This window comes from Delphinapterus leucas, chromosome 1 (assembly GCF_059928025.1).
Source record: "Delphinapterus leucas isolate spDelLeu-1000000601 "Yukka" chromosome 1, BTC_Dleu_Yukka2, whole genome shotgun sequence".
Lineage (NCBI taxonomy): Eukaryota > Metazoa > Chordata > Mammalia > Artiodactyla > Monodontidae > Delphinapterus > Delphinapterus leucas.
Window position 1 is genome coordinate 111,788,940 of NC_143129.1, and position 127,776 is coordinate 111,916,715.

At 40.2% G+C, this 127,776-nt stretch overlaps 2 protein-coding genes across 2 annotated transcripts; one reads left to right on the forward strand and one right to left on the reverse strand.

Annotated features, from left to right (window-relative positions):
- Window positions 1-3,892: 3,892 nt before the first annotated feature.
- On the reverse strand, window positions 3,893-97,264 carry LRRC8C (leucine rich repeat containing 8 VRAC subunit C). Its single transcript, XM_022553298.3, has 3 exons — window positions 97,129-97,264; window positions 39,953-40,094; window positions 3,893-14,454 (listed from the first exon to the last, which is right to left on the reverse strand). The coding sequence occupies exons 2-3, from the start codon at window positions 40,088-40,090 to the stop codon at window positions 12,184-12,186; spliced, it is 2,409 nt and encodes an 802-aa protein (XP_022409006.1). The 5' UTR covers window positions 40,091-40,094; window positions 97,129-97,264; the 3' UTR covers window positions 3,893-12,183.
- On the forward strand, window positions 95,933-114,652 carry LOC149750712 (uncharacterized). The gene is made up of 4 exons (XM_089909681.1): window positions 95,933-95,947; window positions 96,770-97,760; window positions 97,998-98,122; window positions 98,237-114,652. The coding sequence occupies exons 1-2, from the start codon at window positions 95,933-95,935 to the stop codon at window positions 97,628-97,630; spliced, it is 876 nt and encodes a 291-aa protein (XP_089765807.1). The 3' UTR covers window positions 97,631-97,760; window positions 97,998-98,122; window positions 98,237-114,652.
- Window positions 114,653-127,776: the final 13,124 nt, after the last annotated feature.

A 127,776-nucleotide genomic window follows, 5' to 3' on the forward strand; every position in this document is an offset into this window, starting at 1 on the left:
TAAGACAGAAAGAGAAAGACAAATACCATATGATATCACTTATATGTGGAATCTAAAATATGACACAAATGAACATATTTACGAAACAGAAACAGACTCGCAGACATAGAGAACAGACTTGTGGTTGCCAAGGGGGAGGGGGAGTTGGGGAGGGATGAATTGGGAGTTTGGGATGAGCAGATGCAAATTACTATATACAGAATGGATAAACAACAAGGTCCTACTGTACAGCACAGGGAACTATATTCAATATCTTGTGATAAACCATCCTGTGATGAAAGAACATGAAAAAGAATGTATATATATTTGTATAACTGAATCACTTTGCTGTACAGCAGAAATTAACAAAACATTATAAATCAGCTATACTTCAGTAAAATAAAGAAAAAGAAGAAATTTACAACTTAGTAAGGACAGACTTGGTACCAGCATTAGGATATATAACATCTTAGTACCTCCTGAGAAGGGCCAAAATATGGATATCTTTAACATAAACAGAGGCCAGAGAGTTTACATTAACTTTCCCAAAGTCATACATCAGGTAAAGGGTAAGTGAGGATTTGAATTCACGTTGGATTCCAGGGCCTGTATTGGAAATGCAGGTCAGGCCTAGATTGTGGTAGATCTTGAAAGGAAGTCTAAGACTGTATTAAGACAGCGAGAGGGTTTTTGAACAGAGGAGCAATAAGATCAGAGCTACACTTTGGAAAACTAGTCTAGTGATGGAGAAGAGAAAGTGAGGGTGGAGGCACCAGAGGTCTGTGGGGAGACCGTTTAGGAGGCTGTTGCCACGACTAGTTATGCTTAGATGAGCTTTGCTCTCAGACACATTAAGGTGTGTCTTGAGATGACAGGACAAGTGGAAATGCCCAGAAGCTAGCTGGAGGTGAGAGGCAGAAGAGAAGTGGTAATCAGAGGCAGAGATCTGGGAGTGGCTACAGAAAGGCTGCAGACAAAGCCCTGAAAGTGAATGAGGTCACTAGTGTCTGGGCTAAGAAGGAAGGGGGCCAGAGGAGTGAGGATTAAGCTTGGAGATTTGGCATTTTCAGAGTGAAGGAGAAAGGCAGGACATTTTGAAGACAGGAGGAATAGTCAAAGAGGTGCAGCTCAGAGCAACGACTTGTAACAAACTGGCTGATAAGACAACTTAACAACAGACATGAGAACTCCTCTTATGGGATGGAAGTGTGTTGAGAAAAACTGTGATAAGCTGCCAGGGTGACAGGGGTGAGAGCGAGGATGTAGATAGCGGGAGAACGTTAAACTACCCGGTGCTGGAAGTGAGGAACTTGAGATTAGGGCTGTGGTGGAGCAGAGAAAAGACCAGAGGGCTGGGGAGAGGGAAGGATGGGTGTGGGGAGGGGTGAGGGGGAGGGGTGATAAGGAAGGTAGAGGGGATGGCCAAATCTCTTCGTAGACCGGCTGAAGGGCTGTTACAAAATTAGGGCCCTAAAGTGGCTTTCATGAATGCTCTGTATCTCTCACAACCTTCGTTAAAATCTGAAATGCACCGAAGCCTGGTGTGTGCACTGGGGGAAATAGGAAAGTGCAGATTGTCTTTCAGGTGCAGAACAGGGATCAAACAGGGGGAACAGTGAGTATGAGTGGAAGACATTCTATAGAAACAGAGGTTCTGAGCCAGTGGCCTGAATCCATAACCATACCAGAAATTTGTGAACTTTGGGGAGGACACTGGACTTCCAAAGGGCATGGAATGGGGGAATAGCCAATTTCATCTAAATCCTGAGACACTCAGACTCCAGCTGACACCTGTGGTACAACCTTATGGTGGAAGACATGCCCTTCAATAGTTATTCCTTCTGAATGAACTAAATATGCTGGTGGATTTTAGAGAGTGAACATGAGCGAGGAGAGCCCTCAGTGAACTGGTTTGGAGATTTAGTAGGATGCAGGGAGAACACAGATCTTAAGGCAGCATTACATAGACAGCTCACATCAGCTGTAGCAGGGCAGGCTGCCCAGCTGTGAGTCATTAGTTTAAATTGTCTGCTGGAGAACATCTCTGGGACTTTTCTGGTCCATTTGCTCATGAGTAATTGTTTCCTAGAAAACTTTTCCAGCCCCCAAATGTTCTTCCTGAGCTAGAAGGATAGGACCTAACAGATAAGGCTGCTGCAAGCAAGGGGTCAGAGGCTTCAGAGATCTGTTCTTGCTGCCTGTCCCGCAGTCACTGTGAGGGTTTGTCAGGAAGGGAGCTAGGGAAGGAGACAGCTTCTGTGCCTGGAAAAGAATGGAAGCTGAGGAACTTGGCTAAGGGACCACGGCAGGGCTCTGCACTTTCCCCCACAGACACTGATAAGACTTTTCCTCTTATTAATCTGTGTAAGTAACAGACCCAGGGAGTATGCCTGTTTGTGTACACAAGCATCCCTGAGCAACTGAGGAAATTTTGGCTGACACTGGGAGAAACATACGATAATCAAATAAAATTTCTGAAAGCACCTTACTTATACCCTGTCAAAAAGTTGATGATTTTTAAGATGTGATTCAATAAAATGATATGATGGCTTTCTTCCAGTTATTTCATAATAGTTATTCTACCAGGCTCTCCCAGCTTGCCCAAAGAAATTAGAAACAAAAGGAGTGAAGAAAATACTAGCTTTCTCAATTCTCTGGTTTTTTACAGTAATCACCAGATATGCTGAAAGATTGTATGAAGTTTCTGAGTGTACTTGGCCTTTATGGATTTTGTGTTTCTTAGCTAAAATTGCTCGTGAACATCAGTTATGGAGAGGTGCTGCCCAATGGTTGAAGAGGATGGTGTATATAGTGTGACAGGTTATATTTTTCACAGGTGCCTCAACACTATCTCCGGCTCCACATATGCTTCTTACAATGTGACATGGACATTGAAAGGTGGGGGTCCGTGTCACCTCTCCTCTGCCCTTGAACTGGACAAGATTTACAGCTATTTCAACCAATGGCAGAGGTGATATCATAAAGTGTGAGGCAGTGTACTTTCTGGCTGTTGGAATAGTCGCCTCGGAACCCTAAGCTATCATCTAAGATCTCTGACTACCCTGAAGCTGACATCCTGTGAGGAAGCCCAGGCCGTATGGAGAGGCCCATTTGAGGTTCCAGCCAACAGCGAGAATCAAATGCCATACATGGGAGTGAAGATGTCTCCAGAAGATTCTAGCTTCCAGTCACCGAGTCTTCCCAACTGAGGTCCCAGACATCATGGAGCAGAGGTAAGCTGCCTTTGCTGTGCCCTTTCCGAATTCCCTGTCCACAGAATCTGGGAGTATAAAAAATAATTGTTTCACCCTATTAAGTTTTGGGGTGGTTTGTTACAAGGCAATAGTAATTGGTACAGATATGAAACCAGGAGCCCTATATGGTCCCCGAGTCCTCCTGAGATAGAGATCTGGGAGTGGCTACTCTGTGGAAGAGTTAGAGCTTCTTGGAATACTATTTGAAAACCTCTGGACTAACCAAGGGCTCCAAATTCTGTGTTTCTAAGAAACCTGGAATTTAATAGCTTTATCAAGAAAAAGAATTGTCTCATTCAGTGTTATGAACTGAATTGTGTCCCCCCAAAAGATGAAGTCCTAACCCCCGGTACCTGTGAATGTGAACTTACTTGGAAATAAGGTCTTTGCAGATTATCGACTTAAGATGGCAGCATCAGGGTGAGCTCTGATCCAATATTCTGTGTCCTCATAAAAAGGAGAAGTTTGGACACAGAGACAACACACACAGGGATAACGCCATATGAAGATGAAGGTAGAGATTGGGTGATGCATCTATCAGCAAGGATTACCAAAGATTGCCAACAAACTATAGACTTATGGAACAGATTCTCCCTCACAGCCCTCAGAAGGAACCAACCCTGCTTTCACTTTGATCTAGAACTGTGAGACAATAATTTTGTTTGTTTAAGCCACCCAGTATGTGGTAGTTTGTCACGGCAGCTCTGGGAAAATAATACATTCGAGAACCAGTTTGGACAGGAATGATAGTCCTTTATAGCTCCAGGGTCCTCAGTTAATGCAAGTTAGGCTTCTTGATTCATTCAGCAATATCTTTTCGAGGTCCATCTCATAGAAGTCACAATGGGAAGCACTTTAGAAAAGTACAAAGACAAATTAAGTCTTGGTTTCCACAATCACTGGAACACCAACTCTGGAAGGAGAGATATGATAAGTCCTAAAATAACCATAGTACAAGTGATAAGTGCCCTAGATAATGAGGCATGTAGAAAGTGTTAAGAGAAATTCTAAATAAGCCTTAAAATTCTTTTAAAAAGTCTCAGTGATCTTAGTATAAGTAGAGCCAAAATTAGATTTGGATGGACAGAGTTGAAGGTAGAAGGGGCGTTTCTATGAATGTCTAACACTCAGTGGGTCCCTGGCTAATTGATTAAAGTACATAGGTAAAGTATAACTCCTTTATTGTCAGGTCTATTTAAAGCATTTATAGAGTCCTAGATACATTTTTGTATAATGATTGTTTCCTCCCTGTACACATAAGAAAAAAATGTGTATGAGTCTAAACATTTTAAGACAAACTAGAATGCAACTTCTGTCTTACAAGCATTTACTACAAGGTTTTAGAGCCAACTTTCAGGCATTTTTGATGCAAGTTCTTTTTTTTCTTTTTTCTTTTTTAGTTTTTATTGGAGTGTAGTTGATTTACAATGTTGTGTTAGTTTCAAGTGTACAGCAAAGTGACTCAGTTATACATATACATATATCCACTCTTTTTTTAAGATTCTTTTCCCATATCGGTCATTACAGAGTACTGAGTTGAGTTCCCTGTGCTGTACAGTAGGTTCTTATTAGTTATCTATTTTATATATAACAGTGTGTATATGTCAATCCCAATCTCCCAATTTATCCCTTCCTCCATCTATCCCCTGATGCAAGTTCTTGATCAGATTTATAATTAAAGCTCTCAATAGTCACTAGTAGTTTCTTTTTAAAAAATCATTTTTATTTGTTTTATTATATAAGTTTCTGAGTTAGAAAAAGTTATTTGAAAATAATGGTCTAGTTAGTTTTCCATACTTGAGATTTGATTGTTTTCACATTGTTGGTAGAACTGAAGGGCAACAAATCAGCCTGAAGTTTAGAAAGTGCACTGAGCATCCTTTATCAGGAGGTTCCCCGTTGACTCACACCTCTACTCCCCATACTACCCCACAACAAACAAAAACCTTATGTAATATACATCAGGTATTTAATCCCTCTGACATTTTTCATATTTCCCATTTGAAACCAATTCAGTTTCTTTAAGAGTTTATCTGGACTTAAAATATTTATGTAGCTAAATGTTTTGACTGAGTAGTTTTGACCGAAGCTGAATCTCTAGTTTTCAATTTCACAAGCAGAAACTCATTTTAAACACTTCCTCACTTCTCGTAATAACCTAGAATGGAAAATAATCTTAAAATTTTATATATATATATATATATATATGAAGTACTTTCCTGTACACATGAAGCTAACACTACAACGTAAATCAACTATACTTCAATTAAAAAAAAAGCAAAGGGGAAAAATACTAAAGTTAGGGCAGTCAACATCCTGTCTTTGTTTCTGGATGCATAAAACAATTAAACCTGTTAGCATGCTGATACTGTGAAGGCTTAGAATGTGACTCCCAAGAAAATATGCAAGTTGCATCACCAGAGGCTAGAACCTGGGGAGAATTAAGAAAAAACCCTGAATAAATAATAAGTCCTGAATAAAGTCTTCCTTACCATTCTAACAAGTATCAGTATCAGATTAATTTTTTCTTTAACACCACTTAGAGGTCATTAGTGTACATGGCCTCAGGTTTTCGTTGAGATTGGTTACATCATAAAGTATTTTTCATAAAGCAATTTAAATCATTAAGAAAGATAATTTATACATACAACTCAATGGGCATAAATGGAACACATCAACTATTTCATAAACTTGTGGACATTTATTTCTCAAACTTACAATGATTGTAGCTTCACATTTTTCATTGAGATCTTCCCGGACTGGGGCACGAACACGTGTCCCCTGCAACAGCAGGCGGACTCTCAACCACTGCGCCACCAGGGAAGCCCCTAGAGTATGATTTTAACAAAATTATTCCACATAATCTATGTGAAATTAAAACGGAATCCCAAGAACCTTGTAATTCAGATTGAAGAAATGCAATTTTTTCCTATACCAAAATCTCTGCTGAATAGTTGATTTTTTTTTTCTTAGAAGAACTATGGAGGAGATATAAAATGCAAAACTTGCATGTTGCCTCTTTGTGTCACTTTCCCCAAGATCTGTATTACATGAAACTAATAAGAATGGAACTAAATACTTTTTTAATGGTGCTGTCTAAATGTAACCTGAGTTGAAATAAAATTAATTCCACAACAAGGACCTACTGTATAGCACAGGGAATTATATTCAATATCTTGTAATAACCTATAACATAAAAGAATCTGAAAAAGAATATATCTGTATATATTTATATCTGTATATCTTAATCACCTTGCTATATACCTGAAACTATCACAGCACTGTATATTAACTATTCTTCAATTAAAAAAATTAATTCCTTAAGTGTTTAAAAAAATAAAGTCCATCTTCTAATTGTTCCCAAACTTTACAAAAGAAGAATCCCTGAATCAAAATAATCAGAATGGTCATTTCCGTTCAGATGTTTGGTAATAAAATCTTTGCCTAATGTTGTGTTTTTTATGCAAAATCTCCAAACTCTGAAAATACTTCATCACTTATGGTATGCCTGATCACATAAATGTTTACTTGTACCTTGCTTTGTTCAAAAATGTTTAAATATGAAATCTAAAGTATAGCCTGTATTCAAAGATTTACACACAAAAATAATGTAGCTTATGAAGAGCTTTTCACTTTTTCCTACTTGGATATTTAGGATGACATTCAAATGTACATTCAGAAATACGCAGGCCTTATGCTATGGCTATTTAAGTATCCCACTGAGTCTAAAATTGGCTTTAGTGACTACTCTCTTCATATACGTCTCCATCCAAATCAAAGTGCTTATCTTATATCTTGCTAGGCAACAATAATGAATAACTGAATCAATCTAGTTAATTTCAGTGTTTATCTCAATATTCTGTACAAATGAAAGGACTGGAAGATGGGGCAGTGGAAGGTGGCAGTGGACAAGAGACTTTTTCTTATGTGCATATTACACTGAAATCACCAGATGTCTCTAATCTGCTGCCCATCTCAGTTCTTGTCTCCATAGTTTCTCCAGAGCTCTCACATACTCCTTCCTAAGTTTCTGATACACACATTCGCAAGGCTTCTCTCACCACACTCACAATCTTTCCTCATCTCAACAGTTCTTCTCCAAAGGATTATCAGTAAAATAACCGAGTCATAAATAACTATAGAAAAATACGTAAAGTGACAATTTAGCTTCGAAATTTACCCGTCACAATTTTCTTATGCATAAGTGGTACATAAAGTTTTCTTATAAAGGGCTTCCCTAAGCCTGGGGTGTATGTGTTTAACTAGGGGAGGCCTTCTGGTTGTACAGAACCATTCTGATTTCTTTAATGACAATCATTACCATAAAAGTATTTACTGAAAGCTGGGCTGGACAGCCATTGTAAAATCTGATCTGGCAAATGCACAGAAACTGCACTCCAGATTACACAGTAAGGCACTAATTACCCAAATGAAACTCCAGGGGCACCTTGGGGAGATGCAGTACAGAGAATTAAGGAAGGAAATAATTAGTCACAATTGCAGAAACTGGCTAAATACAAAGTGAAAGAATGCATGCAGCCTATTTCCTGCAGAGTACAGGAAGCCTTAATAACAGAATATGCAAAAATACAAGAGAAATCCAAAAGAGAAACATGATTTCTACAAATGAATAAGAAAGGGACCAATCTCAATTTTAAATTACAAAAATGACTTTATTTTCTGTTCCTATGTACTACATAGCCAAATAACCTTAAGACATTGTATCATGAGTTTACACTATGACAAATCAACTTTCAAGCATTTTCTTGACAGTCTTAGAGGTTTTGCCAGCATTTGACACAATCTGAACACATAAAGCGAGAGAAAACAAGCAGCAGAAGGAAAACTAAGTGACCACGTAAGGCATTGAGTTTCAACCCTAGTAAAAATATTCATTAAATAGGCAGAATCGTATGGGAGAGGGAATGGTATTCAGCAGAAAGCAAATTTATTCCACATCCGAAACCACGCATAGGGACTGTTATTTAACATGGCCAAGAAATTAAGTTGTTCGAAGTTATATACCCCTTTTTAAGGTCTTCTAAATAAAAAAAATTCCTTGGGGTGGGAGGAGACCCTCTTCCCTCACCCCAAAAGGAATTCAAGGATGTTACCTTTATCAGTGAAAGGCTCTGGGAAGATGGAGTAAGAGTGGACAGCTAGTTTGGAAGGATGGTATGCAATTGTATTAGAAGCATGTCACTGAGGCCTAAATCTGAAAAATCAATGGCACGTCTGGTCGAGACTGTCCAGGCTTTCTTACAATGTATCTGAATAGACAAGAAAAAAAGTGAGAAAATCTTACCGACCCTTGAGGCATTCCCCTCACTAATAACTGTGCTGTTTTGCTATGGAACCCTATGTACCCTGAGTTCTTGAGATCCTACCAAAAATGTGAATTGCTTGAATGGCATTATCACATTCAGGATTTATAGGAGAATGTAAATTGAATCTTAATTTAGTCTCTAAACACAAATGGAAATTGTTTTGAGGTTTATCTTATCTATTCACTATTACATATTGCTGACAGTTTTCATAAAGATGGATCGTGAGTGTTCACTGTTTTAGTAAATATATCATTACTACTGATCAGGTGTTTGGTATGAAATTAGATTAGAGAGTAAAGTACTCCTTAAAAATTGGACTTTTCTTAGAATTAGGAACATAAACAACAGCAAAACCCTTGGGGGAAATGATAACAAGAGATGTAAAGATTTTTTCTTCTCTTTCTTATAACAGAAATCATAAGATAGCATATTGCAGAAATGTAGACTTTCCTCATCCCAAGTAACCCAAGGAAGATTCCAGGTTGCTTAAGCCCCTCTCTATAAAGATGGCTTCAGAGGCAGATAAAGAGGCACCTCTAAATGACCAAAGTATTCACAGCAGGCTTATGTCCCAAGCCTTTCTGAAAAAGCAGTGCCTGCACACAGGATGCCATGGAAATTGTTAGAACTCATTACAATAGCTACATTGGAAACCTAAGGCAGAGAAAGGTGGGTGAATGAACAATCAGAAAATTTACCAGTGTAAATAACAGGTTTCACCGTATCAAGAACATTTATATTAAAAGTGTTGTATTAAAAACAAAACAAAGTGAAAACCCAACATATAACTAGTTTTCTGAGATGTGGTCTTCTTAGGTGAGTTCCACTGGGATATACTTAGATGCTCTGTTTCAACCAGGCCATCTCCAGACAACTGTCTGTTCTACACTTAACCATTAAAACTGACCAAAAAGCATACTCACTATGGGTGTCCAATAGCCATAGGATTTAAGAGTACATATGATGCTTTTATATTTACATAAGCTGTTTCTCATGAGTCTTATAGAAGTTGGAGAAATAGAGCTAGTTGTTCCTTTTTAGCAAGAGCACTTGTAAAAATACGAAAAGGATTGGGTTAATACCCCTTTTAACACTGAGTTGATTCATTAAAGAACTTTAGAAAAGTCAGCAGTTCATTTACCTGAGTTTCCCAGTTAAAGGCTAAAGAGTAATTTAATGCTTTTCACTTAAGAATGTGAACAAAAATATACAATATTAAAAAGGGTCAGGGTCAGAAAATTTAGACTCAAGATGAAGTTTGAACATTTTGAATTTTTATAAAATCTAACAGAAACATCTATGAATTTTCCTTCCTAGTTAAACCATAAAGTCATAGAACTATACTGATTTACTGGATGTTATTTAGAACTTAGGTTAGGGGTCAGCCTGTGAAATCATTAAGAAAGCGAATCAAATTCTTTTGGCATTTTGAGCAAATTGTCACAAAGACTAATTATTAGTTACTTCAGTTATGAACACATATGAGATTATGAGTTAACACCAGATAAAGATTTCAGCATAAATATGATTTTTAACCTGAATAGGTCCCTTTTAAGGGTGATACAGAAAACAACTATAAATTTTATCCCGAAAAATAGTGCACCTAGTGTTTTACCAGTAGTTATCAAAGCTCACCTTGCAACAGGGTCATGCTCAGCCATGGACAACCTTCCAGGTTTGTTTGTTTGTTTAAAACAGGTAGCGCTATGTTTCTAAATATAACACATTGTTCATAATCAGGATCCTAACAACATTCTAGAATTGAATATTTTATCCTACAAGAAATATAACCATGTTACTATTTTAAACATTTTGTTTCAATTCCAGGGCAAAATAAACCAGCTATACAAAATCACCATTGTAACACTTAAACACAGAGCAGAGACAGCAAAGCATTTTGGTCTACATGATTCAATTATTAAATAAATGAAAAGCATCTCTTCCCCAAATCCTTTACCCCACGAAGTATCATAACAATTAAAACACAGTTGAGGTACATATATCTGCTGAGTAGTTCCCATAGCTGTGTTCCATGTATGACTCAAAGTAGCATTAAACAAAGTCACCAGGATCAAGGGGTAGATTTTAAAAGCAGCATCTTGAAACCCCAAACCATCTTTCTATTTTTCTTCATTAAGTCACAAAACTTCCTTAGGTCAGACTAGGGTTCCGAAAACAGTGTGAATTTGGAGCATAAAACAAAATTCCCATGATAGGTAGCACTGGTCCTGGATTGAGGGCACAAATAGTGCTTTCATTTTCCTGTTCTATACAGCTTAATAGTCAGTGAAAACTTGTGCCCAAGACCCATGCTATGTTGGATGTTTAAGTACAGAGATAAATAAAACTTGGCTAACCACCAGGCAAAAATTATTTCTATCTACTTAGCAATTTATTCACACTTAAAAAAGAAAAAAAAAAAGGAACAGAACCATTTTAGATGAGATACTTTTTTTTAAGCCAAAGAGAGCAGACTTTCTGTGCTTGCATCACTAACATTTGCAGCAAGGACAGGCTTGAGGGAGATAGATTTATATACGTACATATACGTGGATTATTTCGTGTAACAGGCAGAATTTGAATAGAGATCCCCACTTCCACACTACCCAGAGGAACCAGTGTGCCTGCCTGGAGTGCATCAGCTCTTTAGCAGAGTGCTTTAGTAGCACATTTTTTTTTTCTTCCATCGGATGTATTCTCATATCAAGATATCAAAGATGATTAAGTTACTAAAAAACAGGCTTCTGATTCTGATTTTTAAATTTAATTACCTATTTTAATTAAAATAAATTACAATTTCTAAGGTTGTTCACCAGTACTACATACAATATTGATATTAAATGGGAGGAACCTCTGTATTTCCTTTTCAATGATATTTTTTAAATGTTGGTAAAAATGTAAATCAGTTAAATTATAAATGACCAATTCAAGCAAGCTGACCACGGGAGATTATTGTCTTTACTCACTTACAAAATCCTTGCCTAAGTATAAATAACTGTCAGATATGTGAAAGAATAGAATTTAGGGCTCTGTTGGAGGCAAGGGGAAATTTCGAAAATAATAGTCTATGACAATGCCCTTATGTGAGTTTACACTCCAGAGAAGTGTTTTCTATAGAATGAAATAATTGGCCAATGGAGAAGGCAGCTGGAATTAAAATAACTAGCACAGATTCCTTGGTACACATACAATGAAAACAAAAGTAAGGACCCTGTACAGGTGTAAACAAGCTAAAAATGACCTTGGCAAAATATCTTCATGGATTTAAAAAACACCAAAAGCATGCAACTTAAAGTTCCCTTCCCTTCACAAGAATGAACTGAAAAACCAAAACAAACAAAACAACCAAAACAAAAAAACAGACGGAACCATCTGTTTCTGTCAGTAGAAAACAGTAATAGATACATTAGGTTCCAGGACAAATAAAACTTTAAAATATTAATATTGAAAAAATACAATTAACTTTTTATTAAAAATACATACTCCTTACTCAGTCTTTGTGTACATTTTGTTTTGTGTGAAAAAGAAAAAAATAATAAAATAGGAAAGGCATTAAGACTACCTAATTATTTATACTGTATTTGGTAGAAGCATGTTTCAGTCAAACTTTAAACAAAAATAAGTTATTCTGTTTTCATTTGCTCCCGGACATCAGAAGGCAGGGTTTCAAACAGAGCATCTTCTACAACTAAACCAGCTCGCTTCAGAGCCCGACAGTCGCCCAGTTCGGGAGGGAGAATTTCAAAGTGATTGCCTTTGACATCTAAATAGGAGAGAAATAGTAAATTTCCAATTTTTGGTGAAAGTACTGATAGGCTGTTTTTCCCAATCTTCAGAGTTTTCAGTTTCTTACAGAAATAGAGTTCATCTGGAAGGCTCTCCACTTTGTTACAAGTGATGGAAAAATACTGTAAACTTTGTAGGACTCCGATCTCAGGCGGGATAAATCTAATGTCATTGTAGGACAAGTCCAGGTATCGGATCTTGTTGCATAGGAAGAGGTGGGAAGGCAGCACCTCTATTTTATTGTGACTAAAGAAGAGGCGCTCCAGGCTGGTGAGTTTCTTTATATGCTCTGGGATGTAGGTGATGCTGTTATACCACAGTTTTAGCACTGTCAACTTTCTCAAGTGCTGGAAGCTAACGATCTCTTCTATAGATTTCAGATTATTTTCCTTGAGGTCCAATTCCTGGAGGCTAAGCAGGCTGAACACGGCATGAGGAATGCGCTCCAGGTCACAGTGGACCAGCTCCAGCTCTGTCAGATTGGTCATCTTCTTCAGATTGTTAAGCATCACCAGCTTGGTGCCATCGTTGTGTATGCACATCTTCTGGAGATGGCTGGAAACATCAACCACTGCCTGTGGGATTTTGGAAACATTGCTTTTGATAGAGAGAATTTTAAGGCTTTTGAGATCCCGCAGAGACTCAAGGGTGATATTTTTGGAAATATCGTGACTTAGAGAGCCAACCAGGTAGAGCTCCTCCAGGTTCCGGAGGCCATACATCCAGGGGGGCAGCTCCCTCATATCATCAAACTTGACACTCAAGACCTTGAGGTTCTCCTTCAGGAAGGAGAGCGCCGCGCTGTGGATTTTGACCGAGCACTGGTGCAGAGAGAGCTCCTGGAGATTGTCTAGCTGTGCAATGGTGGCTGGTACCATGACATTCTTAATGATTTCAAGTTTTAGAGACTGCAACTCCGTGATTTCAAAAACAGTGTCTGGAAGCCCAGAGAGCATGATGAGAGGCAATTCCAGGCGGTTATGGGCATTCGTCTGCAGCTTCTGCCTCAGTTTATCCGGAGTCCACTCGTTGTTTAAGTTCAGCTGCTTTAATTTGTTTTCACTCACTTCAGATAGGAACACTGCAAATCTCTTGGAATACAGAGGGTCGTACTGATCTATCATATGAAGCATAAAAGCAAAGTCATTTTTCACGTCTGGAATATCATCAATTCCAGTTTCCTGCCGGACGTACTCAAAAGAGTACTCCCTCAGAGAACGGTAGAACAGCCAGTATAAGGTATAAAGGCACGTCAATCCGTAGATACTTACAAAGCACAAGTAGCAAAAGGAGAGTTTCGAGAACAAGTGTGCCATGGTGTGATTGCAGGAAAAGTTCTTATATCCAGTCATGTCCTGAATGTCAACATTGCAGTCCACTGTAAACTGGACTTTGGAAACCAGGGCGCTATTATATGCAATGATGATGAGGAATTTTATAACCTTAAGTACAGTCTGACGAACATACATAGCGTATAATATATCACCTTCTTCTACGTGCAGCCTGAACTTCTTCACCTTCTCAAATAAAGCCTTCGCTTGCTCACCCTCCTTCTTATCTAGAGCCCCTGCAGTGGATTTGTCAACCACAAACTTCTCAGGAATTGACTTTAAAGACTGAGAGTTGACCAGGCCGCCTTCCGGACCAGACGGGGTGGCGTTGGACCTGCTCACGTTCTTCCTGTTGTCCTTTTCTTCTGAGTCCTCCCCAGACACTTCAGATAAAGCCCGTGTGGTCCAGGGAGAGTCAAAACACTTCCCCAGGATTGAGATGAAATGTTCTATTTTGGAGCTGGAACCAGGGAATTTGAACCAAAAGTTGCTACAGAGCATGAAGACCAGGGTATGGATGAGGACGAGGTAAGGGAAATACTTGGCGTACCAGTGGAGGGCTCGCTCATAGCACATCTGGTTAATGAAGCTGTACTGCTGAAGGTCCAAATCTGTCTTCAGTCCTTTCATTTCCACAGTGACTGGGTTAGTGGGAGACGGTTTCGGTGGAGGCAGTGGGGTGGTACTGGCCACTGCTTGAGAGACATTCGAAACGGAAGACTGGTTCTGAGAAGCCTGCACTCTTTTTGGAAGGCAGATTATCTTGTCTTGCATGACCTGAAACAAAGAAATAATATTTTCAAATTATATTACTCAAAGAGCTTTCATAATGTCATTAGGGCGAAGAAAGCAGCAATACCATCCAATAAATGTCCATTTCCTTTGCCTGGAGAATACAATGTTCAATTCCAGCACCGAGATTTTTATCCTTAGCCCACATGTTGGAAAAATGAATTGTATCGATATACCTTTGTTCACCATGTCTAACTCAGGACACAAAACGCAGCAGTTTTTTAGGACACAGAACGATTCACAACAAAATAAATAGTTAAAGAACATTCACGTATTTAAAAACATTTGCATTTCTTCTCTCACTGAAGCCTGGGAGAATCAGTCATTGGTCTGGGAAATACATCCTCTTATCAGACTCAGTCTTGAATTGGATGGGTCCCAAGATTGATATTAGTTTCTGTATGAGAAGCATTAAAAGGAGGAAATACGGGAGAAATTCCCATCTTTATTGTTTCCTCTTTTCTTTCTATCCATATCTTAGACATGCATAGATGAACGTGAATGGCTTTAATAAAATGGGAATTTACCAAGCTTTTGTAAAAACTATTTCTTCAGAGAGAGATGAAAAAATACAGAAATGTTCGATAGTAAAATAGTTATGTCTAAACTTGCTGCTTTTCACACAAAATATTACATCAACTTCTATCCCTCTACCAATGCTTCAGCTTGTTGAAAAGAATATTAAGCCTTAAGAATGTCCAGCAGTCTCATAAGATTGCAGTTTGGGTAAGAGAGAACACATTCTTTCTGAAGATGAGGTAGGATGAGGCAAAATACTCCTTGAATCAACCTGGAGGAATCATCCCCAGGAAGAAGTACACGTAAGTGGAATCATCTGGACAATAAGCAAACAGTTCAGAGAAAGAATAATAACCAAGAAATTGATGGTAATAACATGGAATTAATAATGCAGGGAAGTCTATTTGTACCTTATTAGGTCAAATGGCTGAAACTCCATAGTGTATAACGATTTTGCAACAGCACAGCTCTTTATGTTGATTCTAGAAGTAGAAACTGACTCTATTACAAAGTAGACTGCTATGGCATGAGAATATGACCATAACCTGGTGACATGGGAGATACAGCCCCATAGAGAGAAGTATTTACGAGGTTTGACAATGCAGTGGAGCACCCAACACTTAGTTGAGTGTCTGATACATAGGAGACCATCAGTATTTGCTGAGAAAGTGAATGAATCTAGAACTGACACTAGTCCTTCCAATTCAGAGTTGCATAGGTCTGGGTGTAGACCACACGTCTCCTAGGGATGAAGATAAGGATGGTGATTATAGTGAGGACAGCAACAAACTTTCTGTTGTATTTAATATGCAGTCCTGTTCCAATAATGTCATGGGTATTAATTATTTTGTCACCTTCACCTGATAAGGCAGGCACTCCTTTTATCCCAATTTCACAGATGAGGAGACCAAGCCACAGAAAGGTTAAGTAACTTGCTTAATGTTATCAAGCCCAGGCCACCTGGACCCAGAGCCCACATTCTTATTTTATTTTATTGAATTTCTAGGATTAAACCAAAAAGATCTCAATTTGACTTTATCCTAAGTAACAAATTACCTTCTATAAATTATACATATTTTAGGGAAAAGCTTATCTCTCCCCATATCCTATGCAGATAACAATGAAAGAATGAGGTTAGGGGAAGAGAAGAAGTTTCATTTATAAAGATTTATAAAGGCTCCAGCCTAAAAGATATAGCAGGGGGCTACTACTTACTATGTAAATCAAAAGAAGGCAGGGAAGAAAAACAAATGTAATTGCATTCAGAGGGTTCAGTGGCTACAGAGGTGTGAGAATGTTTGAGAATGCCTTCAAACATTTTAATCACTTACCTGATGTTAAACATGCCCACGTTTGTGGGCATATATATGTCTACTTATAATTATACCAATAAAGTATTGCCAATCCATATGTCAAATATTAGAAAACTTAATTATTTTTCCTTTAAGTTTAAAATAAACATAAAGCTTTCATTTTAATCTCATCTCAATGGGGCATCCTTTATATTTCTTGGAGGTCAAGCACTCTACCTTGGAAACCTCTGGAACAGAAAATAGTAAGAGAAAGTCTTGACAGATGCCAGATTATCCTGAAGAAATATCAAAGAGAAAAAGTAAGAAAGTCAGTGTTTGGGGCCATATTCTAGATGTTTTCTCATTCGTGGTCTCATTTAATGCCCCCAGTAATCTGTGAGGCAGGCATAAGGTAGGGGCTAGAGACCAGCATGGAAAGAAATGCTTCCCCAGCACCTTCTCCAAGAGTGACACCTTTGAGCTGGTATGTTAATATGACATTGTTAATGGTGTGATGAAAACAGAGACAAGCTAGAAGGTAAAAAGGCAGGCACCTTCTGGAGGTGCTAAGTCCCTGCCAAGCAACCAGGTGGCCCCATTACTGCCCCCTGCCCAGCCCTTCTCCAGGCTTGCTCCTCATGGGGGAAGACGATAAACCTCTGGAGCTTGGCTGCTACAGAGGGTTTCAGGTTATGTCCTGCACCAGGGTGCCCAGCTGACGGGCAAGTGTGGGCTGAAATCCTGCTTCTGCCCCCCTCGGTCAGCTGTTCACCCTCATGGGATGCCTTTTTATATTCTGCACAAAGGTACCTGACTGGCTCGCATCTGCCATGCTAGAGAGGTAGGTCATTTTCTCCCCATTCTACAGAAGAACCCAACTAAAGTTCAGAGAAGTTCAATCACTTGCCCACGTTCACGTAGCTAGGAAACAGCAGAGCAGACTAGTATATTTCCACCATTCCAGATAGTCTCCGCATTCCTCCGAGTTTCTGCTACGATGGCTTTAAGAGAACAGCCCAACGTAGGAGGGGAACACGTAGACAATCTCCAGAAGTTCCTCTCCGCCTTCTGATGTCATATTTCTTTCAATCTTCACAAAGATCTAATTTTTAAAATGTGCCTATTTAAATCCCAGGAAGGTAAAGACAGTGCTCTATTTTCCAGAAGCTGTTAACTACTCAGAAACGAGCACAGAGTAGAAAAAGATGCTGGAATTTAGACACCACGAACAATTGCTGCTCATGCTGCCAAGAGAACACATCCTAAGAAGACTCCAGCAGAGACACATATCATAGTTGAAGTCCCAAAGAATGTGATGGCAGGTTGTCTATCCAGGACTACGAAAAGGAAGAGGGCAGGCGATGGAGTCCAACAGTAAAGAGTGTGAGGACTTAAACAGTGAAATAGCCACAGGAGAGAGGAAGGAAGTTATCTTCCATGGTTAATGGAAACTTTGCAACACTGAGAAGAATTGGGAGAAGGATCAATATTTTCAAAGGTAGAGTAAAAAAGAGAAAGAAGACAGAAAAAAATAAGGCAGATAGGTTTCTTTTAAAAAAAGAAAAGGGTAAAGGGTGTTTCTGGGGGATATCTGTAAATAGCAGCTTGTAAGAACTTGAAAGTTTCTGTTTCACCTTTTCTGCTCTTTTGAGAAGCTTGTCTAATTAAACCTATACCTCACTTCTTTTTGCCTTTACCCAGAAATTTAAAGATTAAAGTACAAAACAAGCCTTAAGGAAAGGCTGCAAAACAAATTGCAAAGGCATAATGGTAGGGTTCCAGGCTGCCGGTGCAGGGCTAAGGGAGAATGCTTGGGGTAAGACCAGGGAGAAAGCCACCGCCCACATCCCATCCTACAAACCATCGAGGCTCAGACCATCACCACCAGCTCATACACACACATGTCATTATGACGAGGAATCCCATCCTTTTCTTCTAGGGACAGCCCTCAGACTGCCTTTGGACGAAAAAGCATTGAGACTAGAGATACACAGAGTCTTTATATAGGGGGAGGGCGAGAAAGAGGGGAAAGAAATGAGGGTAGGGGGAAGAGAAAAAAATTTAAAAAGCAAGATGAACAAGAGAATCTGATCCACAATATAGCAAGGTGAGAACGTTACTCTCCTAAAAGCAGATACGAGAATAATTCTTTAAAAAAAAATTTTTTTTTTTGATGTGGACCATTTTTAAAGTCTTTATTGAATTTGTTACAATATTGCTTCTGTTTTATGTTTTGGTTTTTTGGCCACTGAGGCATGTGGGATCTTAGCTCCCCAACCAGGTATCAAACCCACAGCCCCTGCACTGGAAGGTGAAGTCTTAACCACTGGACCACCAGGGAAGTCCTCCATGAGAATAATTCTTGAACGAAATCATCTACTTTAAAGAAAATATCTCAGTTTGGGAATGAGGAAGATAGGGATATAGAAGGAGGTGAGTCACTGAGGGCAAAGGTCAGGTGAAGCCAGGCAACAAAGATGCTAACTGCCCCCCGCCCCCACCCCGCGCTGTATTGGGATGAACAGGCTTGGAGGTAGGAGGAGTGAGTCAGCAGAGCAGAGAGGGGCTAGAATCGAAGGAAATAGCTCAAGCAACATGGTAGGAGGCTGGGGTGTACACTCATTATTTCTATTTTGAGATGTAAATACCTTTCACTCTTCCCTAAACCTTTGGTAAAATCTGCTAAGTGCACACATACACCCCTATTATGAATGAATTTTGTGGGAATCACAGCAAAAAAAGGACTAAATTTCATGCTTGGATCAAAACTGAACAGACAAGGAGAGTTTGCCTGGGATGCTAAAAATCTATAAACTGTTTCCATGAAAGCAGGAACTGGGACCATGAGAACCTAATTCTTCTATGAGTCCGTCAGAACTTAGGCCATGGACTGGAATTTGATCCAATATCCTCTAGGTCCTACGGAGCAGCTGACATCCAGTAACATGAGTATATAAAATGCTCCTCAAGACTTTACAGTGAAAGTTCCTAGAGGAATAAAAAATATACATGTAAAATTGTTCCATGTCTGTCATAATATCTAGGTAATATCTCTGGAAAAGAAACACAAGGGTTGCAGTGATTGGAGAAATGGGCTCACTAAAGTTGGATTCATGAATTCCCATTTGCAAATTATTTTGAGATAACACCACAGCTGTTTTTGAAAAAAAATTCTAAGGTCAATGAAATCAACTGAATTTCTTGCTTTTACTTTCTACAGGGGGATGTCTTTCAAGAGAAACGAAGTAAAATTCAAACTTCTTTAAAAAAAGAAGCAACCCATCCAAACTATGCCCTGAAATGCTGCTCAGATCTAGGAAAAGAAATCAAATATTTAAAATTGTAATTATCACATTTATACTAGCAAAGAGATGCATTTTTAAGTAGAGTATGTACACTCTTGATCGCATGTTGAAATACCTCGCCTGGTCAATGTAAACTTAGGGCCTTTTAATAGTAATCTTCACAGTTTTAAATCATTAATGCTCGTCTACATCTTTGATTGTTTATCTTTGATGATGGTTATTTGATTCTCAGTCCCTTTGTTAGAATCATAACACCCATTATTATAATGTAAAACTAAGATCTACTTCACTTAGGCAGTTTCCAGAAGAGGACGGCGGTGAGAAGCAGCAGGGAAGAGTGGTAACATGTTGAAACAGTTTCACATTTGCATGAATGAGACACCAAAGGGCTGAGGTTCAAACCAAGCCAAACCAAACCAAACCACTTAGCTTCAGAGGAACGGCTTGATATAACGAAAACAGAGCAACATAAATAAGGGCCAGCTTATCCATTACGTGAGGGAGACATAAATGACATCGATGGCGGTGGTGTAGGATGTGTAGAACATAAGGGCTGCGTAGTTCTGCGTGTGCCTCAGGAAAAGCCAACCATTGTGGAGGCTCTGCTGTACGTCAGATATGTTAGAGATACCAAGAGCAATGTGCCCTTCCAGGTCAAGCACAGGAGAAAGACAACTGAATCAGTCATGAGTGGTGCAAGTGCTCAGATTCATGCTCGTCTTTCACAATGAACTTTATAATCAACTTTATAGTCTAGATCCAGAAAAAAAAACAAAAAACTTGGTGGTATTTTTATTGGGATTACATTACATTTATAAATTAATTTAAGAAGCACTGACATCTTTATGGTGTTGATTCTTCCTCTCCATGGTGTGTGTTTCCACTTGTTCAATCTAATTTTCTGTCTCCCAAGAGTGTTTCATAGCTTTCCCCAAATAGATTTTGGACATTTATTGTTAGGTTATGCTTAAACATTTTATTTTTTGCTATTATAAATCTTTTTTAAAAAACACATATTTAGCACAGAAGGGAGCATCCTCCCTTCACCTTGCCTACTCCCTTGCCATTCCTTAGGAAGCCCTGATAAGCCTGGTGCGTACTCTTCTGGATCTATATCTGTGCATTTACAGAAACATGACATATAAACACATGGGATCTTCCTACATGAGTTGTTCTTGCACCTTGAGTTTTCCACTCTCATAGTATGTCTTGGAGACCTTAACACATCGGCACATAGGGATCTACTTCATTCTTAAGGGCCACGTTATTACGTGGTGTGGATGTGCTATAATTTATTAAAAAATTTCCAACGACGATGTGCATTTAGGCAATTTATTAAAAACATTCCAACGACAGTGCCAGTCTCAAAAAGGTACATGCTGCCTGATTTTACATGGCATTCTGCAAATCAGGCCAGAGAACAGATCGGTGGTTGCCAAAGGTTCACTGCAAAGGTTCAGAACCAGGGAATTCCTTGGGGTGTTGAGATTCTTTTGTATCCTGCGTGGTGTTACAAGAATTTATGCATGTTTTAAAATTTAAATAGATACCTTGTTTTGATAAAGAGTGCATTTTAGAAATGCTGTCTAATATTAACAGAGCTCCACTGGCTTTTTTCTGTTTTTTAAATATCCTTCTTTAATCTCTATTTTGCACCTTTGTCTGTGATTTTGTTTTATTTTTTTAGGTGTCTGTTTTATGTATTTTTAAAAAAAATCTAAACTAATCACCTCTTTCTCTTACAACTGAATTTAATCTATTACATTATTTTGCTAACCTCACTCATATTGGGATATTTACTGATATTTGGATTTATTTCCATAATTTTATTTTATTTTTTTAACATGTTCATTGGAGTATAATTGCTTTACCATGGTGTGCTGTATAACAAAGTGAATCAGCTATACATATACATATACCCCCATATCCCCTCCCTCTTGTGCCTCCCTCTCCATATTTTTATTTTTATATATACCATTTCTTCCTTCTTCCTGTTTTCTGTTGCACTGATAACATCTTCCACATCTCCTGTTTTCCATCCTGCTTCAGCTGGTTGGGAAGGTGAAGATTAAATTTCTGTAATAAAGGTTATCTATAATTTCTCAAAACGTATACACTTAAAGCTTTTCAGAATCCCTACCTCCCCTTCCAAGCATGTTTTAACTACCCGCTGAACTATCCCGTTTTGTTGTTCTCAGAGTTTGTTTTAGCTTTCCTTTGAAACACACAATTAAAAAAAATAATCTATAGTTGCTTGTGATTATTTACATATTTATCATGTGCTCACCAATTTTCTTAGATCCTTTATCTTGCCCCTGGGTTCCTTTTCCTTTTGATTAAAGTATCTCCCTTAATAATTCTCTAGGGTAGCTTTGAAGATTTTACCGTTAACCCCAGATCTTCTATAGTTTCACTTTAATTTTAAGTGTATGTAGATGAACACTGCTCGGTATCTGTAGCTAAGGATTTGACTTTCTTCAATTTTGGAAAACTTTAGCAAAATCTCCTTAAATAATTGCTTCAAAACTTGCTTCATCATTTCTTCCATTTTTTTCTGCAATTCCTATTAGATGTACGTTAGAGTCTCTCAACTGATCTTCCACGGGTGTGTGTTTGTGCTTTTTAATACCTGTCTCTCTCTGTGCTGGCCTCTGGGTAACTCAGAACTCTTATGTAATTCATTACATCTTTCTACAACTGAGTACAGTGTCATTATTCTACCTATTGATATTTTAAAGTTCAGAGGCTTTTTTATTTCCATGATTTCTAAATTTTTTATATCCATTTGATCTTACATCATATCTACCTACTTTTTAATGTTATTTCTTTGCCCACTCTAAATCTATTATTTCTGCTTTTTATTTTATTTTTTTTGAACTTTTTTTTTTTTTTTGGTACGCGGGCCTCTCACTGTTGTGGCCTCTCCCGTTGCGGAGCACAGGCTCCGGATGCGCAGGCCCAGCGGCCATGGCTCACGGGCCCAGCCGCTCCGCGGCATGTGGGATCTTCCCGGACTGGGGCACGAACCCGTGTCCCCTGCATCGGCAGGCAGACTCTCAACCACTGCGCCACCAGGGAAGCCCTTTTCTGAACTTTTTAAAGTAAATGTATTTATTTTAACTTCACTGCTTGTTTTAAAACTTAGTTTCATCTCAAGTGGAGTGAATCAATATTCCAACTGTCAGTTTTGCTGAGAGAGTTTCTTAGCATAATTTTCTTCATGTGTTCTGGGTGGTAGGCTTGTTCTGAGATTGTTTTCTCTTGCGCACTCTTTTGTGGTTTCCTGCACCCAGCTCCCCAGTCCACCATTAGGGCTCGTCATGGTGCTTTGATGTTCTACAGTGATGTCAGGATCTCACAGTTCCAGTCAGGGAGACATGGGCAGGCTGACTCAGTTCCTGGCTGGGAGGCACCCCAGATACACGGTTTCCTCTGAAGTACCAGCTCCAGCAGCCAGTTAATTGCCATTGTTTTTAGCTTCCTTTTGGGAGTGAGGACCTTTGGCTCCAAACAGTGACCAGGCTCCGGTCTCTTATCTTGCTTGGTGCATTTTTAGTTCCTTTACTGGCAGGAGCTGAGCTCCTGGCCGCTACTGCCTGTGTTTGGATGACAGCCCAGCTGTTGCTTCAGCCCCACTCAGTATTCCATTTGTGCTCCACAGAAGTGTTTATCTTGTTTTTGAGTCCATGTATGCATTTTTGGTACCTCCTTTTATATTTTATCATGGCTATACCCGTTGAACATAGGGAGTGTTTTCAAGCATAACTCTTGCTTTACTATCTTTTCATAAGAGAGAGACAGTGCGCTGTAATATAAAATTAGTCTCAAGACTACCATTATGAAGAATCAACGTTGCTTGGGTAGCACCAAACAAGGTAAACCTGCAATGTCAAGTTCCTCTTCCCACAAGAAAAGGCTGGATTTCTTTATACATCTGCCCCTAACAGCATAGGAGGGTACTTATTTTCCTACAACCTCAACAATTAAGTACGATATTTTTTCTATGAACTATAACCCCCAACTTATTTCTCTAGTTTAGACTTTACATCTTAGTTATGACTCTATTATCACTGAAAGAAGTGAGAAAACTTGCTGCATATGGTGAAACAGCAGGCGTCATTCCAATATGTTAATGTGTGACCCAGGGGTATTCTTTAGATTGTGATCTGTTCGTTTAAAAGATGGTGCTTTAACTTGGTTATGGCAAGTTGGATACAGACATGTAGACTGGAGCCACAAAGTGGCAGGTGGGCCAACAGGAAGGTGATTATCTTTTACCCTCCCTCCACTCCATAGATTCAAATACAACTGGTTCCAAAGGGTTGCACCCTGAAGCTGATTGTCCAGATTTGTCCCCAGTCTGACAGAACAAAACAAGCTATCTCTGCTGATCTGAGAGTGACCTAGCAAGAAACAGATCCCAAAGACCTATTCCCCAGGGCTTGTTCAGAGAGATACTAAGGACAGACTATCCATATAGTCTAAAACTATAAGGACAGTTTATAACTTATTGAATATCTACTTTATGCTAACCATTATAGGAAAATCAAGGAGGCATAACTAACATTCTAAAACTTATTGAATATCTACTTTATTGAATATCTACTAAAACTTACTGAATATTTACTTTATGCTAACCATTATTGGAAAATCAAGGAGGCATAACTAAAAGCACTTACAGTCTCCTTGGAGAGACAAATAGCCACGTGAAAAGTCAAACAACAGTGCACACAAGGCTGTATATATACCATGTGAATGATGTGGTAAATGAAATAAAAGCTAAGGCTTGCAGTGAGCAGAGAAGGATTCATGCAGTAGGAACAACTTCGTTTGGGCCTTGAAGCTGCTGGACTTGGATAGGTTTTGCGGGGAGGGTAAGGTCAGAACCTTGTGGGTTCCAGAGACAGGAGGCAAAGGGCTGCATTTGGGAAGAACAAGGAATAAGATTAAAAAGATGGGACCTCCCTGGCGGTCCAGTGGTTAGGATTCCGAGCTTCCACTGCAGGGGGTGCAGGTTCGACCCTTGGAAGGGGAACTAGGATCCTGCATACCGCACAGCGTGGCCAAAAAAAATTTTTTTTAAATAAATAAATAAAAAGATGGACTGTTGCTCTTCCTTTCTGAGGTAGACCCATTTCTCCTGGGAAAAGAGATGGAGATACAAGGGAAGGGAATTAACTTTCACGTCACTAAGTTATCAGTTAATGTACGAACTAACTAATTATGTTCTCTCAGAAATAAGATGCTAGAAGACAAAGTATCTATCCTCAAGAGATGTGAGATTTACCTTCATCAGTGATAGGATTAACTCTGAGAATGCAGAATCTGTTTTAAGGCTAACTACTGAAAATATTTTAAGTACCAAAAACTCTTGTTGAGAAAGAAGGAACTGAAAAGGCAGGGAAGATGGTTGTAAAAGGGCGAAGATTTAAGTGATTTCATTCTCAGGAAATGTCTTATTCAAAAGGCTCACTATTCTCCAAGTCCGATACACGTGTGTCTGGGGGCAGTCACCACTGGAGCACAAAAACAGACATCCATGATCACCACACACACTGATCCCTCTCACTAACACAAACGAGTCCTTGTCTCCAGGGGAAATGGAAAAGTGTAACTGCAAGGGTGTGGCATCATTTCCTGCCTGCTGTGCACATGGTATCTTCCTTCTTTAATGACAATGTTTAAAACTCATGTGTTGGTCAGGAAATAACACCCTGCCTGTGTATGGAGGAAGTTTAGACCCAGAGAGTAAAGAGAGAAAGAGAGCGAGCAGTCTAAAGATAATTGACGAACTTTCAGATGTTTATTAATAAACACAAGGGCTGAGTAAAAAGTCTGTTTTTATTGGTTGCTCATTTCCTCAATAGCAACAGGAAAAGGAGAGGCACAAGATCATACCCTGGCACCTCTGGGGCATGAAGGCAATGTCCTGGGGAAAAAATCGAAGGGGTTGGAGGGGTGAGCTGATTAAAACTTAGATTTTTGAATTAACGAATTCTCTTGGTGATAAGGTATAACAACACTACACTCGCTATAGGATTCATCTGTACATGATTAAAAACCAGACATCAAGCAAATCTCTAGTGAAGCATCATCAGAAATTTCTCTGCTTGAGGAACATAAAACGCCACCAGTCTGGTGGAAGAATTAAACATTGAAAAAGTTAAAGCATAATTACCCGAGTCATTACTATACATTAATAGAACAAAAGTATACAGTTAACTGGAGCAGTTTTTAAGTACTGATTTTCCCTCTATCGTAGTACCTGTGGAAACACAGTGTAATTGGCTATTATCATTTTACCTCCTAGACCAATAAGCTCTCTAAAGGCAAGCTCCAAACTTGTTGACATTGCCTGACACAAAGTAAGTATGTACTAAATATGAGGGGAATAAACACACACTGTGCCCCCTCCCCAAAGGAAAACAAACCACAACAACGGCAAGTACACACATGTATAAAATCAGATGCCAGTGAACATCTGGAAAAATTTGCCTTAGCTACCTTCCTCTGAGATGAAACAGCTCACTTCACACAACCTCCAAATTGCCAAGTGATGTCAGCCTAGTGATTCCTAAAGCCGAAGCTAAGTGCTGACTCATTGAAGGTACACAAGGAGAGTGCCAGATTTGGGAGGCACTACCTATTCATTTCATTTCCAAGTAAAAGAAGAAACCATCACATTTACTTTAGGATCCTGTATGCATTTTGATACCTCTCTGAATAAAGGCAATTCTCCTACCACTATGAATATACATACACTGACTTTTCGAGGGTAAGCATGACTATACATACTATGAATGTTAATTTTTTTTAAACCCTTGGTTAGCCTGAGACTTTCCAGCCATCAAGGATGCCTTCGTTTCCTGTAGCTTGTATTTTAGTTGTATCTATGTTATGTTTTCTTCCCCTTTCTTTTGAGGAAAGCTTCTCCAGGACACAAAAAAAGAAAAGAAAAATGAGGGAGTGGATGAGATTCAAAACTGTTTTCATTTTGCTTCATGGCATTTTTCCATAAGCCAAGTAGACTAATGAGTTATTTAATCCATGGCAATTTTTTTTTTTTTTTTTTTTTTTGCGGTACACGGGCCTCTCACTGTTGTGGCCTCTCCCGTTGCAGAGCACAGGCTCGGGACGCGCAGGCTCAGCGGCCATGGCTCACGGGCCCAGCCACTCCGTGGCATGTGGGATCTTCCCGGACCGGGGCATGAACCCGTGTCCCCTGCATCAGCAGGCGGACTTTCAACCACTGCGCCACCAGGGAAGCCCGATCCATGGCAATATAAGATCTAAGTGGAAAGCACCCATTTCAAAGTCAAACCATGTGAGAAAATTCAGTGCATATACAAAAACTATGGATAAACATTAGGAACATATTGTTAGTGATTCATAACCAAGACAATTTGTTTCTGGTGCTTAAAATTTTGAAATATTTATAATTATGCTCTTGAAATAAGAAAAAGCTCTGAAGCACCCCCCAGGGACAGAAACCATAGTTCTGTACTCAACTGACTTATCTCTGGACACCCTGCAGTTCACTGATAAATCTGTGAGCAGTAGTAAGATAAAAGAAATTGGGAGAGTCCCGGAGAAACATAAATCCTCTGGACTATCCACACCAATGTACAAACAGCAAAAAGATACAGAATTCTAACACTGGAATCATACAAATAAACAAAAAAGTATTAAAAGAATCTTTAAAAAAAAGATCATTTATTTTAGAAATTTTCTATAGTAATCAAAGAATAATTTGCTCTAGTACTCGGCAAGTGAATGATGTCAACTGCCAGGCTGTGGTAGCCTGCCAGGCTGTGGTAGCTGTACCTTGTTATGACAAGAAGACTTGCAGGTAAGGTAAGAGTCATGACAATTTGTCATTTAGGTGTGGTGGATAGTAGGAGAATTTTTTTCCCAGCCATTATGCTTTTTGGAAGTTAAGCTATTCTGGACTGCAGAAATACCATTAATTTTGTTCCACACATTCCAAGCGAATAGATCTTTTACCATATAAGGTGAATTTCAGTTATGGATTTTTCCTTTTTTCTGACTCATCTAGATGGCTGATCTCTGGGCAGGACTCAAGACTCTTCTTTGTTCCTCCTTACTTCTTTCTAGAAGGAGGGCTAGTAGACATGGCAACATTAAAGGAGTAGTATTAAACCTTGGTGCTCATAAGGGGTTAAGGCTCTGAGTTCAAGCAGGGGATCTCTTGGAATTAGTTTGTTTGGAGTCTCTTTTTAGAGCTCCTCTCAGGAGCCATCACTTTGAAGTCTCTCTTCTTCCTTGAAGTTGATGTGATAGGGTGGGTCTGGAGCTGCCTCTCTCTTGGAAGTGGATTATACCCTCGGAGGGCCAGGGGAGGATAGCTCACATAAGCTCTCCTCTTGGCTTTAGGGAGAATCAATAGTCAATTTCCTCCTGCCCACCCCTTCCTCACCCTGTCTCTTCCTTGCCCAGGTTCCCCTTTTCTTCATCTGGGCAAACAGAGATTAAAGTACAGGGAAAGAGGGTAAGGAGGCTTCCTGTGCTTCCTCCAGCTTCTGGTCCAGGTCTTCAGCACTTAGGCAAAGGAAGTCCTTGTGACTTAACCGAGTTCTGGCCTAGCTCACCAGGAGAGTGATAGTGAGGTTTGGGGCCAGAGCTTAGTTTTCATTAAATGTTCTTTTGCCTGTCTTGTCCTCTGTCTATATAGCTCCTGCAGATCCTCTGGGAGAGGAAGGCAGATAGCTGTGGGAGGGAAGAATTGGGCATGTGGACCTTGATCTCAGACTTCTCTCAATCAGAGGCCCAACTCATCACACCTGTGACATATGGCAATGCCCCAGATGAAGAGAAGGCATTTGAAGTCTATAGTTTAAAAGACTAAAAATAATAAATTTCTATTTTACCATCATTTTTTTTTCATATCTGTGAAGTGGAAATGATGCCAATCCTGCTCATTTAATAAAACTGGCTCAGAAAGGCCATGTATTTTACCCAAAATCATATGGCAGAGTCCATGTTTTCTGCTTGAAGCTTTGGGGAAAGATTTAACTCTTCTCTTTAATTTACTTGACCTAGCTGAAGTTATAAAAATTAACCAAGATTTTATATTTCCAGTGAGCATATGAGGTTTCTTACAAGGTAAAATGATGATGTAGCCGATGGCCTGTTTATTAGACAAAAGATTTGTGGTGGATACTGCAGAATTTCTAAAAATATTAAGTTAAGAAACTGACCAGTACAATGATACACAAAAGTGATTCAGAAAGGGATCTCTACAACATTGTCTCATCATGCATTAGGTATTTTCTGAGTCCAGTATCCAGCACCAACATTTTAAAACTTAACATCAACATCCCAAAACATAAGCTAATGTACTTGAATTTAAGATTACACAGCCTTAGCTTTAGGTATCAGTGCAAAGAATCTCACTAGCTCTTAAGACTAATATACCTCAGTCTTTAGTATATTAGTATATACCTTAGTATATACTATACCTTTAGTATATTAGTATATACCTTAGTATATTAGTCTACTAATATACCCTACTCAAATATAAATTTGAGTAGGGAGATGCCAACTCAAATTTAAAGTAGCTAACTCTAATATTGCCAGTTAGCATAGTTTATTTCTTAGGAGGGCTAAAGATTTAAACTTGCTATTACATGATGAACAGTCATGTGTACACTTAAAAGCCTTTATTCCTTTATTCTTAGAAAAAACGTGCTGTTACATCTAAAAAGCTGAAAGTCTTTATTTGCTAGACACTTCCATGTGGACATTTGCCCCACAAGTCTTATTCTTTGTAACACACCACAACACATTTTTTTTTCAGGAATATAATTTAAGCCATCCTACCTAGAATATCAAGAAACTTGATTTCCCCAGGTAGACTTAACTATCCTTCCTCTTTTGCAGCTATTGCAATATATGGTCATTGCAATATGAACACACACACACGCACACACACACACACCCCACAGCAATTATCTTCTGTTTTAGAAGGATGTATATGAATGTCCATCTTTGCAACAGTTTAAACAACTTCAGGTCCAAGACCAAGTTTTGTGTTGTCAGAACTTAGCACAGTGCCTATAACATCGCATACTGAATAAACTGGTACAATGAATGAATGTGTTATTTTGCTTCTCCAACTATTCCTTAAGCTCCTTTGGGGCAGAGATGGAGCCTTAAATTATTTTGTATTCCCAATAATACCTAACAGTTCTGGGAACCTAGTCAACATTCAATAAATATGCACTGATTTATTTGCAGTTTCATAGCAAAAATTTCATTAAACAGAACACTTCTCGCTATCACCAAATACACTCAGGTAGAAACTAGATATTAATCCATCAAGGAAGCTATAAAAGATTTCTATACTGGATGGGAACTTATACTAAATCACCTCTAAATTCTTTTCCAATTCTGAAATTCTATTTTTTTATTTTTAAAAGACATTTAACTAGTGCAGGACTATAACCTTCTTAGATTCGAATAAACCAATATCATGAAAATATCACCATTACTCAGAAACCACTAAATTTTAAACGAATTTTAAAAAATCTCCAAAAGACTAAAGTATACTAAATAGTTAATGAACACAAGCAAGCCCTCAAAAGTTCATTTGAAAACTCATTGTTTAGAAAGAAGAAACCATTTTCCCACAAAACAACATGGAGGTTTTTAGACTCTCAGGGCAGTTCATAAAATCTATTCCATGGGTACAAGATCAAGTACTAATACTGTTACAGAACTCAATCGACACTCATAATGTGGTTTATTTGGGGATGCCCGAAATATTCTTCTCCATAGGACATCTGTATGAATGGGCAATCATCTGGGTAAGAAAAACCTGGTTTTCACCATGGCATTCAACTTTATTATAAAACAACCACATACGGCCAAAACATAAATTCTCAGTTCTGTAAAAATATACTTCATTGGTCTCACGGAAACGATTCTGTAACTTGCTCTACTGAGGTGCCTCAATGTCTATAGTTTCTTAAGTTTCTCTGTCACAACAGCATGATTTTTTTTACACACAAATTTTGGCTGTAGTTTTCTAACATGTGAGGGCATATAACATATACAAGTCAGGAATTGTTGATCTATTATTAGCACATTTTTGCGGTACATCCTCAAAGGACTTTTTCTTTCAAGTTTATTGCTCAAGCATAAGGGCCTGTCTCCCTTCTCTGGCACTAGGTTTATGCGAATTATTCTAGAGAGGATGCTCCTAGTATTCCTATCCAGCTCTGCAGAGTGCTGTGGTTAATCTCTGATACTACTAAAGAGAGATCGTTTGCTACTGGCTGCTTTTTCTGCTTTTTGCAGGGGAGATCTGATTTTTATCACCTTGTCGTTAATTATCCCACACAAAGCTTTCCTCCATCAGTTTATGATCCAGTTTTAAATGACAGTTTGTACAATTGTTTTTATTATTAAAAGAGTCAATGAATTCTTAGAGCTGCTGAAGCACATTGATTATTCACTCAACACGCATTTCTTGAGTGTTAGGTCTAAGACACAAAGGTGGGTACAAAGATGTATCACACACAGATCCTGCCTTTTAGCAACTTGAAGTCTTGAATGGGCCATGAGATATGTTCTTAACATTTTCTTCCACACACTGTGGTTAGTTAAGTGTCAACAAAGAGGTAATACTAATTGTTTTGGTAGTTCATAAGGTCCCAGGTTCCAGATACCACAGGATTAAATTCTTTGTCTTAACTCTGGCAAGTCTGAAGCTTAAATCTCAGAAGGCTGACATTTGCAGTAATGCTCAATTTAGGTCAATACTGACTTCAAGTCTTACACAGTGGATCCTAGCAAGAAAACACTGCAAAGGGCTACACTCCCCCGTGCTGTCTCTATATCTGCCACACTGGCCTCTTGTGATTCCTTTGCCTGGAATGTTCTTCTCCCAGATACCCACATACCTCCCTCTCCCAGTTCCTTTAGTTCTGCTCCAATGTGACTTTTTCAGAGAGGACAACCCTACTTAAAGTAGGACCCCTGTCCCTCTCTCTCCTTACACTGCTTTTTCCTTACAAAGAAAGCACTTATATCTGACATTATATTTTAAATGTATCTTTATTTTTTTGGCAGGGCCTTGTCATTTTTATCACTGCCTAACCCCATTGCCTGGAACTATTTATTATATGTTAAAGACAAATGCGCATGGTTCTGTCTGAGGACACACGGATTCCCCTTGTAGCCTCCCCTCCACCAGGTTATTTACTCTCTACAATGGGCATCTGTGATAATAGGAATCTCACTACCTAACATGACATTTTCAGAAAGTTGTTAACTTTTTGAAAGTTGAGTTTGTATTGAGCGAAAATCTTCTTTCCTAAAACTTCTGTTGTTGGTTCTATTTGGTGTTCTAGGACACGCGGAATCAGTTTAAAACATCTACACTTTCCACATGGCAGCTCTTTGAGCATCTCCTGTCTGTTCTCATAGTCCCATCAATCTTCTCAACTTTAGGCTATATATACCTTCAACCAGGTCTCATATAAGGGTTTTTGGTCTCTCTTTTATGCTGGTCACAATCTCTTAAGTTATGGTGTAAAATACCCAGAAATTAGCACAGTATCTCTGTAATTCAAAGGTCTCAGTCCCTTTCCACAGCCGTTAAATGCTCACTGTACATTAGCACATGCCAGAAATGTCTCATCCACTTTTCCTCACTCACTCATCCCTTCATTCCACAGAATGAACTCTGGTGAGCACTTACACATGACCCACAGGGCTGCTATTGTCTTTCATTCTGGGGATGCGGGAATGAACCCTACAGACGAGGCCTGGCCTTATAAAGTTTCTATTCCTAACAATTAGAGGTAATTCTTCCAATTAGGGTTTTGTTTTTGAAACAGAGGGATGCTAAATCTTAGAGCTAACAATTTACCCACTTGTGAAATCTAGAGTTAGGAAATTTCCTGCTTGTGAAATAGAATATTTGCACAGAGATTTATAAATTTACAACTGGAAAAGGGATGAGAATTAGATGGAGCTTCTGAAGAAATTAGTTCATATAGTCAAAGTGTTTTGTTGTGTGTGAGGTGGGATTGGGGACCCTCGGGGCAGAGGGCTGAACTCTCCATATTTCTCAAGGTGCAGTATGTTATCAGGTCCTGCAAAGCCCCTCCCTCCCCATCTCCTTCACCTCCTCTTCCTCCTCTCTGTTTCTTTTCTTTCCTTTTATCACCTTACACCACTCTATTCCTCTTCACCACCATAAGTGAGCACTCTTCAAATAAATTTTGGTATATGTTCACCAAGTTGCTTTTTCTTAAAAAAAAATCTAACTAGAATTTTCTTAATATTGCTTTGAATTTATAAACTAATTTGTGAGGACTGAACATCTTTGTAACATCAAGTTTGTGCCATCCAAAGACAAACAATGTCTCTCCATTTATTCAAATTGTCTTATATGTCATTGACTAGGCATTTAAAAGTTTTTAAGTTCTTGTGTATTCTTTTTTTACTTTATAAACTTATTTATTTATTTATTTTTGGCTGCGTTGGGTCTTTGTTGCTGTGCGTGGGCTTTCTCTACTTGCGGTGAGCGGGGGCTACTCTTCGTTGTGTACGCGGGCTTCTCACTGCGGTGGCTTCTCTTGTTGCGGAGCGTGGGCTCTAGGTGCGCGGGCTTCAGTAGTTGGGGTGCGCAGGCTCAGTAGTTGTGGCCCGTGGGCTCTAGAGCGCAGGCTCAGTAGCTGTGGCACACAGGCTTAGTTGCTCCACGGCATGTGGGATCTTCTCAGACCAGGGCTCGAACCCGTGTCCCCTGCATTGGCAGGCGGATTCTTAACCACTGTGCCACCAGGGAAGTCTTTGTGTATTCTTGATTAGCTTAATTCCTAGATATCTGATAGTTTTTGTTGCCATTCTGAGTGGTATCTTATTTTTTGTTAAATCTTTTAGTTGGTATGTATCTTTCTAGTTGGGAGTGTTTTATTTCATAGTTTAAAAATTAGACACAAAACAATAACACTAGATTTAAAGAAAAACTATATGAAGGCCAGATGTCCCAAAACAATAGGAATTATAAAATAATAAAAATGCAGGATTTTACACGAAAACAGTAGTATAGGGGACAAAGGGGCAGTGCTCATTATTTATATTAAATAGAAGACTCCAGATATAACCTAGAAACTTACTAGCCTTGTAATTAAGATGTAGTGCCAGTGTTGGCCTAATCCTTAGCACAGGGTCACTGTATGGCTGGGAGGATCCAGATGTGGTCAGTGTTCTCAGTGAAATGGGAAAGAAGGGCCTTGGAGAGGAACCAAGCGAGGACAGAAGAATTCAAGTGGATCTGTTCGCCTGATAGGATGAGAGGATCGGGGAGGGTCTCCAAATCAGGGGTCCTGATTAGAAATACAAGATTATCTCCCTCCATATCATGATAAACCCACTTAATAGAGATTTTTAAACATGGATTTTGGTGATTTACAGTACAGGATCCACAACAGAGACTAAATATACAGTAAATCTCATTTGCTTCACATAGGAAAAAAATCCAGTACTCTGTCAGTGCTTTATTATTTGAGGGAAAAGATGTATTATTAAACAATCAATGGCAACATGGTCATAACAATCCATAATAGTGAAATAAAAGGAAATGTTCCCCATTCACTGACTGGCATTGGACGGCATCCGATGATCTAAGAAAAGCATTTAGATTCATGTCCTGTGTTAAACCCAAGCAAGTGAGGTGAAAGGCACTCATATATTATTCTTGTGGCCAGGAATTCACTGCACATTAAGTTGTCAAGGTGATAGATGACAAGAAATAAAGTTCTAGGGAAGAAAAAAGTATCAGTTTGAATAAACCACCATAACAAGGGAGTCTTAACTGAGGCATATTTTTGTTACTAGATGTAACAGGGATTCTGAAGTAGTGTTTCTCTCACAGCATCTACCACCATCCCTACAGAGATGCGAAAGGTTTTCTTTAAAATTATGTTCACCATCAAATGATTTTTGTTTCATATTCCCCAAAGACTGAAGTAGAATATTGACATGTCGTGGGTACACAGAAACTTTATAAAACATATCGTAGATGAGGTCTTCATTTTAAGCCTACCCATTGGTGCTATCTGCTGTTTCATTAGCATTCTGAATTTCACCTTAAACAATAGGCTAATCTAAGTACGATTCAGATCTGGCAAAAGAAAAAGATCTACTAGAGATCCCAGTTAGTATGGGACAGAGGACTCGGGGAGAGAGGTATTATAGAAGCAAGGATTCAGGGCACATTATCAAAATGAACTACTCTGAAATCCCTCTGCGGTCTATAATTTTTACCACCTGTGCTTTCCAGTGAACTGCCTGTGAGCATTATCGGCTGAAGGCCATGTGCCATGGCGTTGATGCTGATGGTTCTAAATCAGAGAAGCAGTTGAGTATGTACCAAAAATAAAAGTGGGGATTAACTCCAACCAAGCAGCTCAGATGCACCAAACTCTTGTTCAGTGTGATCCTGCTGGTGCCAGCCAGTTTGCTCCTGGCGACTGGCTTAGTCCACAAAGATTTTTTTTTTTTGGTAGGTGGTTTCAAGTCATTGAAATCATTCCCTTGGCTTCCCCCCTCCCCAATTCAGAAAGCAGGAAATGTCTTTCCTGTGTAGCAGTCACAGAGCAGTCCCCTAGGGTTTTCAGGGGGCTTGTCTTCCAGTTCCTGCTTCTGGTTTCTAACTGTTAACTCTATATTTGGTAATGGCCTGACGATGGGCTGTTTTGGATTTGGTCATAATAAGATAACCTGGAGTCACGGAGCAGAGATCTAAAGCAATCTTATTTTTCCAGGAAGCAACGTGTTGACCTTTCAGGATTTCGTCTATTTATTGAGTGTTTTGAGTAGTTGAATAATGTTGTTTATTTATAGCACAAGATTGGGTGTTTATGCTATGGGTCCTTGAGGGTCTGTGACTGTACAGAAATAGGATACATACACTCTCCTGGTTTACAATGAGTTTATATTTGTTTCTTTGTTTCTTTCTGATGTAATCTAAGGAATGCTCTTTATGCATGCTCTTATCCCATGGCAGCCTTGAAAATAGCTACTTGCTCAGAAACGAATAAATATTTGTCAGATGAGTAAGACAAGTGTTGATTTTAATCCTTTTACATCAGGGCAAGAAAGAATCAACATCCCATTGATAGTCGATAACTTCCTCCTTCCCCCAGTATCTTTAAAGCTACATAGTGTTAAACCTATATGCACACAATCTTTTAGGAATAAAGAGATAATGAAATAGTGTTTGCCATTGGAAGAAGCCATTTAGAAAATAGTCAAAAACGATTGGATTCCTATTTTACCACCAGAGTGCTCTTCTAACCCTACTTAGATTTTGCTTTGTCGTGTTTTCAAACCCCAAGCGTTAACTTGTTTTGTAAGTAAGATCAGAATGACTGCACTTTCATTTCACAAAAGGAAAATCAAGGCATAAAAACATATTTTGATTATTGTAAGATCACCTTGGAAATGGGAAAGGATTTTGAGCTTCACAGAGAACCTTTTGTTTATGAAGTTATCAGTCATTAAACCAATTTCAGAGGATTATCATAAGAGAGCTAAAATAAGAGATTAAATTCTCCCCCTTGGAAACATTACTTTCATTTTAATATGAATACTGAGTGGTTTTACTTTCTTTAGTAATTTATATCTTATTTCTTGTCTCTTCAATGTTCACTATAGGCTGGAAGTTTTTTTTTTTTAATAGCAGGTGTATAGTGAATAATCTTTTAGAGAATCTAAGCTGTAATTCAGAAAATCAGTTCTTTTTATAACTTTCTATTTTCTTTTGGTCATTTTGCACTCGTTTTTATACTTAAAATCCTGTTTTACGAGCCAAAATTTGACCACAGGATCTGTGCAACTGTAATGATTCCATAATATCCCACAGCAGGGTGCACAGGGGTGAAAGCCACATGCTGGAGAACTGACCTGAGATCTGAACCCTCGCTGCATCCCTCTTGGCTTTGGGGGCATTACGTAACCTTTCAGATGAGAATTCTCACCTGAAAGATGGGACTAATCTACTCCCCAGGGGTCCTTCTGGGAGCTAAATAAAGTACATAAGGATTCTACACACAGGTAGCACAGGTTCCTTACCAGTGTCACTCAGTGCGAGTGCTATTAGCATCCTGGATTCTGTGAATGCCCCACCCAGTGCAGGATGCCCCCGAAAATGCCATGAGGACCCATAATGAGGGCTTTGTGAAATGATCACACTAAATCTATTGCTTATGCTGATTTTTTCTTCCATTCCTCTTTTTTAAAAATGTATATTTTGGCTTTGTATACTCATTCTTTGAGAATTAGCTCAAATTCACCTCCTCAAGTCCCTAACTTCCAGTAGCTGAGATGACATCATATTTAATGCTCTTGAAATCTATCACCATAAAGGCGCTTTACAGTGGCCTCCAGGCCCTACATGATCCAGCAGCTGCTACCTCTCAGGCCTCATTCTTCTACCACTCTTCTCCTCACTCTGCTGTAGCCCACTGGCCACCTGGCTTTTCCCTCAACATGCGAGGAATACCCATGCTTCAGGCCTGCGACATCACCAGGGGTCTTCCTAGGATCATCTCAACGTTCAAACTTATAGTATTATCATAAACCTCATTTGGTACCAGAATCATTGGAAAGAAACAGGATTGGAGTCACAGCTTGTCAGCCAGGCAGCATCATACTCTCTCCCTTTGGGGGAATCTTCACAACTGCCTGTGTGGTGGTCCACACCGCTGCCCAGGAGCTAGTCTCTCCCTAAGCTTCTCCACGATCATCTCAGATGCAAGAAAAAGAGATCCACTGTAGGCAGATTCCGGATTTACTCTGGCTTCGATGCCTTATGCTCCAAAGGAGCCAATAGCTCTTGTAACTCAATAGATACACCTTCCATGTATCAAGGGACATGCCCAGTTACAAGTGTCACCACAGTCACAGAAATCCCATCTATGGCTTCCTACCAGGCGCTTATCATTCTCCCAGCCCAGATGCAGTTGACCAATCAGCAGCCATTTATGCCATAAGCAATGTTGCCTAGTAACACAGTTAACATTCTACCTTTATCAGGCTCCCAGGGAAGCTGAGCTAGAAAGCTGAGAAAGCCAAATGTCAAATTCTCCTGCAGAAGGGGAGGGGTCCTGTGACTGCTTTGTTCATCGTGTCTCTTACTCTTTCTGTTCCCTCTGTCTGGATGGCTCCTCCCGGGACATCTGCAAGGCCCGCTCCCGCACCGACTTCAGTTCCCTCCTCAAAAGTCACCTCCCAGTGAGGCCACCCTATTTGAGAACCACAACTCCTAATCTCACCTGCTGTGATCTCCTACCATCCTCGTGTGCTTTATTTTCTTTTTCATTGTCCTTATTACCTTCTAACATATATAATTTACCAACTGATTTTGCTTGTTTTTTCCCCCCACAGAATTTAAGTTCTTTAAGGCTGGGATATTTGTCTTTTATTTCTTTCCTCCTGCACTGATAATGCTTGGCCCCTAGAACAGTGCCTGGCACACAGCAGATTCTTCAACAACTATTTGTTTTATTTATGAATGAATTAATGCCCTTTCTCTCTTTCAGACTCTAGGTTTTCATTGGCATCCTTTTTTTTGGTGGGGGGAGGAGGGCGAGATATTCTCAGCCCACAAATAAAAAGCAGCATGGTGTTAGGGATTAAGGATAGGGACTTTGGGGCCAAACTGCTTGGACTTCAATAAGGGTTTTGCTACTCACCTTGGAAGTTTCTCTAATCTCTCTGTGCCTTAGTTTTGCATCTATAAACGGGGATAATAATAGTATATCCTAGCGTTGGCATGAGGATGAAATGATTTAAAACATGTGTAAAGTGTTCAGAAGAGTGCCTGACACGTAGGAAGCACTAGATGTTAACTATTATTAAAATCAACATTAAAAAGGTCTTTATTTCTCCTCTGCACCACTTCTAGCTATTTCCCTCTCTCCTAGCTCTCCTTCCTCTCAGATGATCTACTTGAAAGTTCCATAAGCCTTTAACTCCCACTCACTTTTCCAACCAGTGACACTAAGATTTCTAATGCCCTAGTTGCTGCTTTTCTCCCCTTAGCCCGTGAGTTAGTTGAACTACCTGCCATCACTGACCACACCTGAGCCCCTCCTCTCTCTTGGTTTCCCCCCGTCCTTATGGCTGCCCCTCCTCAGCCTTCTCCAGAGGAGTCTCCTTTTCATTCATTCACTCTTCACTGTTATTCCTGACATCATCTCACCAACCACATTCTCCTGGGGCGACTCCATTCCCAGGCATGGCTTCAACTCTCATGCTGATGACACCCAAAGGGTGTCAGTCCTAATGACTGTTTCCTAGAGACGTCGTGTCCTTTCTCACATCCATGACTTGGAGCTTTCCTTCCTCTTCCTGGCACTTTCTTCATCCCCAGCTCCCTTTTCCTGACTGGTTCTCAAGTTTTAATACAACCATTTCTCTTGTTCCTCTCCTCTGGACTCGCATAGAGCTTTTCAGAAGCCTCTAGCACAGTATAACCTTTTCTGTTGTCTGTTTATTTAGTTTCCCCCTAGAAATGAACTGCTTATAGGTATATATGTCCTCAAAGTATGGTGCCTGATACATAGGTTTGCAAAAAAATCTGGATTCAATATATGAATATACAGTATCTATATAGAACAAATTATGATTCAGTTACAATTTAATTCAGAACTAAGCATTGGGTTAAGATAATATCTCATCAAAATGTCAGTCCTTCCAGAAAATCTTATCAGGGGTAAATATAAGAGATAAAGAAAAACATTCCATTTTAACAATATAAATGCACTCTGGCTATACATAATATATTTTGCTATATTCTATATTTTGCTGTGGATATAAAACCAACTTTGAAAGATAAAGGGCTCCCTTTGATGTTTGTGACATCAAATATTACTTGACTATAGTCAACTGCTCTTTGAGCTCAGTTAAATCTTACAAGTACCATATTTACCTAATTAGGAAAGTTTAGGAAATCAGGCTTCAGGCTCCCTGCCATGATTACAAACACCATGCATAAGTACAGAAGAGCAACTAATATATACATGGTTAAAAATCACACACTCTTTTTAAAGAGGTTTCAACGGCTTAGTGTCTTGCTCTAGCTCTGTTTTTTTTTTTTTTTTCCGGTACGCGGGCCTCTCACTGTTGTGGCCTCTCCCGTTGCGGAGCACAGGCTCCGGACACGCAGGCTCAGCGGCCATGGCTCACGGGCCCAGCCACTCCGCGGCATGTGGGATCTTACCGGACCGGGGCACGAACCCGCATCCCCTGCATCGGGAGGCGGACTCTCAACCACTGCGCCACCAGGGAAGCCCCTGGCTCTGTTTTGACATGAGTCTAGGGACCTACCTGCAAAGTGCATCCGAACACACCGATCATCAGCATGGCCACGGACAAGTAGTCGGTAAATACATCCCACCATGGCTTCAGAACCCGGAAGGCAGGCTGCTGCTCAGAGAACTGCCGGAACTCTGTCACCGGAATCATGTTTCTGAGAAAAGAGAGATTACTGGTGAATTAATTTATCTTTATGCACAACATACTGCATTGTTAACAGCATTTGAAATTCTGCTTCAACTCGTCGGATTCAGTGGTCTGAATCAGTCCAGGAGCTGTCACAGCACCTCAGAGTTTTAACAAGCCATTGAGAAATCCACCAGTTGAGGAAATAAGGAGCCCCATGTCGAAAAAGCAAGTACCTTTGCTAACTCTTGTCTAACCAGTGGGTGCCCTTTAGCTCCACATGGACCAGAAAGAGCATGACCAGAGCCACCCGTTATTTCCTGGTGTCTCCCTTCCCCTAAACAGAACACAAAGATGCCAGAAAGAGCAGAGCCCATCCTTTAAAATGTTTTTGCTATTTATCTTATCATCTTGGGTTTTTGCTTCAAACTATTTTTTTAAGTGTATCCTCAGCATTGGTTTGTATTAATTATTTACTAAGCCCCATTTGTAAAGCCTTTTGCTTGCTCCCTGGGGAAGGCAAACGACTTTGCCACTGGTCCTTTTCTTGTAAAAGGGACAGTCTCATTTTGGGGAGGAGGTGTTAGGGAGAACTTCAATTTTTTTTTTTGCCCTCCCTCTTTTTTTGGTTCCTGTGCTTTTGACTTGATTTTTTTTCTCTATTTCCTAAATTTCACTGTGAACCTCAAACTTATCCTCTGAGAAAACAGTTTTCTCTGGAAACACCTAACTCTAGCTAAATGACATAGGATATATGAATAGGGTGCACTGAGGCTCTGGGAAAAGGGGAAAAGAGACACATCCTTTTCTTAGCCTGCGTTGTCCTTTCTTATCGCTCAGTCCCACTGCCTGTATTATGATCTAAGACTTGAAGGTAACCATCCAGCTACTGGGAGAAGGAATATTCTTTCCTTATCTCATGGCAAGGAATAAGGGCCAAAAAGACAGTCTCTCTCCCTTTTGCCATCTTTGGATCCAATAATCTTGCTCTTTACACCTGCCCTTGTTATTTAGTCTGATTAAAGGCAGGGAAAGGCTACATTTGGTGCTCATTCTTCCAAGCCTTTTTGTTTCCTGGATCTTCTCTTCCCTAATAGTGAATTAAAGGCTGTACAATAAACAGCCTAAAGAAAACCAGAGCCTCTTCTTTGAGTTCACTGCTGTTTATCTTTGGAAACTATTATAATGTGTTCCATTCCATCTCACTGCTTTATCTGACTTTTTCTTAAGCAGTCTTCCTTAACACAACGTTGAAAATTCAACCGCTTCGTGCTGCTTTCACCTATGACCTACCTACTTGACATCTTTGCAGCATTTGATATGATTGCCTCATTTTATTGAAACACAACTTTCCTTTTCTTTTTTTTTTTTAATGTTTATTTATTTTTGGCTGCGCCAGGTCTTAGTTGTGGCACTCGGGCTTTTCGTTGTTGTGGAATGAGGACTTCTTAGTTGTGGCACGCAAACTCTTAGTTGCAGCATGCACGCGGGATCTAGTTCTCCAACCAGGGATGGAACCAGGGTCCCCTGCATTGGGAGTGCGGAGTCCTACCCACTGGACCACCATGAAGAGTCCCAAAACACAGCTTTCTTAACTCTACTTTGTTACCACCACTGGGCTGGAAGTTTCTTGAAGGGGGAAAACCTATATGTTATGCATATGTGTGTTCTCAAAACATATGTTGCAGGCAAGCCACCCAAGCTAAATAAAAAACTTCACTTATTCCTAGTGTTATTAGCATTTCAGACTAGTCCAAAGTTTGATTTTCCTGACCTTTCACGACCTTTTTCTTCTCAATGGATCATTATAATCTCATGGCCCCAAATGTTTTCTCGTCACAGCTATCCAGTGGCGGTCACAGACAGGCACGAACTCATCTTAACTTCCACATTCTGCCTAGAAGCTACTGTCTTGTTCTATTTTGCACCCCTACCACTTACCACAGTGCCTGGAAAACAAGGGGCCCTGAACAACTGTCTGTTAAATTGATGGGTGAATTCAGATGCTTGTTCATGGAGCAATGCTCACTCAATCAGATTGGGGGGGGACCCTAGGCAGCCACAGTGACAGCACTAACAAGTAGGGTACCTGTGCTGTAGTCTACATCCTTTGATAGATTTAGTTATTGTCTCCTTCATGATAAGTTCCTGTACATCTTGGAGGGAATTGGGCTTGTTCTTTGAAGCAAGGAACAATTTCAGGAATAAAATATACCAATGTGTATTTTATTGAGAGCTGTGTTCTCAAACTTTTTGACCTCAGGATCCTTTCATGTTCTAAAATGTAGTGAGGAGGACCTCAAAGAGCACTTTTTAGGTGGGTGATAGCTATCAATACTGGCCACATGAGAAATTAAAACCAAGAAGTTTCAAAAATATATATTAACTCACTTAAAAATAACAAAACCATTACAAGTTAACATAAATTGTTATTATAAAAAATAACTATATTCTCCAACACAAAAACAATTAATGAGAATAATGGCATTGTTTTACATTTTTGCAAATCTCTTTAAAAGCTGGCTTAATAGAATATAGCTGGATTCTCATATCTGCTTCTTCAATCTGCTGAGATTTTTTTTTTTTTGCTGTACGCGGGCCTCTCACTGTTGTGGCTTCTCCCGTTGTGCAGCACAGGCTCCGGACGCACAGGCTCAGCGGCCATGGCTCACGGACCCAGCCGCTCCGCGGCATGTGGGATCTTCCCAGACCGGGGCACAAACCCGTGTCCTCTGTATCAGCAGGTGGACTCTCAACCGCTGCGTCACCAGGGAAGCCCAAGATATGTTGTTTTGATTGAAATTTATGAATCAAATATATATGCAGTTAGCAAAGGGAGGACTTTCTTAACAGACTTTTTATATAACTGGGGATATTAACTTTTGATAATATATCAAACTAACTTGGTTAGTTGCAATATGGAATCTGAAAACTATATCAATGAACTTTTCAAGCTCCTTGATGTTAAAACTCATTCGTCAGGGAGGACCTTCAAGATGGTGGAGAAGTAAGACATGGAGATCACCTTCCTCCCCACAACTACATCAAAAATACAACTACATGTGGAACCACTCTTATAGAACGCCTACTGAACGCTGGCAGAAGACCTCAGACTTCCCAAAAGGCAAGAAACTCCACAAGTACCTGGGTACGGAAAAAGAAAAAAGGAAAAACAGAGACAAAAGAATAGGGACAGGACCTGCACCAGTGGGAAGGAGCTGTGAAGGAGGAAAGGTTTCCACACACTAGGAAGCCCCTTCGCGGGCGGAGACTGCGGGTGGCGGAGGGGGACAGCTTCGGAGCCACGGAGGAGAGCACAGCAACAGGGGTGTGGAAGGCAAAGCAAAGAGATTCCCGCACAGAGGATCGGTGCCGACCGGCACTCACCAGCCTGAAAGGCTTGTCTGCTCACCCGCCAGGGCGGGCGGGGCTGGGAGCTGAGGCTCGGGCTTCGGTCGGAGCACAGGGAGAGGACTGGGGTTGGCGGTGTGAACACAGCCTGCAGGGGGCTAGTGCGCTACAGCTAGCAGGGAGGGAGTCCGGGAGAAAGTCTGGACTTACAGAAGAGGCAGGAGACCATTGTTTCGGGGTTCGCGAGGAGAGGGAATTAAAAGCGCCACTTAAAGGTGCTCCAGACACGGGCGTGAGCCGCGGCAATCAGCCGGGACCCCACAGACGGGCATGAGATGCTAAGGCTGCTGCTGCTGCCACCAAGACGCCTGTGTGCAAGCACAGGTCACTCTCCACACCTCCCCTCCCGGGAGCCTGTGCAGCCCGCCACTGCAGGGTTAGTGATCCAGGGACAACTTCCCCAGGAGAACGCACGGCGCGCCTCAGGCTGGTGCAACGTCACAGTGGCCTCTGCCGCCGCAGGCTCGCCCCGCACTCTGTGCCCCTCCCTCTCCCCTGGCCTGAGTGAGCCAGAGCCCCCGAATCAGCGGCTCCTTTAACCCCGTCCTGTCTGAGCAAAGAACAGACGCCCTCAGGTGACCTACACGCAGGGGCGGGGCCAAATCCAAAGCTGAGCCCCAGGAGCTGTGCGAACAAAGGAAAGAAAGGGAAATCTCTCCCAGCAGCCTCAGGAGTGGCGGATTAAATCTCCACAATCAGCTTCATGTACCCTGCCTCTGTGGAATACCTGAATAGATAACGAATCATCCCAAATTGAGGAGGTGGACTTTGGGAGCAACTGTAGACTTGGGGTTTGCTGTCTGCACTCTTTCTAATTTTTATGTTTATCTCAGTATAGATTTTAGCACTTGTTATCATTAGTGGATTTGTTTATTGGTTTGGTTGCTCTCTTCTTTTTTTTTATTATTTATTTAAATAATTTTTTCATCTATTATTATTCTCTTTTTCATTCTTTTTTTCTCCCTTTTTTCTGAGCCGTGTGGCTGACAGGGTCTTGGTGCTCTCACCTGGTGTCAGGCCTGAGCCTCTGAGGTGGGAGAGCTGAGTTAATGACACTGGACCACCAGTGACCTCCCAGCGCCACGTAATATAAATCAGCGAGAGCTCTCCCAGAGATCTCCATCTCAATGCTAAGACCCAGCTCCACCCAACTGCCAGCAAGCGCCAGTGTTTGATGCCCCATGCCAATCAACTAGCAAGACAGGAACACAACCCTGCCCATTAGCAGAGAGGTTGCCTAAAGTCATACTAAGTTCACAGACACCCCAAAACACACCACCGGATGCGGCCCTGCCCACAAGAAAGACAAGATGCAGCCCCACCCACCAGAGCAGAGGCACCAGTCCCCTCCACCAGGAAGCCTACACAAGCCACTGAATCAACGTCAGCCACTGGGGGCAGACACCAAAAACAACGGAAACTAGGAACCTGCAGCGTGCGAAAAGGAGACCCCAAACACAGGAAATTAAACAAAATGAGAAAACAGAGAAATATGCAGCAGATGAAGGAGCAAGGTAAAAACCCACCAGAGCCAACAAATGAAGAGGAAATAGGCAGGCTACCTGAAAAAGAATTCAGAATAATGGTAGTAAAGATGATCCAAAAATTTGGAAATAGAATAGAGAAAATACAAGAAATGTTTAACAAGGACCTAGAAGAACTAAAGAGCAAACAAACAATGATGAACAACACAATAAATGAAATTAAAAATTGTTTAGAGAAATCAATAGCAGAATAACTGAGGCAGAAAAACGGATACGTGACCTGGAAAATAAAACAGTGGAAATACCCACCCCAGAGCAGAATAAAGAAAAAAGAATGAAAAGAATTGAGAACAGTCTCAGAACTCTGGGACAACATTAAATGCACCAACATTCAAATTATAGGGGTCCCAGAAGAAGAAGAGAAAAAGAAAGGGTCTGAGAAAATATTTGAAGAGATTATGGTTGAAAACTTCCCTAACATGGGAAAGGAAATAGTCAATCAAGCCCAGGAAGGGCAGAGAGTCCCATACAGGATAAACACAAAGAAAAACATAAAAAGACACATATTAATCAAACTATCAAAAATTAAATAAAAGAAAAAACATTAAAAGCAGCAAGGGAAAAGCAGAAAATAACATACAGGGGAAACCCCATAAGGTTAACAGCTGATCTTTCAGCAGAAACTCTGCAAGCTAGAAGGGAGTGGCAGGACATATTTAAAGTGATGAAAGGGAAAAACCTACAACCAAGATTACTCTACCCAGCAAGGATCTCATTCAGATTCAATGGAGAAATTAAAACCTTTACAGACAAGCAAAAGCTAAGAGAATTCAGCACCACCAAACCAGTTTTACAACAAATGCTAAAGGAACTTCTCTAAGTGGGAAACACAAGAGAAGGAAGAGACATACAAAAACAAACCCAAAACAATTAAGAAAATGGTAATAGGAACATACAAATTGATAATTACTTAAATGTAAATGGATTAAATGCTGCAACCAAACGACACAGACTGGCTGAATGGATACAAAAACAAGACCCGTATATATGCTGTCTACAAGAGACCCACTTCAGACCTAGGGACACATACAGACTGAAAGTGAGGGGATGGAAAAAGATATTCCATGCAAATGGAAATCAGAAGAAAGCTGGAGTAGCAATTCTTGTATCAGACAAAATAGACTTTAAGATAAAGACTATTACAAGAGACAAAGAAGGACACTACATAATGATCAAGGGATCAAACCAGAAGAAGATATAACAATGGTAAATATTTATGCACCCACATAGGAGCACCACAATACATAAGGCAAATGCTAACAGCCATAAAAGGGGAAATTGACAGTAACACAATCATAATAGGGGACTTTAACACCCCACTTTCACCAATGGACAGATCATCCAAAATGGAAATAAATATGGAAACACAAGCTTTAAATAATACATTGAACAAGATGGACATAATTGATATTTATAGGACATTCCATCCAAAAACAACAGAATACACATTTTTCTCAAGTGCTCATAGAATATTCTCCAGGATAGATCATATCTTGAGTCACAAATCAAGCCTTGGTAAATTTAAGAAAATTGAAATTGTATCAAGTATCTTTTCTGACCACAATGCTGTGAGACTAGATATCAATTACAGGAAAAAACTGTAAAAAATACAAACACATGGAGGCTAAACAATATGCTACTAAATAACCAAGAGATCACTGAAGAAATTAAAGAGGAAATCAAAAAATACCTCGAAACAAATGACAATGAAAACATGATGACTCAAAACCTATGCAATGCAGCAAAAGCAGTTCTAAGAGGTAAGTTTAGAGCAAAACAATCCTACCTCAAGAAACAAGAAACGTCTCAAATCAACAACCTAACCTTACACCTAAAGCAATCAGAGAAAGAAGAACAGAAAAAAACCAAAGTTAGCAGAAGGAAAGAAATCATAAAGATAAGATCAGAAATAAATGAAACAGAAATGAAGGAAGCAATAGCAAAGATCAGTAAAACTAAAAGCTGGTTCTTTGAGAAGATAAACAAAATTGATAAACCATTAGCCAGACTTACCAGGAAAAAAAAGCGAGAAAACTCAAATCAACAGAATTAGAAATGAAAAAGGAGAAGTAAAAACTGACACTGCAGAAATACAAAGGATCATGAGATATTACTATAAGCAACTATATGGCAATAAAATGGACAACCTGGAAGAAATGGACAAATTCTTAGAAAATCACAACCTTCCAAGACTGAACCAAGAAGATATAGAAAATATAAACAGACCAATCACAAGCACTGAAGTTGAAACTGTGATTAAAAATCTTCCAACAAACAAAAGCCCAGGACCAGACGGATTCACAGGCGAATTCTATCAAACGTTTAGAGAGGAGCTAACACCTATCCTTCTCAAACTCGTGCAAAATATAGCAGAAGGAGGAACATTCCCAAACTCATTCTATGAGGTCCCCATCACCCTGATCCCAAAACCAGACTAAGATGTCACAAAAAAAGAAAATTACAGGCCAATATCACTGATGAACATAGATGTAAAAATCCTCAACAAAATACTAGAAAACAGAATCCAACAGCACATTAAAAGGATCCTACACCATGATCAAGTGGGGTTTATCCCAGGAATGCAAGGTTTCTTCAAGATATGCAAATCAATCAATGTGATACACCGTATTAACAAATTGAAGGATAGAAACCATATGATAATCTGAATAGATGCAGAAAAAGCTTTCGACAAAGTTCAACACCCATTTATGATAAAAACCCTCCAGAAAGTAGGCATAGAGGGAACTTACCTCAACATCATAAAGACTATATATGAGAAACCCACAGCCAACATTGTTCTCAATGGGGAAAAACTGAAACCATTTCCTCTAAGATCAAGGAAAAGACAAGGTTGCCCACTCTCACCGCTGTTATTCAACATATTTCTGGAAGTTTTAGCCACAGCAATCAAAGGAGAAAAAGAAATAAAAGGAATCCAAATCAGAAAAGAAGAAGTAAAATTGTCATTGTTTGCAGATGACATGATACTATACATAGAGAATGCTAAAGATGCTACCAGAAAACTACTAGAGCTAATCAATGTATTTGGTAAAGTAGCAGCATACTAAATTAATGCACAGAAATGTCTTGCATTCCTATACACTAATGACGAAAAATTTGAAAGAGAAATTAAGGAAACACTCCCATTTACCACTGCAACAAAAAGAATAAAAAACCTAGGAATAAACCTACCTAAGGAGACAAACTACCTGTATACAGAAAACTATAAGACACTGATGAAAGAAATTAGAAACAACACAAACAGATGGAGAGACATACCATGTTCTTGGATTGGAAGAATCAACATTGTGAAAATGATTATACTACGCAAAACAATCTACATATTCAATGCAATCTCTATCAAACTACCAACAGCATTTTTCACAGAACTAGAACAAAAAATTTCACAATTTGTATGGAAACACAAAAGACCCCGAATAGCCAAAGCAATCTTGAGAAAGAAAAACGGAGCTGGAGGAATCAGGCTCCCAGACTTCAGACTATACTACAAAGCTACAGTAATCAAGACAGTATGGTACTGGCACAAAAACAGAAATATAGATCAATGGAACAGGATAGAAAGCCCAGATAAACCCATACACATATGGTCACCGTATCTTTGATAAAGGATGCAAGAATATACAATGGAGAAAAGACAGCCTCTTCAATAAGTGGTGCTGGGAAAACTGGACAGCTACCTGTAAAAGAATGAAATTAGAACACTCCCTAACACAGTATACAAAAATAAACTCAGAATGGATAAAGACCTAAATGTAAGGCCAGACACTATCAAACTCTTAGAGGAAAACATAGGCAGAACACTTTATTACATAAATCACAGCAAAATCCCTTTTACCCACCTCCTAGAGTAATGGAAATAACAACAAAAATAAACAAATGGTACCTAATGAAACTTAAAAGCCTTTGCACAGCAAAGGAAATCATAAACAAGATGGAAAGACAACCTTCAGAATGGGAGAAAATATTTGCAAATGAAGCAACCGCCAAAGGATTAATCTCCAAAATATACAAGCAGCTTATGCAGCTCAATATCAAAAAAACAAATAACCCAATCCAAAAATGGGCAGAAGACCTAAATAGACATTTCTCCAAAGAAGATATACAGATTGCCAACAAACATATGAAAGGATGCTCAACATCACTAATCATTAGAGAAATGCAAATCAAAACTACAATGAGGTATCACCTCACACCAATCAGTATGGCCATCATCAAAAAATCTACAAACGGGGCTTCCCTGGTGGCGCAGTGGTTGAGAGTCCACCTCCCGATGCAGGGGACATGGGTTCGTGCCCCGGTCCATGAAGATCCCACATGCCGCAGAGCGGCTAGGCCCGTGAGCCATGGCCGCTGAGCCTGTGCGTCCGGAGCCTTTGCTCTGCAACGGGAGAGGGCACAACAGTGAGAGGACCGCATACCGCAAAAAAAAAAAAAAAAAAAGTCTACAAACAATAAATGCTGGAGAGGGTATGGAGAAAAGGGAACACTCTGGCACTGTTTGTGGGAATGTATATTGATACAGCCACTATGGAGAACAGTATGGAGGTTCCTTAAAAAACTAAAAATAGAACTACCATACGACCCAGCAATCCCACTACTGGGTATATACCCTGAGAAAACCATAATTCAAAAGGAATCATGTACCACAATGTTCATTGCAGCTCTATTTACAGTAGCCAGGATATGGAAGCAACCTAAGTGTCCATCGACAGATGAATGGATAAAGAAGATGTGTCACATATATACAATGGAATATTACTTAGACATAAAAAAAAACGAAATTGAACTATTTGCAGTGAGGTGGAAGGACCTAGAGTCTGTCATACAGGGTGAAATAAGTCAGAAAAACAAATACCGTATGCTAACACCTATATATGGAATCTAAAAAAAAAAAAAAAAGGTTCTCATGAACCTAGGGGCAGGACAGTAATAAAGACGGAGACGTAGAGAATGGACTTGAGGACACAGGGAAAGGGAAGGGTAAGCTGGGACGAAGTGAGAGAGTAGCATTGACATATATACACTACCAAATGTAAAACAAATAGCTAGTGGGAAGCAGCTGCATAGCACAGGGAGATCAGTTCGGTGCTTTGTGACCACCTAGAGGGGCGGGATAGGGAGGGTGGGAGGGAGATGCAAGAGGGAGGGGATATGGGGATATATGTATACATATGGCTGATTCACTGTTATACAGCAGAAACTAACAGAACATTGTAAAGCAATGATACTCCAATAAAGATGTTAAAAAAAAAAGAAAACTCATTCATCTATCTTGCACTTTGAATGGATCTTTTATCTGTGCATGATTTGGTAACAACATGTGTTGGTCATCTGGAAAATACTGGATCACTTAGTTATGGAGATCTTCCAAATGTTACAAATCATACCTAAAAATCACATTCATTAATATCACTACTGCTTTCATCAGAAAATTTTTTAAGTAATTGGAGGCTATCCAACTCATGGTGGTGGACACAAATTTTCCAAAATTCTATTCATCACTTGAAAGTTTGAATTTTATTTGTGGCAGCAAATATTATCAGTTGTTTGCCTTGAGATGTCAAGTTCGCTTCAATCATTTTGAGAAGGTATCTTCCACATACTCAAGTCTGAATAATCAGTTGTTTTATTCAGCTAAAACTGGTACATTATGATAAAGTGGCTAATTCAACTTTCAACTCCAATAAGGATTTCCCTTGAGACACCCACTGTACTTTGAATTCAGCAGAAGTGCTTTATGTATTCTTCCCTTTCATCACACTGTATATTATTGCAATACGTAGTCAAAGGTCGAGAGCTATTAAAATAATAATTTTTACTGATTCAATAAGGACATTAGATGAAACTGGCTTTTTTCTTCCTTTAGGTTGTAAATGTGTGCCAATGAAGAATACTGTACAGTAGAATTTGGTGCCTCTATTTTGATTCACGCTAAGGTGACTTACCCACCATTGCTTTCATGCCATCAGTGAAAAAGGCAAAAAATATCTTAGCATTAAAAATTAGCTTTGATCTTGTGGACCCCCTAAAAATGTTTAGGTGACTGGTGTTCCATGAATCACATTTTGAGAACCACTGAGGTAGAGGCTCACTGTTCCTTCCTTTATCTATGGCTCACCTTGAAAAAGCAAAGGCCTGGGCACTCAATCATGAGATTCTCCGAGTCCTTGGCTGAGTTGTTTCACTGGCATCATTCTCTTAATATGGAAAATAAAGACAAACTGAGGAATCTAAGAAACTTAAGTATTATCTACTGCTTCCTAATACTGGTACAGCCTAGTTAAGACAGACTGTCAGAGAAACAGTCAAGATGAAACAGACTTTTAGCATTATAACTCTACTCAATGTACTTAACCTCTTTTGGGTAAGTGTGTGTATGTGCAGTTGTATGTACATGCCCTTATACGTACGTACATATATAATACATATAAATGTATGTAGACATATGTATAATACACACACAGGTGTATAATACACATACACATAGACTTTATTGTTTTAACATATCACAAGGCTCAAAGCCAATATCCAGCACAGATTTAATCCTTGGAATTATTTTTGATGCAAAAAAAAAGGGAGGTAGTAAAGGAGAAGTTGACTTAAAAACGCCAAAACTAAACAGAGGGTAGATGAACCTTGTGCTTGCTTAATTGAAAAAAAAATTTGTATTCTTTCACAAATTTCAGCACCTCTTAGTTGTGTATACACCTAAAGTTGTCTGTTACAGTGATGACACAATTTCTCTTTCACTATCATTGTAGTTTCCACACGATTTGTGACCATTTCAAGCTGAAGAAGCCACTTCTGAATAAACTGCTGAGTTTATAGTGTTTTCCCCTAAAGATCAATTAGGATAATTATACTTATATTTAAATTTTTTTTCTATTTTAGAAATATAAATGGTTATCTTTATATTTCTTCCAGCTCTAATTTCCAACCATTATGTAAGATTTTAGCTTACCTAATAATGTCTTTGGAAACATGGCATTTCACATTCAATCAAGAGATTCTGTTATCCTATACCAAGGTGGGGGGGTAGGATGAATTGGTAGATTGGGATTGACATATATACACTATTGATACTCTGTATAAAATTGAAAACTAATGAGAACCTACTGTATACCACAGGGAACTCAATGCTCTGTGGTGACCTAAATGGGAAGGAAATCCAAAAAAGAGGGGATATATGTATACGTATAGCTGATTCACTTTGCTTTATAGTAGAAACTAACACAACATTGTAAAGCAACTATACTCCAATAAAAATTGTTAAAAAAAATTTTAAAAAAGAGATTCTGGTATCCTAATTAAAAAATATAAACTTTTATATTATGTTATATATTTGCCTCTGTATCCTTTGCAGAAATATTTTATTAAAAATACTTATGACCAAAAGTCCTTTTAATGGCTTCATTGTCTATAAAATTTTACCTCTCAAAAACATCACATAATATAATCCTTTGGTAAAGAATATTGGTAAAGTTAGTTGCAAACTCAGAGTTTTTTATTTCTTTCATTTATCTGGTTCTTCCTGAAACAATCTGTCTTCCTCCCTCTCAGGAGAAGTTTAATATCTTCTCCAGAATTAATTACAGAACAAATTCTACTCTATTTGTTAACCCATGACTTTAAGAATACCAAACATATTCTGCTTTGATTCCAATCTGATTGCTAACACTGGTTTCCAACGGCTCTCAGGTGGGTATATATGGCTAACAGTGCTTTGCTCCACATTTTTCTGGCAGTTGGAGAATGGCACCACCTTTAGACAGTACAATAATACACCACTCAAGGAAACAAGGGCCAATTCCAAGTGATAATAGTAATCGTATCACTAACATAGTGAGTGTCCCCTTACAAAAATGAATTTTAAAAATTCAGTAATTCCTGAGCATCAAGTGTGAATTCTACAGGAAAGAAACCCACATATATTATTCATCTATGTGGCTAAATCTAATGGTCAATTCTCAGCCCTCACCTTACCTGCTCTAGCTTCAGCATTTGGCATAAAGCGACCATTCTCTACTTGGCTTTCAGGATGTCACAGCCTTTAGGTTTTCCTCCTGTTTTCCATGCTGTTCCTTCTTTAACTACTTGTCTGTTACCTCATCTTCCCCCTGACCTCTGACTTTGGTGTGCCCAGTGCTTAGTCTTCGATGCAGTTCTCTCCCCTAACTCACTCCCCTGTGAGCATAGTGCTTTAAATGGCAGACCCAACTGCCTACTCGGTATCTCCATCTGGACATCCAGTAGACACGTGAAACTCACTACGTGCCACACTAACTCCAGTTCCATTTCCTTATCTCCACCTCTCCCATCCCTGGCAAAGCCCTGTTGCTCTTGCAGCTTTTCCCCCTTGATGGCAACTCCATCTTTCCAGGTGCTCAGACCAACGTTTCTGGAGTTATCCGTGAGTCTTCTTTGTCTCTTACATCCCACATCCCATCTGTCAAAAAATACTTATATTCCTTATTGTCTGTCTCCCCTAAAAGAATGAAAGTTTCTTGAGGACAGGAACTTTCTTTTCAATTCTATTTTGTATTTTGACGTGTCCCTGTACCTAGAAAATAATGCTTGGCATATAGTAGGCACTCAATATTTGCTGAATAAATCAGTGAATAACTAGTAATTTTAATAAAGATAGGGGGTGCAATTGCCTTTCGTTTTGGAAATAATGATTATGAAAGCAAAGCGTGTGTCTGAGTAATGTCATGGGAGGAAGATCCCACAGTGCAGGGCCGGGACATTGGCAGAGCCAAGGCCAGTGCAGAAAAGCAGTGCAAAAGAGGAAGGGCACAGAAATACCATGATTTATTTATGGGTCCTTCTCAGTGGTACCAATCAAAATAAAGTCATCAGAACATGCTCAAAACATCAATTATAAAACAAATTACTTTTCCTCTAGCAGTGCAAAGATGGAAATAAAAAACAGGACAAAAGCCGAAGTTTCTAATTTTATAAAAATATCTTTCTTTCTTAGGAGAGTGTGACTCTGGATTGTGTTTTACTCTGTAGTTGTGGTATAGGTGACAAAATTTTTTTTAGAAAAATCCACTATAGAATACCATAATTATATGGTTCTATAGACATATACTTAATTTAAAGAAACTCATAAATGGGTTATAACAGTTCAGAACCCGAAAGGCACTTTCAGAAGTCATCCACTCCATAACTCTCATTTTATGAGTGAACAACCTGAACCAAGAGAGATTATGTGACTTACCCAAGGAACACAGCTAGCGGTGAGCCTTGACTTCTAATCAAATCTTACCTCTTACTCTACAGCTCTTAGTTAATACTACATCATGCTGATCTGAATGTACAGAATCTAAAATATACTAGGAAACAAATGGTTTAAATAGAATTTCTCTTTTCATGTCCCTCTTTGAAAATAAAATGAAAAATAAACTATTATTAATACATTTAAATGATTCTTAAGCTATAGTGCTCTTATAATCCCATAAATGAGAACTTTAGACTCAGAAGGAATCATGAGGCAAGTTGAACTTGCAACCCAGTGGATACTTCTGTACTATCATCTCCTTGAATATTTCTGCTATGCCATGTGTTAAATTAATGGCCCAATCACATTATTTGAAAAGTATTCCAAATGAGCTTAACCTGTTTTTCTAAGAGAGGTGGGGAACAAAAATTATGCCTACCTGGCAATTCTAGTTCTCTTTTAATCAGTAAAGATAGAATACCTCTTTCTCATTATACCCTTCCCATATTTAAAGAAAACCCCTTTAGTCACCGTGCTTCAGGTCACACATCTCAAGGCTGTTACTTTACATACTAGTTTCCACAGTTATCTTTAACATAGTCATAAGCTTTTTTTAAAAATTTAATTTTTTATACGGCAGGTTCTTATTAGTTATCTATTTTATACATATTAGTGTATATATGTCAATCCCAATCTCCCAATTCATCCCATCACCACCAAAAATTTGTGATCTACTATTATCAGTAGCTGATTTTTCTCTCTCACAAGCATAATTCATTTACTCATGCACTTGCTATAAATAATTATAGCATTATAATAAATATGTATTAAAATGTATATTAAAAATGTACATTAAAAATATAAATTTTAAGATATGTCACGCACCGTGCTAGGTGCTGGTGGAATGGAAGTGAACAAAATAGACAAAGTGCCTGCCTCACCCCTGTGTACTCTACTAGGAGAATGTGCCTGAAAGAAATTCCTATAAAAGCATGAATTGTAACTGCTCTTCTTTGTACATGTGATTGATTATTGTTTCTGGTGCCAATGGTGCATTTAAAGAGGTTGTTGTTTTCATTTCATTGAGGACAAGGTTTATATCTTGTTTAACTTTGTATCTTCTAGAAAATAGCACAATGCCTTAGAATAGACCCTCAATACATATTTGTTAAATTCAAAGAGGCCTAAACATATACACACCCAATTGAGCATTTTGTAGTAAAGACCAAATTCTTCTATTATGTTATTATCTTCTGTTATAGTTTGATACTACAATAAATAAGAGAGTAACTATTACCACACAGCTTCACACTGTAAATAGTGATTATTCAAAGAACATCCACTACTGAAGAGACTGTTTGAGAAGAGGACAAGAGTCAGGAATAATTTATACTTTCAAAGTTAAGGGTCACTGAAATTTCTTTTTTTTTTTTTGCGGTACACGGGCCTCTCACTGTTGTGGCCTCTCCTGTTGTGGAGCACAGGCTCCGGATGCGCAGGCTCAGCGGCCATGGCTCATAGGCCCAGCTGCTCCATGGCAGGTGGGATCTTCCCGGACCCGGGCACGAACCCGTGTCCCCTGCATCAGCAGGCGGACTCTCAACCACTGCACCACCAGGGAAGCCCGGGTCGCTGAAATTTTAATGTACAATGTCTGTCATCAGTTATAAAAAGGGTGTGTCATTCGATGATGACTTCTTAGGCACCAACCTGTACCAATGGCCACATTTTGTGACTCCCTTATCAAAACATTACCCTATTAAGAAACAAGTGGCAGAAAACAGATCCAAACAAAGAAGTTTTATTTATAATATAATGGTCTGGAATACTGCATTTATAAATCTTAGTGAGATCTTGATTGCTTTGGAATTTTTGTCAAAGAGCTTCAGCTACATGTATATGACACTAATAATTATGTAATGCTTATTCTATACATTTTAAGTAAATTTCAACTCAGAAATCTTTTTGAAAATGAGGCTAAATTGTGATCTAATCGTTTTTTAAACCCTGATCATAAAAGATTATCATAAAATGTTACTCATTCCCTCAGCTCTCTGCACTCCACTGGTCTTCTTGGTCACCTCTTCATTCCACAGTTTCTACCTCCTTTAAACCAGGAACAATCTTCCAGGAATTAGTGTATACTCAACCCCCCCGCCCCCGCCACCCAACCCCATAAGATTCTAAACCCTTGAAAAGACTGTGTTTCCCCTTATGTGATTTAGACGAGGTTTTGGTTCTTACCAGTCTTCACATCCAAAAACTAAGTCTAGATTTCAATTTAGTAAATCTGTAATGATTGTTTTGAAGATGATTTATTTCTTCCTTTAATGGACAAAAAAAGACTGAGGCTTATCTTCAGTCCAGTTTTCCCCCTTGAACAAAGAGAGCACAATAGTTCTAAGCAGCTGACACACCATGAATATACAGTGCAGGCCGGAAGATTTAAACAAGTGCAGGAAGCCATCTACCTGGAAGGCAACTTTCTTTCTGAGGAAGGGACAGGGAGGAGAGGTAGGTGGAGAAGACGGGAATATTCCTGCTCTCTAGAACATTAAAACTAAAAAGTTTTTGTTTTTTATTTTTGCGGTACGCGGGCCTCTCACTGTTGCGGCCTCTCCCGTTGCGAAGCACAGGCTCCGGACGCGCAGGCTCAGCGGCCATGGCTCATGGGCCCAGCCGCTCCGCGGCATGTGGGATCTTCCCAGACCGGGGCACGAACCCGTGTCCCCTGCATGGGCAGGAGGACTCCCAACCACTGCGCCACCAGGGAAGCCCTAAAAAGTTTTTTGTTTATTTTTCACAAAATAGAGCAGTCTGAAAAGGCAGGGATCACCTTTTCTTTCATATTGCTTGCTATGGGGCCTAAAATGCTCAATAGTTTGTTGAATCGAATTCCTAATGATTCTGTGGGGGGAATGTTGCCTTTTCTGTTCCAACAGAAAGTTTGGTGTGTTTTACAAACACCTTTTCACACACATAAGTAGACTTGTATGTATGAAAACAGAGCACCAACCAAAGGAGTGACAGGGAAGTTAAAGCAACTTGTTATCAAAACTTTGCTACTAAGCTTTCTTTTTTAATGGGGTAAAATTTCAAATTTCCAGCCATGTTAAATACAGTGGGAAACAAAAGTAACCCTCCTCAGGAAACAAGAGATTGGTGGTTAAAGTGAGAGATTGAAAGACTAATGGATTTATAGTATGACCATTTTTATCGTCCTCTAACTCAGCTTTATAAGAATCTGCCATTCACAATTTCTCTTTTAAGATCAGGGACCATGGTAGGGCTATTAATAGCAGAAAAATATTAAATGCTGAATAAATTTCTTTGGGGCTTTTCAAGAAGGTTGTTCTCAAGAAGTTAGCTCTTGGTCTGTCTTTTCTGTTGGCTGTGCTCGGTAAAATCCATGATGGAAGGAAGAAGTTCAGATCCTCTAGTCTCCAAAAAAAACTACAGGAGAAAATCAACAATGACCAGAATTTTACTGTCAGAATATTAAAACTGACATGAATGCACCTGAAAATTGGAATATTAGGTTTTTGTCCATCCAACCAATAAATATTTAACGCAAGGCTTTGTGCCTAAAAGAAAAATATTTGTTGGGTTTGGCTGTAAAGTTAACACATTGATTTAATGGCCCATCTTTTCCAAGTTAGACATTATATGAGTTCCCTCTTCCAACTCTTATTTTCTCACAGCAAAGCTAAATAAAATCTAACATGATGATATTCAGTTCTCCTAGAGTCTCACATCCTAAAGGCTGACAAAGGGCGTAAGAAGCTTCTGTATATGAAGGCTCCAGGAGAATATGGTCAAAGGCTACTTGCCTCTCACACCTAGACTGTGCCAAGAATCTAAATGAAAAAATCCTTGGAAAATATAAATCAATTCATTAAAATACATCTGTTTCTGAAGATAATTATTCTTTTCCAAAAACAACAAAACACATAATAAGACCCTATTTCCCGCCCTCCAGAAAAAGGAAAGAAACTAGGTGATGTACATGATTGCAAAGGTTGAGTGATCTCTGGGGCTCTCAAAAAGTCACTACAAAGGAGATACAAGCAATAGTAGCAGGTCCTTGTGTAACCCTACGATAGGAATGTTCTTTCAATCTCTCCTCACTTTTCAGACTCCTATGTATCCTGCAGAGCTTGGCTCTAGTACCACTTACTCAGAGAAGCTGTCCTTGATCTCACTGACTAGGGCGAATCCAACACTGCAGGCTCTCACAGCACTGTGGACGTCTCTTGGTAGTCCCTGTCATAGACACCATTTTCCATTCATTTGTGTGGTTCTGGGTGAATGTTGGTCTCCATTGTCTTCCCAACACCTAACAGTCTTGGCACATAACAGGTGCTCAATATATATTAATCGAACAAATTAATAATTCATCAAAAACAAAGTTCCAAGAACAGTTCCAAAAACAGTTCCAAGTGTGAGATCTCAGACTTAATTTGAATACTTTGTCAGCAAAAAGAAAATAGAGGGAAAAATTTAGGGCCCATCAGCTAACTTGGAATAAGACCCCAAACAGTGCCATCTTTATAGACAAACTGTATAGCAATATTTTGAAATTGTTTACTTGAAGTTGCTATTATTAGTAAGAAAGATGGCTTGGGGCCAGATGAGGTCTTCCTGAGAAAACTATTTCAAAGATATTGAGCTCTGCCGAATGTATTTTTAAATGGTTCAAAGACCTAGAAAACAAGATACTAAAGTCCAGTAATATATCAACTTGCATGGTGACATCTAGTTATCTAAAGCAGTTTTATTCAACAACTTCATCAGTAGGATGAAAAGGCAGATTGAGGATGCTTGAAAGGGATAAAACTGATTCAAGAGTTGTTAAATTGGGAGGTTTTAATTATTAATCACAAATATTGAAAAACTATGCAGAAAAGTCACAGACATTTAAAAACAGATTTAGAAGGAAAAAGTGAGGAAGAAACAAGTAAAATTTCTTTTTAAAAGTCGAACATTTCAAAGCTGAGAGATCCTTGGAAGTTCTGAAGTAAAATGGGATTTAGGAATGAGTGAATAATCTTTTGGGTGGCTTAGGGCCAAGGGAAAAGACAAGGTTTACGGAACAACTGTGGGGATTTATTTGTTTTTACTTATTCTGTAATGTTTAATCCTATTTCAGATGACCCATGTTAAAAACGTAACAGACCAATGTTGTAGGGCCCTAAAAAATGGTCATACAGACATAAGTTAAAATAGTTTCTGGAAAAACAAAGTAAATGTCTACTCAACAAAGGAATAGAAATTGGTGAGAGATAAGTTGGTTCATTTCTACTCAATGTTCTTAGATATGAAAAGTGTTGGTATTCTTGTGGGAAAGAAGTGTGACCTAGGGAAATGAGGTGTAGAAGGCCAGGATTTTGATTCATCCTTGGTCTTTCCTTTCTGGAGGCTGAGGGATATATTATCATTAGAGATAGCTACTCTAGAGGCACAAAGTTTTTCAAGGATAGATTCGGTGCCTTTGAAAAGCTCTATATTCCTAGCACCTACTACGGTGCCTGGCAGCTTTATTCATTCTTTCTCCAAGTACTAGAGTAGCTTTTATCTGCAAGGTATTGAGCTCACTAATGTGGATATACCAATGATTTAAGACAGATATAACTCCTGTCCTTATGAACCTTATATCATGATGAAAAGACATAGTAAATAACGACACACAACCATTTAATCACAATTGTGACAGGTGTGATGAAGTGGAAGTTTTGGGTACTCTGGTAGTATACTGTAAGTCCCCTACATACGAACCTTCAGGTTGCAAACCTTCAAAGATACAAACGTGTTCGCATGTCCAATCACGTAAGTTAGTTCACGTGTCTGGCGTACACTGTCACGTGCATGCATCCTCTACAAGTGGTTGTGTTTTTGTGTACTTACATTGTGTAGCTTACTGATGAAGACCTGATGGAATTGGAAGCCCAGAAAAAGGACGAAGAGGGACAAGAGGAAGAAGTAGTAACTGAAGAACTGAAGAGATTCACGATGCAGGAGATGGCAAGGGGATTTTCTTTATTTGAGAAGGTACTGTTAGTTTTTGAGGCACAGGACCCAAATGTAGAACGGTACACGAAGGTTGCGGCAGCCGTTCAGAATGCAATCCAGTGCTACCGTGTCATCCATGATGAGATAAAAATAGCTACTACCCAGATATCACTGGCTCGTTTTTTCAATAGGGTAGATAGAATTGAATCCAGCAAGGAACCAGAACTTGTGCCATCAACGTCAGGCGTGACTGAAATTGCAGCTTGTCCTCAGTCCCCTATTGCTGACGATCCTTCAGCTCTACCATCTCCCACCTCCTCTCCCTCCTCCAGTCAGTAACTCTTCTTTCCTGTTCACTCGATGCCAGGTGCTATACTGGACTACTGTACTCTTCAAGGAACTGTACTGTAAGATTAAAAATGTTTTATTTTTTGTGTTTGCTTTTTATGTATTATTTGTGTGAAAAGTATTATAAACCTATTACAGCACAGTACCATATAGCCGATTATGTTAGTTGGGGACCTTGGCTAACTTTGTTGGACTTACCAACAAACTGGACTTATGAATGTGCTCTCAGAACAGAACTCGTTCGTATGTAGGGGACTTACTATACTGAGGTACCTGAGCTACAGGGGGTTTAGGAAGTGATGCCTACATGAAAATAGGAAGTATAGGTAGGAATAGTTACTTTGACAAAGTTGGAGCCCAGGACCAGGAGAACATTCTGGGCAGAATGAAAGGTCTGAAATGTGACGGCTTTTGGTTCCCCCTTTGAGACATATCATTTTGCCCTCCATCACTCATTAGAAAGGTTTTGGTTCTGTTTATTCAAATGAGGTTGGACTTGATATCTTCTGTCTCTGGAGACATGAGGGAAGGAGTAGCCTAAGCTCGTTCAGATTCCATGAGACAGAGGGTGCCCCAAGTTACATGTTCTTAGACTGAAAGGACAAAAAGTCACCAGGACTCACCAGCAGTCTTTTTCTAAGGTGGCAGCTATGAGGGCCAAAGGCTGCTCTTCTCTCCTGCATCTGTCCAAATGTGTACCAGCCTGTGGAGTAGTCATCTCACTCAGAATCTGTCTAGAATTCCTCCTTCGGAACTGACTTCTGAGTTACACACAGGAAATTCAGTCTTTGGTCAGAGGAGAGTCTCCTTTAGTCTGTTTTATTTATTTATTTTTCTTTTCCTCCCTTGGGTAGAACCTTCTTCCTTCCGTTTCTTTCTTCCTCTTTCCCTTCCCTTTTTCCTCCATCCCTCCCATTCTTCCTCTTTCAGCATTTGTTATCCAACCACTCTGTGTCAAGTACTGGGGATAAAAGATAAGTAAAAAGCAATAGTTGACTATGTGGGCCACAGATCTACAAGCAAGGAGACTCAGAATGTGTTATCCCTTCTTTTTGCTCCTCATCTATTTGTATGGATTCAAACCCAAAGGGTTTATGTGAGCCAGACCAGCACTAGGAAAGAAGCATACCAACTAGCCCTTTAACCTCTGCAGGCAGTCTGCCAAGAGCCCTGTCAGAGAAGGCAGAGATATAAAAGCAAGCATGAAATTGTCCTGGGATGAAGTAAAAATAAAAATGGAAATAGGGGCTTCCTTGGTGGCGCAGTGGTTAAGAATCTGCCTGCCAATGCAGCAGACACGGGTTCGAGCCCTCATCCGGGAAGATCCCACATGCTGCAGAGCAACTAAGCCCGTGCGCCACGACTACTGAGCCTGCGCTCTAGAGCTTGTGCTCCACAACAAGAGAAGCCACCGCAATGAGAAGCCTGTGCACCGCAACAAAGAGTAGCCCCTGCTCGCCGCAACTAGAGAAAGCCTGTGCGCAGCAACAAAGACCCAAATGCAGCCAAAAATAAAATAAATAAAATAAAATAAAAAATGGAAATAAATAGGTACCTTAACTTTCACAATCTGAACTGGAATAGACTGGGATAGATTTTTTGTTACACAAACTCTTGCAACTTGCTATTCAAAACCCAAGAACCAAATAAATTTGGATAAGAGAGACTATTTATCCAGTATTTCCATCCATTATTTCTTTTTGTAATTGAGATATAACTGACATATAACATTGTATTATTTTTAACTGTACAACATAATGATTTGACATACTATATATTGTGAAGTGATTACCAGAACAAGTTTAGTTAATATCCATCACCACACAGTTACAAATTTTTTTTCTTATGATGAGAACTTTTAAGATCTACTCTCTTAGCAACTTTCTAATATACAATACAGCATTGTTAACTATAGTCATCATGTTGTCCATTACATCCCCAGAATTTATTTATAACTGGAAGTTTGTACCTTTCAACCGCCTTCACCCATTTCAGCCACGACCCCCATGCCCACCCCCCGCCCAGCCTCTGGTAACCACCAGTCTCTTCTCTGTATCTATGAGGTTTTTTGTTTGTTTGTTTTAAGATTCCACATACAAGTGAGATCACATAGTATTTGTCTTTCTCTGTCTCACTTATTTTACCTAGCATAATGCCCTCAAAGTCCATCCATGTTGTTGAAAATGGCAGGATTTCCTCCTTTTTCACGACTCAGTAATATTCCATTGTATATAGATACCATGTTTACTCTATTCATTCATCCATCAGAGGACACTTCAGTTGTTTCTATGTTTTGGCTGTTGTAAATAATGCTGCAATGAACATGGGGGTGCACACATCTTTTCCAGTTAGTGTTTTTGTTTCCTTTGGATAAATGCACAGAAGTGGAATTGCTAGATCATATGGTAGTTCTATTTTTAATTTTTTGAGGAAACACCACACTGTTTTCTATAGTGGCTACACCAATTTACATTCCTACCAACAGTGCACAAGGGTTCCCCTTTTTCCATATCCTCACCAACACTTGTTATTTCTTCTTTTTGATGATAGCCATTGATTTGCATTTCCCTGATGATTAGTGACGTTGAGCACATTTTCATGTGCTCGTTGGCAATTTGTATGTCTTCTTTGGAAAAATATCTATTCAAATCCTCTGCCTATTTTTAAAAATTGGATTGTTTGGGTTTTTTTTTATTTTCCTATTGAGTTGCATGAGTTCTTCATATTTTTTGGATATTAACCATTTATCAGATATATGACTTGCAAATAATTTCTCCTATACCATATGTTGCCTTTTCATTTTCTTGATGGTTTCCCTTCCTGTACAGAAGTTTTTTAGTTTGATGTAATCCCACTTGTTTATTTTTTATTTTGTTGCCTTTGTTTTGGGTGTCAAGAGCTCACTGCTAAGAACGCTGTCAGTGATCTTACCTGCTATGTTTTCTTCTAGGAGTTTTATGGTTTCAGGTCTTTAACTCATTTTGAATTGATTTTTGTGTATAGTATATGATAGTGTTCCAGTTTCATTCTTTTGCATGTGGTTGTCCAGTTTTCCCAGCACCATTTATTAGACAATCCTTTCCCCATTGTATATTCATCCTTTTTTCTTAAACTGGTGTTTCTTTCTGGTGAGTAAGTCCATAGCTCTTTTCTAATCCTCAATGGGATTTGTAATCCCCCAAATACTTAACCACTACACTGCAGTACATCAGCTGTTATGACTACAGACAAGCAGAAAAACGTGTGTGGAAAGAAAGTAGCTGCCGGAATTAAACTAGAAAAAAGTGGTAAGAACATGAATGAGTCAGCATGAGGGTATAAGAGCTTTAAAAGGTATCAACTTCAAAGAGAAAATGAAATTATTTGGGTTGCCCTAGTAACACCAAGATAAAAATGTGGAAGTGAAAATGCAGGATTTAACACTAGGAAAACCTTTGGCACCAAGATCTCTCATATCATGGAATGAGCTTTACCATGGCAACAGGCAAAAAACATGTAAACGGATTAAAGAAAAAATATCCAAGGGAGTGGAAGCACGGTAATAAAGACAAAGCTGATCTAATAAATAAACTGTACCTTTCTTTTCTTTTAATTCACAGAATTAAATAGGGGGAAGGCAAAGGGTCTGCAGGGATCAAATGAGACTTTCCTCAGTGACATGTGATCTTAAATGATTTTAAAAGTTCAGCTTAATGTAATATTTTCACACACTTATTTTTCCCCAAATGGTACAGAATCTCTACTCAGTCTAGACCTCTGGTTTTATTATAGGAAAAGGCAAAAGAAATAAAAACAGAAGGAATAGATTACATTTTCCATGCCCAATCTCTACTTTTTTGGAGGAGTTATGTCCCTGGCGATTAAAGCAAGAAGAGACATTCATATTAATGTACTACTGCAGTATTAAAGGATTACTCTAGTATTATAGTATTCAGGGCACAGCACTGAAGTCAAAGCGTCCAGGTCTGAATCCTGGCTCTGCCACTTGTGAGCTGGGTGACCATGAACAGGTTACTCAATCCTTCTGTTTCCTCATTTTTAAAATGGGGAAAAGGATGGTATCTTCCTTCACTGGGTTTCTGAGAAGTGTATAAGAGGTAATTCTGGCAAACACTAATTGCTGTACTAGTCAGGAAATTAGCACTCATATATGACAACTACTAATATTATCAATAGAGCTAACAATCCAATTTGGTAAGTGTGATAGGGAGTTTACTATTAAGAATAAGAATTTCTTGGTGTTTAGGGCCTTCAGCTCTAACTTGAGGTATCAAACTAAAAACAATTCTTTATAAAACAAAAGAAACAAGCTTTGAAAGATCGTTTTTGTTAAAAGGGAGAGGAAAGATCTAACAATGAATATTTAATATTATTATACCTACTAAATACCAGGCATTAAACAAGTTATCTGTTGAGCTTCCACATGAAACCCATGAGGCAGGTATGATCTTAGCTCTTCAGAAGAAGAAATGTACAAGAGAGATGAACGATTTCTCCAAGGTTACAAAGTCTGTGACTGGCACGCCAAAACTTCCCACTCCACTCTTTCAGATTCCAATGCTCAAACTCATTCTACTTCATGAGAGAAATTATTTTAGTCTCTAACAACCTCCTTTATGGGAAATTCAGCCTTGTCATCCATTGGCCAAAAAGCCTATTTGGGGAGTTAGCTATCTGAGGACTGAATTCAGGGCAATCAAATCTCTAGCCTAAAATCTGGCACTGAGAGAGAAATCCAGTCTGAGGAAAGATCTTTTAAAAGTTTACAAAGGACTCAGCTTCTCTCCACGAGGGGGTAACTGGTATCGCACTTACACTTCTGTTGTAAGTAGAGAGAAAAACACAATTTTACCAGAACCACAGACGATCTTTTATGTTATACTCTTGGTTACACCTATTTTTCGTTTGATGGTAAACCCTTGGGTGGAGAATGCAATCCCCCAATTTCACACTGTTCCAATCTCCTTTAGGGGGATCTGCATGTGACTTTCAGGAACTCAGTGCAGCAAAACAGCAAGAACCTTCTGTACTGAGAATTTGAATACTGGGAAACAAATACCAAATGAAAATAGAAGGACAGTGACTACTTATTTCCTTTTCATTGTTCTTATTCAAGTTAATTTGGTCAAGACACTTAACTATTAACCATCTCTTGCCCCTAGAAAATTATCAGATCCTCCCTTTCTTGATGCTTCAGCAGTGTTTTGCTTTATTGCAGATATGTCTACAAAGAGGATTTGTTTTTCTAAAAAATGGTTCAAATGTTGTCTTTTTTAAATAATTAATTTTTAGGGGGGGCTGTGTTGGGTCTTCGTTTCTGTGGGAGGGCTTTCTCTAGTTGCGGCAAGCGGGGGCCACTCTTCATCGCGGTGCGCGGGCCTCTCACTATCGCGGCCTCTCTTGCTGCGGAGCACAGGCTCCAGACGCGCAGGCTCAGTAGTTGTGGCTCACGGGCCTAGTTGCTCCGTGGCATGTAGGATCTTCCCAGACCAGGGCTCGAACCCGTGTGCCCTGCACTGGCAGGCAGACTCTCAACCACTGCGCCACCAGGGAAGCCCCATTGTCTTTTTAAAATTATGATTCTGAATTTCTTGCTTCCAGTTTCAGATCACACAGTGTTTCCAGAAGCAGGGGAAAGAAAATGCTTCAGGTGCACTTTATGTAAAAAATTCCCATAGGTACCTTAAGTCTCTTCCCAATCCATGGGTTGATTGGGAAGAACTAAGGTTGGCAGCCTTAGTTCTGCCAACTCTTTTTTTTTTTTTTTAATCTTTATTGGAGTACAATTGCTTTACAATGGTGTGTTAGTTTCTGCTTTATATCAAAGTGAATCAGCTATACATATACATATATCCCCATATCTCCTCCCTCTTGCGTCTCCCTCCCACCCTCCCTATCCCACCCCTCTAGGTGGTCACAAAGCACCGAGCTGATCTCCCTGTGCTATGCGGCTGCTTCCCACTAGCTATCTATTTTACATTTGGTAGTGTACATATGTCCATGCCACTCTCTCACTTCGTCCCAGTTTACCCTTTCCACTCCCCGTGTCCTCAAGTACATTCTCTACATTTGTGTCTTTATTCCTGTCCTGCCCCTAGGTTCTTCAGAACCATTTTTTTTTTTTTTAGATTCCATATATATGTGTTAGCATACGGTATTTGTTTTTCTCTTTCTGACTTACTTCACTCTGTATGACAGACTCTAGGTCCACCCACCTCACTACAAATAACTCAATTTTGTTTCTTTATATGGCTGAGTGATATTCCATTGTATATATGTGCCACATCTTTTTAATCCATTCATCTGTTGATGGACACTTAGGTTGCTTCCATGTCCTGGTTATTGTAATTAGAGCTGCAATGAACATTGTGGTACATGACTCTTTTTGAATGATGGTTTTCTCAGGGTATATGCCCATCAGTGGGATTGCTGGGTCAATATGGTGGTTCTATTTTTTTTTAAGGAACCTCCATACTGTTCTCCATAGTGGCTGTATCAATTTACATTCCCACCAACAGTGCAAGAGGGCTCCCTTTTCTCCACACCCTCTCCAGCATTTACCGTTTGTAGATTGATTGATTTATTTATTTATTTTGCGGTACGCGGGCCTCTCACTGTTGTGGCCTATCCTGTTGCGGAGCACAGGCTCTGGACGTGTAGGCTCAGCGGCCATGGCTCACGGGCCCAGCCGCTCCGCGGCACGTGGGATCTTCCCGGACGGGGGCACGAACCTGTGTCCCCTGCATCGGCAGTTGGACTCCCTACCACTGCGCCACCAGGGAAGCCCTGTTTGTAGAGTTTTTGATGATGGCCATTCTGACTGGTGTGAGGTGATACCTCATTGTAGTTTTGATTTGCATCTCTCTAATGATTAGTGATGTTGAGCATTCTTTCATGTGTTTGTTGGCAATCTGTATATCTTCTTTGGAGAAATGTCTATTTAGGTCTTCAGCTCATGCAGCTCAATACCAAAAAGATAAACAACTAATTCTTGATGTTAAGACATACCCAAACATGTCTTGGGTATGGACCATTCTGAAATTGTAGCTCTTTTAGGGGAATCTGACTTACGATATGATTTCATGTCAACCTGAGTTCTAGGGTACATGTTCCCTTAGCTTCAATGTTTCTTCATATCATCAAATACAACCTGCAGATACTTCTATTAGTGCTCTGCTTTCTATTTATATTTAACCTTAATGTTTTCATCCCAACTCCCCAAGTTTCCTCCTTTTCGTGTTTTCCCCAATATAAGTGACTCATGATGTATCTGATGGATCAGGTGTATGGTTTGAGAGAGAAGAAGATGACACCAAGATTTTTGACTTGAGGAACAGAAAGGATGGAGGTGACATTTTCTGAAGGGAGAAGGAAACGACAGAAAGAGCAAATCTGGGGGGGGGGATGAGGAATTTGGTTAGAGACATGTTAAATATGAGACATCTATTAAGACGACCAAGTGGAGGGACTCCAGAAACAGTTGGATGTACTAGGCTAGAGTTAGGAAAGATCTGGGCTGGAGATATAAATTTGGGGGTCATCAGGGTATAGGAAGTGATTAAAGCCATGGTATGGCTTTAATGGTAAAGTATGAAAAAAAGCCATGGTATGGCTCTTATGGTAAAGTATCAAGTCACTTTGGAAGTATACAGAGAGAAGAAAACTACCTAAGGACTTCTACAGCAAGGAGCATTTTCCCACCAGATGTGGGATTGAATTACTCTCTCACTTGTTTAGGTTACTGTGAAAATGTCATATTATCATTAACATGATAATGGAACACTGTCTCTGGTGACCCTCTTTAAAATATTAATACTAACTTGTCACCACCAGTGGCACACTATCCAAGCATTCCATTTTTTCATTCTCCTAAGTGACTTTTATCAACAGCATTATCTTTATCAGATGTACTACATACGTATTTACTAGTGTTTTTGTCTGTCTCCTGCATTATAAGGTACATTCCATAAGAAACAGGGACTTTGTTTTGTTCACTCGTACCTCCCAGTGTGCAGAACAGTGCCTGGCACATAAAAAGGACTCAGTAAATAGTTGCTGAATGAATGAACGATGAAGAATGAGTATACACGTATTCTGAAATTCTCTCAGTTGTTAAAAATGAATAACTATTATACTTGTTTTATTGCTCTTCACAAATTGAAGGTTTGTGGCCACCCTACACTGTCAGATAATGGTTAACATTTTTTAGCAATAAATTACTTTAAAATTAAGGTATGTACATTGTTTTTTAGATATAATGCTATTATTGCACACAATAGACTACAGTGTACTATAAACATAACTTCTATATGCACTAGGAAACCAAAATTTGGTGTGACTTGATTTATTGCAATATTTGCTTTATTGTGGTGGTCTGGAATCAAACACACAACACCTGTGAGGTATGCCTGTATAACAGAAATATTTCTGTAAATACCAGAATTTAGAGTTAGGTGCACTTAGTTTTGAAGAAGAGAATGACCAGATTTTTTTTTGCAACACTGCATTTTCTCATGATACCCACACTCTGCTTCAGGGCAGAGGAGAAGCAAAGAAGGTATAAAAGGCCACCTGGGAGATTTATGCGGAGGTTGAAAAGGAAAATCTTTCTCTGCCTTGTTCAGGGAGTTGGGAGAGGGAAGATAGGAGAGGAGTGGGAAAAGAGAGGTTCTCGGCCTGATTTATTTTGAACTTGGGCTCCTAGATAATAATTGTAGCAGTATCATATTCTTTCCTCTACTTCCACTGCCTGTCTAAATCACCTTCCAGGGACCTAGCATAGAATAAGGTAAAGACTGCAAGAAGGGAAGGACAGATACTTACTAAGCAATGGCAGGCAAGAGTGATCATTGATAGTTTGGGTCAGAATTCTAAATGGTAAATGACTGGCAAAGCACAAGTGCAGGAAAATGGGAGAGTCAGGACCGTGGGAAGCCATGGTGAATCTACCATCATTCTGCAAAAAACATGATACTGAATTGGTGGTAACAAGAGCCTGTAAGTCAACCTTTTGCTATAACTAGCATTATTCAGTCCCTTACTGGAGTCTGAGTTCCATCTTTCAAGAGGAATGTGGAAAAATATTAGATAGACAGTTATTTAAGAGCAAGTTCCACCTTCAAAAATATATCCAGATTTCAATATTTCCAACTCAGCTCTATTGCTATTACCCTGGTCCAAGCCATCATCATCTCTCAGCTAGATTACTGCAATAGCCTCACAACTGGTCTCCCTGCTTCTACCACTGACCCATATAGATTTGTCTCAACTGAGCGGCAGAATGATCCTATTAAAATATTGGGTTTCTCCTGTGCTCAAAACCTTCTGACAACTCCATCTCACTCAGAAAAAGCCAAAATGTTTACAGAAATCCTACTAGGCCCTATGTAGTCTGCACTCTTCCCACGCTCAGCACCAGTGTCATAGCCTCCTTCACTCTGGCTAGCTCCAGCCACACTGGTCTTTCCTGCAGTTTCTTCAACATCCCAGGTTCACTCCTGCCCCAGGGCCTTTGCATTTGCAGTACCCTCTGCCTGGAATTCTCCTCTTCCTGATACCAGAACTTATCCGGATTCCAACCACTTTTCACCATTTCTGTCACTACCACTCTGGGCCAAGCCTTCACCAGCTCTCGTGTGGATAATACAGCAAAGCTGATTTCATGTATTACAACCCCAGCCCCGGCGCTCCCTTCCTTCCTGCCCTGCCTTATTTTTCTCCATAGCATTTGGCACCTTTGAACATGCTACACATTTTAGTTACTTACGTGTTTCTCTTGTCTCCTCCCCCTTGACCATAAGTCCCATGAAGGCAGGAACTTTTGTCAAATTTGGACACTATTTTGTCCCTAATGTCCAGGAGAGTGTCTGACCCATATTTGTCATTCAGTAGGTATTTTTTGATTGAAAGAATAAAGCAACAGAAACAGAATTTATAGAGACACGTTACCTAAATCGAGACAAGCAAAGGAATATATAAGTCTAACAGATGATTTAAGAACCTAGAAGTATATGGATAGACTAAGGTACCGACTACAAAGTGCTTCAATTTCAGATGTAAAAACAGGCCCTCAAACTGCGGCATGAGAGATTTAGGGTAGACAGGAAGAACCTGTTGTTAAATTATTCAATAGACGGTTCTAGAACAAAACCTGTGGGTTGGTCATGCCACTGAGATGTGAAAAATGGGTGCGACTTGCTCTCTGGGGGTGAAGTGCTAGCTGAGAAAGCCCACCGCTGCTCTGCTCGGAGCCTAAGGTGAGTATTTCCCCAGGAGCCAACATCACTTACTGAAACAGCAGAGTGCCATGTGCTTCCAAAGGGAAAACACATGTACTGGTATTCAATTAGGAATTACCCACTGGAAAACCTGTTGACAGAATCTGGGCTGAGCCGGGCTCCTAAAATTTATTAGAAAATCTTGGGGGAAACAAAACGCAGGGTACATAGAGTGGTGGCTCTCAATGTGTGGAATCAGCTGGAAAGTTTTAAAAATACTAATACCCGGGTCCAGTTAAATCAGAACATACCCCAGGCATGAAGTTTCTTCTTTAAAGGTGCCCAGGTGATTCCAACATGCAGCTGAGGTTGAGATCTATGTCCCTAGAAACCTCGTACTTCCTCTTTCTGTGATTAAAAAGTAAACTTATGAACCAGGTGAGGTCTTAAGGAAAAGCTGGAGCTTTATCTGTGCCTACCAAAGCAGAGTTCACTTACTTAAAATGCTTTCAGTACTCTATGAACTCATATTTTCGTATCATGTCTTTAGTTAATAGGTACCTCACCTCTCCCCGGATCACCACATCAGACTGACAGGCTTCCCCAGGCGGCCCACCCTCCTGTGGGAAGAGGGTAACGTTTGACGGGGTCATGACCATAACTGCAGTGTCCTATTTTGGAAGGCTGTGGCTGAGTGTCTTCATAGGCAGTCCAAGATCAACACTCTCCCTACCTGCTCTGTTCACTCCTTCACTCCCCGGGGTTATTTATATATGAATCCATCTCCCCGCCCACACTATAAATTCTGTATGGGCAGACGCTGCCTTGCACATTTTGGCACTCCCAGCCTCTGACCTCGTTGTCTGAGGAATAATGACAAGGAGCTCCACAGGCATGGCAATGATTTACCCCTCCAGAACATTTTCTAATGTGGATGATGGATCGAACACTAGAACTGTAGTTTTGATGGCGTCCATTTTTACTTTACAGGTGTTTTATTTTAGAATAACAGTGAGTGTGGATCTTACCAGCAAAGATCTCTTTATGAATAAAGAAAAATCCCATCTCCACCACAACATGAGCTAAGGTTTACTATGTGCCTAGACAGTGTCAGGCGCATCACATGTATATTATTTAATCCCCGAACATCCCTAGGCTCTAGGTACCCTTACAGAAGAAACTGAGACCTTGGCAGGTTAAACGTCCTGCCTAGGGGTACACAGCAGTAAGTAGAAGAGCCTGGATGCAACCAAGGTGATCTGGTTTTAGAGCCAATTATTCTAAGCAAGTCACTAAACCTAACATTTCATGGATAACAGAATTGAAAATTGAATTTCTTCCTGATTTAATTTAGGAATTAGTTGGCAGGAAAGGGTGTTTTCCCTTACTCTAAAGGAGGGTTTCTTAAAAACTGGGAGTGCTACTACTTAACATGTCCTATTAACTTACATTATAATATCAGAGATGCTTTCTTTTAAATTCATATTATATTCAGAGTATAACATATTAAAAGATGTTATCTTTAAACTTTCTGTTTGCTTTTCCATTGGTGCTGACTCCTAACTTTTTGGCTTTAAATCTCTTAGCTCTTCAGTCTCTTGGTCAAGCACTTAATAATTTTAAAGAATTTTAAGAGTAGAATCTACCGCATCCCGTAGCTAAATGAGAGTACAGCTAGTCTATTTTCCTGTTGTACATCCATATTTTTAATAACAAATGTAGAGTTTATTACTTGATAATGAAAGATAATACACAGTTTCAATTTTTATGTCAAATACTTAGTCTAGGAAAGATAATGAAGATTTCTTTAACCTTCTTCATAGGTGATTCTAATATAAAAATACTGACGATGCTTAGGTAGTGTTTCTGCTACTTTCCCCACTTTCACTAAATAAATTAGTTGGAGTATGAGATGTTGAGAGATTGGGAATGACTCTCTTAAAATGTCATAGAGATGAAAAATTTTCTCTTTCTCAGATTATAGTCTAAAAACAAATATATTTTAAAACAGGCTTCATTCTAGGTTTCCAAGCAAACACACCCAAATAGATTAATTAATATATCAGAGCCTTAGACTGTTTTCAAATGCTATACCTACACTGCTTATGATGTCATACAAATAATTTTGATTCAGTTTGAATATGTCAACAGGAAGAGGTCTGGCAGAAACAAAATTCTAAGCAAACTAATTATGAGACTTAAGCAATTCCATTACCAGAAATGCTAGTTAAACCAAACAGTAGTGCGGCCAAAGAACATCAAGGAACACCACTGTTTTCAAGACTTGTGGTTTCCTCATATAAGGGACCTATTCTGCTCTTATTTGGATGTGGCACAAGGGGGCTTTTTGAAAGCATGGTATATTTCAATCTAATAAAAAAAATCTCAATACAGCTGAGTGAACGTAAAGTTGCTCGCAGTCAGACACTCACATTCCTCAGTCTCTATAAATATGTCTGCTGCTTGACATCAATAACACACCTTGTTGCCTCACCTAAAACATTCTTGTGTTTGCATATCAAATATTCTAATGTGATCCGGTCCTTTGTGCATGGCTCCAGTTTGGGTCTAATATTCTCTTCCCTTCTATTGAAGAATAGGTCTCCTGAAAATTTTGTAGAAACAGGCTGTCATCATGCTAAGTAAGCATCTTTCTTCCAAACCACAATGGCCACTGCTGACTGAGCTTACTTACACAATCACTCATAAAGGTGGGGTATGTTCCTTCTTCTGGCATCAGTGAGATATTAATAGCATTTTAATACAAAACCTCAGGGTAATTTGTGCAAATTCTTTTCTCTATGAAGTGATTCTAGTTTTGTACATTTAGGCTGATATGAAATCCTTAGTCCAAAGCAATATATGCCAACAGTAAAACTAATAAAAGTATTCCTGTTATTGCCTTATGGGTATATATTACGTCATTGAACATCTGTATTCTGAGAACTCTAAGTTTAGTCATAAGTAGCCACATTAATCTAAAAAGTAAAAATGGAAGTAAGTTATCTCTACTTACCATTTTGTTCAACATAATGCAGTGGTTAAAATGCAAATTTTACAGCCAGAAAGACCTAGGTTTGAAATCTAGGTCTGTGGCAATCTCTTTAAATTATGCACACTTAGAAAAATGCTTGGCAGTAAATATGACAATTATCAACCTCATTATTTAATTAAGAAAATATTAGCTAGGCTTCTCTCCTGGGAAGCTTCTGAATTCTGAAAATCCCACTTACTGTATGTTTCTCTATATCTACTGTTCATGGAATATGCCTAAAAGTACCCCCAAACTGTGGTGTCCTCTAAAACATCTGGTAATTTTTTCCACTTACCCAAGATAGGCCAGTTTCTTCAAATCAACCACCTCTAATTTACCTGTTTTACCTGTCTTTGCTGCATCAATATACTGAAACAAAAACCCATGAAAATGCCAACCTACCCCAATTCTTGAACTAGATATCTGGAAATTTAGAGGTCCCAGATATGCAAATCTGTTAGATCCTCCCCACCCCATTCCTGACTATGTGGCTCTTGAAGCTTCCTCGGCACCTAGCATCCCTGGAGCATGACCCAAAGCTTTAAGGAAACCTCAATAGCTAAGACTAGTAAAGATAAGGCCAATGGAGCAGTTCCTAAGAACAAGTGCCCATCCCTACCCCCCACCTTCAGGTGGTTAGACCTGCCAGCATGAAAATCACACCACCGTGGAAAGGCTGTTCCTCTGACTGCTGCCATCCAAGAACACCGCTGCCTTTCTGGGGTCTACAGGATGGCCAGCAGCTGCAGCTGCAGGACTGATCCGTCCCCTTACGGGAGACTTCCTGGAAGCTGAGTCACTATTTCCAGGAGTAGTCACTGAAAGGGCCTTCATGTTGAATTTTCCTTGCAAGGTGCTACCATGGCCCTGTGCTCTTTGTGGCCTGAGCTATAAGATGGCAACACCACGGTAGGAGAGATCACTTATTGTCTCCTGGTATCCAGTGTCTCCTTTTTACAAGGTAATTGACATGTGCCTGTTCTAGCCCCCTTGCAGGCAGGTGTGACCATGTGACTTAGTCCTAGCCAGTGAAACAGAAAAGGTATCTTCAACTCTGAGTTGTGTCCTTAAAGGAAAGGAGCTTGCCCTCAACATACCCTCCTCCTCACTTCTGAGGAGGGTATGTCACTTCAATCAGACCAACAAGGGATACATGATAGCAACGGTGGAACACCAAGACATAAGGAGGCTGAACCCTTGCCATTATAGACCCCCATGACCATGTTGCTACTAGTATGGGAAGGAAAGAATGTCTTTTCTTGTTTAAGCCACTATTAGGAGGAGAGGGAGGGTATCTCTGACATCATTTGAACTCATAACTCTTAGCCACATGTGGCAGTGCTCACACTGGGGTAGGTGAATGCATCCACGTGGGGAGTGTGAGAAGCCATAAGATATACATGTGTATTCTCTAGGTACATAGACTTTACTCAAAGATTCTGGATTAAAAGTGTTATACTGAAACCAACGGGGACATGGTTTCATATGTTTTTGAAAGTTAAAATACAAGATAATAAATGAAATTTGGTGCTGCAGACAGAATATTTCTAGCTCTATGCCAGGTTCCTGAAATAAGCAGAAAATCTCTTCTATCCTGAGGGAGGCTCTGATGGAAAGTAGGAGGTGTATTAGTTGTAGAAAGGATATTTAACTACAAGTCCAAGGTTCTAGACTCAACTCCACTTCTGACTATACTATATGAGACAAGTCCTGCTGCTCTGTGCTTTTAGGTTTATGAAACAGAGCCACATGTCTATGTGTCCAGTCAACACACTGCCATATATATATATATATATATATATATATATATATATATATATATATATATACATATATACACACACACACACACACACTCTTGGGTTGCATGGGGGATAAAGATGACTTAGACATGATCTTGGAAGGCAATGAGATGCTAGGAGTTGTAATCCAGGAATAATGACATCCAAGTGGAAGCCTTCCCAAAAAAGGCCACTCACTACCTGGGCAACCTATTGTGAAGTTCTTTAGTGGAAAAATTCTACAATTTGCACAGAACTCCCAAACAACTTTCTATTGTTCACTATTAAATGAGAAGACAATTATAAATTACCTGCTACTTAGGGAATGCCTCCACATATAAATGCCTTTATAAGAGAGATATAAAGAAGACAAATACACAATGAAAGGAGCAAATGAACACAGACAAAAGCCTAAAGCAGGAGAAACATGCAAAGCAAAGAGCAAATCACTTAAAAAACCCTCTAAATTATAATTAATCTTTTCAGGGAGCTAGCAGAAGATATTGTGTCCATAAACATATCAGAAAAAGCTTGGAAATTAAAAATAAGATAATTAAAATGTCAACATCAGGGTTAGATTATAATGTTGAGAAAATTCATCTTGAAGTAGAACAAAAAGGCAAATGGGGAAGAAACAATAGATTATAGTATAGATTACAGATCCAATATCTGAAAAACAAAAATTTCACAAAGATTATAAAGAGAAAGTGAGTAGAGAAATTACACAGAAAATACTGCAAGAAAATTTTCTCAAATTGCAGAATATGAGACTCAATATTTTTAAAAAGGATGACCAAAGTGTCCAGCATGAGGAATAACTAAAGCCCCATACCATCATGAGGTGTTGGAGCATCAAGGATAAAGAGAAGATCCTGAAAGCTTCTGGGAGATAAAGGGGGTTAGAGGGCATATATGAAGAAACAAAATTCAGAACCACTGATATTATTAGACTTCTCAATAACAATACTTACTGGATGCTAAAAAAAAATGGTTTAAAAAAAAAGCCTTTTGGGCTTCCCTGGTGGCGCAGTGGTTGAGAGTCCGCCTGCCGATGCAGGGGACATGGGTTCGTGCCCCGGTCCGGGAAGATCCCACATGCCTCGGAGCGGCTAGGCCCGTGAGCCACGGCCGCTGAGCCTGCGCGCCCGGAGCCTGTGCTCCGCAACGGGAGAGGCCACAACAGTGAGAGGCTCGCATACCGCAAAAAAAAAAAAAAAAAAGCCTTTAAAATTCTTAGTGAAAGTAGTTGGAAATTTAGAGTTCAATACCCAGCCAAAATAACTTTCAAATCTGAGAGTAGAATGAATAATATATTTCAGACACTGAAAGACTCAGAAAACTCACCTTTATGCATTCTTTCTTTTAAAACTACTGAGGGATGTAAAGGCAATAAAAAGTTCCTCCCTTGAATTCCAGACATACGTCCAGCTGCTGACTTGACATTTACAATTAGATGTTGAACAGGCATTTCAAAATTAGTAAGTCCAAAACACAATTCTTTATTTCAACCCCAAATCTGCTATTCCCACAATGTTCTACATTACAGTTCCTCTGGTTTAAAACTTTGGAGTTAATTTTGACCTCTTTATCTTGCACCCAGGTCTATTCTGTCAGCAAAGCCTAGTGGCTCAACTTTTAAAATATATCCAGAATCTGACCATTCCTAATTAATAATACTGCTACATCCCAACCACCAGCATGTCACATGTGGTTTACTGCAACAGGTTCATAACTAGTCTCCATGCTTCCATCCTTCTCTCCTACAGTGTAGTCTCTACCATTTTTTTCCTCAAAGCGTGCCTTTTTTAGAAAGTCAGTGAGGTCAAAACTATTTTCATAAGAATACTACACATGATTTGCCTTTTTAACTCACATTCTCTGGTGAATGTACAGAGGAATTTTCTGGAGGCTACATGATGTTAGTGAACAGACTGAATGCCAGGCATTAAAGAAATATGCAAAAATTTAAAACAATGTCATTGTCTTTCTTTGGGGGAAAATATAGTTATTTTCATAAAAATATATTATTTGTGTTAACATGTTTTCTTATTATTTTAAAATAAGTTAATACTTAACAGTTTAAAATTTCTAATATGGTAAATATCTACAAATATAACTCACATAAAGCTCTTTGGGAGTCTTCAATAATTTTTTAAGATTACAAAGGCCCTGAGGCCAAAAAGTTTGGCTAATGGCTTCTCTATACTGCAGCCAGAGTGATCCTTTTAAAACTCAAGTCATACTATGACCCTCATTTGCTTAAAACCTTCTAATGGCTCCTCACTTCACTCACAGTAGAGGAGGACAAGACACTTCATGAGCCTACAGTACCTTCTCTTAATAACTACTATTCTCCCCTCGCTCAGTGCCTTCCACCCTCATTGGCCTTCTTGCTGTTGCCCCATCATGCCAGGGATATGCCTTTGTATTTGCTGTTCTCTCCTCAGATATGGATGGCTCCCTCCCTTCCTCCAGGTCTTTGCCTTATGAGCCATATTTTTTGTTGTTTCTCTTTCCAGATATTTAAATACTTGCAAATATTTCCCTATTCTTCTATGGTAGTGCTACCTCTTATCTTTGCCACACATATATTTGTTTACCCTACCCTACCTGTCACAGAGTATGTCCCGAGGACAGTGGCTGGTTTTTAATCTCCTCAAAGGAGAGCAGATCTGGTGGTGGTTTGCACCCAGTTATGGTCCTGAACTGAAAACCCATGGCTGAACTCAAGGGATTATCCAGCTAAACCTTCAGGAAAGAATATACTCAACGCAGGGCAGAGAGCCCCAACTCTATTTAAATTTTGAAAACAAAGACCCAGTCTCTATGAAAATTTGTGGAAAGCCTGATGACTTGGTGTCAGAAAATTCTTTTTAAATTCATATGCTGCAGGAGAGACCTTCAAGATGGCAGAGGAGTTAGATGTGGAGATCACCTTCCTCCCCACAAATACATCAGAAATACATCTACACGTGTAACAACTCCTACAGAACACCTGCTGAACGCTGGCAAAAGACCTCAGACTTCCCAAAAGGCAAGAAACTCCCCACGTACCTGGGTGGAGCAAAAGAAAAAAGAAAAATCAGAGACAAAAGAATAGGGATGGGACCTGCACCAGTGGGAGGGAGCCGTGAAGAAGGAAAGGTTTCCACATACTAGGAAGCCCCTTCGCGGGCGGAGACTGCAGATGGCGGAGGGGGAAAGCTTCGGAGCCATGGAAGAGAGCGCAGCAATAGCGGGGCAGAGGGCAAAGCGGAGAGCTTCCCGCACAGAAGATCGGTGCCGACAAGCACTCACCAGCCTGAGAGGCTTGTCTGCTCTCCTGCCGGGGCAGGCAGGGGCTGGGAGCTGAGGCTCGGGCTTTGGTCGGCTCGCAGGGAGAGGACTGGGGTTGGCGGCGTGAACACAGCCTGAAGGAGGCTAGTGCACCACGGCTAGCTGGGAGGGAGTCCGGGAAAAACTCTGGAGCTGCCGAAGAGGCAAGAGACCACTGCTTTGGGGTGCGCGAGGAGAGGGGATTCAGAGCACCGCTTAAACAAGCTCCAGAGACCGGAGCGAGCCACGGCTATCAGCGCGGACCTCAGAGACGGGCGTGGGACATTAAGGCTGCTGCTGCCGCCACCAAGAAGCCTGTGTGCGAGCACAGGTCACTCTCCACACCTCCCCTGCTGGGATCCTGTGCAGCCCGCCACTGCCAGAGTCCTGTGATCCAGGGAAAACTTCCCCGGGAAAACGCACGGCGCGCCTCAGGCTGGTGCAACGTCACGTGGGCCTCTACCGCCGCAGGCCCGCCCCGCACTCCGTGCCCCTCCCTCCGCCCGGCCTGAGTGAGCCAGAGCCCCCGAATCAGCGGCTCCTTTAACCCCGTCCTGTCTAAGCAAAGAACAGACGCCCTCAGGTGACCTACACGCAGGGGCAGGGCCAAATCCAAAGCTGAACGCCGGGAGCTGTGCGAACAAAGAAGAGAAAGGGAAATCTCTCCCAGCAGCCTCAGGAGCAGCGGATTAAATCTCCACAATCAACTTCATGTACCCTGCATCTGTGGAATACCTGAATAGACGAAAAATCATCCCAAAATTGAGGCGGCGAACGTTGGGAGCAACTGTAGACTTGGGGTTTGCTTGCTGCATCTAAGTTGTTCCTGGCTTTATGTTTATCTTAGTTTAGTATTTAGAGTTTATTATCATTGGTAGGTTTGTTTATTGATTTGGTTGTTCTCATCCTCCTTTTTTTATACATATATATATATTCTTTTTCTCTTTTTATGAGTGTATATGTGTATTCTTCTTTCTATGATTTTGTCTGTAGACCTCTCCTTTTACCATTTGTCCTAGGGTTCTGTCTGTCCGTTTTTTTTTTTTTACTATAGTTTTTAGCGCTTGTTAACATTGGTGGATTTGTTTTTTGGTGTGGTTACTATCTTCTTTCTCTCTTTCTTTTTAAATTACTTTTTAATATTTTTATTTTTAAAAATTATTTTTTAATAACTATTTTATTTTTTTCTTTCTTTCTTTTTCTCTCCCTTTTCTTCTGAGCCGTGTGGCTGACAGGGTCTTGGTGCTCTGGCCGGGTGTCAGGCCTGTGCCGCTGAGGTGGGAAAGCTGAGTTCAGCACACTGGTCCACGGGAGACCTCACGGCTGCATGTAATATCAAACGGCGAAAGCTCTCCCAGAGACCTCCATCTCAACGCTAAGACACAGCTCCGCTCAACGACCAGCAAGCTACAGTGCTGGACATCCTATGCCAAACAACTAGCAAGACAGGAACACTACCCCACCCATTAGCAGAGAGGCTGCCTAAAATTATAATAAGGTCACAGACACCCCAAAACACACCACTGGGGGCAGTCCTACCCACAAGAAAGACAAGATCCAGCCTCATCCACTAGACCACAGGCACTAGTCCCCTCCACCAGGAAGCCTACACAACCAACTAAACCAACCTTAACCACCGGGGGTAGATACCAAAAACAACGGGAACTACGAACCTGCAGCCTGCAAAAAGGAGACTCCAAACACAGTAAGTTAAGCAAAATGAGAGGACAGAGAAACACACAGCAGATGAAGGAGCAAGGCAAAAACCCACCAGGCCAAACAAATGAAGAGGAAATAGGCAGTCTACCTGAAAAAGCATTCAGAGTAATGATAGTAAAGATGTTCCTAAACCTTGCAAGTAGAATGGAGAAAATACAAGAAACGTTTAAGGACCTAGAAGAACTAAAGAGCAAACAAACAATCATGAACAGCACAATAAATGAAATTAAAAGTTCTCTAGAAGGAATCAATAGCAGAGTAACTGAGGCAGAAGACCGCATAACTGACCTGGAAGATAAAATAGTGGAAATAACTACTCCAGAGCAGAATAAAGAAAAAAGAATGAAAAGAATTCAGGACAGTCTTAGAGACCTCTGGAACAACATTAAACGCATCAACCTTCAAATTATAGGGGTCCCAGAAGAAGAAGGGAAAAAGAAAGGGACTGAGAAAATATTTGAAGAGATTATAGTTGAAAACTTCCCTAATACGGGAAAGGAAATAGTCAGTCAAATCCAGGAAGCACAGAGAGTCCCATACAGGATAAATCCAAGGAGAAACATGCCAAGACACATATTAATAAAACTATCAAAAATTAAATACAAAGAAAAAATATTAAAAGCAGCAAGGGAAAAACAACAAATAACATACAAGGGAATCGCCATAAGGTTAACAGCTGATCTTTCAGCAGAAACTCTGCAAGCTAGAAGGGAGTGGCAGGACATATTTAAAATGATGAAGGGGAAAAACCTACAACCAAGATTACCCAGCAAGGATCTCATTCAGATCTGACGGAGAAATTAAAACCTTTACAGACAAGCAAAAGCTAAGAGAATTCAGCACCACCAAACCAGCTTTACAACAAATGCTAAAGGAACTTCTCTAGGCAGGAAACACAAGAGAAGGAAAAGACCTACAATAACAAACCCAAAACAATTAAGAAAATGAAAATGGGAACATACATATCAATAATTACCTTAAATGTAAATGGATTAAATGCTCCCACCAAAAGACATAGACTGGCTGAATGGATACAAAAACAGGACCCATATATATTCTGTCTACAAGAGACCCACTTCAGACCTAGGGACACATACAGACTGAAAGTGATGGGATGGAAAAAGATACTCCATGCAAATGGAAATCAGAAGAAAGCTGGAGTAGCAATTCTTGTATCAGACAAAATAGACTTTAAAATAAAGACTATTGCAAGAGACAAAGAAGGCCACTACGTAATGATTAAGGGATCAATACAAGAAGTAGATATAACAATTGTAAATATTTATGCACCCAACATAGGAGCACCTCAATACATAAGGCAAATACTAACAGCCATAAAAGGGGAAATCGACAGTAACACATTCATAGTAGGGGAATTTAACACCCCACTTTCACCAATGGACAGATCATCCAAAATGAAAATAAATAAGGAAACACAAGCTTTAAATGATACATTAAACAAGATGGACTTAATTGATATTTATAGGACATTCCATCCAAAAACAACAGAATACACATTTTTCTCAAGTGCTCATGGAACATTCTCTAGGATAGATCATATCTTGGGTCACAAATCAAGCCTTGGTAAATTTAAGAAAATTGAAATTGTATCAAGTATCTTTTCCGACCACAACGCTATGAGACTAGATATCAATTACAGGAAAAGATCTGTAAAAAATACAAACACATGGAGGCTAAACAATACACTACTTAATAACGAAGTGATCACTGAAGAAATCAAAGAGGAAATAAATAAATACCTAGAAACAAATGAAAATGAAAACATGATGACTCAAAACCTATGCAATGCAGCAAAAGCAGTTCTAAGAGGTAAGTTTAGAGCAAAACAATCCTACCTCAAGAAACAAGAAACGTCTCAAATCAACAACCTAACCTTACACCTAAAGCAATCAGAGAAAGAAGAACAAAAAACCCCAAAGTTAGCAGAAGGAAAGAAATCATCAAATGAGATCAGCAATAAATGAAAAAGAAATAAAGGAAACAATAGCAAAGATCAATAAAACTAAAATCTGTTTTTTGTGAAGATAAACAAAATTGATAAACCATTAGCCAGACTCATCAAGAAAAAAAGGGAGAAGACTCAAATCAATTGAAGTAGAAATGAAAAAGGAGAAGTAAAAACTGACACTGCAGAAATACAAAGGATCAAGAGATATTACTACAAGCAACTATACGCCAATAAAATGGACAATCTGGCAGAAAATCACAAATTCTTAGGAAAGCACATCCTTGTGAGACTGAACCAGGAAGAATAGAAAATATAAACAGACCCATCACAAGCACTGAAATTGAAACTGTGATTAAAAATCTTCCAACAAACAAAAGCCCAGGACCAGATGGCTTCACAAGCGAATTCTATCAAACATTTAGAGAAGAGATAACACCTATCCTTCTCAAACTCTTCCAAAATATAGCAGAGGGAGGAACATTCCCAAACTCATTCTACAAGGCCACGATCACCCTGATATCAAAACCAGACAAAGATGTCACAAAGAAAGAAAACTACAGGCCAATATCACTGATGAACATAGATGTAAAAATCCCCAACAAATTACTAGCAAACAGAAACCAACAGCACATTAAAAGGATCATATACCATGATCAAGTGGGGTCTTTCCCAGGGATGCAAGGATTCTTCAATATACGCAAATCAATCAACGTGATAAACCATCTTAACAAACTGAAGGAGAAAAACCATATGATTATCTGAATAGATGCAGAAAAAGCTTTTGACAAAGTTCAATACACATTTATGATAAAAACCCTGCAGAAAGTAGGCATAGAGGGAACTTACCTCAACATAATAAAGGCCATATATGACAAACCCACAGGCAACATCGTCCTCAATGGTGAAAAACTGAAACCATTTCCTCTAAGATCAGGAATAAGACAAGGTTGTCCACTGTCACCACTATTATTCAACATGGTTTTGGAAGTTTTAGCCACAGCAATCAGAGAAGAAAAGGAAATAAAAGGAATCCAAATCGGAAAAGAAGAAGTAAAGCTGTCACTGTTTGCAGATGACATGATACTATACATAGAGAATCCTAAAGATGCTACCAGAAAACTACTAGAAAACTAATGCACAGAAACCTCTTGCATTCCTATACATTAATGATGAAAAATCTGAAAGAGAAATTAAGGAAACACTCCCATTTACCACTGCAACAAGAAGAATAAAATACCTAGGAATAAACCTACCTAAGGAGACAAACTACCTGTATACAGAAAACTATAAGACCCTGATGAAAGAAATTAAGGACGACACAAACAGATGGAGAGATATACCACGTTCTTGGATTGGAAGAATCAACATTGTGAAAATGACTATACTACCCAAAGCAATCTACAGATTCCATGCAATCTCTATCAAACTACCAATGGCATTTTTCACAGAACTAGAACAAAAAATTTCAAAATTCGTATGGAAACACATAAGACCCCGATTAGCCAAAGCAATCTTGAGAAAGAAAAACAGAGCTGGAGGAATCAGGCTCCTGGACTTCAGACTATACTACAAAGCTACAGTAATCAAGACAGTATGGTACTGGCACAAAAACAGAAATATAGATCAATGGAACAGGATAGAAAGCCCAGAGATTAACCCACGCATATATGGTCACCTTATTTTTGATAAACGAGACAAGAATATACAATGGAGAAAAGACAGCCTCTTCAATAAGTGGTGCTGGGAAAACTGGACAGCTACATGTAAAAGAATGAAATTAGAACACTCCCTAACACCATACACAAAAATAAACTCAAAATGGGTTAAAGGCCTAAATGTAAGGCCAGACACTATCAAACTTTTAGATGAAAACATAGTCAGAACACCCTATGACATAAATCACAGCAAGATCCTTTTTGACCCCCCTCCTAGAGAAATGGAAATAAAAACAAAAATAAACAAATGGGACCTAATGAAACTTAAAAGTTTGCAGAGCAAAGGAAACCATAACCAAGATGAAAAGACAACCCTCAGAATGGGAGAAAATATTTGCAAATGAAGCAACTGACAAAGGATTAACCTCCAAAATTTACAAGCAGCTCATGCTACTCAATATCAAAAAAACAAGCAACCCAATCCAAAAATGGGCAGAAGACCTTAACAGATATTTCTCCAAAGATATACAGATTGCCAAGAAACACATGAAAGGATGCTCAACATCACTAATCATTAGAGAAACGCAAATCAAAACTACGAGGTATCACCTAACACCAGTCAGAATTGCCATCATCAAAAAATCTACAAACAATAAATGCTGGAGAGGGTGTGGAGAAAAGGAACCCTCTTGCACTGTTTGTGGGAATGTACATTGATACAGCCACTATGGAGAACAGTATGGAGGCTCCTTAAAAAATTAAAAATAGAACTACCATATGACCCAGCAATCCCACTACTGGGCATATACCCTGAGAAAACCATAATTCAAAAAGAGTCATGTACCAAAATGTTCATTGCAGCTCTATTTACAATAGCCAGGATATGGAAGCAACATAAGTGTCCACTGACAGATGAATGGATAATGAAGATGTGTCACATATATACAATGGAATATTACTCAGCCATAAAAAGAAATGAAATTGAGTTATTTGTAGTGAGGTGGATGGACCTAGAGTCTGTCATACAGAGTGATGTAAGTCAGAAAGAGGAAAACAAATACCATATGCTAATACATATATATAGAATCTAAAACAAAAAAAATTCATCTGCTGTAAGTTAAACTTCTATCTCCTTTCAGAAGATATATACAATCACTCTTTAGATTCCATTGGAGATCCCTTCACATCTCTGGAAGTAATTAAATTTTTGCTTGTCTTCCTTGTCTTAGCTGAAATATCCCAGTTCCTTTCATTTACTCCACATAGATTCAGTTTTTCAATGCTGTAACCCTCTTTGTCATGGTGTTTTGACTCTTTTCCAAGTTTTTCATCTTCCTATTTATTTGTGTAGTCCTAAATTAAAGTGTAATAGTGTGACATCAAAAGAACCCAAATCTACTTTTCTTTTATTATAACGTACTGTATGCTTTTAATATGTACTAATACGTTGCCTTATAAAAAACAAATTTCCAAATCTGTTTGTGTAATATAACTTGCAACCTCCTCCCAGAAATTAATGTTCCTGATACAATGCTTAATTAATTGATTCTCATCAACTTTAATGACATTAAGAAATTCTGGGAAATTAGTTACCACCCAAGCAGTTGATAAACTGTCAACCAAGAGTTTAGTAGCCTTTATCCAAATATTATTTTATTTTGATGTTGAATCTAACACTTTTCTAACCATTTTCTTTTCCTATAAAATGTCCCCACCAAGTGCAAATCTTTGAATTAGCCTACTAGAGAGCTTTTTTTTTTTTAAACAGGAAATCTATTGTAACTCTTTGATACATGCTAAGTACAAAGTTTTTGTTTTTTGTTTTTCAAATGCAGGGATCAATAAACTTATTCTATAGAAGGAGAGACAGTAAATATTTAGGCCTTATAGATCACATCTGGTCTATGTTGCATATTCTTTAAATTTTTTAAACAACCCTTCAAAAATGTAAAAACCAATCTCAGCAAGTGGGCCATACAAAAACAGGTTGCAGACCCAAACTATGCAGGCCATAGTTTGCCAATTTCTGTTGTAATGGTTCTTGGAGGTCCCATGGAGATTTGCTCATCTCAAAAGAGCAGCCTCTGGATCAAGGAACTTCATGGCATGTACGCTATTGAGATCCCTTGCTTCTCTTCCTGAGCCTGGGATGTTTTGCTGATCTACGGCAATTTGAGCCCTTGAATGTCAAAGTCTAGTGGCTATCTGAAAGCACTCCTGTTCTACTGGGCTTATGGTGATTTACTATCTAAGTTGAGAGCTTGGAGAGTAGGCTGGGCCATAAGAATTGGTTAAACTTGGGGTTGGAGTTAAAGCAGAACTCCTCCCCAGGATGAGATCAGAGAGGTATTTTGATATCTGAATGAAATAAAGAACTCCCAAGAAGGGAAGTCAAGTGTAGACCCCAAAGTTTCCAACCCATATTTTAAATTTGAGAACTTCTATGGCCAGTGTTTTGAATTTGACTCATTCAATGGCCAAATGTCTGTTATTATACTAAGAAAAACCAAAGCCCTTATAAAGTAAGTTTAGGATGAGCAACTATGCATTTTTAGGGAAAAAGGTATCTAAAACTTGGAAGTGAGGCAAAGGGAGGGCAGAATATCCTTTTATTATTATCTTGAAGAACTGTTTAACTGGCTTACGCAAGGATAATTTAGGGAAATACTCTTTTTTTTTTTTTGACTTGCTAATTACTACTCATTACATTCCAGACTTGCAGATTTTTGTTCGGTAGAAAAGAAAACCCAAAACATATGTTTTTTATTGCCCTGAAGGATGTTACCTAGTTTTGTATCTAACCTAGCAATGTTATTCTAACATTCCTTTTTAAAATAGTTCCCGGAATGCTCTTTAAACCAAACGCTTTGCCATCTTGCCAGCTCCTTCATTAAGGAGTTGAATAAATCTTTGACATGCTCGTTCTATATTCATTTGAGTCATGTTTAACTTTTCGAAAATTATCCCTTGGCAACATTCACAGAAGTCTTATTGTGTTTTGCTTATAGTAGGTTTGTGTATATACTTGCACTTGTATTTGCATTTGTCTAACTTAATAATGTACGTAGGAATTGGTTCAGAGGTTTTCTGTATATTTGCCTGTTTCTGTAAGTGGTTATTTATAGTGCTCTGTTTTTCTGTGGTCAGTGATTTCTTCGGGCACCTACTAGACGTATAGCTTCTCCCTTGCTTCGAATACCTCTAAGAATGAAAGTTAAGTGGTCACAGAAGTTTGTCCTGTGTGTGATAGGAAAACACCTCCTTAACAAATAGATTCACTTTGAAATGAAGGCAGAAGGGGAAATCTGCCTGGGTGATTTCATAAGAGTGTGTAGGAAAGAGTTAAGGGAAATTTCTCCTAGGTCTGACAGTGAATTAAAAGAGTAGTTCTAATAGACCAAAACTGACAGAATCTACAGTTTAAAAAGATAGTCCCTCTATCACCATCCTGGGCAAAAGAGTAGTGCCTGAAAGAATGTTAGCCAATGAAAGTTGTTTTACTTTTAAAAGTGCCTTTACCTCTTTCCAGAGGGAAATTAACAAGACTGTAAAGACTCAAAGGAATGAATTCACATATTCCAAGCAGGAGATAATAAACATGTATATCTAGAATAAGAGAATATGAAAAATATTCACCACTGTCCCACAAGAAAAAGAAGAAAAATGCACAAAAGGGAAGTTTGGAGGTAGTGGTGGTATCCAGGTCACTAATGATAAGGAACTAAAAAAATATGCAAATAGTTTTCTGGTCAGCCTTCAGTAGCTCTTTCTATATTTCTCAATCAGAACTTTTAATTCAAAGAGATTCAGTAGTACTTTAACAGTACTTTGCAAACTATGACTGAATTATATAAAATTCAAAGTTCAATTGATATTCCTGATAATGGGTACTTGGACAAGTTAAACTATTTTGTTAAATTTCATTAAAAAGACAGTTAAATGTCTTAGCCCTGATTTTATTCTAGTTTGGGAGATGATGAAAAAATTATACTTCATTTATATCAAAATGCTAATAAACACACAGACACCATATGACCCAGCAATTCCGCTTCTGCACATATCTATCCAAGAGAAATGAAAACAAATGTCCACACAAAACCTTGTATATGAATGTTCACAGGAGCATTACTCCTCATAACTCCAAAGTAGAAACAACCTGAATGTCTATCAATTGATGAATGGAAAAAGAAAATACGGTATACCCATATAATGGAATATTATTTGGCAACTCAAAGTTATGGTGTAATGATACAGGCTACAACTCGGATGAATCTTAAATATATGCTAAGTAAAAGAAGCCAGTCACAAAAGACTACATATTATGTGATACCATCTACATGAAATGTCCAGAATAGGTAAATCCACAGAGACAGAGGATAGATTAGGGGCTGCCTAGAGCTTGGGAGAAGAAGTGGGGGTATGGTGGGGAGTAATAGCTAATGCGTACAGGCTTTTTTGGGGGGTGATGAGAATGTTCTAAGATAGATTACGGTAATGGTTGTACAATTCTGTAATTATTCTAAAAACCACTGAATTGTATACTTTAAACAAATAAATTTTATAGAAGGTAGGTTATACCTCAATAAAGCTGTTAAAATGTATTTTAGTTCATGCATGACTGATCTGTCCTCTGATAGGATGCCTATTTAATTGGAAGTTACTAACTTCTTGATATTTGTCTCATAGGTCAGATCATTTTGTTGTTGTTGTCGTTGAATTATGTTTTATTTGGCAGATAAAACTGAGGACACAGCATCTCAGATAGTTCTAAGATACTGCTCCCTAGATCATTATTTACACTAAAGATTTAAGTCTTTGTAGATATGTTCAACAACACTGAATTATAACTAGTGCCAATTTATTTAATGTTTGTTGTACTCCTGCAGTAATACGAAACCATGGAATGTCATATTTCCCTGATACATTTTTAATATGAACTGTGATTATATCATTTTTAAGTGGCAATGTAAATTGTAATTAAACATAATTAATATTAAGACCTGGGACTAATATTATAATTAGATAATGAATAACCTTTGGCAAATACTATCATATGATGGTTTTAACCTATGTATCATATCTATACATAAATATAATTTGTTCTTCATAACATTTAAATAATAATACGATAATAATTGTCTTATATAACATGCTTTATAAAATTAATTTTATCTTAAAAACCAAAGCATAACACATTAAATACTGTCATCCACCATGTTTTTAGTTTATGTGATTTATATGATAAATAACACATATTGAGATAAAATTATTTTAAATTAGCTTAATAGAATAGGTAACTGGTAACTGAGGAAAAAAGAATTTTCTCAATATGAAGCTGTAAAGTTATTTACTTACCATATAGTCTACCTAGTTGCTAAAAGATATTTTTTCACTCACCCAAACCAAATGTGTTCTTTCAGAAGGGGCAATTAGCTTTCCTGCTTTTGTGCTGATTTTTGATAATTCAAAATTATAAATAACTGAAAACAAACAAGCGGAATAATAAAGAGATTCCTGGCCTCTAGAGAAATTAAAATTCTGAGATTTCTTAAACACTTTCTTAGTTGTAGTTAATAAGCCAGCCATCAATATGGCCTTCTTTTATCATTGGGCATCTACATTCTTATCTGGCAACATTTTAAAATGTTGCTTTGAGATTGTTTCAAATTTGGAGCAATAGAAAAAGGAGCAGTTTTTTAATATTCAAAACATGTTTGAGACACACTAGACAGCCTCTAGGGAGCACCAAAGGTGTGCTCCCTCTCCTATAATCCAGGATGTGGCACTCATAAGTAAAAAAGATGCTGGAAATAATTTGTTGTAATTGATTTGCTCCTTAAATTCCTTAATTAGGTCAACAGTAGGCTGTTCTGCTTATTGAAATACATTAGGGGAAAGCTGTCAAATAAAAAAAAGTTAGATAAAATGTTAGTGATGTGATTATGTTATCAGATACCCTTTCAGGATAAGTAAAATCATCTTCAAGTTCAGGTACAAGGGCTGACTGAAACAGTCACCGTCAACAGATTTACTTCAAAGATTTTGTTTGTAAATTTTAAATACCCACATGTCAGTTAGAGATTAGTGTGGCATTTATCTATATTTGTTGCTTTGTAGATTCCTTGGGATATGGAATCCTGATTTCAAACACAAAGTCTGTAAGGAGAGATACTTTTACTTCTTCCTTTCCAATCTTTATGTCTTTAGTTTTTTTCATCCTTATTGCACTGGCTAGCCTCCTGCATGATCTTGAATGGGGATAAGACTTGTCCTTGGAAACCAGCTAAAGAGGTAATCAGTTAACTGTCAACTGTTAGGCAAGAGTCTAATGACCTTGAACCCACATTTTTTTAATCTAACCTAACAATGATACCTAACCAGCCATATGCTTATAAAATGTCCCTAGTCAGGATGAATTTTAAAACTGACCTACCAGAAATCTTTTCTCTTATATGTAAGACTAAAGTAAATCTTTAACACATACTCATAAATGATTTGTCCAAAAAGTGTTTTCTAACAGTCTATTCAGTCGTACAGTTATCTATCACCATCTCTTTAGGATTAATTTTACTTTTGCCCTAATGGCATGTAGCTAGTCTTTCTCCATCTTGCATTTCATTCATGTAGTCATTCAACAAATATTTACTGGTCCTTTGCTAACATATACTGTTCTAAATACTGGTGATACAAAAATGAACATAACAAAACAAACAAAAATCTAGTATATTTGTATGGTTGGTTTATTTAGTTTTCTTCAAGTTACAATTCTATACTTTCCTTAAATGAATTTCACTGCTCAGTTTCGACTGTTTCCTTTCATTTTTATTTTATTTTGCCAAGCTCATTTCCAGTCTTTCCTTCAACACTGTACTTCTCTATCCACTGTGGAGCCACTCACAGAAATATAACACATTATGTTATCCAGATCCTTAGATAAAATGCTTAAACACTCAACACACATCCAAACCCTAGACACACCTCCAGCTGCTACCTCCTCAACTTTAACCATTTTCTGGTTACAGGGATCCACATAGCTGTGCATTAACTAGAAAGGTTTTTTGTATGCTGTACAGTATTTCCTAACTTTGCTGACTTTAAGAACATTATCCTGGACCTTGCTAATTTCTGTACAGTATTTCCTAACTTTGCTGACTTTAAGAACATTATCCTGGACCTTGCTAATTTCAAGGGTGATAATACAAATTAGCTTGCTGGTTTTTCCTAGCGAAGCTATCCTCATAGTTATTTTTAAAAATCAAGGTGTTATTATCTAAAAAATCCCCTATTGTATTTTTCCAGGAGTTGGATTTATAGGTTATATCTTTCCCATTAAAAAAAAAAGATATTTGAACCTGTTTCTAATTTTCATAAATCTCTAAGGTATTTGAGGAAGAGTAGTTAGTAATTTTTATTGATTTGACAAGTTCTTCATATATACAGGGAGAACACAGGACCCAAAAGCTTTCATCTATTTAGCTTATTTAGTGACTTTTATCTAGGATTGGTTTTGATGTTCTGACTTCATATTTTATATAGTACTCCAAATTTCCAATTACATATAGAAATATTTCTGTATACATATTTCATGACCCTATTGAGAAGAATAACTTCTAATTACACTCTTAAATTTCATTTCTAGAATTTAAAATAATAGAAAGGGAAATGGATACACTCTAAGATGTTAGAAACTTTACTGTAAAATGTACCGTTAAATATTTATTCCACAACTGTTTCTTGAGCAGCTCTGTCCCAGGCACTGTACAGGTGCTGTGGATACAGAAGTGAGCAAGACAGAAATGGCCTATATGGCCTCTGCCCCCATGGGACTTTCAGTGCAGCTCCAAAAATCAAACAGAGAAAAGATGTTGAAAAACAAGGACGTTTCTGGAGGTTTGAGGGGAAAGGAGAGGGAAAAGAACAATATGGTTAAAATAAAAGCTGAAGAAGAGGATGAGCTGTTGTCGGGGAAGGAGCATGCAAAGGCTGAGAGCCTCCAAATGTTGAAAGAAGCCCAGCTCCTCTAACCCTAACAGTTCTGAGGTTCCACATCAAAAGCCCAGGCTCATGCTCCCCAGGGAACCAAAGCAAGGAACCGAACATGAAAAAGCTGAGTGACTTCAGAAGCCCCACCCCACCCCCAAATATCTACTTGTTATGAGTTAAAATCTCTTAGATAGAGAACATAGTACTTCATAATAATAAATAACTACTGTAAAATGCAAATGCTCTAATAAATACAAACTAATTTATACTCATGTGTAATTGACCAGTCACAAGAATGAATGTTTAGTATCAGAGCCTTCCCGGCATAATAGAAGTAAGTAAATAAAAGATGCTGAGTATTTAAAGTTTGGGGAGGGCTTCCCACCCAGAAACAAAACAACACAGGTAGAGGTGGCTTTGGAAGATAACTTAATGCATTTAATAATTTTGCCAAGATGAAACTGGGACAATTGGAAGACATATTTTTACAAACATATTTCAGCTTGAGAGCCAATAAAGTATACTTCTTTTTAAAGGAAAAAAATGTATTATGTATATACTGTTCTTCATGTCTTTTAGTTCCATATGGCTCTTTTATGGTTTTCAAACATAATCTAGAATCATGCTCTACCATGTGTTCTCAACAGGGAGGCAATCCTGTCCCTGTCAAAAATTGGGTCTGTGGGGCACGGTAAACGAATCTTCAGGTTTGTAGCCTGCCAACAGGCCCCAGTACATAAATGGGTATACCAGTGTATCTGTGGCATTACAATGTATCTAAAAAAAAACTCTGGAGGGAGGGTAGTAATGAACAAAAGATTGAGAAATGCTTCCCTAAGAGCTTCCTTATTCTCTCTCGTGCTTCCAGCCTTCGGGCAGTGTTTGGGTTTAGCCAAACTAATTTTCGTCCTTGCTCTTCCAACCGACCCCTCTCCAGTATGGGCAGAGCTTGGGTTCTTCTGAGTTCTTAGAAGGGTTCTTTAAAGAACATATAGTTCTCCTGGATGCCTTTGACCCCAAATACTTCAGTCATCTGGAACACTTTCAGTTGTTTTTCTAAGCTTTACAGCATTTTTCTTAAAATTGTTTTTTGAATTTCGCCGATTTCCTCTTTTCTTTTCTTAACTCTGTTCATTTTCTAAATATTACCATGTCTCTACCAACCGCCACTCACAGACTATAGAATATTTTAAAAGGACACCCATCCAACACTAGAAAGGGATCCTAAATTCACTCCCAGAACTTGTGACAGTGCGTTACAGTTCTAAGTAAAGAGCCCAAGTTATTTTTTGTTTCATGCCTGATATTGGAAATGAGTTCAGTTATTCTCTATCTTTTAATATGTTTAGGAAATTTTCAATATACCTGCCAAACTATCTACTTTAAGAAAAGCTCTGAGATTACCCTCTTGCCCTTCTGTGCCAGCGCTGGGAGCAAATGGGAGTATATTAATGTTCTAGATGTTCAAGGCCACACAGGAGAGGCAGAAAACAGGACAGTGCATTTGCCAAAAAATACAAATTCCATCCCATTGAAATATGGCTAGTAATGTTCTAAAAAATGTGCAGAGTGAGCAAAGGAAAAACTACATAAGGTGAGTAAATGTTTATAAGTCAAGATTACAAAAAAAGGATATGATACAAAAGTTAAAGATGCTAAAAACCAGATAAGGTCTTTATACAAAAGAGTGAATCACTGACAACATGGACTAATCGCTATATGCACGTAAAATACACAAATGTAAAATAAAGCAGAAATTTCGATCCATGCTAGAATACAGTAACCCCTACTATTTATTAAGCATCTACTAGGTGGACAGGAGCTGTCCTTCACATGCATTGTTACATTTAATCTACACAGTGACCCAGCTAGGTAGGCTTTATTAATAACCCCATTACACACAAAGAATCTGGGGCTCAGAGAAGCTCAATAATGTGAGTTAGTTGGCACTTGTATTGTGCAATAGCGCCAGAATTTGTATCAGCTTTTCCTATCTTGAGGCCATGCCCTTTACCCTATGCCAGTCTAGAATGATTTACATTTTAAGAGAAATTAAGTGAATTCGAGGTGCATAGTGATGTCACCTCACATATTGGTTGCAATATGCTTTCATGAGTGTTCTGGGGCTAGAGATATAGCCAGCACTCCAGGGACTGAGTATAAAGTCTTTGGGAGTGTGTTGCAGCCCATGAGGCCATCATTATCATGTGGATGAGAAGAGCTGACGAGCAGGAGTGAAATGTTCATTAGGTTAAGCTCTAAATCAGTCATTTAATAGAAATCAGTGGCAAGAACAGGGATTTGGGAAACAGATGGCCCTGATTCCAAATTCGAATTCTGCTGTATACAAGTTACATGGAAAACCCTGGACAGGTGACTTAAACTTCCTTGATCTCCATTTCCTCATACAGTCATTATGGTAAGTTAACAAAAATTTATGTAGGAAAAAGAAAAAGAGGCAGCTTTGGATAAAAAAGTAAATCATTAAGACTAGAGGCTTTGGATATACGTATTCGTATAACAGATTTACTTCGCTGTACACCTGAAACTAACACAACATTGTAAATCAATTATACCCCCATAAAACTTTTAAAAAATATACTAGAGGCTTGGCTTCGTTCAAGCATTAACTTAGCTGTAGAGTCTTGGGTAAGTCACAAACTCTGAGCCTTTTTCTTCTGTGAAATGTGAATGGCCATCTACCTTAAGGGTTTGTTGTCAGATTCTGAGATAATGTGTCAGACACCTACAGCAACTAGACCGTATTATAGTGGTGCTCCATATTAAATTATTAACACAACACTTGGCAAAATAAGTGTGTGTTTCCACTCTATTTCTTTTTAAACTTGGGCTTTATTATAAAGTCATTGGTGACTACAACTTAAAAATACTACAGACTATTAAGAATCATTAAAAATTTGGTAAAAATTAGATACCTTAGAAGTTAAAAATATTGCTAACTTTGTAGTTTTTTAAAAGATAAACTTCCTATAAGTGGAAAACTATTCATTCTTTTCTCTTACAGTTCCTCATACTTTTTACTTTTACTAAAAGCATTCCCTTCTAAACACACACTTCATTAGGTAAGTGCCTAGTCAATCTGAGAAATAAGAGATTAGTACCATTAACAAAGGCTTTGATAATTTTATTAATAAGAAAGTTGTTAAACATGGTTGCTATCTCTGATATGGTTGTTGGGTTAGTGGGCCTTATCTGTGGTCAGTCTATTATGTGAACCATGAAAAACATCCATCCTTGCAAAGCTGCTTCCCACCTCTCCCTCAAAAGCAAACAAACACACTGACCTAAAGAGTATATAATCACTCGAAAGTAAAGCAAATCAGGGTCACATCCAGGGTCTTCCCTATTTAAGCAAGTCACAAGAAATGCAAATATCACAGATAAGAGTTGTATACATCTAATCTGTTATCTATGTCCACACATCCAACACATGGTTTATGAATCTGAGCAAATTTTGGGAAGTTCGGCTTACCTTTGGGGCTTACATAAATCATTAAAAAATAGAGAGAAAAACACATAAAGCTGATTGGCTCTGACGATTCTGCAGTATTGTGCCGAGAGGGTTAAGACCACTTGTCCTCATCTCTCATCTGGATGGCATTTTAATGACTTGTCCATGAAGAAACCTCAGGTATGCCTTAGGGAACCACTACATACCTGTCCGGAAATGTGACCGTTGGTTAAGGCTACATTTCTTACACTATCGATGGCTTGTAAGAAGCGTGTGACTAAAATAGGGCTGCCATTTCCTTTACCTATTCCTCCCCCATAAGGCTGCATGAAATAGTCATTCAAGTCTCCCTCTGCCCAACACCGGCACTCCCACACAGGTTGATCGGGTCTTACTTTTTACTTTAAGGTGGATGGGGACTTGAAAGTGTTTCCTAACTGGTTTGCTGGGAGTTTAAAATGCTTAAAAAGAATTCGAAAGTGAAGTTTGGCCCTAACCCTCTGAAATATCCGTCCTGGGATGTGGGCTAGGTGTCCGTGGCATTCAAAGCTAGGTACAGAGCGAGGTTTTGAAGGGAATGGAATCTGATGTACCCCGGCAGGCGTGGGTGGGGGAGGGAAGAACTGGCGGAGGGAGAGAAGAAGGAATTAGGGTCTACAGAGCACATCCTAAGGTTGCTGAGTTGCTAATTCCATCCCTCACCATCTCGTCGTTGAGAACCAGCTGGAAAGGGCAAGACCGGCGAGCCTGGGTTTGGGTCGAAGGCAGCGGTCCTGGCCTCGACCGCCGGCCTAGACACCTGGCTTCTGGGGCCCGCGCGATCCGGCGAAACCCTCTCTCCCCTAGGGTCCTACTGGGGAGCAGACATCACGCTCTCGTTCCCTTCGGAGACCTTCTAATTCCTCTCTCTCTCCGAAAGTGCTAACTTCAGGGTTCGCGGGCGGCAAGGGAAGAGCAGACCAGAAGGGGCAGGCCCTGGGGTCTCAGGAGTTTTTAAGGTAGAACGACGATCGCTCCCAGCGTGGCCCCGTTTTCTCCTGGTCCCCCGGCCCCATCCCCCCAAGTCCGCAGAACCTGCCGCGCTGCGCTTGGCGCCAGGCTGGGGTCTCTCGCCCGACGCTGGGGCTGGCGTGGGGAAGGGTGGGGAAGGGGTTGGCGGGTCCCCGAGCCCCAGCAGCGTATGGCTCCAGGGACCACACGCTGGGCAGGAGACTACAGTCTGCCCTCCCGAGAGCCGGGGAAAGGCAGGGACGCGAGCGAGGCGGGGCGAGTCGTGGCCCCAGCGCACCTAGCGGACTGAGCCGCCGGTCCTCGGCGGGCCGTCCCTCTCCATCCCATCCCTCGGCGGTCCCCGCCCTTACCTCTAGGCGAGAGGGTGCCGTCTGCAAAGGGTGCTGGGGAGCGGCGAGCCGTCCCCCGGCCGGGCTCAGCGGCGGCCAGCGACAGCGGGGTCGCTCGCGGGGCCGCTGCTCATGGCTCGTCGCGCTCAGAGTACTGCGGCTGCGGCCACGGAGGCGCCTTCCTCCTAGTCCTCTTCGCGGGCTCCGAGCCGGGACGCAGCTAACGCCCCAGCCTCGCAGCCCTCCGCCCCTCCGGCCGCGAATGGAGCCGCCTCCAGCGCCGCCCTGCAAGCAGCCGGGCCAGCGGCAGCCAGCGCCCCCCAGCGCCCGGCCCCGGGGTCGCCGCGCCGCCCACAGGTCGGCTCCGCAGTCCCAGCCCGCTGTGACGCAGGCCACCGGGCCCGGGAACTTCCTCCCCCGCGGAGACCACCCCAAGCCCGGGCCGGCCGCCAAGAGGACTTCCTTCAGAACACGGAAGAAAATCTCCCGCCGCTTCCCGGCGGGGCCACTGCGGCCTCTATGACGTCCACCTGGCGGCCAGTGCCGGGGGAATCGGCTGGGGCTAATACCTTCCGCCATCCCTAACAATCCGCGGAAAACCCGAGGCTTCCCTGCGCTCGGCGTTCGCTCCACAACCGCAGCTCCTCCCCTGGGTAAGTTAGAGGGGAGCAGCTACCCCTAAAAATAGCCCTTCTGGGAACTCCTCGGAAGGACCGGGGTCAGGATAGAGATAATCCCTCTTCATTATCATCCTCCCCGCACAGAAGAACAGAACGGTGGGAAGGGGTGGTGGGACGCACCGAAGGAGACAGAGGACAAAGGCAAAAACCAGTTTTTCTGGACCATAAAGCCCATGAGCCGGTCGCTTGACACCTAAGCTTCCTGTCCAGCAGGAACCCCCAAGTTCCCGGACCTTAACAACAGGGCGCCTGGATCTCTCAGCCGCAGGTTCCAGGGACGCTGAAATTGAACGCTCCGCCTACAGTTTCGTGCTGTGCATGAAGGAGTTGACCAGGCACGTCAAAACCACCTGTTGTCTAAAGAGTATGGGGGAGAGGTTTTCCCTTTTTTTTTTCTTTTAAATTGATCTGAACAATTTTTTTCTCCACCTTTCCCTACCCAATTTCAGGATGAAAAGCGATCTCTGCCTTCTTGAAAGCTGACAGTTATCTGTATGGAAAATCTGCCCAGTGGAAAAATGTCCAGAAAAGATTACTAAGTAATATAGGGTCTTCTGGGATGCCTTACCAATACGAGCTTTTCTAAGAGCACCAACAATTAAACTATTGCTTTGTCCTGGCATTCAGGAAAAGACAGGTGTATGCCAAAAGAGGAATTCATAGACAACTAGTCCTCTTTCACTAGTTGGTTGGTTTTTACACAGTTGGTTGGTTGGTTCTTAAGAAAGACCTCCTTTTACCCCAAGCCAAAATTAAAATGTGTCCAAAAGTTGTTCTTTTAGGCTTTTTAGGCTTTTTCTCCATGTTCCTCTGGCAAACTCCTACATTTTTTCCAATTCCAGTACTGTTGTTGGGTGTCTTTCCCAGAAGACAACCTGAAACCCTCTTAGGCCTTAGGAGATGACCCGAGTACTAGCCTTAATTAACCTAGATCAACACCAAATTCTAGAGTGGAGCCATCCTCCTAGGTAGCAGGCAGAAAAATTCCTGGAAGTTTCCTGGGGAAAAGACAGAGACTGACTAGCAGTTTGCTAAAAAGTACTGAGTACCTTGCAGGCCACCAGGTACTAGCTGAGGTAGTTCCAGCTCTTCAATGCCTTGCCGGGATTTAAATGCTCAGTGAGGTGAGTACTAAGGGCACAAATGTCCTGTGGAGGGCTTTATTCTCCAAGGGCTTTCTGAGTGCACCTCTATCTTCCTTGTGCCACTGGCACCCTAAACTCAAGCTTAGTCATCCCTGAAATGCTCCCACACTACCCAGTGTCAAGGAACCACAATTCTAGACTTTGGACACAGGTGAACCAGGAGGAAATCCCTACTCTTCTTGTGTAAATGTAAGGAAGTTACTGCTACATTTTTTTTTCCATCAACAATATTAGTACTATAGGGTGCTGTGAGAATTAAATAACATGCTTAAATCACCAAGAACAGGGCCAAGCACTTTATAAGTACTCAGTAAATGGTAGCTGTTGTATTTACTACAGCTCATTGCCCTGAGAACAAAAGGACCAGAAACAGAAAGGAGGTTTGGAGATGGATTTGAATCCCAGCAAGTTGAGTTCCCCCACCCCATCCCCGACAGTTGCTTAATTGTGATACTTTTGTCTACTCTGTGCCTGCTTTCTAGTAGGGTGAACTGGACAGTTCTGCGTGTAGTCAGGTGATTCCTGTGCACACTAAAGTCTGAGAGGCGCTAGTCTGAAAGCCGCTATGTTGTACTGCTTAGGTGTCCTTATTTTACAGAATGTAAGCTGTAAGTCTAGTCACCTCACTTCAGTCAACCTACTGGATATCAACACACACACTTATCAAGCCTTCTGTAAAACACTAGATGAATCAGCAATCAGCCAACTTTTGTGAAGGCTGAACCCTGAGGGTCTCAAAGAAGTGTAAGTCTTATTCCCTGACTTCAAGGTGTTCACAGAGCATGAGAGGGAATCTGGCATGCATATAAGTCAAAATAAACCATTTTTAACTAAATGTGGTTGGAGTTCAGAGAAAGGAGAGGGAACTGTGGGCCAGAGCCACCATCTTGATCTTTCACTGAATACCCAATTCTTTAGGCCAAAATTTGACATTCCAAATGGGCTTCCAGAGTGAGTTTCCATACTTCGACTCCACACAGAAGTTAACTATGTACTGGTTGACAAATAGGGAGCAGAAGTAGACCTTCCTGAGCAATGCATGACCATGATAAGAAATGTGGAATGATGTAGATCTGGGCTCAAATCCTGTGTCCACCACTAACCAGCTATGTGACCCTGAGCTTCATAATCTTTGAACCCCAGATTCCCCATCTGTCTCTTAGAATAGCAATACCGTCTTTTTAAGGTTCTAGTGAGGCTTAGAATATCTGCAATCGCTCTGGTGGATTGTATGGAAATGGTGATTATATTACATTGTCTTGTTAGCTACAAGAAAAAGCAGGCTGGACTGTATCATTCCTTAAAGGCACATTTCAAAAGCCGCCTTCTCTGTGGAGCTCTGCAGGCTCCAGCCAAGTGTAATTCTCTCTTCCTTGTGCTCCCACAGCACTTATTTTTGAACCTCTGTTTCAGAACTTAACTGGTGTCCTGCAATTTATTTCTTTATGTTTTGCTTCTCTACTGTATATTCATCTCTACATCAACACCTAGCAGAGAGCCTGGCATTAAATTTTGAAAGAACAAGTTTAAAAATGTTTTAATTTCTTGTACTGGTTCTGACTTTCACTATAATTTGTATTAAACTGCAGGCTCTAAAACCTGAACCCTTTTGCTCGTAGTTTATACTAAAATTATGTATTATGAACATGTATCTGCTTAAACCTTGATTTTTCAATGCTGGGCTTATTCTTTAAGACCAACCTGCTGTGCTTGTTTTGTTTTGTGATGTCAGTTGATCCTGCCCAGTAATAGTGAAAGTAAAATCTAAATTCTAAACCAAAACCACCAGCAGGATTTTACTCAGCATTCTCTACCCACTCCATGCACATCTGCTCCCCAGACCTTTTCTGAGCTTTGTGGGAAAGATCCTGAGCTAACAGGAAACATGGTTGTTTTAAGTTTCAGCTGTTAACATTGTTGCAACCATTACCACTTTCTGAATTAATAGCTGCAAGATAAAACCCACCTTTAGCAACAGTTTTGAAATCCTTGACTCTATGCCAATAAAAATGCTAGGGAAACCTTCCCTAGAAAAAGTCGTGTGAGCAGGAAGTTGCCCAAGAGGTAATGTGGTCAAATGTAGTCTTGACCCTAAAAAGGCAGAAGAATTTGTGCCAGAGGAGAGGGTGGTGTCATTGAGGACTTAAAAATAGGATTCTAGAAAACTTTGGGTCAAATTCTTCTAAAATCAGCCCTGTATAATTTATACACCTCCCTCCACACACACGCACACGCGTTGGAAGTGGTTGGTACCACTAACTTGTGGGATATTCTTTGGAAATAATAATAATGAATAAGCACTTACTAGGTACATGGTATGTGCTAAGTACTAGCTTTATATGTATTGTCTCATTTAGTCGCTGTCATCATCCACTAGTAGGCAGTGTTATTTTCTGCTATTGAGAGAGGGGAAAACTGAGGCACTTTGTAATCAAGTAACTAGCCAAAGGTCACATGACCAATGAGTGGAAGAGTTAGGATTTGGACCCAGGTGAGTCTAATTTCAGAGTTCTCAGGCTTAACCACTACTCAATCCATGGAAAAGGAATATTTATTTTTAAATTGAATCCATCAAGTATATTCAGTAAGGATAACAATATAGTTTTTCAGTAGTTTTTGAAATTGCATTCATTTGTACTTTTCTCAATCATGTCTTCATATCCTAAATGTGCCTTCCTGGGGTGATTGCACAGCTTACTCTTTAATTGAAAAGCATTTTATGACTGAAAGCAAACTTAATGAAAGATCATGAAGTGTCTGTGGTTCTGAGTTTAGGCAATATGAAAGGTACCAGGCAGAGAGTCTCATTCTTAGAATTATTGTTTATATGGGCCAATGATGAATAACTTTCACATGATAGATATGTAGTATAAGTTTAAAGTAAAAAATGAGTTTGACATTCTCAGGAGTGACTTTTTTGAACCCAAATATCACTGCTATAACTGCATTACTAAATAATATTTGCTTGCTTATATCTATTAATCATGTACAGCCACTGATCTAAGAACCTTATATGTATTAACTCATTAATTAAATCTACAAATGACTGGCTCTGTCCATGAAGTAAATTATTCTAAAGATAATGAAACACTCTTAAGGGGGTTAGAACTTCCTTAGTTATTAAACAAAATACATTAGGATTTACCTCTTATGGAAGGTAACTCATTTTTTCCCAGGACTCAACATTTTCAGCCTTTTCTCAATACCGTATCATATTATGCACGTAGAATGTACCTTAGAACATCTCAGATCACATTTTAACATCAACTTGCTTCAAATTTCAGTGACATCAGCCCTGACAAAGCACCTAATTTCAGGCCTAAGGAATTGCTTCTTTCCTTTGACTAAAAAGCCTCTCTTTCTCTCTCTTTCTGAGGCATGAAGATCCATGGCTCAAGACACCTTATCAGGGTAGTGAAATTGAAGATGCTCTTGTTACTCACATAAACATGACTCTCTCTTTGGAAAAGTATCATGGACTGTGCTTTGTTTACTTAGAAGATGCTACAAGCGTGCCTGGATGCTCTCTTCTTAAAGCTTCCACCCATACTGACACAAGATACATTTTCTTGAGCCTTTTTTCAGTTCATTTATTAATTTCCTGAATTTACTCATGTTGTTTACCTCTCTGGGAAAAAATCAACAAGAAAGCCTGGTTAGCTTTCTCAGTATCAGTGATAATGATCATTTATGATCACGTTTATTGCTAGTAGTGAAAAGAGCATAAACCGAGATTAAGAGACCGGGAGTCCAGGTGTGGTTCTGTCATTGACTAACTTTGTGACTTAGGACAAGCCTCTTAATATCTTTGGATCTTTGCTCTCTTGATCTGAAGTGAAGGGGTTGGAATAGGTGATTTTTTAGGATTTATTCAGTGCTAGAACTTTTCACATTGATCTTAAAATGGTACATATTTATCCTCCCTAGATTTCAGTCAGTAATGGATATAATCACCAATATGTAACCAAAAATCCAAGAAGGCATCCGGTGCTGCTATCTGTGGGAAATATGTCTAGAGCAGGGCAGACCAATCAGGCAACATCTTCTCAAAGCACCTCTGTCTTCCACCATCCATTACCAGTGAGACAGAGCCATTCCACTACTGAGGCATTTCCAAGTAGCATTCTGTAGAACCTTTGAGTACCCTGAGAAATAGGCGTCCATGGTCAAAGTCATTTGGGCAACACTATATTCCTCTTGGAGATTCACAATGCGTATTAACATGCTTAGGGCTCTGAGAAGTCCTGCATTAAAAATACTTGTTGACTTTGCTGAACCTAGCATGTCTCTAACTTCATTTACCATGGAACTATTTCCTTGGTCATATCTATCAACATTCCAAGAAGAATAAACTCTCTCAGAATAGAATATTTGAATTGTTATTCTAGAGTTAAAGACTTCAGAACGGTCGTAAGATTTTCCCCCTTTGGAAAGAGAAGGGAATTATAGGCCGTGTTAACTAATTTAATGAATGCCTACAAAGATGAGCCCTCTTGATAGATGCGATCTGCAGGCATTTTCCTTACAAACAGCCACAATAAAGTGCCTGTTGTCTTCAATAGGACAAAGAGCCCCCATTCTCACTGGTAATAGTGTAACCTTGTTCCTTTACACTGAGGAATATTCCCTTGCCTTTATACGTTTGTACTGGCCTCTAGGTTCTTTGACATTCTTTTAGAAGTAGTTGAAAGTGGTATAAGACAAACACATTCATTCTGTGCACTCGAAGAGGTATCATAGAATAGTTTATCAATGACCACTGGGAGACAACTCTCCATGGGTCTCTAGTATTTCTGTATATCTTATGAGCAAGAGACTCACTGCCCTTTCTTCCAGACTAGATTTTCAAAGATATTTGTATAGTGAACAGCCTTTAAAGATAGTGATAATGTCTGCCTCTAGAGCAAAGGGCATGCATACTTACTGTCCAATATAATAAAGATAATGTCTCTCTCCAGAGCAAAGGACAGGCAGACACACTCGTTACAAAGGGTTCACATTCTGAGCTCATGGTCCCTCTCTTATAACACAACCTACTGTTAATGTGTTAGAGCTCAAGGAACGGACACATAAAAAATGCTGATACTTCTGGCTACTGCTGTTGCTATGAGGGATGAACATTTTTCCATCTCTGATCCAGGAGCTTCATGTCTTCTACCAGAATCCAAGAAACTGGAGCAGGCTGATTTTTTAGCTTGCAAATAATAAAAGCCTCAGGCTTTTCACAGTCCTTAACAGTAACTGGCTTTTTCCTTATGAATTGGACAGTGGTGGAATAACTTCATGTCCTTAGGTGTTCTCCCTCCCTGGTGCTGTGAACATACTCTCCTATGAGTGCTTCTCTAGGCCTGTTGTAACATTAATAGCTGTCCAGCCCTCTTTCTGAGGAACATTCAGTAGAGTGCTGATAGAAGTGATGTGCCCTGATTATGGGATATCAAAGAAAGGCACAATGAATTTCTGTCCGGCATGATAATATTTCATTATAATGATTAGAAACTATCTTACTTTCTATCTTATTTTAAAGGAATTTAAAAATTAATCCCCAGTGAAAAGGAAGTACCATCTTACAGTAAAGAATGGATAAGTATGTGTCTGAGGGCGGGAGGGGTGGATACGTCTGAGTTAACTGCACTGACTTCTTCCAAAAGCAATGTAGATAAAGGAAAAGACTAGAGTTTGGGACTTCCCTGGTGGCGCAGTGGTTATGAATCCGCCTGCCAATGCAGGGGACACGGGTTCGAGCCCTGGTCTGGGAGGATCCCACATGCTGCGGAGCAACTAAGCTCGTGTACCACAACTACTGAGCCTGCGCTCTAGAGCCCGCGAGCCACAGCTACTGAGCCTGCGTGCCACAACTACTGAAGCTCGCATGCCTAGAGCCCGTGCCCCACAACAAGAGAAGCCACTGCAATGAGACCCCACGCACCGCAGCGAAGAGTAGCCCCTGCTCGCCACAACTAGGGAAAGCGTGCGCAGCAACAAAGACCCAATGCAGCCATAAATAAATAAATAAATTTATTTTAAAAAAAAAGACTAGAGTTTGGATAAGATAAATTGCTTCATGTGGCCAAAGGCAGCATGATTTTACCATAACATGAAAATAACAGTGACCAAGTTTAAGAAACTGAAAACATCCAGATTTCTTGAATGTCAACAACATTCTTCAGTTTGTAAGATACTCCCTACAACAGTCTATTTACACCTTATCTGATGTCATTTCATATTAACTGTTGATTTCATTGGCTAAACCAGAACTCAAAATTATGAGTTCTGTAATTATGCTTTTGACCAGTTGCTTTGAAACAAATATGTTCTGATCAAAAGGGTTTCAGGAACTTTAGAACATAACAATAATAGGTTTGTGAGCAACCTGGTCTGGAATTTTTAAGAGGTAGTCTGATAACTTGCTACAGTGATTTGAATGCCACAGATAGGGTAGTAAATTAACATTTGTTAAGTGCTCTCTGCCAGGCAGGGTCTAAAGCATTTTACATGTATGACTTCATTTGCTCCATGTAACAACACTATGAAGTAGGTACTGTCACTGTCCCCATTTCACAGATGGGGAACCTGGGGGCACAGGTAGGTAATGTGACTTGCCCAAGGTCGTGCTGCTAGTAGGTGGCAGAGCCAGGAATAGAATCAAGGCGCCTACAATGGAATCAAGCCTACACTCTTACTCTACTCTTGTACTTCCTTTCTGCCTTATAACATCAGAATTTTTTAAACTTCTAGAAAATGTGATTTTTTTTTCCTGTAGTGCTTCAGGGAAATAAACATCAATTTCCTTGCTTCTTTGGAGTTTTATCTGTAGATTATCTTCCCAGATATAATGTTTTGTTCTTCATTTCTCCGTAATGAATATATGTCAGGACCACCATTAAGGATGAATTATGTCCAACATCAGCCCATGTTGACTGAGAAGAGAGATATTGTGTAGCTCATTTTGAGCAGGGACACACTCCAATTAAGCCACCTTGAAATGTTCCATTTTGATGCACCTTAAACTCCTATACAAGAAGCATTCGAAAAATCTTTTAATAATCTAAAACAAATACAAAATGTTGAGTGTTTGTCTTTCAGTCTGTATCCAGAGAAGGAAGAAAAAGTAACAATACTTTTAAAGTTACCAGTTCTTTACTTGGGCAAACTTTAATTTTTCATGATCAGGAGTGGTGCTACTACCAGTCCCCAAATCACCCACAGTTGCCACAGTCCCCAGATGGACACATTGTGACCCTGTCTAGGCTAACAATCACATCACATCACAGTGCTTTTCTTCAAATCAGACTGTCAGCTTATCCCAGCTAACCTACCAAGGAGAATGGAGGTGCGCAATAATAGGGGACTTCTAAGTGCTTTAAGGGGAAAGGAATTCTAAAAATCTTGGCTGACTACTACTTAGATTGATGAGATCATTTAATATACAGCATTTGTAGATTGCTGGCCAGCCTCTGGAACTCCAAAATGATTTCTGAAAATTTGTGATAGGAAGGTTTCACGTGAAACTCTCTGCAAGGTTAGATCTGTTCAGTGTCTGGCTAATGAAGACAAATGGTATGGCACAAATTTCAGCTGCAAGAACAAGATCCACTTCTGCATCTCCTGCCACCATTTTCAGAAGAAAATGCAGAAGTCATCATGGTCTTTGTGGAACGACTTTTGTGGAGATTGGTCGGTATTTTTCTTTCTGTCAAGGACCGGAAGAAGTTTCAAATCTGGAGTGAATCTAGAAGTCTAAGAGGAGTGAGTTGATGGTTCACAAAGCTCCTTGGGAGCTTCCTGGTTGTGATCTGCTGCTGGCTTCCTTACTGGGAGGGCAGGGAGAGACAGAAGAAAGAGGCAGACCACTCCAGATTGGTAGGTGGCAGGCTTCATATGGAGATTTACTTACAAGGCTTGTCTTGTGCAGATGCAGGACAAGTAGATTTCTGCACCTGCCCGCTGGAATCTTAAGAGTTTATATAGAGGTCTTAACTGGGTTCAGTCGCGTACACGGTCTAGATAGTCTCATCACCACGTTATTATTTCAAGGCTTCATCCTTGGGGCAGCTTCTGGGAATGGCGGAAGCAAGTGGAGCACATATTCCAAGGACAGGGGAGGGGTGGGGTTCCTCCAACTGCTCGGGTCCAGCTTGCAGGTCAAACCAGTGGTCACGTCTTCTCAGTGACCTCCCCCAACACAAGTATGGTTCCATCTCCTGACCTCTGTGAGACCTCAAGTAGCTGCACAGAAATAGTGTAATCCCTTAACTAAAAGGATTTGGATTTATCTGGATTTTAATCTGCATTGTGTGTTTTTGTGACTAATATGATAACTGAACGCCTATGGACCCAACATTTTTTGGCCAAATCACCTTCGGAAGTGTTGCAGTTGTTTGCTCTGAGGGGACACTCTCATCCCATTGGCACATGCCTTTGTAACTCTTTACTACCACCTTGATTTTGTACAGGTCTTCACACTACCTTCTGCTTTCTCTCATTTCTCTTTTCTCATCTCTCCACTCTCCTCCAAATTTCGTCAGCCTTTTAAAATGTCCTATTCAAATTCTCTCTCCATAAAGTTTTTTTAAAAAAACACTTTCTTTTCTGTAAACTCTTACAGTAATGAATCACCTTTTTATCTTCCATAGCTGTGAGAACTTGGATAAGCTGCTTAACCTCTCTGAGCTTCAGGCATAGTTTAACAGGGATAGTTATAGTATTTAATTTATAGTGTGGCTGTGATGATTAGATTAGCACAGTGCCTGACACATTGTAAACATTCAATAAATGTTAACTTTCATTAATATTCAACAGCTAATTACATCTTCTTTTTTGACACTTTACATTTTTTTTCTGTTTCCCACATAGTTGATGTTCAAAAATTACTTGTTCACTTAATTATTTTAATAAAATGTCAAAGGAGGAGTCTTTCTGTCAAGTTTTTTTTTAAGTATATTGACAAACATGAAGAGTTGCCAGTTGCCAATTTTCTTAAAAGTCAACTTGTTAACTTGATATATAATAAAAAAATTTTAAAGTAAGCATAATGAGTGCTTACTGCCTGAGTAAACTATATATAATTTTTACTATTTCATTTCTATTTCAGTGTAACATATCACCCCGATACATTAAAATAATCATATCTCTTCACCCCCAAATTTAAATCCATTAAATTTTTTTTTGAAAAATTCTTATCTAAAATATCTGTCATCTTGCAGTACTTCCTCAGATATGAGCGATTCACTGTTTTAATAATTAGGGTGCAAAGAAAGTACACACTGAGAATTTTGAAATATTACTTTTATTGTTTACTTAAATCTGTATGCAGGAAGAAATAGCTGGTTTTTCACACAACAGTATTACAGGTTCTCTTTTATACATGATTTATACAGGGATACATCATGAATTTGTGATCTACAAGGAGAGGAAGGACCTTGAACTCAGAAGTGAACACATTTCAGAAAGTTGTTTGAAAGGTAAAAACTGACAGTATTCATTTTAGAACAGAAACAGTCTTCCATTTGAAGACAAGAGGAGTCCACATATTTTGTTCAGAAGAATGAATGGGAATATGGCATTAAAGATCAGGACAGGGGTCCTGAAATTTGTTCAAGAAGTGAAGCATTAAGATCTTTAATGTTAGTTGAATTTTTTTTTAACTTTTTATTTTCTGTTGGAGTATAGCCGATTAACAATGTTGTGATCGTTTCAGGTGCACAGCAAAGCAACTCAGCCACGCACATACACGTATCTATTCTCTCCCAGACTCCCTTCCCATCCAGGCTGCCACATAACATTGAGAAGAGTTCCCTGTGCTATACAGTAAGTCCTTGTTGGTTATCCTTTTTAAATATAGCAGTGTGTACAGTTGAATTTTTAATGTTTAGAATACAAAGTTCTGTTAATCGCAGGGGACCCACTTTGTCAGTATTACTTGGATATCTTTAGAAGATAGTTTAACTCTTCAAGTAGTTCTAACTTCTCAGTCCATTGTGTAGCCTCTTATAATGGAGACAAAACTTTAAATGATAAGTCGAAAGCTTCCTTCGAAATCTCTCTCAACTCCTCCCTTTCCTCCATTTCCATTTGCAGTTCTGCTCTGCCAGTTTAGCTCTCACCACTTCGTGGCTACACAGCGGCCACTGCCTCTTTCCCAGTTTTCCCGTCTTAGCTTCAGCCAGAACACTGTCCATGCAATCGCCCAATTTATTGCCCAAAGATACTGCTCTCAGCACATACTATGAATGGCTGGCCATAGTAGCTGCTCAATACATGATAACTTCAACTTGCTTTAAGTAAGTCCCCACTGCACAAAGGAAAAAGTTTAAACTCAAAGCCCTGATGGTTTGTAAATAATAAAAGACTGTGGTATAATAAAGAATATATTTGGTATTTGTCTATTCCTGGTACAGAGCTTCGGAAACCTTTGGAATTCCCTGAGTGATGAAGTGCCTTTGTTAAGTTAATGAGGTGACTCATCTGGGCCTCTAGATAGTTTCAGGATAGGGGCTGGACATCAGAAGGACCAACCATGTAATTCGAGTGTTGGAACTTTGGGCCAGGCTGACCTCTGGGATTGGGGGTGCCTGGAGATTGAGTTCAATCATGAGTCTGATGATTTAATCAATTATGTCTATGTAATGAAACCCCAATAAAAACCCTGGACACTGGAGCTCAGTGGAGCTTCCCAGTTAATGAACTCATAGATGTGCCTGGAGAGTGACATGCCCTGACTCCATGGGGAGAGGACGCTGAAGCCGTGTGCTCTCTCCTAGACCTCATTCTATGCGTCTCATTTGGCTGCTCTTGGTTGTATCCAATAAAGTTGTAATCATTGAGCTCAGTGAGTCATTCTAGTGAATTTTCAAAATGAAGGGAGCCATGGAACCCCCAAATTTGTAGCCAGTTGGGTAGAAGAGTGGGTGGCCTAGCGAGCTCCCAAGACTCATGGCTGGCATCTGAAGTGAGGGCGGTCCTGCGGGGGACTTTGCCCTTAACCTGTGGAGTCTGTACCAACTCTGGGTGGTCAGTGTCAGAACTGGGTTGGGGTAGAAAGAGAGCCCACAGTACTGAGAAGCTATTACTGGAAATCTATGGAAAACAGATCAAGTTACCAGAGCATGATTTTGTACATCATAGGTGTAATGGAAAGACTGATTTACTAAAAGCCTCCCCAGGACCACAAAATGATAACTCTGCTTCCTCTAATCTGGCTTACATGGAACCTGTTAGGTTGGCCTCACGGTAAAGAATCATGCCTGTGAGTCATTTAAAGATAAGAGGAGTCCAAATATTTTGACTAGCCTAGGGCAAGGCATTTGGAATGCATTGTGATCTATGGTCTTAATTCCACAAGGTCCTACCCATGGTTTATTTTGGCAGAAGACAACATAAGTGTCCTTTTCCACTTAGTGTCTCTGAGAAATATTCCACCTAGGCAAGACAACCAAGCCTGGCTGATGAGTTACAAGTAAATAGGAGTGTTATGTACAAGGATTTGGAATTCTCTGTACTGTCTGCATCCCCAGTAGTAATTCTGAGAAGAATCGAGCTGCTAGTCCTGGTAGTAATAGTTATGGGGGGAGGGAAGACATTGCCTATTTATTGTTCAACAAGCTATCTATTTCCAATTTTGCCAGTAAAATATAGCAACAAAGGGAAAGAAAAAGAGAAGCCACAGGCACTGAGCACTTATTGCCTACCAGGCTCAGGATGAGTGCTTTCACTTAAGTTAGCTTATTTCATCCTGGTAACCTCGCTGAGGAGGAGGTATCGTCATCTCCACTCTACAGACTCTCAAACTATGGCTCTGAGCTCCCTGAGGTCTCCCAGCTAGTGAGTTAGTAAGCCGACTGGATGCAAACTTAAACTCTACACTCAACTCTACTGCCAAGTTTCCAGCTTTGGGCCTCACCCTGGCAGCCTGAGTTACACTATGGTTTAGGAAAGCAGAGAAAGGTTATCTTTTCACCCTCAACTTGCGTGGAGGTTGGAGGAGAGTGCAGGTGGTTTAATCAGTCCTCAACTTAGGCTAGAGTAAGCACCTGAGCCAGTTTTCCCCAGATAAGTCAAAGATTGCCACTGGTAAGCAACACTGAAATCTTTTAGCAACCTTTTCTCTCAGCATTCTCTCTTTTAGGCAAATTGGTGCTAATTCTGGGACAGGTGGCAACAAGCAACCATCACAGCCTCCTAGAGACATCCTTGGTGCAGCTGCCCAGGGACCCCTTCTTGTGTTTAGAACACACTCCCCTCTTCCCCAGGTTAACTCTGCCTACTTGTGAGTAGCCAGCAGTGAGTCTGCAAGCAAGAATCCTTGAGGGTACATCCCTCTGTCCACCAGAAGACCTGCTAGTGGGCTCAACACATGCTGAAACCACAGTGGGAGGATGAGGCTAAGGTTTCGGCACTGTTCAGTGTCTATTTGTCATTAGGAAGGGGCCCTACCTAGTATGGTTGGCTCAGGATCTAACACTGCAGGGCCTGGAGTAGACTGCCCAGTCCACTGGTGGCAGAGGCTCAAAGGACTCAGACAAGACACACTGGCCTTCACGGTGGCACTTGGCCACAATCAGGGCAAGTAGCCTAGGACAGCATCTCACCTGTCCAAAATTGTGAACAGACTGGACTGGAGCCTAGGCAGAGTGTAGCCACTCCCAGACAGCACCTAGAGCTGAACAGTCTCCCTCCCGTTTCCTAAGGTTTCACAGCAGTTGATTTCCCATGGAAACAAGCAGAAATCTGTTTTAATCATCGGGCATTTTTAGTTTCCTAATTTGTATGGGAACCTGGAGATACAGACATATGGTACATTCATCATCCCAGAAAGCTACAGCTGAAAAGAAAAGCAGTTAAAGCCAGTCTTAAAACTGGAAAGCTTCAGCATATGCCTTCAAATGACTTTCCTTAATCTCAGAGACTGTCAACGGTGCTGCCAAAAGACTTGGCTCTGTTTCAGCTCAGTCCTTCCAGCAGGATTTGCGTTTGAACCTTGGTGTGTGCTTCCCCTGCAGCACAGCACTGCCGGCCAGCTCTTGCGCTTCGATGGGGAACCCCCTTTCAGTTGCTGAACCAGATTGAGAGGGTGAAATGAGCGCTGGCTGAATTCTAATTCTGACCCTGGCACAGACTAGTCCTGTGACCTTAGGTTAAAACTGAGCTTCTCTGTGCCTCTTTATCCTGCTCTGAGAATTTCATTCAATCATTAGCAAATACTGAATACTTATTGAACATCTGTGGCAGGTACTGTTCTAAGAACTGGGAAGACAGCAGTGAACAAAATAGGTTCCCCACCTTTGTGGAGTTTAGATTCTATTGTGGAGAGATAAACAATAAAAGAGTAGGAGGCATAATATAAGGGTGATAAGGGTTATAATAAAGCAGGGGAAGGGAGTATCTGGGATGAGCAATTACCAGTTTAAAGTATGTGGGTCAAGGAAGTGCTCACTGGAGAGGAAGCAGCTGAGGAAAGGCTTGAAGGAGGAGTGAGAATGAGCCACATTGATATCGGAGCATTTGGGTGGAGGCCTTGAGAAGGAGATTACCTGCTGTTGTTGAGGAGTAGCAAGAAGTCCAGGGTGGCCACCCAGCCTATGGTGTTTTGTTATAGCAGCCTGAGTGGACTGACACATAGGCTAGAGTTGGAAAGAGGGTATTTGTGACTAAGGGTGTCGAGAAGATCATGGGGAAGAGAATATCTGTGCACGTATCGGTTTGGAGAAGCTTTCTGGGCCTCCATACAGAGAAGACTGTGAAGCTAGAGCTGAGTTGTGCAGTGGAAATTATATCTAGCTTGCAAGGATGCCCAGGACCTGGCTCAAGTAGGACCCAGTGAAACTTACTTCCTTTATCTTAAGGACAAGAACTCTGTATTGTTAATCTTTGTATTCTTAATATGTGCACAATAAATTTACTTGTTTCTAGATTTGAATTTAGTCACTTTATATAGTTCTAAGGTACTAAGGTACTGGAGACTTAAGGGTCAGGTCAGCGTAAAGTTCAGACTTCTGTCTAGAGCAGTTCTACCGAGTAGAAACGTAATGTGAGCCACACAGGTAATTTTAAGTTTTCTAGTATCCACGTTTTACAAAATAAAAAGAAAGCAATGAAGTTGATTTTAATTACATTATTTAACCCTAAACACTCAACTTATAGCCTTTCAACATGTAATCAATATAAAACTATTGGTATGTTTTATTGTTTTTCACTAATATTTTGAAATCCAGCATATATTTTATACCTAGAGAACATTTCAATTCAAAGTAGCCCCATTTCAAGAGCTTAGTGGCCACATGTGGCTGGTGGCTGTCATACTGGACAGGGTAGTTCTGGTGGCAAAATGGAGGGATTTTCCTCTCGCTTTATATTTTTATGAGCCTTGCATTTGACTGTAGAAATGTGGTGTATTTTGTCAGTCAGACTCAGATATTACTTGTTCCTTTGCTTTATATAGCAGGCAGTTATGTGGTTGCCTCTCCTGTACATGTTGCAAACAGGATCTCAAAGTGTCTTTATGCCTTAACCACTTGGAACAGCAAATTGCCCTGCAAGTCTCCTGCTTCACTTGTTCTTACCTCCCACAGGTAGGAACACGCCCCAATCAAAACCACGAAGGAAGATCCAATCACAAAGCTTCTGCTGGTGTGGGTGGTCATCCTAATGGCTACATTTAAAAATACTGCCTTTCTCTGATTTTATGTTAAAAATCTCTGTGATGAAAAACATAAAAATGCTGGAGGGGGGCACAAATAACTTAAAATTTATGGCAGGAGATCTTCTAGGCAATGGCATACATAGGAAATAAAAACAAAGGGAAAACTATCCTGAATAACATAGAGCTCACAGAATAAATGGGACTTTAACTTATATTTCAGTTTATAAAAATGACTTCATGTACTTTTGCTGACTTGTTCATGTTTCTAACTTACAGAATTCCTCCCTGACTCCAGAATGTTAATATTGGCGCTTAATGGGGAGGAATACTACAAGGAATCCTGTTCTAAGCACTTTGAATGTATTAATTAATTTAATCCTTATAACAGTCCAATGCCCCTTGTTATAAAGCTACAACAGGTTTGACCTATACAAACAAACAAAAACCAAAATAAAATGGTGGTTAGAGGATCAGGGGTGGGGGGATAAGATTGATGGTGTTTCAGGGTACAGACTTGTAATGAGCAGTGGATTTGCCATAGAGATCTAATGTACAGTTCATGAATAGAGACAGTAATACTGTACTATAAGTACGTAATGTGATAAATAAATATCACCTTAAATTTACAAAATGTTATCTGTCAAATTTATCCAGTAAATAATAATAATAAAAAGAAACATTAGAAAACCTCTAACAGGTTTGAATCTCAGCTCTGTCACTTGCTAGTTAGCAAACTCTCTGCGACTCAACTTTCTACTTTGTAAAATATGAATACCAATGTCTCAATTCACAAGACTGTTGTGCAGATTCACACAGATTAACAAGATTGTTGTGAGGTAGTGTGTGAAATGTACGCAGAACAGTGCTTGACAGTGTAAGGTCTCAATAAACATTACTACTATTATTGGTGACAAATGATTACTTTACATATCTTGAGGAGAGAGGTTACAGATGTTCTAAGGCAAAGAGGCCTCAGGATTAGACTCTCTTCTTCTAGCCTTTAACAGGCTATTATTAGACAGTGGTTTTCAGCTTCAAGAACCACAATTTCCCCTGTCCATATATTAGAAAGTTTTGGAGTCTATGCTAACATTCAAGGCATTGGAGAACTCTTTCTAGAGTATCTAAGCCAAGAATGTATTCCAACATCACTGACATTTTAAAAGTAATTTTAAATAGGTATTACATGTACATGATGCAAAATTCAAAGAAAATACGAAAAGATATGCAGAGAAAAGGGTATACAGTGTTATCATTTGTGTGTGTGTGTGTATCCACCAGAGATACTGTGAATATCCAAGCTTACACACTCTCTCTTTCAAACATTCAATCAGCAAATGTACTCAACTGAGTCTATTGTTTTTACTGATATACAGTATTGATTAGTGTTTCCCAAGGACACTTTCTTACAGGTGCACAATAGCTACCGACTCTTGGTGATCAGTCTCACCAAAGGCCCCAGAGAGGTGTCAGTAATCAGGTAAAAGAAGCAAGCAGGGGGTAAGACGAGAGGTCAAGGGAGGAGGGTGAAGCTGGTGAGTGACCCTGGCTGACAGACCTGGCTCTAAGAATTTTAAATGTACTGTCTTACTGAATTTTCCCAACCAGTTATTCTCTCCCATTTTGCAGATGAGAAAATGGAGGTGTGGAAAGGTTAAGTGACTTGACCAAGGTAACACAGCTAGAAAGCTGGGAAGGCAAGATTCAGACTTAAGTCTGGCAGGTTTCAAAGCCCCAAGCCCAAGGACTTCCACCCTAGGGGGAGGACAAAGGGATCAGGTACCCAGGAGGGTGGGGAGGGGCTGGATTGCCAGTTGTTTTAAATGCAGGGAAGGGGACTTCCCTGATGGTACAGTGGTTAAGAATCCACCTGCCAATGCAGGGGACACGGGTTCGAGCCCTGATCCGGGAAGATCCCACACACCGTGGAGCAACTAAGCCCGTGTGCCACAACTACTGAGCCTGCACTCTAGAGCCCACGAGCCACAACTACTGAGCCCATGTGCCACAACTACTGAAGCCTGCGTGCCTAGAGCCTGTGCTCTGCAGCAAGAGAAGTCACCGCAATGAGAAGCCCACGCACCGCAACGAAGAGTAGCCCCTGCTCGCCGCAACTAGAGAAAGCCCGCGTGCAGCAACGAAGACCCAACACAGCCAAAAATAAATAAATAAATAAATAAAAATAAAATAAAATAAAAATAAATGCAGGGAGGGGTTGGGAGGTGAGATTTGAGAAACCTAACAATTATAACATCAAAACAACACGCAATAGGAAGAGACCATAGTCAACAACCCTTCTCTGTCTCAGCACCTCTTCAGACCTGTGGACTTTAAATGTTCACAGAGGTCAGGTCTAAGACAAGCACCCAATAATGGTGACATTTTGTTGGGGAAGACAGATGGTCTATCCTCGGTGCTGCCTTACTCCATCCCCAGAATCTTCACTTCAGAGGCTAAGTGGAAATCAGTTATCATCACTTGAGCACATAACCAAGATTTCTGTAAGTGAAAATTCCTGAAAAAAAATAAGATCTGTTCTTCAGTTCTGGTGGTGGTGCTGCTATAACAAAATGTCACGGACTGGGTGGCTTAAACAACAGACATTTATTTCTGACAGTACCAGAGGCCAGAAGTCCAAGGTCAACATGTCGCCAATTCAGTTCTCGTTAAGGGTCCTCTTCCTGGCTTGTAACAGCTGAATTAAGATGGGCAGAGGGAAAGGGAGCTCCACACTCTCTCATCTTATAAGGACACTAATCCCATTGTGGAGGCTCCACCCTCATGACCTCATCTAAACCTAATTACTGCCCAAGGCCCCACCTCCTGACATCATGCCATTGGGGGTTAGGGTTTCAACATCTGCATTCTGGAGGGGACGCTTACGTTGAGTCCATGATATTAACAATGACACAATAATGCATGCATACACAGTTTGGCAGTTGGCACAGAAATTTCACATACATCACCTCATTTACACCTCACATATGTTATTGGTAAGTTAGTTTTTATTTTCCTTGTTTTAGGGATGAGGAAGCTGAGTTGAGAAGGATTCAGTGATTTCCCCAAGGTCACCCAACTAGTAAGTGGCAGCAGTGGGGTGCAAACTCAGGTCTTCTAATTCCAAATCCCGTGTTCTTTCAGCTGCATGAGGAATCAGGCCACTCTGCCTCAAGTATTAACAACAGCAACAGTGAAGCAGGAACAACAACTGACGTTTATTTAGTGCCCTACTAAGTGTCATTCTCTTTGAAAACATTACCTCCTAGGACAGGTACAATTATTCTATTTTACATCCATGAGAAAACCTAAAATTATCAAGATTAAGTCACTTTCCAAGATCACATAGCTACTGCATGACAGAACAAGTATTTGAACCAGGTCTGGTTGAACCTAAAGATTATGTTCTTACTAAATGCCCCGCACTAGTGGCCTTTGAAATGCTCTTTGAAAAACAGTATGTAAGATGAAAATATTCTGTTAGACATATTTATGGAGATTTTAGTCAAAAATGGATTTCTTGCCCTTTAAAAGCATTAGAGTCCTACAATGTATTCTATTGAAAGTCCTATTTTTTAGACACCACAGATGGAGCACAGATGTTTCTTTATGCTCTGAAAGGTCCACTCTATGTAGCTGACCATAATGAGATTGTATCTTGTTCTGAATGTTTCAGAAAAGTGGCATCGGACAGATCATTCCGAATGAAAGCCAAATCAAAGGAGCGACAGCATAGATTTGATGAAAACAACAACACAATGTTATTCAGTGGTTTGAGTGGGAACTTTTCATTTCAGAGTTCATTCTGAACCACACAGACATTTTCAGAGGCGCTCTACCCTAAAATTCAGCCTGAAGGCAGAGAAGTGCACGTATGTCTGATGGAGACTTATGTGATGGGGTGGGGTGCCGCAGGTCCGGGTAGTGTGATGCTGAACTTTCTTTCAGTATGATACAGAATTACAGGTAGAATAAAGGCCCTAAGCCGTGGAGAGTGAGTGAAAACTTTGCTGTGAGTTAAGTATGACTATTTATGTAAATGGATGCTTTCTGTGAATTCAAGAGTCATACTTCAGTGCCTGGGCATATTTTAAATGCCCACTCGGGAAGAATAATTAAACCTTTAAGATAATACTTAGGGTAATATGTCATAGCCTTTGTTGTGTTTTGGAGTCACGATTGCAAACTGTGAAAGTCTTTCAGGACCAATAAGTGAGTGCACTTACGGTTTTTTTTTAAATTTTAATTTAATTTTATTTATTTATTTATTTTTGGCTGTGTTGGGTCTTCGTTTCTGTGCGAGGGCTTTCTCCAGTTGCGGCGAGCGGGGGGCCACTCTTCATCGCGGTGCGCGGGCATCTCACTGTCGCGGCCTCTCTTGTTGCGGAGCACAGGCTCCAGACGCGCAGGCTCAGTAGTTGTGGCTCACAGGCCTAGTTGCTCCGCGGCATGTGGGATTTTCCCTGACCAGAGCTCAAACCAGTGTCCCCTGCATTGGCAGGCAGATTCTCAACCACTGCGCCACCAGGGAAGCCCTGCACTTACGTTTTGACCATGCTGATTTCCAGGTTAGGAAGTCCATTTGTATTCCACAGAGAATCATAACATTTCAGAGACTAAAATTGGCCTTAACAGTCACCTAGCTCAATGCTCCTCATTTTACCGAAGAGGAACCCGAAGTGGGCCTAGTCAGGGTTAGTGACATTCTGGAGTCACTTAACGAGCTGGGAGAATGTTCCCTGAAGACCTCAAGGACACTAGGTCCAGGTTGTGGTTGTAGACTTGGTTGAGTTTTTGCATAGTATCTAAGAACACAAACTCTGAAATCAGATCTGGATTCTAAACCAGATTTTTTTGTTTACTAACTGTGTGTGTTTTTGTAAGACATTTAACAAAGCCTCAGTTCTCTCATCTGTAGAATGAACAAAAGATTTTTATGCTATAACCTCATCATACCCATTATACCCTCAAATCATGTACCCAAAGTTCTATTGAAACTTCCTCAGGCTTGCCCATAAGCCTCCGACAACTTATTGTTTTCACAGTCTGTCCACAGAAGTACCCACTAGCAGTTTCTGGCACATACACTTGTCCTTAAGCTTTCTGGCTGACCCACTGGCCCTGGGGTGAGGTTTGCCAATGCCTGGCTTTCTGCTTTTCATTCATTCTGTACCTACAATGTGCTAGGCACCGTACTAGTTGAAGGGGATACAAAGACGAACAAGATTTGATTTCTGTTGTCAATTTACTGAGGAGGAAATCTATAAATAACTTCACTACGTTATTATAAAGTTCAGGAATAAAATCACTGAACTTCAACTTGGGGGAAGGAAGGTGGTCAGAGACAAAATATTTTGTCTTAGTCTTAAAGAATGAATGGAAGTTTGACAGGTAGATAGGTAGGTAGGCAGGTAGATAGATAGATAGATAGATGATAGACAGTCTTCCAAATTTATACTGAAGGAAGGGACCTCTGATTTAGAGAGCAGCATGGGCAAAGGCATGGAGGTTTGGAAAGGCCTGGCACAGAGGACTGCCACGCCGTTCCCTGCGCTGGGCCTGTAGGAATGCACATGGGAAGTCCAGCACTGCCCCGAGGATTTGGAATCTGGCCAAAAGCAAACCACTGGGGTCAGGTCACATGGCTGCCTTGTTAAATCCCACAGTGCACCAAAGGGCAAGAACATTAATATTTCCAGTGAGTCACATGTAAATGACTGCCTCTTTCTCAAGGTACTTAAGTGGGGGTGGGGGGCTTCTTCCATACTGGGCGACAGAGTAAAGAGTCAACACAGTTACATCTCTGATGATGACGTCATTCCCGTCATGTGGCCTTGGATTTCATTTTCTCAACCTTCTTCTCTCTACAGTTACAAGAGGCAAGACTTCATTTTTTTTTTTTTTTTTTTTTTTGCGGTACGCGGGCCTCTCACTGTTGTGGCCTCTCCTGTTGTGGAGCACAGGCTCCAGACGCGCAGGCTCAGCGGCCATGGCTCACGGGCCCAGCCGCTCCGTGGCATGTGGGATCTTCCCAGACCGGGGCACGAACTCGTGTCCCCTGCATCGGCAGGCGGACTCCCAACCACTGCGCCACCAGGGAATCCCCAAGACTTCTTCTTTTAATCGCGCTGCCTGGCTGTGAGAGAACAGACGAGAGTGTGACTTAACCAGGGAAGGGGGGATATGTGAGGAGCAGGGCCTTTCCCAGTCCCCCTGTGGTCCATCCACAGGCCTTCCCTCTATCCCCCCAAGCTTCCCCACACCCTGGTCCTCTCCCCATCAGAAATGACCCTACTGGGAGGGGAAGACAGAACCCCTAACAGAGCAGGGGTGCTGACTTGTCCAAGTGCTGGCCGGGCACCCTGGTTGCCCAGGGCAAAGTGAAAAAAAAAAAAAAAAAAGGACAAGGTTTAACGAGCTATGCAATCTTTCTCCAAAACCCACAGCTGGGCTACACCCGACCCTGCCTGTTCCTTCTCCCCCTACCCTTCCCAATGTGAAGCTGTGTGAACAGTGGGTCCAAGGGCTCTGTCTCTGTCTCTGTCTCTGTCCAGGTGCTGAGCACCACCGCATCTGCCCTCCCCAATGATGTGGAATCCTCAGTGGTGTGTGTTGTCCACAGATTTGTGAACTCCTGGTACAGTAAAACACTTTCATGTCAAAAAAAAAAAAAAAAAGAGTGTGACTTGACTTCTCAAAGAAGATTCTGACTGCCCTGTTCTCAGCAGTGCCCTCAGTGCTGGTGGATAAATGCTTCTTACCAATGGGAAACCCAACATGCCTTCCTTTGCACCGTAACTTGTTCACCTGTTTGTTCCCAGGGAGATTAGGATGCTTCCCAGGGCATGGTTTTCTCAGCCATCTCTTGGTTGCCCCTCCTCTTCATATTAGAAGAGAGAAGAAAGGGAGGAAAGAAAGGGCCCATGTGCTCCTGATGGGTCAGATTCTTCTTGTCCTGGTCTGGTGTACTTTTCTCATTTGGAGGAGAACATGCCCTTCACACATGTCAACCAGTAGGATGGTCAGACATTCACGGAGAATCTCAAAGCCCAGTGCTGAGGCTCAGGTAGCCATGGACGCTGTCTACACCAGGTTTACAGTCTAGTCAGGAACACAGATGTTAAACAAGTAGTAGTTACCAAGGTAATGGTATCTAGTATTACCAAGGTAATACTGTCTCAAAGTAGAGTGCCAGTTGCCATGAGAACGCACAATGGGGGAACGTAAATCTGGTCAGGCAGGTGCTACCGTGATGAAGTGAGCATTTAACTGGAGAAGTGGGTGAACCCGAGTTAGTGTGACAAATGGTGCATGGAAGAGCCTTCCAGGCAGAAAGAAATACATGTGTAAAGAGCAAGGTGGAAAAGAACGTATTTTAAAAGATGTTTTACCACCTTTGGAGGAAAACTCATTAGAGCTAACACGTAGTGAGCACCCACTGGGGATCAGACAAAATGCTAAGCATTGTACATAATTTCCTGGGATACTCCTGAGACCGAGAGGTTTGTTTCCATGATGGTGGGACCCTGTTTGTCTTGTTCCCATTGATCCCACTGTATCCTCAATACCTAAGGCAGGCCCTGGTTAGGAGCAGACACTAAATATTTGTAGAATAGAGTCTACATTTTACAGATGAGGAAACTGAAGCTCAGAGAGATAAGGTTACCCAAATCTTACTGGTAGAGATGAGACACCAGCCCAGGGTGCAGCTGAGAGCCTTCCCGGCAGCTGGCTGACAGCCCAGCTCTAAGACAGTGGACTTGCTTTCTCCTCTTCTTCTAGACACAGCAGAGCCAGGTCGAGACCTGGAGCAGTCCTGAGCTGGGCACCAGAGAACAGAACAGGTACACAGCACACAGCTCCAGGACAGCCCACCATGGGTCTGGTCAGCCTGATGGGCACACAGTCTGCCCTTGAGCTGGTACCCAATTGGGGCTTTACCCTAAATTCAGGGAGGAGCTGACATCTCTCAGTACACCCAAGCCTGGAGGTGTGCCTCTCCAACTGGGAACCTATTAGCTGACCAAACACTTAGGCCCAGAGTCCCATGAAACAGAAACCCAAAATTGAAAACTTGGAGGCATCTGTTGGTCCCAGATCAGACTCTGGGCTGGACATCAGTGGTGATGGATCAGCCTCAGATTTCACACTTTGGTGTTAAAGCCCAAGAGAACCTCCCTGGTCACCTTTGTACCTGTGCAACCTGAGGCCATTTCTCCTAGTAAAGGAAATGTAGCCAGAGCTGATGAAGGCCCTCCTGGGAATGCTCCTATCTGCCCTGCCCTACATGGCTCCTCTTCACCGCACACCTGGCTCTCCTGGTGGGGTGCTTGGCAGAGCAACACTTGAAAACCATACCACCCTCCTTCACTGGCGATTATGCTTTAAGTTCTTCAGTGAATAAAAGACTTGTTCATATGTCATAAAAGTGAGTCATTTACAAAGCTAAAAAATAAATGTATGACATGCTCAAGCTCTTAAGAAAATTACTCATTATTAACCCTCATCAACACTTCCCACTCACTGAGCATCTTATATAGATCCGAATACTGGAGTTGGAAGGCACACCAGGGAACACCTAAGCTCATCCTCTCATTAGCCTCTGTTAGACAGGGACCCTGAGCACACTGGCGTCCTCAGATCACACTGGAAACGGCAGCAGCAAGGGCCAATGCCGAATCCTAGAAGTCACAAGGACCCCATATTCTCTCCCATTATGAGCTGGCCTCTGGCATCCTCAGCATCTCCAAACTCCCGAGCCACAGCTCACCCCGAGAAGCTGATTTCCTGCAGCCCCTCCGGTCAGGAGCTCAGCTGGGGCCTCTGCTGATTATCTGAGGCAGCACCCCAGCCATTTGGCTCATTTCCAGTCTTACAAAAATAATTTTCCGTGGGCGGTCTTTTCTAAGCTGGAGGAGTTAGACTCACCACCAGAAAGAAAAAGGGAGGCGGGCCAGTTTCTTTCATCTTCTAGAAGAATATAAAAAGCAGCTAATGTAATGGTGCAAAGTCACTTGGTAAGTCATCTTTTCTTCCTGAGCCAAGCTTGGTGAAGGGGTGGAGTGTCATGTGAGAGCTGCAGTCCCACTGTGTGAAGGGCCTTGGAGTCGGCTGATCTGGGCAGCTCACAGTGGGTCTGACATACCCCTTGTCTTGAAGGGCAGGCATTTTGAAAAAATCAAGGGGGAATGCCAAGTGAACCAGTGCTTCAGGGAGTGGGTTCTTAGAGCTTGAGGTGAGGCTTTCTCCATGCTTAGCAGTGTGTGTTCAGCTAATAGGCAGAGCTAGGGAGGGACACACCATCGGCTTAGGGTGAGGAACACAGCTTCTTATCTGTAGCACAGGAGGAATTCAATAAGGACAGCATCACCCGTCCCTCCTCCTCACTCTCCAAACGTCTACATCAGCAGAACGAATTTAGAACCAATTTAGCCTGAACTGTGATTGGTAGTCATTTTGCAAGTCTAAAATGTCTGCCAGCCTCTCCCTATAATAAATCAAGACTCTCAGGGAGTTAAACTGGAACTGCAATTCTGCATAAAACCCAAACCGACTGGGAGCCCCATTTGTACCTTGAAGCAAAAACCAAAATGTTGACAACTCTTTTTAACAGGATGAGGTCTTCTTCATCCATCGTCTCCTACAGGGTCTGAAATTCAGAATGGCACTCTGTTCTTCTAATGAGAGCACATGTGCTCATAGCTTAGGTTAGGACATTGAAGTAAAAACTCTGCTGCTTCAAAAATAACCATGAAGTTTAAAATTACATTAGTCCTTTGGATGAAATTGTTATATTTATACTAAAGGGTGTTTAAAACTGTGTGTTTGTGTATATGTATGTATCTGCATGCATATCAATCTTTTCCCAGAATGCCTTGCACAGTCTAAAGGGCAGAATACTGCATTAGATGTCGAAATCCTAGGCTGTTCTCACGCCACCATCATTTGCTTGTCATATGACCTTGGCAGCGTACACTATACAAAAAGCAGAAATTTGGTGGTACAGAGTCTCCAGTTCAAACCTGGGTCTGCCACATCCTAGCTATATAATCTAACATATAACCCAATATGTCATTTAACCATCCTGGACCAATTTCTTTTTTCTATAAAATGGAGATCGTACCTATCTTAACACATTTTAAACATTTGTGATGTTACTATGACAAATGCTTTCGTAGTTCTCAGTAATGGTAACTACTGATGGTTCCTTTCAGAGTCTAGTTTTCTTACAAGTGAAATGGGGAAAGAAGCCTCACGTGCTTTGAGCCCAGTACTGCATTGGCACAGGAAGGGCTATTATCAGGATGCAGGACATAACTAAAATGAATGCACCTTGTTAGAGAAGGCACAGGACCTGCAGTTAGGGAGGAGGCCTGGGCTCTTCCACTAGGCTTTGCTTATAGACGATCTGTGCTCCTGAGAGCCAGACCAGAGAGTGGAAAGAGCACTAAACAGAGGGACATGCAGACTTAGGTAACACCTCCCTCAGACAATGGGTTTGTGATCTCGGACAAGCCATTTAGGCTTTCCTCTTCAGAAAAAGTCTCCATGGTTTCTTCCAATTGGAAAGTCCCACAATTCTAGAATTACATTAGGAGATGAAGGGGGAAAATAAAAAGGATAGGAGGTGACTCTTTGGCTCAGGAGAAGGCAAACTAGGATAGATATGGAACAGGAGGAAGCGCTGGGAGTAAAGGTGATAGGTGACCAGTGAGCTCTGAAAACCAGAGCATGATCTGTGAGCCTTCAAACACCCAGGTGGGTGAGAGGGGGTAAAGTGCTAATCTTGGGTGCTGTTTACCTAAACCTCCGAAGAAACGACTTTGCAGACCTGTAGGTTCAACAGGATTCCTCTCTGAACAGTCATGAGATGTTGAGAAAGTTATTTTTTTTTAATTTTTTTAATTTTATTTTTTTTGCGTTACGTGGGCCTCTCACTGTTGCGGCCTCTCCCGCTGCAGAGCACAGGCTCTGCCGGACCGGACGCGCAGGCTCAGCGGCCATGGCTCACGGGCCCAGCCGCTCCGCGGCACGTGGGATCCTCCCAGACCGGGGCATGAACCCATGTCCCCTGCATCGGCAGGCGCACTTTCAACCACTGCACCACCAAGGAAGCCCGAGAAAGTTATTTTTTCATTTGTTTTCTCATTGTAAAATGGGAATAACACACCAAATAAAACCTTGTTGGATGGATTGAGACAGCACGCATGAATAACCTGGGGGAGCACCTGGCCCGTAGCAGGAGGTAAATAATGTTACTGTTGTAATGGATTTCCCCCGATATGATGTTTCTCCCGAGGTGACAGACTCCAAGCTGAAGCAGCAGGGATGAAATGATTAGATTTTTATCTTTCCTCAGTTTGAAGCCATTAATGAGGCTTATGATGTATTGTTCTGCCCAGGTATCACAGGTCCAGCAAATTTCCCTCAGGCCTCTTAATGCAGACTGAATCAATGCTCCTTCACTTGGCTACTTCTTCAGGATTTCCCTTTTCACGGAGCAGTTGCCTGAGACTTGTTCAGACTATTACGAAAAGAGTGACAGAATGGCTCTTTTCTCCCCATAATGATCTGAGTAGTTTCTTTATGAAATACTATAGAGGCAATAAGACAAGGATGTGAATCCTAACCCAGTTCAAGGAAAGACTAGAAGGAAACTCTCTTCACACAGGTGGCGTTTGGTCCCCCCAGTGTTTAAACATTTGCCTGGGTACTAATTTACAAGGAGCACCAAATATTATCGGAATAATTGGTAATAGGTCAGGATCAGTTAATGCGGGTTTTCACATGCCACTCATTAGGTTACCAGCCTAAGGAAGGCAAATTGGTCCTACTTCCATTCAGCACAGTGAATAAGTCTGTTATTTGGAATTTGAAAATTGTGACAGGAAACCACCTTGAAGGAAGGGAGAATCTTGATAACTGAAAGACATTTATTTTTTCAAATACATTCTGACTTTATTCAGCATGTTATATGCAATGGTCCAAATCGATTATTCCTCTTCTGATAAAGTTACCACAACCTGAGGTAACTGAGAAACCATCCTTTCCCTTCTAGAATCCCATTTGCCTCAGGTTCCTAAGGTTGCAAGCACGCCTCGCCAGCTGACAATCACATTCCCCTGGACATTGTGATTTGAAAGACATTTATTTTTTATTTTTTTTAAAGATTTTTTTTGATGTGGACCACTTTTTAAAAGTCTTTATAGAATCTGTTACAGTATTGCTTCTGTTTTATGTTTTGGTTTTTTGGCCGCGAGGCGTGTGGGATCTTAGCTCCCTGACCAGGGATCGAACCCGTACCCCCTGCACTGGAAGCACCCCCTGCACTGGAAGGCGAAGTCTTAACGACTGGACTGCCAGGGCAGTCCCCTTGAAAGACATCTATTTTGATGAGTACAAACTAAAACATCTCCCTTGATATGATGGGCATTTAATACTCTCAAAGTTGGGATTTAGTAAAGGGTGATTTGTGTAAGCTTGGAATATGTGGTTAGGACAATGCTAAACAGCCCAGTCAGAGAGAGAGACTGGAGGGTGTAGGGCCTGAGATCTGGGAAGGGCCAAAAGAGTAGGATGCTCTGAGGGGGAGAAAGAGAGGGGAGACCCAGCAGCTGAGAAGCCTGCTCATGAGGCCTGGGAAAAGAGACTGTCTACTGGGAGTGTTTGACAGAAATGCTATGAGGACCCCTACCTCCACCTGTCTCTCTGCTCAATCATCTTTAAGCTCTACCTTACTCTTGTGAGAGTTTTGCTTTTGGAGAAGGATATAGACAGCTGACATAAAGGTTCATGATTTTTACTAATAGAAAAGCAGTTTCCCGCATCTCTACCAAGTACATATTGAATGAATATTCAAAGCATGTTTAAAGGGGTGACAAATTGTTACCTGCCCAGGGCACCTGCATGTCTGGTCTGGTCCTGGTGCCGGCCACTGCATGGGGTTTTCTAAGTGCATCTCATTTGAGATGGAGTCAGTGAGATTCAGTGAGGGCCACTGAATTCTCAAGATCTTACCTTGGGGGCGCTGGGGGCTGCATTTTATAAAGGCAGGGCAAGGAGAAACTGAATAAAAGGGGAGGAAATAGGAACCAGGCGAACTTCTATTTGATTTCTTCTCATCTCAGCGGCAGAGGGAGGCAGAGAGTAAAAAACGATGTGCCTGAGCCCTAAATGAATAAACAACAGGCCTGTGTAAAAAGGCAAACAAAATTTAAGGTATTCGTTATAAGAAATAATTTGAAAAGCTTCTCAGCAGCACACAGGCAGTTCTATAGAATCATTGGTATTTAGGAGGCAAGACTTAGAACTCTTGTCTAAATCATGATGAGACAACACAGGGTGAAGAGAGACTTGTATTTTCCAAGTCGAAAAATGACTGCATTTTTCGCATGTTGAAAAATGACTTTTTTCTGATCCTTCGTTGGCATATTAGATACATATTCCTCTGTAAATATGGGGCTGAGTTCAAGGTCTGGCTTTGTGCTTTTGGATAAACTGCTTTCCTCTGACCTCGGAGATGAGAGGGACACAGAAAACAGGCTAGGAACCTGGATTTCAGGGAATCCACTCATGTCAGAAACTCAAACACGAGCTGCATCTCCAGAGCATCAAACGGTGGCCTCAACAGCACCGACACAGCCTCTGTCTGCACAGCCAGGCCCCCTTCACCGCATGTTTGAAGAGTGATTTTGGAAAGTGGAGGCGAGTGCTGAACAACGTGGAGCCACCCTTGTCCCCATGCTCATGGGGGCAGGTGACTGCCCCGTGGCCTGTTAGACAGGACCCAGCGCCCAAAGCACCTTGCAGTGACGCCTTGGGTCAGGCACTGGCTTCGTTCCCTCAACATATTCCCATTCCTGAGGCATTTAGGGTGAGGGAAAGCCTTGCCTGAGGTATGCATTTCCTGGGAAAAATAGGACCACCTGGTTTCCTTCATCATCTGGTTCAGTCTATAACGAGTTCTGTCCTCCAGCAGAGAAAAGTTCTTACTACCTGCTTTCTAATGTGTTTCTGAAACTGTGTATGTGGTTGAGAGTCTTCTATCCAAAAGTTCAAACTATTATGTGCCTAATTTACTCGATAATTCGAGTGTTTTCTCCCTTTACTAAACCTTCACAACATTTCTTGTCTTGTAGTTTTTTACTTTTTATTTACCTGGCCCACTATTCAATGTTAGTGCGAAACTAACAGTAGATGGAGAAAC

What these genes read in the sequence shown, in the direction of transcription:
- LRRC8C (XM_022553298.3), bottom strand. Translation starts at nt 40,090, where the DNA reads ATGATTCCGGTGACAGAGTTCCGGCAGTTCTCTGAGCAGCAGCCTGCC. An exon ending in TGTTCGGATGCACTTTGCAG is followed by an intron (nt 14,455 to 39,952) that starts GTAGGTCCCTAG and finishes TCTTTGTTTCAG; the next exon opens with GTCATGCAAGACAAGATAAT.